General features: G+C 37.7%; 1 protein-coding gene across 9 annotated transcripts; it reads left to right on the plus strand.

Moving 5' to 3' along the window:
* Positions 1 to 28,832: 28,832 nt before the first annotated feature.
* Positions 28,833 to 108,481, plus strand: NCK2 (NCK adaptor protein 2). 9 transcript variants are annotated; one of them, XM_087967203.1, is made up of 5 exons: positions 42,608 to 42,722; positions 48,965 to 49,127; positions 79,430 to 79,671; positions 97,609 to 98,330; positions 107,079 to 108,481. In XM_087967203.1, exons 3-5 carry the CDS (start codon positions 79,446 to 79,448, stop codon positions 107,271 to 107,273), a joined length of 1,143 nt encoding a protein of 380 aa, XP_087823329.1. In that variant the 5' UTR covers positions 42,608 to 42,722; positions 48,965 to 49,127; positions 79,430 to 79,445; the 3' UTR covers positions 107,274 to 108,481. The 9 variants fall into 9 exon arrangements, with proteins under 9 accessions (XP_026522548.1, XP_026522544.1, XP_026522543.1 ...); XM_026666763.2 differs by lacking the exons at positions 42,608 to 42,722; positions 48,965 to 49,127 and adding an exon at positions 28,833 to 28,895; XM_026666759.2 differs by lacking the exons at positions 42,608 to 42,722; positions 48,965 to 49,127 and adding an exon at positions 29,725 to 30,214.
* The last annotated feature ends 35,698 nt before the right edge of the window (positions 108,482 to 144,179 follow it).

Genomic DNA, 144,179 nt, shown 5'->3' on the forward strand with positions numbered 1-144,179 from the left:
AGTATATCCTACCCTGGTTCTCCCCCCCCCCCCACTTTTGTTTCTCCAGGAGTTTCTCTCTGTTAAGTGGCCTTGTTCTCTCATCAGGCCTAGTTTCAGCTTACAGTCCCAAACTCTTCCCTCCTCCTTTCCTGCAAATGGGTTACCATAGCAACTTAGCACATGCTCAGACATTGGAACACCAGAGTATGGATTTGTTTTTCAAAGGTAAATTTTTTAAACATAGACAAAATCAGTTCCAGATACTGGAAATGTAGCAGAGGACAAAGAAGACCTGTGAAGTCAAGGGAGAGTTTGTAGAATTCTTCCTGTTCATCGTTGGAGGCTTGTAAACTGGAGGTGTGCTGAATTCAGATTTGGGGAATCAGCTGACTTTACTTCTAAAACCTCAAGATTCTTTTCACATAAAAAAGGCGTAATTTATTCTGAGGACTGAATATGGTCCTTCCCCACAAAAAATAAAATAAAAATCAGTCCAGATCTTCTTTAGTTCAGGAATATAAATAACATAGAAGGAAGGAAACGAGGGGTGATCAAATGCCTTTAGCACATATTATGGTCAGATCAAGTTAGAGGACACCTTTTCTGACTGCTATTAAACTACTTTGAATCAGAATAAGTGAGGGATCTGGCAGAAGAACGACAGCATCAAAAACAGATGGTGATTGTTCTTTACATGTCAGGCCCCACAGAGTGACCCTCCCAGCTTCTCCCACCATAATAAAAGGGCAATCTACCTTCTCTAATAAAAGGGCAAACTACCTTTCTTCATTACCTGTTTCATACCTGGAATCTCCTTTGCAAAGATCCATCTTAAGGAATTTCCCTCATCCAACCTAGAGAAATTTTCAGAGCAGTAATCCTCTTATGGCATCTGGCTCTGGACTCTGGGACTTTCAAAACTCTGGCAGAGATTCTTCTACTTCGTACCCTCTATCAGGGTCTAAGAATGGAACTTACTCCATTGCCACTACCTTTGAAGAAATAGCTGATTGTATCCTACTTACTGTCTTGCTGACATGAGCCTGGATGTAACTAATATTGTTGCATTTTAAAATTATTATTGAAACAAAAAACCAGTCTCAAGTCTATTGTATTCGTCTTAAAAAATCCTAATTGTGGGGTTTGTTGATTTGTTGATCAAAAATGAAACTAGCAGAGCTCCAGTTGTGTGGTGATAAGAACCATCTTGACTTTTTTGATTCTTTATAAATACTGCTGTGTCAGTATTTAATTTGTGTTGTCCGTGTGGTCCTTTCTGGGTGATAAATATGAATTTTGTCATTGAAACAGTTTTATCTAATAATTGCAGGATCTCAGCTATGAATAGTACCTTTTTCCAAAATAACAGTTATATGAGGTGTTTTCTACTTCAAGTCCAACCCAGAATATGTATAAATTATAAGTAGTCCTGAGCATACACACAGAAACACACACTTATTTATGCAATTTCTTCATATTTAACCATCAACATTTGAAGAGCCACATTTCCCCAGTGTATTGAAACTAAAACCAAAAAAACCAAAAAGCTTCTGCAAAAGTAAAGTTGCACAATTCAGCACTTAATTAAAACAAATATCAAAGAGATAAACCCATTATCATATATGACTTTTCAACACATCAGTTCTATGAAGACATAACAACATAAGTCAGTGATCTAATGCAGAACAGGGATTATTTCTTTGCATTTGTCTATTTGGCTCTTGTCCACTTGTCCAACTGTTCTTTTTTACTTTTTCCACTGAAAGCACTACAATCGCTTTCTGCTCTCTTGTTGATAAAGGAACAGTGCCGAGTTATTAAATCAATTGTAATGGAGCCCATTTGAGCAGCAGGAGACAAATACACTGACTACCAGAATGGTGGCAGCTAAGAGTTTTCATTTACTTACCATAATAGTTAATTTAGCTCTGAAGCCTACTCTAATTACAGATTGCTCCACCCATCAGAAATATGTACACATGTTGTGTTACTGTGTTTCACCGTACTTCTTTCAAATTATATGCATGGTAATTCATTAAGCAATGTATATTCCTAATATTATATGTGTGGGTAACTTGGGATAAACATTGTAATTTGTAATTTACTTATACGGTATATAATTTGTAATTTACTTATACGGTATATAATGAAACTGGAACAAATATTTTATTAAATCAGTAATCTTCCAATTCTCAATCAATCCTATAGAAATTTATCTATGTATTCAATTTTAAATTTCCATTTTAAATTTTTTTATTGTATGATAATCATAAACCTTCTATTTTAATCTGTACTCCAGTATAACCAAAGTCATTTTTTTTGCAGTCATCCTTCTGTGCATCCAATTTCCCTTCTTGCATTTCTTCTTACTTTTCCCCCCAATACATAGCCACAGTTATTCACTGTTAAGTGAAGGCAACCCCCCCCCCACCATAATTTGAGGTTTCTAGAACTGCAGTCTAACTGTACTTGACTAAGAATCTAACCCTTCTATCTCCCAATCAAAACTTGATTGATCTCCTTCAAGTCCAGGTTCCCTGAAATGCTGCATTTGGACTTTCATCTTCGTTGTATGCTACTTCCATTCTTGGAAATAATCATCCCTCTTTTAATCAGCACTCTTATCTACTGATTGCATGGGACGAATAAATCCATGGTCTTTTTTAATTCATTAGTTAAATATATGAGCAGAGCTCTACAGGCATATAAAGGTAAACTGGAAAACTCACCTAGCATGATCAGAGGTCTCAATCGTACATAAAACATCCACTGTTAATGCACAGAGGTTGGGTATCTGGCCAACAGTCAGAATATTCTTTCCTTCAACCCACCACCCATGGAAGACAAGTATCTGGAGAGATATTTATTCTTCTCCAGCAAATATTGAAATAATACTTTCATGGCTTTACACTATCTTTCCCAGTCTGTACCAATCACCTTTATGGGGACTGTAGTCAAAATCTAGAGGCACAACCTGAGCCAAAACCAATTACCAATCCTCTAGTATTATACTATAACTTAAACCAATGAGAACCTGTTGAAATGGATGGATATTTGGAATGTATAAATACAACCAAGACATTGTACTGTCAAAAAATGATGATGAAATGTATCAACATACTTTTCTTTTATAGATATATTTGTATTTTAATCTGTTAATTTTCAATAAAGGTCTTTTTAAAAATAAAAAAAATAATATAATTTAAAAGAAGAGGTTAGGACACAACAATCTGGACAGAATTAAAACAAATGCAAATACCACAATCCTTTGCAGTATTCAATACATTTCCAGTTTATTTTGCAATAGTACCCATTATTAACTATATTGCAATACATTACAAAAATGTCAAAATAGGTCTTATCAATTTATAATTTAACTGGAATCTGAAACCATGAAGTGACATTCTTCTGCTATCTGAATATTTGTCTCTTTCAGTGGTTTTAGTTGTACATTTTGCCAATTGCATGTGAATAAATTAAGAAAGCTTGCTATCCAAGAAAACAGAATTTCCTGGCTCATGAGAAGAATTTGCTATGTTAAGACTGGTATCTATATACTGTAAATTAGATACATATGGAAAAATTAGCCTCTAAAGCTTTCAATGAATCTTCATAGGAATATATCACCAGACAAAGTTATAATAGTTTTAAATTGACAGAAGTTTAAAATCTTGATTGATTAAATGGTTAAAATGTTTTAATCCATTTATTACACAATCCAACAGCAAGCATAAAAATACTGCAATAATGTATTGTTTTATACTTAATAAAATAACCAAATAAACCTGCTATTTAACCACTGTTTTGTGGCTTCCATAGGATTGTTTAATATCCTCTTTTGATTCCAGCTGATATTTTAAAACATTCACTGTTTTAGTAAAGATAGTTTGCTTAGACCCTTGTCTTGAGGTGGCCATTGTTTTCAAATTTTTCTCAATGTGGTGTGAAGTTTAGCATTGCTAGAGAGAATATTGAAAGTTCTTGGCTCTCAGAAACTTCTGACTAAAAAAGCTAAATGGAACAAAATAATCTGGGGAATTGTGAGTCATCAATATTCAGCTTGAATGGGTCAATCCAGGTGGTACCCACACTGGCCTTAGTACGACTATGTAGTTCTATTTTTGCAAATTGGCCTGCAACAACAGTAAGCAGGAGGCTGCTGTTGCTCACTCTTGCTGCAGGCCGATGCATACGTCATTTTATTGCAGAGCAGAGGGACAAAACTTTAAAATAACACAAAAGCAAGGTCCAGCTGTGGAATCTGGCTCCAGTCCCTAATAATAAGGCTTCTGATTTAACTCTGTAATAGTCAGCTTACCTCATCTAATTGCCAACTGAAAACGGGAGTTTCTAGATGTGTCAGCCCACAATAATTCTGAATATGAAAATTGGCATATGGGTAACACAAGGAAAAGCCTGTAGAGATTCTCAGGTCATAGCTGTGCCAAAGGTACCTTTTTTCAGGGAGGCAACTGGACTTATTTTTTTCTTTGAAGACGTTTTGCTTCTCATCCAAGAAGCTTCTTCAGCTCACTATCCCACTATCTTGTCAGAGCTGAAGAAGCTTCTTGGATGGAAAGTGAAGCATCTTCAAAGAAAAAATAAGAAAGTCCAGTTGCCTCCTGGGGGAAAAAAAAGCACCTTTGGGGTAACACAAGGAAGTTTCTCCAAATTATGTCTAATTATGACCATGTTTATGACCATTAAAAAAGAACTTTTTCTAACAAAATAAATACACAAATAAAAATCATGAAGCGTAAAGTTTCACAAGTATAACACCTGTGCTTAGATATTTTCTCAAACTTCAGGGGGAGTTTGAATTGCTGTTTAGACTTAATGTCCTTCTGTGGAAAATATCTGATGATTCAATCAATGATGCAATGCATAGCTGTGACCTACATTTTAATTGGTGTCCTACATACAGTACCTCACCATTTCTTCAGAAATGACCCAGTTAGGCAAGCCATGATATTATGAAATATTTTTATACATATTGTCAGTGATTTGTTGTAGGAGCTATTCCTTTAACATTTTTATTGACCGTTCCTTGAAAATTGTGATGGTTTTTGCCAACTTATGGTTCCTATAAATGCTTTTTTGATTAAGAAATCTTCGAACAAATTTCACTGGGTTGAGCATATTTTGGAAGATAAGTTATTCATAAACAAGAGGGGCATCTGTTGCAAGCTCAAGACATGTAAATAGCAGACCTGGGAGAAAAGCTTGGATGAAATATCAAAGAGCTTGAGATACTGGATTCATGTGGGATTTGACATAGCATCTGTGAAGTAATAGCTACAAGTAAATATGAATCATTAAAAAGTTTATTATAACTACTCTCGGTGTTACTTCATTATCTAAATCAGTGTCTATCAACCTTAACAACTTTAAGCTGTATGGACTTCAACTCTCAGAATTTCCCAGCCAGCATGAATCATTAAAGAAGTTTCTTATAACTACTTTTAGTGTTACTTCATAAATTCCTAGAGTAGATAATGAAAGCTTAAATACTAAAAATGCAACAGTAGAATAATTGCTTCCAATCAGTAATACCACAATAAAAGAAAATTTGGGGGAGGGGGAAATCCAAGGCTCTTTTCACTATAATGTTTATAAGGGTTTCATGATAACACATTTGAAAGGAGGCAATTAATTTAAAGAGAAACGAAGCTGGAAAACTATTACCTCCAAAGTCTTAAATGTTCTGTGATTACTACCCAGAATAGAGAACCTATTTTTATATTAACAAACTAACTTATTAGACCCTGTTATTCAAATTGCCAGGAAAATTTTAGGTCTCTCTCTCTCTCACACACACACGTTACAGATAAGCTTTGTTATTACAGTAAAAGCCTTTTCTCCCACTGAAAAAGTTGATGTTGATAATGAACAGCAAGTTGGTTGAGACAAGAGCTCAAAAATGGCTTGCAGGGGACCTGGTACGTTTACCAGGTTAAAAAATGCAGAATGTAAGTAGACATCCTGTATCTTCTATCTTCTATCTATATATATAAAAGTGAAATACCACTCACGCATCATCACAAAATCTCCAGAACCATAAAGCCTACAAAATTGAAATTTGGCACATATGTTCCTCTTGGCTTCTAGGTGCTCACTATGAAAGGATTTTTCAAAATGACCATCAGAGCATTAGTATTTCCTATATTATTATTAACATGCTCTGATGCTAAGGAAATCTACTCTCCCTCCCCACCTGAAAAGAAATCTGTTCCAAATGCAAAACACAAGCAGAGTAGAGGATTTTCAGTTTCAGTTTCATATCACCAAGCAGCTTTAGTACAGAACAGTTGAGCTAAGCCAGGCCCAGGCTCCTTGCAGTCTCCTTGCTCACACAGCAAATACTGTTTCAGTTTCCAAACAGCTCTCAACTCTCTCACATACTGACAGGACGCTAGCCAGATGAATACCGATGGATGCTGGTAGGGAGAGGCAGAATTTTCCCCCCTTATTTTCCTCCCCAAAAACTAAGCCTGACCACATAGTTTTGTAGTGAAGCATAGGTATTGAGCTAGTTTAATAATGTATGCGTTTCGCATCATTGAAGCCTATGGCAACTTTTGGAAAGGTTGTAGGTTATACTCAGTGCTACTAGCTATCATCAATTGTGCATTCCATTTTTAAGACTGATGCATTTTTAAACTATAACTAAACCTGAGCTAAGAAAGACAGATCCACTGGGGGAAAGATGGCTTCTGATCTTTGAACAACATTAGTGTTCCTAAAAATCAAAGAACAAATTTTCATCATTTTCTCAATTTACTTTCACCAAAGTTTATCACGTGACTATTAGAATTTATACAAGATGGTTGTAAATATCTGGATCCTTCTTTTTAGGAGAAAAAACTGGTTCAGAGGATCAGTGCCGCTTGTTCAGCTTCTCTAGGGCGTGCCTTACAGGCCTTGGCAGTAAATGATAAGGTCAAACAGACTTCATGAAAATCAGTTTTCAAAGTGCTGAGCAAAGAAGCAGAGAGAATGTGAAAAACTGTGGTGGCAAACACACACATACAGTTAAGATAATTGTGATGAATTGGGATAGGTAGCTTTGAAATGAATATTAGTATGAAAAACAAAATACAGTAAAATTGAGGCTGTGGTGGTAAACTGCAGTTAGGAAAAACTGAACGAATCAGCAGGCCTGACCACGTTTCTTATCCATCCAACAGTGTCAGCAGAATTAACCAGCAATTAAAAATCTTGATTGTTTGAAACCTTAACAAAAAAGATGATATAAATAGGTACAGTTGGAAAGGAAAAGTAACACTTACCGCCAGTAGTACGAAATACAGCCAAGCTAAATTCCTGAACTTTCTATAGTAGAAAGCAAAACTAGTAAACCAGCAGTACTAAAACAAGCAGACTTCATTGCAGACTTCATTCACACTTTTAAATTCTGTGTTCAGTTATAGCAAGAAAAGTCAATATGGGCTGCATTTGTTCCACATTTTTTTGGAATCACGTCCACATCAGCTACTATAAAAACAAATGAGACTCTCAAGCAGTCCCAGTGTTGCCACCTAGTCTTTTTTCTTCACCTCATCCCCAGATTTGCATTCTTTCTGTTTCTCTAAGGGTTCCAAAAGATATATTAGGTTCACCTTTTACCAACAACTTTTTATCTTCTCAACAGCACTGTCAAATATTTATACTGAAAACAAAACAACTGACTACATATCTTCTCAGCCCTGCTTCCAAACTGCTTCCCAAAGTGAGCTTCACCAGTGAGTGAGGTCTTACATTTGGTTTTCCTCAGTTCTTGTTAGGCAATATCCAAAAGGAACAAAATTTCTGACCCAAAATTTCTGACCTGACCCAGTACTCACTTTAATTTTGCCTAATATCAATGAGCTATGTGTATCAAATTTATCCTAATCAGAAATAATGCAGGTCTTCTTGAAATGTGCAAAACAATCTTGAGATTTAAAATTAAAATAGCAAATTATTGAGAGCCAGTTTTGTCTAATGGTTAAGGCAGGGATGTCAAACATGCGTCGTCACAGCGGCATCACGTGATGTATCATCACTTTTCCCCCCTTCGCTAAACCGGGCATGGCATGGCCAGCATGTGACACATCCGGGCTGGCCCACAGGCCGCAAGTTTAACTGCCTTAGCTGTGGAAACCAGCTGAGTGACTTTGAGTCAATAACTTTTTCTCAGCTTAATCCACCTGTCTGGGTGTTGTTACAGTATGAGAAAAATAGGAGAAAGAAGGTATATTGGATATATTTGGTGCATTATTTCTAAAAATAGTAAGGGGTAAAAAATAAATAAATAGTAAAATCTATCCATGGTGTTGGATTGTATATCCTATCCTCAGTTCAACTGATACTATATCTGCAGAATTTGGCTATATCTACGTTAAATTTTCTGAGTATTTTCATTTCTTCACCACTGAATGTTATCAGAACTCTCTGTGAATCCTATTATATATAAAAGGAGCCTAAATGAACAAATAGCACCAAAATTCAGTAGTCATTTCATTTATTTTATAAATATTGTCATACAAGAGATGTTCCAGTGTGAAAAAGTAATTATTCCCCTAGTTCAATCAGTTCAATTAAGGTGATAATTAGGGACAGTTGTGTAGTTATTGAGTCAGGATAGTTGGAGCCAAGCAGGCTCTATGTAAATCTCACAAATTCACAAGCTCTTCTCATCATTATTACAATTTCCTATATGGAATCTAAACACATACTATGTCCTGCTAAAAAGACATTTCTGACTTTAAAAAGTCCTTGATACCTATCAGTTTGGATTACAAATCCATTTCTTAAGTTCTGAGACCCAATTAGTTTGCAGGCAGAGGCATAATCTTGAAATGACAATAATTTGGTACAAAGAAGCTTCCCAAGAATGTCTATCTAAATCACAAAGTTAAAACCACTACCCCATTTACAGATCTCTAGGCTTGGCTTGTCCTGATTGTCAATGTTCATGACCCCCACCATCAGAAAAGGACAAAGTAAAGAAATGAGATTCATGGAAGCAAAAGAAGGCTGAAGTTATTGCTAAGAAAAACACTGATGTTCAACTCAAGTTTGCTAGTAACATTTGGATTACTCTTCCTATTTTTGGAGGAATGTTCAATGCAAGATAGTCAAAATCAAAATATTTTGGGCAACCTAGATATCACTATGTTTAGCAGAAAATAAAGAACCCATTCTTCAATAAGAACCTTGTGCCAAAATCTTAAGTGTGAAAGGAGGTAATAGCATTCTCAGGACCTGCAATTTGTCATAGTTAAAGAAAGCATGAATTTTATTCTACATATTAGAGAATTCTACAGAAGAATGTAAGGCCATGAGTCAAGGTCATGATGATTGTAAACATACAAAAAGGGGAATATCTGCAAAAAAACAGAAACAGTGTTTTGTAACAACCAAGTCAAAGTCAAAAACTATACTTCATAGAAATGTGGTAGGATCTAAAAGCAGCAGATCATATTAAGCAGTGGTAGGATTCAAATTTTTAACAACCAGTTCTGTGGGGATGGCTTAGGTGGTGGGCCTGGCTTGGTGATCATGTTATTGTCTGGGTGTGGCCAACAGAATATCACTCACATCGAGGCACGCATCTCCTTGTTTGGCCTCTCATGACTATGGGGATGCTGCAACAGTCGTAAGTGTGAAAAATGGTCATAAGTCACTTTTTTCAGTGCCGTTGTAACTTTGAATGGTCACTCCACATAAGCAAAGTACCAGCAAAGGAGAAAAAAAAACCTCCAAAGAAGTTCCTGAGACAGGAAGAATGTCTTGCCAAGAATGTAATAAGGGTTAATGGAGAGGCAGGTTCTGTAAGCAACACCAGAATGTTTCCTTCCTGCCTTCCTTACAGGATTAGGCCAGTAATTTCTTCTAACAACCGGTTCTCCGAACTGCTTAGAATGTTAACAACCGGTTCTAGCGAATAGGTGCGAACTGGTAGAATCCCACCCCTGATATTAAGCCTCCCACCCCCATTCCAGATGTTACTGAGTTGAAGTAGCTCACTGTAGATGACTGGGCTATGGAAGATTCATACAAAGTAGGTGTGATTGATTCACCATTAATTACAACAAGTTTTTAGAACAGTTATTACTGATAAAGGTTAAATAAGGAGGGGAAAGACAGGCATTTGATATGGTAAACAGAGAAGTACTATGGTACTTAAAATAGAACCTAGACCAGTGGTGGCTAACCTTTTTGGGCTCCTGTGCCAAAAATTGTGCTTGTCAGCATGCACGCACTCACGTGCCAGCACCCAGAATGCAATACATGCCCCCTCTCCCCACGCCCCCTGCGTATGCACATGCAATCCCTTCCGCCTTACTTGCACTGAGCCTCACAGCTGATTTTTGGGCTGGTTTGAGGCCTTTTCGGCCTCCCAGAGGCTTGAAAAAAGCCTCTGCAAGGCTTTTCAGGCCGCATTATAGGCCCATTTTGTCACTTCCGGTATTACAGGGCCTATAATTTATCTTGAAAAGCCTTGCAGAGGATTTTTCCAAGCCTCTGGGAGGCCGAAAAAGGCCTCAAACCAACTGGAAAAAAAATAAGCTGTGAGGCGCACACATGTGCAGTGAGGTAAATTTGCCTGTGGCTGACATGTCAGCACAAGTGGCTCTGCGTGCAATAGGTTCGCCATCATGGATGACTGCTGGCTTTGATTAAAGACTTTTACACAAGTACATGTTTGAGGGTGTGGTATGGGGTGTGGTATGGGGCTCTGACTAACAGGATTCACACAAATAAAGGTGTAAGACAAGAGTGTATCCTGGCCCCATTATTATTTAGTTTATATATCAATGACTTGTCAGGGTTAATGAAGGATCCCACGGTATATATGCCTACAATTCTAAATACATACGGCAACAGCTTGCTCTATACTGATGATATGATTTTATTATCGTTTCCACAAGTAGGATTACATACACTATTAAGAAGATTCAGTGGTTAGATGGCCTAGATATTGGTATCTGGATAGAGATCTGTTTAACATTCATATTTTATTATGTTTTTAATTTATGTCATACCATACACTAAATAAATAAATGGATTGGGTTACAATACACATTAATTGATACTTTTAGACTTTTCAACTTAAAACTGATCCATATCTTCAATATTCCACAAAAGAAATCAAATAGCTCTCATATTTAGTCAACATATTTTATTTATCCACAATGTTCTTCCAATGTCACTTGTTTTGAGCTAATTTAACATTTACCTAAGCTGGTTAATTCATCAAATACATTGACTAAAGTAAGACATTTAATCATCCAAAAATCATTACTGAGTTGGCAACTCTGCACTGTAATTAATGTTAGCTCCTGCAGAAAGTTAGATTTAGCTTTTTATTATTTAACACTAAAAAGAAGTTCGTATGAAGTGCAATTAGCGAGTCTTAAAAACTTCATTTACACAAAAATTAGGTATGAAATTCCATCTATGGTATCTTATAAAGTGAGCTCTGTGCATGGGAAATCTAGGTTTCTTTTGTTAAAAACACTAACATTATGTGCTTTTTAAATTACTGCTGATTTTTTTGACTTTTTTCTGCAAGCATTCAAAAAGCACTATCTTTAAAGGAATTCATTTCTATTTCTTCAGAGTGAAAGTGGCTTTTTGAAAGTTTTTCGAAGACACCTTCTACAACAATAAATATATATTTATTTATATTTATATATATGAAGCTGTAAATGAGAAAGCATAATCATGAATTTAGAATTTTTGGTAATTATAGATGCATAAATTACATTTAAAAGTAAATGAATCAGCAATCTTTGCTGAAACATAATAATTTTTTTAAAAAAGTTATCTGGGGATCTGAGCTATTTCAAAGCTTATATGATAATCTAAATACTTTAAAAAAAACTTGTATTTTAGAAGAGCACAGTAATAACTGTAAATAGCTTTTCTTTTTTCTTTGTATTTTTGCAAAATAAAGCCTCTCTTTTTCTCCATCAATCTATTCTGCAAGCTTTTCTTAGTATTCAAGACTGTATTTTCTGGAGATACTAGCCGGCATGTAAAAGAGTGTGTGTGTGTGTGTGTGTGTGTGTGTGTGTGTTGAAAAAATACCTTATATAGGTTTAAATGCATAAATAAAGTTGAAGTGTAAGTTATGAAAATTTAATTAACATAATTCTGTATCAATATATACCAAATGTACTTTTCACAGATCTCATAAACTTAGATAAATTCTATGAGATACTATGAATTTAGAAAATATACTGTACACTTTTCTACCCTTCCTGGGTTCTCTGTACAATATTCATGCCATATCAAGTATACTGCTAAAATTTCCCATGTTAAATTATTGCTTTATTGTGAAAAAAGGGGTACTATTCAATTTTGGCATTAGATAAGCCCTAATAATCAAATTATGTTGGAAAAGAAGGCTGCAACCATACAAGATTTCAATATATCTTTATTACATGTGTGAACTGAAATATTCTGTGCAACGCAACTGCTTTCTCTGAAATTTACAAGTCTACCTTTTATAGACCTCTTAGAAGAAAAGAGAGGGTGCAGCCCATCTATGGCAAACTAACTCTAGTCAGTCTTACTTCTGGGAAGTGTTACAAAGAATGGGAGACAGGGCATAGATGCCAAACTAGTGAACCCTGAGTGAATTTTATCTTAAAACCAAGAGTTGGATAACAGATGGTCTAGAAGTCCTTTTAGTGCTCACTGTAATCATAAAATATTTCTGAGAATAGATTTAATGAACATTCAGCCATATTCTTATACTTAATATGTTTTTCATACTGATGTATTTGTCACACTAATGTGTGCCTCAACATTCCTAGAGATATGCATTCCTTAGTAAAGCGTCCTCCTTAGGGAAATGTTCAAACCAGCACCTGCATTTCCTGTATCAGATGAGGAGAGCACACCTTTCTCCTTCTGTCCTGCCCACTTTTTACAGAGGTATAATTGAGAGCATTTTAACAAACTGCATCACTGTTTGGTTTGATGGCAGCGGTGCCTCAGTTAGAAAGACCATTCAGAGTGTGGTAAGAACAGCTGAGAAGATTATAGGAAGTTTGCTTCCTGCTATTCAGGATACTGCTTATAAGTGCTATGTGCTTAGAGCTCAAAGCATTGCTAGAGACCCCACACACCTACTTCACGGTCTGTTTCTGTTGCTCCCCTCTGGGAGGAGGTTTCAAGGTATTTATAGCAGGACTACCCAATTCGGTAACAACTTTCTTCCCTATGCCATCCATCTGGTAAACTCGCAGGATTTGTTTTTCTCGCTGTGTACATGTATACATCTGAACTAGACTGTTGTTTTCTCTGTGTCATATATGTGGGTATATGCATAATTTTGTATTTATTTATTTTATTATTATTATTTGTCCTGTTTATATAGTATATATTGGAGGTGGTGATCCTTTGAGAGCTGTATGCAATGAAATTCCATTTTAATGTATGCCAATTAGTGTACATTCAAAGTGACAATAAAGTTATTCACAGTCTAAGTCTAGGATATGGATTAATATTTTTAAATGCATGAAGAAACATAAATACAAACAGGAATGGTTATTTCTGAGGAATTATTACAGAAGACGCTAATGTCCCTGTGTTTTTATTTGCCTGTAAAACACTAATATAGTTTTCAACATACTATTGAATGACATTTTTGTGATTGAAAATCCTAGTTCAGTTTAAGTTATTGTACAATATGTCAATACATTTGGGATATTTATAGAGGTTCTTAAATGTCAGTATAGCTTAAAATGAAAATGGAAAATTGGATACGGAAAAATTCTGCCTTCAGATCTTTGTTTAATGAATGGACATTTCTGTAGCTGGTGGGTGACTTATGAAGTGATGGAGAAATTCAATTTTCGTAGTTTTTACATCTCATTTGCTTTTTGACATCTAATCTATTCTATACTTCAACAGTTGAACGTACAAACAGGGAAAATTACATTTGATACTTGCCTTTATTGTTCACTTGGGAAATAATTCCCTAAAAGAATGTTTAGCTATTTATAAATATAACATAACTTACAAAATATATTTCATTCACTTAATTTTTCTTTTTCTATTTCTTTCTTATAAACTTGTAAATAAGTTAAGTTCATAAATACATATGGATTCAGGCAACAATATACGCTTTTCTTGTGGGTTGGGACAAACTGCAGAACAACACAGAAATACACACACAGATTATCAAGGTAGGTTATTAACAGAGGGGGGGATATACATAGTGCAACATACCCCTTCTTTTAAGCCTCACCCTACATGATTGGATACTTTGGTCTCCCACTGCAAGATTGTTGCCATGTCTATATGTAATAAGACCACAACCATCATGCTGATGGATGAGTTTGCAGACTTTCCAGGTATGACTAAGACCAATTAATGGGACACAGCCTTTTCAAAAATTTGTCCATCTGTCTTTCAGCTTCTATAGTAGCTGTAACACCAAAGTCAGGAAAAGGGATAGTCAACAATAATTCATGAGGCCACTCAGTGGCCAGAAGCATTGATCAGGAGCTCTGTGTCAGAGCCCTGTGTGTGAACTTGAACCACAGATACAAGCTATTCTTGCTATTGAGGTACTAAGTAGCTGCTGCTTGGGTGACTTCAATCTTTATGTCTTATGTGTGGAGTCCAGAAGGACTTGAGGAATGATAGTTTCCATGTCAACCAATAACCATATAGGTCCCAGCTTAGATTAAACCCTTCCAAGATATAGTTCTATTTATGCATAGACAATTGACTTATTTAAGATTTTGGTCTTGATGTGTATTTTTGTTTGGAAATATAATATTCTGCCTTTTTAATATTTCCTAGAATATTTCATTTTTCTAGGAGAGGGATGGGTTTTTACTTCCAACAGAAGCAACATACCTTGACTACTTTAAAGCTCATTGGTAAAACGCATTCGTTATTCCTAGACTTAATTTCTTCCAAGCCGAAGAACAATTGAGAAGGAATTTTGTTTGAAACCCTGGAAAGGCAAATGTGCACATGAAGTAATGGCTTATGAGCCATTTGCTTTGAATAGGAACTATAGGAAACATTTCAAAAGTTGGCTTATGCTGAGCCAGATTCAGTTTGCAGATTCCAAGTTGCCTTGTCACACCCTCTGGTCCCAAATCTCTTCCTTAATAACAAAAATATTATGTTCAAACTCTCCATTGAGAGTTAACACTCACATTTCTATTATGCTGGCACAGAAGAGCATTTCCATTATGTGCACTATTTACTGTATTCTTGCAGAAGGATACAGAAAGTTTCCATTCTGTGGAAAATTGGCACGGCTGCCTTGTTTACAGCAAGGAAAGGTAACAATTATAAAAAAAGAGAGGGGGGAGTAAAACCACCATCAGTGTTATGTGTTTATATATCTATTCATTCAGTTGTGATTGGACTGAGGCAACAATGCCAAGTTAATTCCAACTTGCCACCTTCATATCAATAGGAAAAAGCACACAAAACCAATTCTTTTTCATAAACCACTCTGCTCAAGTGGAAAATGGTGTTAATGCCAAATTCCAGAATCCATTGACTGGATTAGATTGCTGCTGTATAGATGGAATGGCAGTGCTGAAGCACCCTATCGAAGCCAAGTCCTTGCTTATAGAATTGGCAGCATACCATTTTCAAGCATTGTAGGGCTTTCCATGCCAAAAGACAAATGGAGAGATTTGCCAACTTTTTTTTGCTCATTCTTAACTTTGCTAACTGTATTCACAAAGATATCATGGCTAATCATATTCTTCAAAACCTACCATAATGCTTTTTAATTATTTATCCTGAATATATTTGGCTTTGCTCTAATGATCTATTATATTTATTTCTATATATTATTCTAGATTATTCAAGACATGGCAATGCAACCATAGATAGAAAACTGTAATACCCTGCAAGAGCTCCCATAGGAGTTACACTTTAATAGCACTCTGGGTTTGATTGGTTAAGTCAGAGTTTCCCAACGAGGTGTTGTCCAGATATATCGTACCATATCTTTCTTGTGCTGTCCCACCTGAAAACCATCACGGATCCACTGTTAGATTCCATCAGTTTGCATACCAAGCAAATAGATCGACAGATGATGCTGTTAGCATGGCTCTGCATTACATCCTACAACACCTTGAATCTCCAAATACCTATGTAAGGGTCCTCTTTGTAGACTTCAGTTCAGCATTCAATACAATACACTCTTCTAAGTAAATTAAACCAACTAGCGGTACCTGAACACACTTGTAAGTGGATCATAAGCTTCCTAACAGACAGGAAGCAGCAGGTGAAGCTAGGCAGAATCACATCCGATACATGTACAATCAGCACAGGTCCCCCCCAAGGCTGTGTACTATCTCCACTTCTCTTCTCCCTATATGCCAATGACTGCATCTCAAACGATCCATCTGTTAAAATACTGAAGTTTGCTGATGACACAACAGTGATTGGTTTCATTTGAGACAACGATGAATCTGCATACAGACAGGAGTTTATACAACTTGCCTCATGGTGTAACTGGAACAATCCGGAACTGAACACATTCAAAACCATAGAAATGGTGGTAGACTTTAGAAGAAACCCTCCCATACTACCACCTCTTACAATACCAGACAACACAGTATCAACAGTAGAGACCTTCAAATTTCTAGGTTCTACTATATCACATGACCTAAAATGGACACCTAACATCAAAAACGTCATCAAAAAAGCACAGCAAAGAATGGTCTTTCTGCGTCAACTCAGAAAGCTCAAACTGCCCAAGGAGCTGCTGATACAGATCTACAGAGGAATTATTGAGTCTATCATCTGTACCTCTATAACTGTCTGGTTTGGTTCTGCAACCCAACAGGACAGACACAGACTTCAGAGGATATTTAGGACTGCAGAAAAAACAATTACTACCAACCTGCCTTCAATCAAGGACCTGTATACTGCACGAGTCAAAAAGAGGACTGTGAAAATATTTACAGACCCTTCACATCCCGGACATAAACTGTTTCAACTCCTTCCCTCAAAACGACACTATAGAGCACTGCACACCAGAACAACTAGACACAAGAACAGTTTTTCCCCGAATGCCATCACTCTGCTAAACAAATAATTCCCTCAACACTGTTCAACTATTACAAAGTCTGTACTACTATTACTGCTAATCTTCTCATCACTCCTTATCGCCCATCCCCTCCCACTTGTGATTGTAAGACTGTAACTTTGTCCCTTGTATCCTTATGATTTATATTGACTGTTTCCTAGTATGATTTGATTGTTGATTGTAGCCTATGACTATCATTAAGTGTTGTACATTATGATTCTTGATTCTTAACGAATGTATCTTTTCTTTATGTATACTGAGAATATTTACACCAAGACAAATTCCTTGTGTTCAATCACACTTGGCCAATATTCTATTCTATTCTATTCTATTCTATTCTATTCTATTCTATTCTATTCTATTCTATTCTATTCTATTCTCCTTAGGCAACTGTTAAATCAGGAAAGTGCTACATTAGGAAAAATTGTATTAAACTACCATCTCCAAAAGGATTAATTTAGATCTGAGTATGAATGCATGCAAATAATGTTATGATAATTCTATAATTGTTATAAAGGTTCACACCAGAGTAATGTTATTCACAGCCAGTATAAACAGCAAAGGCTTCATAGAAATGGTGGCTAAAGCCTTAAATTTTTCCAACACACTCAAAGCATCTTGAGTACATTGCTGTTTCCTTATCAGCATAGTCCAAAGTAAGGAGAAAAGAAATTAACTCAGGAATAGGAAAATCTGACCCTCCAGTTTTTGGATTTAATCTCATCTCTAACAGGGAAAGAGAAGAGTTATATACAATGTCGGCTAGGATGAAAAGCAATAATATTTCTAGATATAAGCTTAACAACTTCCTCGCCTAGGAGTCATGGAGCTGCTTGGCACTCTTAAAGCCAGCTAGAATCTACATTCTTGAACGATCCAACTCATGAATGAACAATCATATCTGGTCATTTGCGACCCTACTTAGCCAAATGAGATACATTTTTAAGACCTTAAGAATGACAAGCTAGTCACTGAACATCATCCACAATTTCAGCTTACTATGTTTATTTTGAATGTATTAAAAAAACCACTTCTGTCTTCTTTGTTTCTAAATATTGTTGTAAGATGGGCGTGGTATATAGAGATTGTAGGAGATAACCACACTGAGCCCCAAGGACGGGTCAAATGCATCATCAGTCATGAATCTCGTAACACCCAAAAGAGATCTAAGAGATCATTGAATTCCTTCAACTCTTATCTATCACCAATTTGCTTGGGCTGTTAGTAGTTCAGATTCTTGTAGGGAACTTAAGCTTGAAATAACTCATTTGAACGACCTGGATCTTCTGATTTCTCCAGTGCTTGACAGATATGGAGGAATTTACTATAGTTCTGAGTGGCTCTAAGGAAACAATCATATTATTTAATGTGTGTGATATGTATGTAAGAATTTTTCTTGATTTATAGTGAAATCGTAAGAAGCCTATTTATGTTTTTGTATACCAGTGCTTTCTATTGCAAAAGAAGAACACTTGGTTTCACTTACACTTTGGAAAACCTTTACAGTTGGCCCAATACTTTCCATAACTCTCTTGTTAGTGTGATACATTCCTACCTTTAATAGATTAGATTAGCTATTTAAATTGAAATCAATGACATTAGAAGGCAATATCAATTTTAGTTCTTTGCTATTATTTCTTTAGACTATGTTTTCTAGTTAATTCCAATAATTAATTATAGTAACAATTGATTGTACTGAGAAACTGCTCAATTGCAGCCACGTACCAAGATTTTTCATTAAGTATGTTAGCAGAGAAAAATAGCAGAGGTATTTGTTTTAGTAATTATATCTTTATTTTCAGAGTTTGTACAAGAGAGGACATGCTGTCTTGATGGTTCATAGAACCCAAATACAATATTAAAATCCCAAGTACAATAATAAAAAATCAAAAGTAACAAAGTAACAATGCTAAAAATGGCATTTCTAAGCAGAAGAAAAATAAAGACAATTAATAGTTCAGTCAGTTTGTAAAACAAATATATTTCAAGTTCTGAGCATCAAGTTGTTTCTTTGGTTAGAAAATACACGAGTACTTTAATAACTGATTAAAAGTTGGATGACTAATGTAATACTGTCCCAAAGGATATAAAAAGGATAGTTAAATCTTTAAAACAGCTAGATTCTATTTCTAAGAATGGCTTATTCTTAGAAGTCACCTGTTTTTAAAAATGCAATATAGCAAATCCAGGTAGATAGGTGTGTAATGGCATGTGAGAATGACCTTGGGAAATAAAGAACCACAGCTAGACCCAAAAAGAATTCTCAGTCAGTGGTGTGAGTTGTACAGAATGGTCTAAGAAACTAACATGAAGGGAGGATAATGATGCATCAATTTCTGCTAATGATTATTGTTTGCTAACTCCTTCTTCCAACAATCAAAATAATGTCTCTCTATGTAAACATCAAAGACAGCACACGGAAATTAAATTGACTTTATTATTGCTACAGTGAAATGAAGGAGCTGAGTTCTAAATCAAAGATATGACCAATAGCTAACTGGGCAACTGATCACAAACTGCTTGAGTGCAAGTTTCAAGTCAACTTAAAATAGAATAACAAAGCCAATCAATTTCCACAATATTAGTTTGAATGAGTACCCATTATTTTCAGAGAAAACATCAGATTTTCTTTGAAATTCTGAACTTCATAGATTAAAAAACGAAGGAACTATGTCATGTAATCAAAGGATGAAAACAGAAGAAAGCAAAATGGAACTTGTAGCAAATGATTGGAAGGTGTTGTGAAGGGATGAGAAGCTAAAGCCAAGAAATTCAAAGATGGAAATAACAAACATGTAAAAAAATAAGGAAAGTCTTTCAAAATATCTCCAAATTCAGGATTCAAGAAGATTGCAACCTTGAATTGGTATGCTAAAGGATGCCAATGAACAGATAGTACATAAATGATTCAAATAAGATCAAACAAAGATGTAAGGAATATACTGAAATTAAGTATAATAGAGATGTCAACATTCAAGATACCCTAGGGAGTATTCCTTGCTTACATACACCTCTAGTATTAGAAGATTATGTTTTACGTTCCCTAGTTTTTATCGTGTCAGGCTGCAGGAATTGATAGAATAAGTACAAAATATAGAAGCAATAGGAAAGGAATCTATAAGAGTTCTAACTAAGTGAGTCAGCAAATTTTGAGAATGATATATGGCCCAACAGATTGGAAAAATCAGTCATCCTACCATTACCAAAGAAAGGATAACAAAGTATATAAACAATGATCAATACCCATACACTGATATACAATGATTAAGAACATCCAAGCATATGTATGAACTGTACATGGAAAATGTTACCATATGTTCAAGGTGAACAACATACATTGTTGCTGGCACATGCTACAAAACTGAGAAAAGCAAAATTTTTTACAAAAAGGTCAATATATGCATTGATTATAGAAAGACCCTTGATTATGTTGACAATGTCAATCTAACAAACATACTTAAGAAAATTGGAATCCTAGAATATCTCATGATCCAGATGGAATACAGTGAAACAGACTGGCTCAAATTTCTGCAAAGGAATAATACAAGGCTGTATGCTTTCCTCTTATTCATTCAACTTATTTGTTGAATATATTGAGAGAAGCTGTACTAGAGAATGATGAGTGTGGTTTTAAAACTAGAAGAAACATTAATTACTCTTGCTTTATTGACGACATTACTCTCATACCTGAAAATGCAAATAAGCTGCACATTCTAGTAATAAAAGCCAAAGAATAAAATGTAACAATGGGGTTTATTTTAAATATTTAAATTGCCAAGATAACAGTAACAGATAGAGCAACCAGATTTAAAACTGAAAATAAAGATAGTGAAATGATGGATAGTTTCTTATTTTTAGGATCAATTATCATAGGTAAACTAATAGTAAAGACTGGTACTTGATAGAGTAGCAATGAAGACCGTGGAAGATATATTCAATATGTACCTACAAACACCACAAGACAAAGATTTTCTCTGTGATGCTCTGTAGAAGCTTAAGTTGGACTACCATGACTGATGTTGCAGAAGTCTTCCAGAATTACAAGAGTTAGGCAGGAAAGGAACAAATTGGTCATAGAACAATCCATTGATTATATGTCAATATGAATCTATTGAACTAGTTTTCTTGGGAAGTCTATAATATATGTAAGAGTGAAAGGATAACAGCTCCTTACCCAACATGCTAACAAGACCCACTGATCTTGTACTTTCATTATATATTATCAGAAGTGGTTATTTACACCATTAAGGCTTAGGTATAATGAACTCTGTATATGATTACAAACACGTTACCCAAAGAATCAGCAAAACTATTACAATAGAAACATTTTCTATTACAATAATATGAAGTTCAGCTAAAAAGTCATTACACTGCCGCTATAGTTACAGCTAATATATACAGCATGATGACTTTTTAGTTGAACTTTGTACGATTATAATAGAAAAATGTTTTCAAAGAACAATGGTTTCATTTGATAGTTTGTGAGCCATAGAACCTAAACCGCAATAATAGAGTTTCCAGTTGTTTGACAACTGACAACAGATTTTGCTTTTGGAAACAGATGCTCTTTGAAGATGCTCAACATCAACATGTTCAAAATGCACATTTGCAAACCATTTCTTTGATAACAGTAATAATGGTATTATTTTAAAAATTCCCAAATACCATTATTGCTCACCACATTTATCTTTGCAGGGAAGTCACCAGCAGGAAATTTGTTTAGTTTTGGGAAATGAAGAGCAGAAACAATGGAACTCATCGTTACATCTGATGAACTCACTGAAGATTTTGTTTTGATAATTTTTTGTAGTTTTACAATATCAAACGACAGAAGGAGGAAATGTGCTTTCTGGGACTTTGCCTCTTTTTGCCTTATTTGCCTTATTTTGATTACATCTGAGAAAGTGTCTGTCTGTGTGTGTGTGTGTGTGTGTGTGTGTAGAAGGTAGAATAGAGCTGGAAGGGACCTTGGAGGTCTTCTAGTCCAGCCCCCTGCTCAACCTATACAATCTCAGACAAGTGACTGTCCAGTCTTTTCTTAAAAACTTCCAGTGATGGAGCACCCACAATTTCTGAAGGTAAGCTGTTCCACTGTTTGTGTGTGTGTGTGTGTGTGTGTGTGTGTGTGGCAGCAATGCAGACAGATAACCTTGCTTATCACAAACCATTTTTGCTACTCTGAAATATAAACTGGGTATTTCAAGAATAGAAAAAATAAAAGATTTCAATTGAATCCTGGGGAATAAAAATCCATTTGTACCTTTAGCATGAACCTGTGCAGTTTTAAAAACTTGCTGACCCACGTTTTCACAATACACGTGGCATGCGGATTTTTTTTACTACCGGTTCTGTGGGTGTGGCTTGATGGGCGTAGTGTGGCTTGGTGGGCGTGGCAGGGAAAGGATACTGTAAAATCCCCATTTCCACCCCGCTCCAGGGGAAGGATACTGTAAAATTCCCATTAATCTGCTTTCCAGCCCTGTTCTCCTTTCCAGCTCTGTTCTCCTGTTCTCCAACAAAAGAAGATCCAGCCGATCATCTGGGACTCCAATCATCTGGGACTCGGGAGACAGTGAATACATGGAAGCAGGGCCAATCAGAGATGGTATTTGCTGGTTCTCTGAACTACTAAAAATTTCCGCTACCGGTTCTCCAGAATCTGTCAGAACTGGCTGAATACCACCTCTGAAACGAATTCAGAATTACATGCTAACTAAAAACAAAATGTGGTCCTATAACCATACCTGCTCAAGCCCATCCTTGAAAAAAACAGTTGAATGAATCCATTCCTGGGCATGATTAATTCAAGTTCGATTAATTTGAAGGGAGCTACTCTTCTACAGGTTTCAATAATGCTACCCTAGCTACCCACAGAACTTGAATTGGGGGAGGGGGAACTGGAAAAAAGCCATGGTTTTACATTAGTTTTCCCCTAGAAATCTGCGTTTCTCTGTGTTGTAATATATATGAAGCGATTTTTAATTCCACTGTCAGTCAGATGGACTGTGAGACAGGAATCTAGACTGATGAATTGTGGCACTGTTGTTTTAGTTAAAAATAATGACATTGCATATTTCACCGGCTTGTTGATATACAATAAAGCAGAACTGCTGTGTTGCTAAACAAATGAGGTAACCTTCAGTGTTGATTTGTTCAGCATTACTGGAACTTCTAGCCTGTCACCATCAAACAAACTAGAAACCTGCAGTATTTGGCTTGTTAGGAGTCTTTTAAAAACAGGGATGACATTTGGCTTGCTGGCACACCCACGGGCAGGCATTCTCCCATGCTGTAAAAGCAAAATAGCAATGGCCAGTCAAGCATGCACAACTATGCTGCTCATTAACAAGAAGTCAGACAATGTACCAATTTCAGATTACCATGACACATGAATGTAAATTCTTTGCCTATCTGTTAGTGATAAGCAACAGACATTCGTATGGGTCTCCATGGAAAGACAAATTAATATGCAATCAAGGAATTTAAGAATTTTGGGATTGCACACAGGCTCACTTACATTAGCGTTAAACCTATTTTATATAATCTCTCTCTGTGTATATGTACGCATGTAGTGTGTTACTATCCCAATTTTCAGCATATCCCAAAGTCCAACAAAATGGTGTGATAGAAGTTGAAATTTTCTAGAATATGATAAAATATTTTAAAATATTGTGAGGAAAAGAGGTTTCTTTATAGTCATACAAATACTCTAGTGAAAAAAATGCCAAATACTCTACTTCCTTAAAACTCACTTATAACATTTCAGGTCTCAGGTATACAGACAGAGTTTAGGTATTGCAATAAGCCACAGAGTTACATACAAAGATGTCTGCAGAGGTGGGGGCAAAAAATAGAGATGTCAGTTGCACTCACTGACTCATAGCCTCTTACATATAACACATCTAAAAAGGAAGGGGATTTGATTGCACAGACCCTGAAAAACGTGGGTTAGGCCCCAGACATCTCAAAATGTTTCTAATTTAGAATGTGATACAAGGGTAAATACATTATTTGAGTGGCAGACATAATTATATTTGATGTTAATTAAATTAAAACTAAATTATATTTAGTTTTTTGTTTGTTTCGACCACCCATTCCTTTCTGGAGTGTCATGCTGCCATGCCATTCAAAAACCAGGCATTGCCCAAAGCCCGGAAAAAGTTGCCCCCAACTTCCTGCTTATTCCAGCAAAGCAGCCAACTGACAGAACTGTTTGTTTGCATTTGGCTTAGAATGTTATGTCAACATAGCCATTTTGATCTGCTTCATTTAGTATCCAGAACATGATGGTACCTAGCCTATTGTTTATTCAGTCAACCACACTTAAAGAAATGATGATTTTAGCACCATATGTACAGTGCGTTCAAAAAGTATTCAGGTCCCGTTCACTTTTATCAATTTTGTTATACTGCAGCCTGATTCTACGGTTGTTAAAATTCATTTTTCCTCATTAATCTACATTCTCTACCCCTTAATGACGAAGTGAAAACATAATTCTAGAAATGTATGTACATTTATTAAAAAGAAAAACCTGAAATATCACTTTGGCATAAGTATTCAGTCCCTTTGCAACAACACATGAAATTTAGCTATTTCTATTGATTGTTGCTGACATGTTTCTACACCTTGGAATCCACCTGAGGTAAATTAAATTGATTGGACATGATCTGGAAAGGCACATGCCTCTCTATCCCAGTCACACAGCTGACAATGCATATCGTAGCAGAGCAAATGTCATGAAGTCAAAGGAAGTGTCTTCAGAGCTTAGAGACAGGGCTATTGCAAGGCACAGATTTGTGGAAGACTACAGTAAAATTTCTGTTGCACTGAAGGTAACTAAGAGCACAGTGCCCTTCATAATTCTCAAATGGAAGAGGTTTGGCATAACCAGGACTCTTCCAAGAGCTGGTCACCTGATCAAACTGAGCAATTGGGGGATCAGAGCCTTAGGAAAGGTGGTGACCATTGAGTTCACTGATCCCCAAACCCCAAAAACTTCAACCTTAGACTGTCTACTATTGACCTCACCCCTTTCCTAAGAGGTCTGTAGGGGCGTGCATAAGCGCACCAACGTGCCTACCGTCCCTGTCCTATTGTTTCTCTTATTCTTTTATTTTTCTTATATGTACCCATTTCATGTATTCACAACTATGTATACACTTATACTTATTATCTTGTAAACAATTGGCAAATCAAATCAAATAAATAAATAAATAAATAAATAAATAAATAAATAAATAAATAAATAAAATAAAACTAAGCTCCAGAGATCCTGTGTGGAGATGGGACAGAGTTCCAGAACAACTCCAGTTCTTCTCGGAATTCTACTTTAGCCCTCCTCCACAGATCTTGGCTTTATGGCAAAACACATGAAAGCCCACTTGGAGTTTGCAGAAAAGCACCTGAAGGACTGTCAGACTGTGAGGAACAAGATTCTCTGGTCTGGCAAAACCAAGTTTAAATTGTTTGGCCTCAATTCCAAACATTAAGGAAATCAGGCACCATCCATCACCTGCTCAATATCATCCTAACATGGTGGTGGCAGCATTGTGCTGTGTGGATGTTTTTCATCATTACGGAATGGGAGACTGGTCAGAGTTGAAAGAAAGCTGATTGGATCAAAGTATAGGAATAGACTTAAAGAAAACCTGTTCACAGTGCTCAGGACCTCAGACTGGACTGAAGGTTCACTTTCAAACATGACAATGATCCTAAGCAGCCAAGACAACACAGGAGTAGCTTAGGCACAACTCTCTGAATGTCCTAGAGTGGCCCAGCCAGAGCCCTGACTTGAACATCTCTGAAGGGACCTGAAAATGATTGTTTGTACCGAAGGTTGCATCCAAACCGACTTGAGTTTGAAAGGATTTGCAGGGAAGAATGGCAGCAAATCCCCCAATCCAGGTGTTTAAAGCTTATCAAGTCATACCCAAAAAGACTCCAGGCTGTAATTGCTGCCACAGGTGCTTCAACAAAGTACTGAGTGAAAGGTCTGAATACTTATGCCAGTGTGATATTTCACTTTTTTCTTTTAAATAAATTTACAGACATTTCTAAAATTCTGTTTTCACTTTGTCATTATGGGTTGCTGTAGAATCAGGCTGCAGCAAAGGGCTGCAGTGACAAAAGTGAAGGTCTGAAAACTTTCTGAAAACTCTGTATGAGCCCAGTGATTTCTCTCAGAAGCGGACCACTAAGTTCATTGGGTCACAAGGCAGCGCTAGCTGTCCTAGAGAGGGAGCTTTCAAGTCTGCTTGGGCGGTAACTCTTGTATGACACACTATTCACAACACAGAGCTTATTAGATTGATTTGACAATGTTCATCATACTCCTCCAACTAGCAAAAAAATACATTTGCCTTGCAATACATTTAGTCTCACCAACAGTGGAGAATTACATCCCTCTTCTCTAGAATGCTACGCAACCTAAAAGTTCTGGGCATTGCAGTCTCAATTCATTTTGGAACCTTGTAAGTTAATGCTATTCATTTTGGAACCTTGTAAGTTAATGCTATTACAAAAGGTTTGCTGTTTCAAACTAGGGCTTTTCCCCCTCATAAACTAGCTCTCAGATTAGATCCACATTTTGGTCACACTTTTTCCCCTGGGATCACTTGAGCAGTTAATAAGTTAGGAGCCTCTGTGGCGCAGTGGATAGAGTGCAGTACTGCAAGCTACTTCTGGCAGCCATCTGCCTACAATTTGGCAGTTCAAATCCCACCAGGCTCAAGGTTGACTCAGCCTTCCATCCTTCTGAGGTGGGTAAAATGAGGACCCAAATTGTTGGGGGCAAGATGCTAACTCTGTAAACCACTTAGAGAGGGCTGTAAAGCACTATAAAGCGGTATATAAGTCTAAGTGCTATTGCTATATAAATATAATGCACTGATTATAATAAATAATATGTATTGCAGGAGCATCCAAATATTTCCTCGATGTTTATTGGAAACATAAAGATGAGTCTTCTAAAAACATATGCACGGATGTGGCAAACATTTTCCATTCTGAAACGATCCCTCATTCACACTGTTTTTAGTAAATTTCATTGACAACGCAGCAGTCATGTAATAAAAGCAGCTATGTTGTTGTCAGCTACAAGAGGAATCTGATTTAGTGGCAATTGATTAAACAGTTTACATGATTGCCCCACAGAGTGAAAGATATGTCTAAAATTTTTAATTTCTTTTTATTTTACTACCTTACTCTGTAGCAGTAATGTAAATTATATTTGTGGTATATGAGCACCAAAGATTTGGAGTCCTTTAAGTTCTGCTTATTGCAGTGATATACAGTACATTTATTGCTAAGATTGAACTTTGCTGTTTTAGGCAGGCAACCATTTCATTTTCTGAGTGTGGGCAAAACACATCAGTGAATGGAGCTTCAATGACTTAATATCATGCTGATTAATAGGACTGTTTTTAAAAATGTAGATTTATGAAAAATTAAGAGTAACTTGTTTCTTTAATTTCATGCCAGAAACCAAATTCAGGAAATTGCATGGCTGATTTTGTATATAAATTGTTGCCAAATTTGAAACGGCAGTCCAACTATCTGGCTTTCAAGCCAGATAGAAAGCATTTCAGGGCTGCCTGTGGTCCATAGGCTAACCTCCCCACAGGCTATAAATCAAAGTCTGCTTTTGGGGAAACTGTGTCTTAGGTTTATTATCTTATAATTGCATGATTTCAAGAACTACAACAGAGATTTCCACAGAGTTAAACAAAATGTATACTAAGAAGTGCTAAGAAACAGGTATACAAAGAATACTGTGTTACCCTTTGGTATTTATATTTACCTAATTTTCTTTTCAAGTCAGTTGTCTGCTGATTGATATTATAACTTTTAATTGTTATGTTTGTTCTTAGCAAGGTTGTTTCATTTATCTTTTCCACTAAGAGAACAGTGGGTACTCAGTCTCTTGCATAACTTCCACAGATCTTACTGAAAATATAACATACATATAACTGAAACACAAAAGTATTTGTGTTTTAAGAACAGTACATTTCTAACTTAATCTTTTCCAACTATATATCCTTACAAACATTATACAGTAATAAAGAGGGTGAGTACTTTCAATATTATATCCCATTTCTCATAAATTAAGAATATTATCATTGGAACTCAGAGAATCTGGTTAGACAAGTCTGCAACACTGAAAAAAAATCTATCCATATTTATCCATGCTAATCTGTAGAAAGTCCACAGATCAAAGTAGAAGTTATTTCTCAGTGAGGTACTTGGAGCTAGTCAGTTTTTAAGTTATAGTTATTTTATATAATTCTATTATCACATTGCATTTATGATTGATTTTATATCCTTTTAAAAGCTTCTATTAGGAATGCTATCTGTCTGTTTTGTCTGTTTTACTTAACTTGCTGTGTAATGGGCTAAATAGGGAGTATTTGTGGATCTGTGCATTTTTTTTAAAGTAATCCTGCCCACAGGTTATTACCACTGTTGCATCACATTTTTTTCTTTTCCACCCACGGATGGAAATAAATGTTTTCTTTCTCTTTTGAATAACCTCGGGGAGGAAGTAATTCTAGGATGGGAATTACTCCGATCAGCCTATTTAGTGACTGAAAGTCCTTTTCTCTAAGGTGGAAAAATTCATGGGTCTGGGTTGGCTCCTTTCTCTTTTTAGGCGGCAACCTGTTTGACCCTCAGAAAACTTGGAATCGTCTCTAAATCCACCCCGTTTCTCCAGGGAAATAGGAAAAACCGGCCTCCCGCGCCCAACAAGGCAAACACGTTGCTCCCCGCCTCTTTTCCAAATGAACGGAGCATCATTTGAGAGAGCGGAAGCAGGAGCAGGGTTCATAATTATGCCTTGCAGGAGGTGCGGCTTTGGGCTTCCTTAGAGTAAAATATTATATGGATTTGAGGGCATTTTGTAATGCATAATCGCATCGTCAAAACGGAAGAGCTAGGTTGGCAAATCCCAGGTTGGAATCTGATCTGAGCTCCTAAACCTTCCTCGTTAAACACCTTGGAAATTGAACGAGGCCGACAGACCGGCAGGGACGCAGTTAAGAGGAGCCCGCAAAAACCTCGATTGCAGAGCCCTGGGCGTGGGGGGAGAGGAGGAAAGGCACCTCCCGCCCACGAGCCACAACACAGGCGGGTGGTGGCGTCTGACGCGGCGGAGGCGCGAGTCCTGCCTCAGGGAGGGGTGGTCAAGCGTCCAGCGCCGCGCTTGGCCTCGCCATCCCATTCCACGCCGCGTGTCCCGGGGGCGGCAAGCAGAACAGCAGGAAGATCCCTCGCAAACTTGTCCGGTCCTGCAAACGAGAGAGAACGGGGGGAGGGGGGGGAAAGCAAAATCAAGACTCGGCAATTTTCGCGCCTCCAATAATTTTGTATGCGTGGGGTGTGTTTGTGTCCCCCCCCCTCCTCCCCTCAGCATTTCCTGGCCGACCGGATGGAGGAAAGCAGGACTTGGGGAAGGGAAAAAAAAGGTGGTGGGGCAAGAGATCCTCCTCCTCCTCCTCGGGAGAAGGAGCGGGGGATGGGTGGGCGGATTCGTGGGCTTCCCATCTCCGCCTCTCCCCTGCGCGATCCCGGCGGCAGGAAGGGAAGGGGCAGGCGGAGAGGAGGGAGCTGCCTGCCTACTATGCGAAGGGGAGGGGCGGGAGCTCTGCCTGCCGCCGGGTTGCCGAGGCTGAGCCGAGCCGAGCGGCAGCGCGGGGCCTTGGACACGTCGGACCGGGAACGGGCGGGGAAGAGGAGCCCTCAAAGGCGGCGGGGCCAGGCCGGCAGCTCTCCGCGAGCGCGGCCCGCCGCTGGGCAGAGAAAGGCAAGGAAGGCGAGGGGAGAGCCACAAGCCCAGCTTTTGGCCGCCGCCGAGACAAAGAAGCGAAGCCCGCCGCCGAAGGCACCTCGCTCCCTCGCCCCTCTTCTTTCCGCCTCCTCCTCCTCCTGCCCATCCGCGCCCCTCGCTGGGCCGGAGCCCGGAGAGACAGACCGGCAGGCGGGCAGGTAGGAGGAAGGAAGGAGGGCAGCCGCCGAGGGAGGAAGGGAGGGAAGAGCCGCCATAAAACTTGAAGCAGCTGCCGCCTCCCGAGGAGTTGCGGGAAGCGCCTTCCGAGTCCGGCCCAGCGAAACCGTCCGCAGGCCGCCTCCCGTCCCGTCGCCACCGGGCCTAGCTAAGGCACCCGGGTAGGAGGAGACCCCGGGCTCGGCTTCCCCGCCCTTTTCCCTTCGGCTCGGCCGGGGGAAAAGATCTGGGAGGTGGGATGGTCACGCAGGGAGGGATATTGGCAGAAGGGTCGAAGCGCCTAAAAACTAAAGGATTTTTTTGGGGGGGGGGGGGGTAGGGGGATAAAGGAGAGAACTCGTGTTCTTGGCCGGGGTGGGGGTTGTGCAGGGGAAGGGTGTTTCTCTCCCCCCCCTTCCCCACAAGGGAGGGGTTTCGGGTGGGGACCTAAAAGGAAAGAGTGGTGGTGGTGGTGGGGTTGCAGAAAAATCCCTGGGTGGGAGAGAAGAGGCCGGGGGTCTAGGCGCTTTTGAGTGGGTGGGAATTGCGAGAGAGAACCAGGTGGATTGAGAGGAGACCCCCGCGGGGTGGCAAGTAGGTAGGGGCCCACCTCCCTTTCCTCCTAGACCTAGAGGATATGCAGTCCGGGGAAAAGTCCCTCTCTCCCTATCCTCCCGTGGAAAGGATAGAAAGGGGATTGAAATCTAAGAGGGAGACGATGGGCCCCAGAGTAATGCTCTAAGGAGATAGAGGGATGGGATGATGGATAAGCTAGACTGAAAGTCGGGAGTGTTTCTCCAGCCCAGCCCTTTGGAAGTTAAGATGGAGTAGCTGTGGCTCCTGCTGCTCCCTTGGAGTTTTTGTGAACTGCTGTTTTGTGTCAGGGTGGGGAATAGAGAGATATCCTTGCCTGAAGTCGTTTCGTAAAATGCATTGTGTCAAAGGAACTTCCTCTTCACATGCACAGTAATAAATATGACCTACATTTCAGGAATCTCTGGAAAACCATCTAAACTTCTATAGACTACTATTTTCATTAATGTGCAGTTTGCTTGCTGTTTTAATCCCTTGCATATTTCTTGCTGTAAATCAGGTTTGTTGTATAAGAGTTTTAACAGGATTAGGATAATTCTGACCCCTTTTTAATTTAGACTAAGTATGACTATGCATCTTCTAAAAAACCCCCCAAAAGTTGGGATTTTTGTTTTTAGTTATAGCCAGTTTACATCTCTGAACTTTTCCCAGACTTTGATCAGTATATAGAACAGTATAAAATTAATCATATTAATAATGTATTACTAAACTATATACAATGCATCCTTTAATATGAAATGGAAATATGATAGAATCTTCATACTGATTAATATAAATATATAGAATTTATATTATACTATACAATACAATGCTTTAATAAAGCAGCCCAAACCCAAATAAACTTCTACAACAATAGTGTAAAATTAAGTTCTACATTATCCACAATAAAGGAATGATTGACAATGGAACTTCCAAACAAAAGACACTATTTTTATGACTAACTGGAAATCCCTTATAGACTTTTTACATGAAACAGAAAAATGCATTTATTACTTGTGATATTGATGGTTGAAAAAGGTCAAGGTTTTTTTTGTAATCGTAAAGGAAGAAATAACTAACATTGGCTGCTATTTTTGTTTTTTCTTTCTATTTTATTTATTCTGTATTAGTTTGTTACTTTTTATGTTCTCTTTAAAACTTCATAAAATTTGTATAAACAGTGTAAAATTAATAAAGCATTGTATCATTATAGGATACATGTAAACAAGATCAAAATTAAATTTTAGTTATCAGTCATTAGTCAATATAAAATCTAATCCACATTCAATTCATACAGTCATGAAAATTATGCCAATTATGTGCTATAGAACTGTTCTGACAGAAATGAAGAAGTGTAAGTGCTCCAAGTGGCCTGGGAATTATATTAAAGAGGTGGTTATAGTGTGGAACTTAATATAGAGATCTCTATAAAAGATACAGTATAATAAATTACACATAGCAGTCTTGATCTAGAAGAACAGGTATGTTCCTTATATGGGATACTTCTAAATGTTCATACATATCAAACATTGGTTTTGGGAATGTTCTCAAAATCTGCTGGATGATTTTCTGAGATGGATAAATCTGTTATTCTTCTCTTTGAAAAATTTACTTGTTTTTATCCTTAATCTGATGCCTTATTGCCATTTTAACTTATTCAACATAAGGAGAATAAAAAGGTAGAGGAAGAAATATGGAAACATGGCTGTTTCCATCTTCGTTGAAAATTATCATGAAATATATATGGAGACAAATTTGTTAATATTCTTCGAACAATAAATGGCTATTGTTAATTATGCAGTTGGTTGCATCTTTTTCAGCCCATCCTCCAGCTCTAATGTTGGGTCTTGGGACCATTCAGGAACTGTCATATTGCTGTTTATATTATTTTGAGCACCATGTAGTTAGGATAGGAACCTAATTATATATCATGTAAAAGCTACGTTAATGCTGTTATCTGAAATAAATGAATATCAGGCATCCATCCGCTCACTACCTTGAATATAAAAATTACTTAGAATGATCGTGGAATCAAAAGCATGTATATGGAGATTTTAACTCTGCAGAATACTTTTTAGCTGCATGTTGAACAACAATTATTTGATCTATGGAGATCACCCTACTCCAAATTCAGCTTGTTTTTGTGTAGGATGCATTCATTTTCTATCCAGTTCATGATTTTCCAATGTAAATGGCAAAAAGCTGGTATATTCTATAATACTCAGCATATCTATTTGTCTGTAATTACTAGAATCATCTCTGACTCCTTTTTAAAACATAATGGCCATTCCCACAATCACTGAGAGTGCTATCTTGGGGCCCACCAATCTGCATTTGCCTTAATTAACCTTGTATAAATTGTATAACACAGCATGTCAAGTATACTTGTTAGATGTGGAGATTTGATGCATTTGCAACTATCATATATACTTTATTTGGTATGTATTAAAGCTCTTCTGTCCTGGTACATTTTGTAGATAGAAAAAGATATTGTTAAATTCATTTGTGAATATATTTTTAAAGAGATAGTGCTACTACTTTAGACATGAGATATTTGTGTTTCAGTCACTAGATATATTGCTTCAGAAACAGCCGCTATTGCAATTCAGGCTAGAAACTGGGAGATTGTGTGTTCTAATCCTGCTTTAGGCATAAGAAGTTACTAAACCTTCTTCAAACCATCTAGCTGAACATGGCAAGATCAAGGACTGATGGTTACAGACAAATGCACATAACGTGTGTATGGCCAAGTATGTCTTACACACATTTAATACCTTGCACAGGATGCCTGTTTACTTCTGTTTATTTGAAAACAGCTTTAATGCTCTCTAGGGAATCTATCAGTAAAGTTTGTGTTGATTCTTGGTTAAATAACTTGTGCATATTTGTTTTAACACTGGTATGTATCAGTATGTGTTGGTCTATGTACCATATTCAGAAGACAAATGGTGCAACAGATAGGTTTGTCCTGACTTGATGCTTAATAACTGGATAATAATCAGGATCAGGCAATAAGCTTTAGCTATTGTTTTAGTGTTCCTAGTTGATGTTCCCTAAAGTCTTATATGGGTTCATTGTTCTTTGTCATCTTTTAATCAACATTTTCATCACCTGCTTGTTTAGTGATTAATGTTTATTGATAGTTTTACTGTAGAAAGTGAATTCACCACAAATTCTCTGTTCCAGAAGCAAGTATGGTGAATTAGGATATAATGTAGGTTTAGGATTTTTTTTTTTTGTCATTTTCTCTAATCATATGACATGATGCATCCTTAGACTGAAATTAAATAAAAATGTTTAGTATGACAGGAACTCAAGTTCTATATCCTACTAAATAGTTTTATTTCACTAGCTGCATCATGTATAAATGACTAATCAGACTCAGCTATTTTAACTGAATGTTTAAGGATACATTTGGAATTCGGAATGCTTAGGACACAGGTGTCAAACTTGCTGTGTTATGTTGCCATCACATGGCATTTCATGACTTTTTCCCCATCGGCGGAACAGGAGTGGACGTAGCTTCTGCATGACTCATTTGGCCCGTGGGCCACCAATTTGACACTCCTGGCTTAAGATGAGGCACAACTGTAAATTTAGCATGCCGGATTTGTTACTCCATATTGTTTAGGTCAGCTGTATAGGTGCATATGTTAGGATTTAGGCTTCACTAATAACTATAAAATGCTCCTCTGATGTATTTTGTAGTAACTACATTGACTTCTGAAAGATGTTCCATTGTTATTTTATGTGGATGTCAAATAAGTAATTTCATAGTTTTTTCTAACTGGATCCTGAATTCCTATGATTTACTTGTGATGTTTAGTGTTTATTTATTCATTAGTCTTCTATAATTATTATATAGTGTTTCATTATATAATGAACATTTTTTTCTATTTTGAATGAGGTCAATTGTTAATCAATTTATAAGTTCTATAAAAGAAAAAAAATAAGATTTTAAACCTCAAATGTACACTTGTAGAGTCATAGCTGACAGCACACATTAAACTCACCAATTATTTATTAAAATGAAGAGCATCTTTGTTATTTCAGTGCTGCAGTCATGTTTCTTGCATTTTTGTTTCATAATAATTTTGAAAAAAAATATTCCCAGCTTTAGTTTTTCCCCAAGATAAATTGTAGATATCATATTAGTTAAGCTTGCATGTTAGTGAATCAGTTACTTAAAGGTTTCTTTGTATCATAGGGCATTCCCAATAGAGAAGAGTTATTTACAAATTTCTATTAAATACAATTTATCATAATTACATGTATTACATGAATTATGTCACTTGTATCATTTTGCATCACTGCTGTGATATCATTATGCAATTGAGATCACTTACTTGAATCCAGCTATTTGCACAATGTGGTTATTACTCAAATGATACAAATCTATGGAAAATAATGTAATTTATGCAAATGACATCAATTACAATGGAAATTTGGTCTACTGCATACAAAGTCCATTGTAAAAGAAAATCTAGATTTCACTGTTTAAAAAATGCCCTCGTCTACCTGCTGTTTTTTTCCCAGCCAAAAAAAAAAGTGGTTGTACATATACATAATTGCAGGCACAGCTGGGCATATCTTCCAAAGCTTTGTCAGAGATAGGGCTGAATTAACTTGAGAAGAGTCATAATGGATGCTCCCAAATGTTGTGAATGAGTCTTTCAAATATTTTATGCAGCCCTTATATCTAAGTGTAGAACTTCTGTTATATATTATAAAAAGTATAGTTTATTAAGTATAAATGGATGCTTTCAGTGCCAGCGTTATAAGGCATGAAAATCTTTTATGTGGCCTTAATAATTTTACTTCCAGTGTTTTTACAGTTGATAAACTTGAAATATTTTAATGAAAAATAATGTTTATTTCTGATTAATGGGAAGTTAGGCAGGAAATGACCTAGAATTAGGACTGTCGATGTTCCAGCAGGCAGCTGAAGCACATTAATACATTTTGTTCTCTTTGCCACCTACACTTGATTCATTTTGAAGGGTGACAGAAATAAATTATACAGCCAAAGACATCAGATACAGTATAATCAATCCGTATGCCTCCATTCTAAATAATTAAGGAAGTAATGACAGAGTTGAAATGGATTAAAAGATATGCAGGGTTTCTTCCTGCTCAGATTCTTATTTAATTAACAGTTAGAATACAATGGATTGTTTCCAGCAGTATCTTTGCTTTCACTTCTTCACTAATTTCCTCAAACTTACTAAGATGTACTGGAAACCACCTTCTAGGGATTGGGGTATTCTCTAGAATGCTTTCAAATATCACAGAAGGCCAAGTCAGCAATCATACAGAGGCAAGTATTCTCTTAAACTGGAAACTACTTAACAAAGAGGAAGCAAAATAAATGCAAATTTGAAATTTGGAAAGATGTTGTATACGAGGGCTTTTTAAACTTTCATGACCCGCAGTTAGAGAAGGCAGTGAGATTAATTTATATGGCCACTCATCCATGCAAGGAACTCACCGTGTAAAACAGAAATCAAAAATCAACTATATACATCCATTAAAAAGAAAATGGCTCAAAACATTTAAAAATCACCTTATTAACTTGTATAACAACCAGACCCACCCCTGAACTTCCATCAACCTCCTGGCTCCAGTGTCTGGAGTGCTTCCTTTCTTCCACTAGCCTTTCAATCAGGGATGGGATGCAAATATTTTTACAACTGCTTCTGTGGGTGTGGCTAGGTGGGCGTGGTCATATGACTGGGTAGGCGTGGCTTTTCCCCCTCGATCAGCTGTTCTGATGATCAGCTGTTCCGGCAATCAGGCAAAACACGGAGTGCCGGCGGGGCGCAGCTCCTCCCTGCCTCCTGCGCCTCAGGAAAGCCTCCTGGACCGAAGTAGTAAGACAGTGAGGGGAATCCTGGCAGTACTGATTGTTGGAACAGCTAATCATCAGGAGGGGGGAAAAATACTGGTTCGGCTGAACTGGTAGCTCTTTTTTTAATATCGGTTCCAAACGGTAGCATTTTTAACTACTGGTTCACCCGAACCAGTAGAATACCACCACTGCTTTCGATCCCACAGACTGAGTCAAATCAGAACACAATCCCATCACCTGTAAGGGTGCAGTTAAGAACCCTGGAGGAAATAGATTATCTAGATCTGTTTCATTCATGTTTCAAGCCAAGACTTAACGCTGAGAAAGCTTTCGTTGTGCTTGTTGATGACCTTTAGTGAACCAAGATAAATGGTGCATCCATCCTTGTGCTCCTTGATTTCAATACCATTGATCACATACACTTTTGAGTTGGCTCTGCATGCTGGAGATGGGATCATTATTTTTTCAGCAGTTTTCTTCCTTTGTCCAAAGCCAGTTCTACTAAGTGTTGGTTTGGGGTGAGGAAAGGATGGTAGCCATGCCTCAGTATGTCCATATAACACCTTTGCTTTGTTAGATGCACTGAGTCTTAGAACTGCTATTGATCTTAATATAATTGTTGGGAGCTACTCATAGTCTTTGGGAGTGATGCTGCATATAAGTTTTTATTATGCTTTGTTGAATAAATCAGCTAGTGTTTAGACTGGATTTTTTGTTTTTGCATCTATCAAGACCTTCTCAAGGACTTGGGATAGGTAGATGTTTTATGGTATTAGAGGTATAGTGACAAGATGTAAGCTGTTCCAACTAAAGCTGTTTTTTGCAGTTAACTGATGGTGATTTTGTCAATGCCCATAGTGTTTTAAGTGGTGCTTCAGATGTTTGGGGATTGTACCTGCCCGTCTATTACTATTGATACCATGTTTCCCCCAAAATACGACCCTGTCTTATATATTTTTTGCCAACAAAAAAGGCACCAGGTCTTATTTTCAGGGGATGTCATCCACTGACTAACCTCACTTGTGCATATCGCGTCCGGCCTCCTTTTGGCTGTCAGAGGCCTTCAGGAACTACTTCTGCAGCCGGAAAGGCTGAAGGCCTCTTCAGCCAATAACAGAGCTCCGGATCAATCCAGGATTCAGGAAAGCCTTGCCAGCCTTGCCGGCTGCAGAAGAAATGGGCTAGCAAGGCAGGTGTCAGGGTGTGGGAACCTGGCTACAACTGTCCAAAGGTAAGTAGTAGGGCAGCTCTATCCCCCTCCACCCCCACCCTAGCTTTTAATTTTATCCATGCACCCTGGAGTGGGCAGGATCTTAATTAGGACTTATTTTTTGAGGGGTGGTAGGGATTATATTGGACACATGTGTAAAAATCAAGCTAGGACTTTCTTTCAGGATAGGTCGTATTTTCGGGGAAACTATTATTTTTGCTTTCTTTTGCCAAGGTTCTACTGCTGTTTGCAGAACTTTTCTATTCTCCTGTGTCCAGGTATTGCCACATCCACTATCAAGACATTTTTGTCTGTCTTATCAACAATTGTTAAGTCTGATTGTTGTGTGGCAGTTGCTTGTCTGTTCAAATTCAAAGGTCCAGAGCACTTTAGCTTCTTCATTTGCTATGACTTTGTCTGTTTTGTGGTCCCACCAGTTCTTACTTACAAGCAAATAGTATTTCTTGCAGAAATTCCAGTGTTCTGTTGTTGCTACTTTGTCATGCCGATCTTTGTAATCAGTTTGTGCAATCCTCTTGCAGCAGCTAACTAGGTGGTCCACCGTTTATTCAGCTTTTTTGCAGAAACAACATTTACTGTCTGTTGCTCTCTTCTCAATCCTGGCTTTATATGCATTTGTTCTTAAGACTTCTTAGGCAGCCAGAATAAGCTCCTCAGTCTCATTATTCCATTGCTGCATCCAATATGATATTGACTTCCAGGTTAAGTAACTTTAAAATGGATGGTCTCTCACTAAGAGGCAGTTTTTAGCCAATTTTTCCTGTGCTGAGAAGCTTAACAGGATTTTTAAAATAGTTATTATGGATGTGAGAATACTGGTATTTTCCGGAGAATAGTCTAGACCAGAAAGCAAACAAATAAACACAAAATCTTGAAAGAAGTGATGCTTCTGTCTACAGGTAGTCCTTAATTTATGACTGCAATTGGGATCAGAATTTTGGTGTAAGTTTTGATTATTGTAAGTTGAGGCACCTACATGGCTGGACCCAATTTTTACAGTGGTCATTAAGCGTATCATGTAGGTCTAAAACATGTAAATATTAAGCAAAATACACAGCCATCAGTCTGCATTCATTCTCCCAAATCAGCGGGAAATGGGCAAAGACACTGCAAATCACAGTCAAGTGACCATAGGACACGACAAATAATTGTAAATATAAGCTGATGGCCAAGTGCCCAAAATGCAATCATGTAATTGTGTGTGCGTGTTCATGCGCACATGTGTGCAATATTTTGTAATGGCCACAAGAGCTTTACAGGCCATAATGCACCTTTTCCAAGATTGTTGTAACTCTGTATGATAGTTAACTAGTGAAAAGTCAAGGACTCTCTGCTTGGAATAAATTAAATGGATGTGTCCATCTAGTTACCAGAGTGTTTATTTTAAAAGGGGTTTGGACAAATTCATTGGTAGGTAAAGATCTTAGTAGTAGTCCTCTAGTAAGCTGCAAATTTTAAATACCTAATGTCCTGAATGCCCCTGTGTGGCTGCTGGGTGACAAAAATGCTGGATTAGATGGTCTCTTGGCTTGATTTAGCAGGGGTCTTCTCAAGATTTTATGGATAGGTGGCAAAAACATAGGTGACCAGCTCTTTTATTAGTGTAAAGCCTGAATTACTTATTTTGTTCAGATTATGACATTATAACCTACTCTAGACATCAGCGCAAGATAACTTTTTTGACTTTTGTAATGAGGAAATATGCATTATACAGCTATAGTTTAGCGTTATTCCTAAATAGTTTTAATAAGATAGGGAAAATGCTCATTCTTAATAAACACAGGCTTAAATATGTTTAAGGGCTTCATTTGTTGTGTGGATTTTGGAAATGCAATGGAGATGAGAAGACTTTAGGGCCAGTTTGCGATAACTGTTCCAACATTTACACATCTTTCTGTCTAAAGTGCACAGTATCCTTCTAAAGTATTTTGTGTTTCTGAAACTCTATATGTGATGGTCACTCTATAAACCTGTCTTCCATATAGTTCCAAACAGTTTTTCATATTCTTTATTATGTGGTTGAAGTGTTAAAAATAATTTTAGCTGCAAGATTGAGTTGCACAAATAACTGAAATAATATTTCTCCTTCAAGCTAACTATGATTTTTTTTTTTACTGTTTTGGTTTAATACTACTGCAGGAGATGAGTAGATACAGCAGCGTTGAGTTATTAGCTTCTTAGGGTTGGAAATGGAAAGGGGTTATTAGCTTCTTAGGGTTGGAATCTTAAAAGGAAATTTCTTTGCTTTCTAGTTTTAATAATATTGAACTTTATCCCTAAAGGAAGCAATCAAAACATCTTGATATCTAACCTGTATAATTAGCTTTGATGGTGAATTGAAAAAAGAATGCTGAAATATATAATGAGGTAACTATTAATAGGACTAAATCATGCTTAAGATTATAAACACATTCAGATATTTAGCTTTAACAGTCCTGCAATCTTTATATTATTCTAAAATGCAGAATCCAGAAACTACTTGTATAGTCCCCCAATGGAACCATATAGTTCCTTCACCTTTTTTGGAAGTTCTGTTAAGTGTTCCCTATATGGGTTTTTTTGGGTGGTGATGGTGGTGGGGAGCACAAGGCAATTGTGATTAAAACTGAGATTCTCATTTGGATGTGTGTTTTCTCATATTGGCTCAGGATATTTTTACCGGTGGACTTGATTCTTCTGATTTTAACTGATTTTGTTTAATTTTGGAGTAAGATATTTTTCACCTGATGTCCTTCTGATAATGGGAGATGAGGTGCATGGCAATCCTTAATTAGTGTGCCATGGTTCTGGAAAGCCAATTAGATCCAGCTGCCCTACCTAGTTGCTCTCCCTTTTTTCAAGCCAGCAAGACATTTAAACCAAATTTATGGTCCCCAAATTCAAAAGAGTTCTAACTCTGGCAAAATTTAATACCCTTCCAATAACCGCTTGAAGGGAAGAATTTTGATTTCATTCAAACAAAAGGTGAAGGAGTTATTGAAACCTACTTGTGTTTTGTTTTATTGCCCTTATTGCTGCCCAGTTAGAATGAGTAACTATATGGTGGAGCATATCTCCAGTTGCTTCTGCTATCAATTGTATTCAGGCAAAGTATGCATGCTCCAGGAGCCATCAGTTGAATGTTGTCATTTTATGGGACAGCAGAAGCATGCCTTCTCTATTGCAGTCTTTATTTTCTGCAACAGCATCCCCCTGGAGATATATGTCTCCCATTCTCCAGTTCCAGAAGAGGCTTAACATCTGATTCTATTCCAAGGATTGGGATTAAGATATCTGTGGAACCCTTTTTGGTCTTTCTTGTATGGGGAGTTTCGTTTTGAGTTCAGGCAATCATGTTTAATTATGTATTGGACATACCGTAATCCACCTAGAATGGCGTTTGATGGCCTTAACAAATCAAGTTAATCTAAATAAACGTATCTAGTTAGGTGACCAGGCCACCCACTCATTCTAATTACTGTAAATCAAATCAACTGGTGTGATTTTGTTTTCCTAAATATGGCTAAGTTATGGTTTACTACTTTTTGCAAAATCCTTTTTTAATAATATAAATGTTATGATGATTCAGTTTTATTACAGGTTGGTTAATTTGTCTTTTTTCTTTTTGTCAATGACCATAATTGCAAAATGAACAAAATGTGAGTTATGTGCACCAGTTATGCAGTTTCCAATGTGTACCAGTTATGCAGTTTCCTGGACCAGCGGTCCCTACTCACAGTCACTCCTGTCCTAGTCACTTTCTGTCTTGATTATTGCAATGCGCTCTACATGGGGCTACCCTTGAAGAGCATCCGGAAGCTCCAGTTGATGCAAAATGCAGCAGTCTGCATGGTTTTGTGCAGACCCTGGTATGCGTATGTGTCACCTCTCCTGTAGGAGCTCCATTGGTTGCCGATTTGCTTCCGGGTGCAATTCAGGGAGCTGGTTGTCACCTTTAAAGCCCTTCATGGCTTGGGACCGGGTTAATTGAAGGAACGTTTCTTGCTGGTCACATCTATCCAACCCAATAGAGCGGGAAGGCAGAGAATGTTGCGGGTCCAATCCCTGAGGGAGATACACCTGGTGGGACCCAGAAGAAGGGCCTTCTCCGTGGTGGCTTCCTCTCTGGAATATCATTCCCCCAGAGATTAGAATGGCCCCCACTTTAGCACTCTTTTGGAAGGCACTGAAAACCTGGTTTTGCCAGCGGGCCTGGGGAACCCAGAGCAGGATGGGGCCCCTCAAATGGCTAGTGTGATCTGCTGTCATCGGGGTGGGAGTTGGGTGATTTTTATTCCCCCCCCCCCCCAGATTTTGTTCTGTTGTACTTTATTAATTTATTTGATTCTTTTTGTTTTTATTGTTGTTTATTTTTATTTTTTGTTTTAAATATGGTTTTACATTGTGTAGGCTGCTTTGAGTCGCCATGGGCTAATAGGCGGCAATATAAATTAAATAAATAATAAAGTATGCTGAGAAAAGTGACTGAGTTTACTTAAACTGCTGCAGAGGTAACATATGATTGCTATATTGAGGGAATTTCCATTATTGCAGACTGAACCTTTTCAGAATAGTTGAGAAAGTAACCATGTTATGTGAGGATAGGAATTTTCGGAACTTCCCAGAGACAGGAAGAAAGGAGGTGATTTATCTTGCTAGTTCCTGTGGGTTCTCAAAATTGGCATATTTTCTAAGAAAATAGAAGCTGAGGGCTGGTAGTAGAAATAGAAAATGGGTAAATCCTATGGAACAATTGGAAGTTTTTGTCCTGTTGAGTTTTACTAATAAATGTCATGTGCTATATGAGATCATTTTTATAAAGGAAGAACTACCATATTTCCATAAACTCTGAAGAGAAGAGTAGGTATGATGTCTATACTTATTGCTGTTTGTTAGTAAATTTATAACTATTCCAACCTGATTTTTTCCGTAATTTTAGGATAGAAGCCAACATCATCACTATCAGTGCTATTTGAAAATGAACAGAGGTTCTGGTTCTAGTAAACTGAAGTGGATTACAGTTGCTGTGACTTGATTTTCCTGCCTTTTCCATTTTTAGGTAGGCAAACAAGGACTGTAATTTCACCTAAATAAATGCATTGTTTTGATTTTTTTTTAAAAAAAAAAATTTGTGTGTATGTTTATTTTTGCTGCAGTGGTCCAAACCTGGTTATTAGATAGGATAATGTATTATATAGGAACAAAAGTTCTAACTTTACTGGAATGAACAGAAGGCTTGTTATATTATTTAATTTTCATCTGAAATAATGTTGAAAATTGCAAAGGATATTTCTTTTTCTACTTTTGTCAACAGTTGTGCAACTTTGCTTTATTTTTTTCCAAAAAGCACCTGTACTTTAGAAACTACATTTGTTTTATGAACTTAAGTACAGGTTAAATATCACCTTTCAATGTAATATAAATTTCCCCTGGAAGATCTCTCCCTCATTCTTTTCCCTCACTCTCCAATTTTACCTTTTGAAGGAATCCTTCTTAATTACTTGTGAATTTCGGGGAGCAGAGTACAAAAAGCATTTGAAAACTAAAGGCTGGGCAAGTGATGGAAAGGACCACTGAGAGGGCCTTACAGATTAGCAGTTGCTTGGGAGGGCTGCTTTCAGATCTTTTTTGTAAGATTTAATCAGGTTTTCTCGCCACCTCATCCTCAACCCTTTTCTCTTTTCCTTTCTCAAATCTGGTTTATATGCATCTCTCATTCACTCCACTTTACACTAAGATTTTTATGTGTTTTCCTGTATTTATCTTTATGTTTGATGTAGAAAGGAAATAGGGTTAATTATTTTGGTTTGTTTTTTATCATATAGATTTCTAAAACTTATTCTATTGACATTGTTCATTAGTGTGTGAAATGGGTCAAGTTATACAGCGGTTATTTTGTGAAATGGTACATTTTCAGGTAGCTAATAGCAATGGATTTATTATACCTATGCTTTGGTTGAAATGTGATTATGATTTTTCTTGATGAATATGAAGACAAAGCAAAAGAAAATATAAGAAATCAACAGATGGTTACAATCACTGTTTTCTACCACAAGGACACTTAAAGTATAATAAATAACATTTTTTAAAAAAAATTTAAGACTAATTGTGGAATCAGTTCTTATTTGCAAGTATAGTATAACATATATTAAAAGCTAAACAGGTTACATGAGTGTTTCTCAATCTTGGCAACTTTCAGTTATGTAGACTTCAACTCCCAGAATTCCCTAGGCAGTATACCTGGCTGGGGAATTCTAGGGGTTGAAGTCCACACATCGTCAAGCTGTCAAGGTTGAGAAATACTAGCATACATGTGGAAGAAGTTTATTCTATTAAAAAGCAACTTTTATAGGATAAAATCTTATTGCACTTTTGTAAACATGTAATTCTACTCTCTTGGTATGCTTAATATATGTAACTTCCTTCAGCATTAATCAAAATAAACTTTGGCTTTGTTCTTCGGGAACTAAATTGCATATTAATAATTCTTAGATCTAGTCATTCTGCATATACAATAGTGCTGAAAATAGTCCTAGGGAATTACATTTTCTTAGGAATTAACATTTATGTTAATACTGTAAACAAAACCCAATGATTTTTTAGCAAAACACTGATTTGTAGGGTACATATCTCCGTCATTATATAGATTGAAATAGATGTAACAAGCAGCAATTAAACAATCATTCTACTTTGGTTATCCTTACATCATTTACTAGAAAGCTGTTTGAAATAATTCACTGTTTCTGCTCTATAAAAGGGAATATATCAGTTCTGTTTTTAACAGCATATGTCACAATTGTAGTACTACACCTAATGTATTTTATACAGTTACACATTCTGAAACAATTGTTTCAGCCCTAAGATTATATAAAATACTAAAAATTATGGGTCACTTGGCCTGGATAAGTATAAGAACCAACTTAATAATTAAAATTAAGTTTAAAAAATAATTTCTGCATTTACTATACGAAGGTTCTTTACTGATCAACACAAGACACATTTGAATGTGATCCTGTAAAGATTGCATAGTCCTCATTGAACAACCACGCGTTCAGTGAATTTTTGAAGCGTTGATAGTGCTGAATGAGGGGACTTAATGACCATTCCTCATAGTTGAACCATCTCACCATTCCTGGTCACATGAGCACCATTTGCAACCTTTATTGCCAGTTTCCAAAAAGCAAAGCCAAATGGGGAAGCTGTCAGGAGGACTATTGATATGCAACCTAGTTCCACAAAAACAACGTCAAAAGTTCATTTTGATTAAAGCTGAAGAAAAAGTTGTATATACTGTATTAAGTATATCAGGAGAGTAGAATTACATCTGTTTACAGAAGTGCAGTAAGATTTTATCATGTGACTTCTGGAGTTTGCGACTGCACAGGATTCACAAAACAGCAACTGGAATTGCCACAGCTGCCGTTGTAAGTCGGCATTATCACATGGCAGTATGCTTTACAACCTTGTTGCTTAGCAACAGTCCCAATTATTGTTAAGTAAGGACTATTTGTAGTCAATCTCTTTATAGTCCTGTTTCCTTTTGTTTAGATACTGTCAAATGTATGCATTAATTACTAGTTTCTTTTAAAATAATCTTTAGTAGAAAGGATTTCCATTTGATTGTAATTTGATTGTCATTTAACTGATTTGTGTCATGTAGAAAACTATCAAGGAATACTTACCTATCTTGTAAATTAGAAGTTCAAATAAAAATTTCTTTTTTTTTTTTTAGAAAAAACTTTATTAATTTTACCTTTAAAAAAACAACACAACTACAAATTATGTACAACAAAAAGACAAAAAGGCCTTAGCATAAAAATTTCTTAGCTGGTATATCAGGCATAGAGATTTCTCCACTTGGTAAACATTTATTTCTGTATTTTATTTATGAAATCACTTTGAATAGATATGATTTAAATAATATGTAATTGCATGAAATAATCAAAACTATAATAAAACAGCAACAAATAAAATGTATGTTTTAGTATATTAGCTTTTTAACATATTTTTAAACGATGTTACTGTATTTATTTATAGAGATTATCAACTGAAGTTGGCTTTGGATGATTTACATACTATTTTCATGTAACAAATGAATATACTGTTTGTTTATAGGGCCATTTATTGTTCCACAGGTGGCACGCAGAGCCCTCTCTGTGGGCATATGTGCGTTGCCCCAACTCAGCTTAACCACGCATGCATGCGTGCTTCCTGCTGGCCAGCTGGCCTTTGGGTCTCTGCTGCGCATGCATGGGGCACCTGCATGATGGGCGGAGTGCGGGGCGCCACGGGGCCCCACGTGCATGCACAGGGGCCATGTGTTGGGGTGCACCTTGCATTTTGGGTATGTGTGTGTGCTTGGGCACTTGGGGCTCAAAAGGTTCACCATCACTGTTAACAGGGTTTTCATTCTGCCTTTCATACATGCACCCAATAAACCTTATAAATTGCTTCACCAAGACAGAACCCTGTGAGATAGTTTAGACTGAGAGAGAAAGTGATGGGTGGAAAGTCACCCAGGGAGCTTCCATGGATTAAAAAAAACCCTCTAGTCCTATTCTAACACTTTAACCACTACCCTATGGTGACTTAAAACTTCAAACTGAACACTTGCTACCATTTTACAGTTAACTTAATGTAGTTATGCAGAGCAGTTTAAATGCCACATTATTAATCTTGGTGCTCCAAGGCAGCTGAGCGGGATGAGCGCCATAGAGACAAGGTTCTTGACAAGTTGTGGGCTCGAGGAAAAGAAGCGGCCCAAACTTCAGAAAAAATGGCGCCCAGTATAGTTTCCTGCATAAATGAGGAGCAACCGTTATTAAGAGGAGATAGGCAACTGCAAACTGACAAGAGTGCAGTAACAGAAATGGCCACAGGGGGAGCTGAAGAGCAACAGGAGTCTATTGAGGCTTCAGAGATTATAATTTTTTTCTCAGTCTGCCCAGCAACTGACAGTTATAGGTCAGAGACCCAGAATGGCTCCAGAAGCCACATTTTCTCCCATGTCAGCTGGCATTAGACCCAGTCGGGGCAAGAGCCTGAATTCCAACTTAACATGCAGGCTGTTTTAAATGAGGCAGTAAGGCAAGGGGTGTCAGCTGTTTTAAAACAGACTAAGTGTTCAGAGGCTCCCGCCCCTTTATCCAGGCGTAGTAGGAGACACAGGTCTCATCATGAGGATGATCTCTCCCTACATTCAGAATCAGGGTTCTATGCCCCTGGTGAAAGCTCCCACTCTGTGATGACCCAGAGTATATCAGAAACATAACAAAACCCAAAGCATAACAAAAAGTCCTTTAATGCCTTCAACTTAGCTTCACTGTTTAATTGTTCACAATGGAGGAGTAAACTATTTTCAAAATAACATTTCAAAGGCAAGAAACACAGTTCACATTCAAAGAGCTGATAACGAAGCAAAAAACAAAAACAAAACGCACTGAATAAAGTTCCACGACAGAACAGGATAGATAATTGCCAACTTCAGGGAGATAACCAGGTACAGTCCGTTGGAAGAACGCCAACCAAGATAAACCTTTAGGAATAAAGCACTAATTTGTCTCCAGCGTCTGTTAGCACGCAGGTCCAACCTTTTATGCAGATCTCACACCTGCAACCCATGAAGAGGATCATGGCCCTCTCCTGAATAGACCACGTTTTACCCTGATCCTCTCCTCCCTGTGTGCCCTAGGATGGATAGGGGATGGGCCTGGGTCCTCCTCTGACTGCTCAATCGGCCTCTGCCCTTCCCCAGCCTCCTCCACCACCTCTGGAGCTACACTTCCACTCCCTATTGGCTGTTCCTCCTCTTCCTCAGAGTCAGTCTCCACCAGGGGCATGACACACTCCATCCAATCTGACAGTGGGCAAAGATGGAAAGAGATTACTCTGATGATGAAGGCCTCAATGAGGCTGAACAAGTCTCTATGCCAGCCTGTTCCAACCAGCCATCTTCAGGTAGCTTCTCTTCAAGGCTAAAAAAGCACAGGACGGGGCTTGGTTCCTGAACCACAGGAGCCTACTGACCCTTCTGAAGACCCCAATGACCCACTATTTTCTGGGGGGGAAAAACAAGTAACAGCAGATGTCATCCCTGCACCAAGGATGTTCACCACGGTCATCCAATGGCAGTGGTCATCCCTTGGGTCCAAGCCCTTCCTCCCTGGACAAGAAGCTGTTCAACGTGGGAGGTGACCTCTCCAAGGCCCTGGAAGTGCCCACTGTTGACACCCCAGTTGCGGCCCTGAAAGCCAACACCGACATCCCTGGGGAGCCTGAGGACTCAATGAAAGCAGAGGACAAGAGGGCTGAACAGACGTTGCAGAGAACACACCTGTCAGCAACATGGGCAGTGAGGGCCTCTACAGCCGCATCCCTTTTCAAAGGGCCTCTCTTATCTGGCTCCAGGAGCTGCAAGAGAGAATTCCACTGGATGATGTGAGATCACACCAACATGTGAACAAGCTATTAGCAGCAGTGGAATTTTCAGCTGATGCCACCCTCAGTGTGGCCAGATTTGCATCTAGAGCAATAGGGAGGCCTGTGACCTCTTGCTGCCTGCTCTGGCTAAGACAATGGCAAGCTGATATGAAACATAAGTGGAGGTTGGCCACTGCTCCCTTTAAAGGGGATAAATTATTTGGCTCTGGACAAAGTACTAGTGGGGTCCAAGAACAAAGGGAAGGTCTTGCCGTCCAGGTCCAGAAGAGGGGTGATTTAAGATCAACTCCCTATCTCAGACGTTCCTATTATAGGACTCCTGAAGCAGGAGGGGGGTTTTCTAGGCCCCAGAGGCCTTTCGTCCGCAGGCAGGATCAACCCCAGGACAGGACAGGTAGAAATCACCCATTGAACAAGAGGCCCTTTCGAGGGGCTGGGGGTCATCCCTTCCGATGCCCCAGATAAATTAGATGTCAACCCTCCCAATCCTGCGCAGGGGCTAAGAAATAAAAGGAGAGATCAAACCTGAATTTAAATTCCTAGATCCTGAGTCGGCCAAGGAGCTTTGATAGAAACTGCCTGTCTCGCACGAGGCTGAGCTAAAACTGGGGAACGCTACGGAGGAATCACGTGGAGGAGGAGGAGCGTTCCTCAATTAAAGCTCAGCCTGTGAGTGCAGAAACTGGAGCACCTCCCACTCTGGATGCTCGAAGCAGCTCTATGGAGAATGCTGTTTCCACCACAATGGAGAAGGGTCATTGGTTCCCATCTGATACGACCTTTCTCTTTGGGTGGAGATAGCATTCAGTCCCACCCTTTTCTGATCCATTCTGAATGTAATGGTGTATGTTATTGTTATAGGAGAACACGTCTGTTTGTCAATATTCCTTAGCCAATTTCTGGGAGGTTCCTAGCAACTGAGGGAATGTCCTCAAAGATTTGACAGACTCAGTCCAATCAGCAAGCAGAGACTGATCACCCAATCCTGAATGCTATCTCCACCCAAAGAGAAAGGTCGTATCAGGTGAGAACCAACTACCCTTTTAATCTCCTTACCATGGATCTTTCACAATTTCCCTCAGCAATAAAATGAATATTGCTGGTGATAGACTGCCCCTTACATTAATCATTTATGCATTGATCCTGATTAAATTTACTGCTACCACTTCCCATTGCTTTCAGTTTGAAATGAGGTTACCTACTGGTAGCTGTTATGAAACGCTAGTTTATCACTTAAAATATCAGTTCCATATTGTCACATTTTTCCCCTAATAACTATCATATTCTTTTATTTACTTATTTATTAAACAAATTTGTATAGTCACCCAAGTCACACACGGATGACTCCAGGCAGCTGACAATATTGAAAATCCACAACATAAAAGCCATACAATTGCACCCCACCCATACTTCTCATAATACCCTTATTAATAAGACACATGGTTTGAGAGTTTGCTATGGATACCGAATTACATTTTCTCTTGCTTCTTTGCATGTCTCCTACTCTGCAGAGATTGAATAAATGTTTGAGTTTTAAATGGATAATCATGCTGGAAAACAGATGTTAGGTTGAAGGGAAAGTATAGGATTTGTGATATTTTCTAAAGTTACAGATTGCTATCTACATTTATTGCTGTGTTATAAATAAAGAGATCGAGTGAATGAAATAAGCCCGTGGTCACACTTTTCTTTTGTCAGCAGTCCATGCCTTGAAGTTTTGAATTTTTCCTTCTAAACAAATGCAATTATTTTGGTTGTGAGCACACATTTTCTTAGCTTCATTCATAAAAATTGGTGGTGGGGTGTGACCTTTATGGGAAAGGAGTTAAAGCAAAAGGAACATCTTGGTATTTAATGTGAAAGAAAATAGTAATGGGATATTATATTTTTCATATTCATAAATAATATCAAGAATAATAGAAATATTAATCTGACATTTGGTAGAATATATTCTCAATACTTTTTTATTGAGAAGTGATTTTATATATGTATTATACTGGCTATTCTAATTCCCCTGCTCCATGGATTTTTGAGTGGATGCAAATGAATGAGGAATGCTAGGAATTACACTGGATGTTCTAAAAACTCTTAAATACATTGCATTAATCTTGAATGGATCTGATTTTGGTTTCGCATATTAGGATCATTAAAATCAGTAGGGCTTTAGTTAGAATAATTTAAGTAATTGATTTCAGTCAGTGGACTGTCACTAAATATGGGTCCTGTCCCATATTCTGCATTCTATCTTGTAAATAAATAATAATAAGTTTTGTTTCAATCCTTGATGTATATTTAGGTTTTTTAAAATCCTTTTAAAATAAAAAAGAATTACAAAATGAAAAGGTACATATTTTATCTCAAATAGCCAAGATTTGGAACTGCCAGAATATGCAAGTAGAGAAAATTGTTTTACATTGGCTATTGTGTTCATATTATTGCAGAATTGTTTGATTGCCACTTACAGTCCTTTTGGATTGAAGTGACATAAAAATCTAATAATAAGTAAGATTGGCTTGTTTTTGTTGAATGCTATATAAAGGTATGTTCTATTCCTTTTGCAAGAGATAAGATGAGAATTTGTGTTCTGTTGTCATTTAGATCTGCTTATGAAATTAATCCTTACTTTAGTATGATTTCCACATCTAATTCTGCAGGACTCTGTTTCAGATTTTAAAACAAAAATGACATGATTAGATTTGTGCTCAAATTCTATTCAGAGATATTTTGATTGATAGATGAGACAGATGCTGCAATGATTTTTAGTTGAGATATTTAGGGATTTATAATGTTGTGCCATCCCTTTGGCACATCCCTTTGTATGTTTCATAAAATAAAAATTGAAAAATATAATTTTACCTACACTTTGAATAGGATTAGAATTTGAAAATGAAGTGAGAAAGGGAAAGATGGCTTTTTAATAATATTACATGGCATATTACTTACAAATTTTCACTTGTATTTGCTTAATTTATTTTTAGGATGAAATAAGTGGTAGGCTATTGTTGATTCCCTTTGCATAATGGCCCATTATGGTGATCATTCTCTTAAAGCACTGGAGAATAGATCATGTATTCCTATACTGTTCCTACTGTGAAACATTTGTCTCGCCCACATTAAATTTATTTTGATGAGCATGCCAGCACTTTTGTTTTTTATCAGATCAGTACCTAGCTATTTTTCACAATGTAGGCAGGTTTTCTGCAGTTGTTATTTTGAGCCAAAGGGTGAAATGATTTTTAAGAAATCTCTCAATTTACAGATATACGTATACATAATCCTGGATAGCTTTACATTTGTGCTTTTGCTTGCATACTATAATTTCTCTATGGTCATAATACTAAACTTATCAAGGTCGTATCAAGTTTCTAAGATTGTTTTAGAGAATCTCCAGTACCTTAAGAGAATGATCGCCATTTTGTGTGTATGATTCTTATATTCCCTTTTGTTTGGATTATGCTAAAAGACTTGTCATTTGAATACCCAATTGGTGTCATTTTGCTGTGAAATGTTCTTTCATACAGTGAAGGTTTGTGTAATGGGTATGAAAGGTGATAATCAGCAGATTGCATCTCCCATGCCTTCTTTTCTTCTTGAATATGCTTTGAAAGATTTTGAGACCTTTACGAACTTTTATCACACCAAAGGTTTCTTTTCAAATATAACTATGTTTTGGGAATATGGTAATATTTTAGCATATTGAGTACATATTTTCCAAATACCATCAGAATATTAACATGTACTCCTGTTTCTGTATCCTTCTACAATAAATGTATACAATCCTAAAGTAGCCTAGTGCATTAATTGATGCTAAGAATCTATTATAGCTTAATTGTAATGATTATACCGATACCTATGTTGATAGTAAAAAGACACAGCTAGAAGGGAAAAGATGAGACACATTGGTGCTCCTTATAATTGTTAACAGATTTTCCTTGTGGATGTACCTATTGGGAAAAATACATATCTTGTATTCCTTTAATAAAGAAATAAATAGTTTATTTATTGTCTAAGACTCTTATATTAAAAATTTCAAATACCACAAAGAAAAATATAGTCAAAAAGTCATATTTCTCCTGTTGGCTTTGGAAGCCATTTTAGTACCAGAAGCTTCCACGCTGCCACATTCCTGTGCCTGGAAAAGTAGGAGGGGGGAATTGTAGAGTATTGGTAATTAGACATAATAGCATTCTTCTCTTCGGTCAAGGTCATGTTATTCCTGCACCTGCAGGAGGAGTGGTTGAAGGGATGTCTTTAGCTGGGGTGGATGGTGATTGGGCCATGTGATGGGCTGATGGGTGCAGGGGTTGGTTTTGGACTTTTGAATTACTAAGGGAAAACCCAGAACTCTCAGATTCGGGTTTTCCCAGATGTGCCAGTATACTACTCTAATAAAAGAAAACTTTGAGAAGATGCCTGTCTCAGAGTTTTTAATTGAAGTTGAGTTTTTCTGGAACGCTGACATTAACCCGAATCTCTAAATAGTTACCAGCACCCCGAAAGGGGGCTGTCCAGGGTGCTGAGTCCCAGAACCAACCTAAAGTTCGGGCGGTACAAAGACTCAGCGAAGATGGAGGAGAAGGAGGAGATCACAGAAGGAACTGTGGGAACAGATACCGGAGAACTTACTGAGACCCAGTATTCTTCTTCTGAAGATGTGGTGTGAGCCCTTGAAGCTGCAGAGGAGAGATGAAGGCTAGGCACTCAGCCCAAGGAAACGAATTCCTGGAAAAGTTGCCAGACTGATCCAATGGGACTGGAGGAAAAGTCGCCTGAACATCTTTTCTACTCCAGTCCAATGAAGTCAGCCCACGAATCAGAATGGAGAGATGTGGGGACTTCGGCATCCAACAATTCCCGAGACTGGAGCCTGTTGCCTCCGTCTCGAAGCCAATCATTGACAGGACTCCCAGAGTGTTTTGAGCTACTTGAAGTGGGAAGTTATGTCCTGCAGACCCAACCTCCCCAAATGAGATGGAGCTTTAACGCAATCCACATTCCCTTTTCCTGATCTAGTACCTGGCAGTGGAACCAACAGGGCGTCGGTATCTTTACACTCAGCTAGAGATGACTGGAGAATCAGCTCAGCATAACGGGCAAGTAGCAGGAGGAGATAGCAGATGCAGCCAGCATTTGGAATGCTGCAACCTCCAATTGCCCCTCTCCTCGTCAACCAGCCTTTATGCTACCCCCTGCGGAATGTATTCCCCCCAGGCTGGGGCTTCTATCCTGGTCATGGGTGGGTCCAATGCCAGTGGATGCCAGCACCATTGACACCACCTTCGAGACCACTATGGGACCAATTTGCCGCAATAATCCCGGCGCAGCAATGGGATCAGATCCAGCAGAAGGCTGCAGTCGCCCTCCCCTTTTCCAACTTGACAACCAGGTTAGCAGCCAGCCCCTATCTGCTGTGGCAGCAGCATCACAGCAGATTCCAGCTCAGCTGCCACCCGCCACCCATCACAGTGCCCCGGCAGGTCCTTCTCCTACTGCCCACCCCAGTGCCCCAGCAGGTCCCTGCCCTGCCACCCACCATAGTGCAGCAGCAGGTCCCTGCCCCACCGCCAGTCACCATGGCAATTCCACCAGCAAGACCAGCACCACCAAGGTTTAGAGCGACATTTGATGGGAAGCCTGCAAAACTTGCTTATTTCCTCAGCTGAGTCTGGGCACATAATATGGAGAACAATATGAAATAGATTGTGACTTAGTTTCAGAGATTTCAGATGGGATGAATGAGGGAGACGCTTCTGACTGGACAGCTTAGCTACACAATGAGGGGGCTGTTGAACTAAATGATGCAGATGGATTTGGTGAGCTGTTCTGGGCTAGATTTGAAGACCCCGACAGAGTAGGTGAAAATGAAGACAAAATAAAAGTGATGAAACAGACAAAAGACTTTGTATGGGACTTTAGATGGGTCACAGGAAATCTTGGATATTGGCCTGACAGAATACTTCTGCACTATTTTAAGGAAGCCATTGATGAAGAAGTCAGAAAAGCCTATGTGGTCCAAGGGGTACCAGAGTGACTACAAAACTGGTGTACCATGTTCATAGCTCTAGATAGAGAAATTCACCCACATTGCAAACCTTCATCTGAGAGGCCTCCAAGGAGAACATTGCCCTGATGTCCTCTGACTAAACCTGCTAAGGCCGTTCCTACCCAACCTGCAGGGGTTATCAAGTGCTTCTGTTGTGGTCAAGCTGGTCATTGAGCTTCCGAGTGTCTGGCACCTGCACTGGTTTCGCAACCGCGTCCAGCTGCAGTGACCAGAGGCAGAAGGGCTCTACTGAAGCCTCCAGAGACCAGTCAGTTTTCCAGATAAGTCGTAGAGGTTCCCCTCCCCACGGGAGAGAGCAGGGAACCTCTGGCAAAGAAACCCTTCCCGGAGAGGCTAATGATGAAGACCCAATGGTGAGTGCAGCCATCCCCGCTTTTACAGTTAAATTGAAGTTGGTGGTGCCTGAGGGAATTTGGAGAATTACAAGCAGAAATAGATACAGGATGTTCCAGATGTTTAATTGGGCTTCCAATTGTTGAGCAATTAGGGATAAAAACTAAAGGCCTAAAATGCCCAATCAAGTTTGAACCGGTAGATGGAACATTAATTGGAGGAGTCCCATCCACCCAGATTACAGAACTGATTAGATTAGAAATGGGAAGGCATCGTGAATTTATAAGATTTATAGTAGTTCCAAAAATGTCAGAATCTGTCATATTGGGATTTGCTTGGCTTGACAAATGGGCCCCTACCATTAAAGGGAAGATGGATACTAGAAAATTATAATTGGCATTGGCCTGCTGCCCCCTGTCCTTCCTGATAAAAGACCGCCAACTAATGGGGCCTACAGCCAGAAACAGCAGCTACCACTTCACACATTCCTCCAGGCAAACTCCAGATTCCTAAAGAATATAGAAACTTAGCCGAGGTGTTTAGTGAGGAGGAATGCAACATCATCCCCACTTTTCAAGCCACTGATTGCCATCGAATTAGAACCTAGGGCAAAGCTGCCCAAACTAAAAATGTCCATGACACCTACCGAAATGACTGAGTGGAGGAAATATATTGATGCCAACTTAGCCAGAAGGTTCATAGAACCAGCAAAATCTAGGTTGGCAGCCCCGGTATTATTTAAAGAAAAGAAAGATGGGTGTCTCCGATTATGCGTGGATTTCTGGGGGGTGAATGGGGTGTGCATACAAAACACGTAATGAAGGACTTTATAAAATCACCTGTTCAAAGGCAAAATATTTACCAAGCTAGATCAGAGAGAAGCCTACTACTGAGTCTGCATAAAAGAGGGAAACGAGTGGAAAACTGCATTTAACTGCCCTGAGTTTCCCATTCCAAGTCATGCCTTTCGGACTCCAATGCCCCCTCACTGTATTTATGCAGCTGATCAATGAGGTGCTACGTGAACATTTGTATAAGGGGGTCCTTGTTTACCTGAATGACATTCTTATATTTAGCGAGACCCTGGAAGAGCATGTCAAACTAGTCAGACAAATATTGAAAAAAACTTTTAGATGCCAAACTATACGCAAAGCTGTCAAAATGTGAATTCCATAAGGAGTCTTTGGACTACCTGGGGTGTCAAATCAGGATTGAGATGGACTCTGGAAAGGTGAAGGCGTTGCTAGATTGCAACCCCCAAAGACATGTAAGCAACCATTTTTTATAGATAATTCATCCCTTTGTTTGCTGAAGTTGCTTTAACAGAGTTACTAAAAACCAGTCCTTCTCTGACCAAACCAAAACCTAATCAACCTTTCACTTGGACAATGGACTGTTAAAAATCCTTTGAAACTTTAAAGCATCTTTTCCAGCGGAACTTATCCTCCAACATCTGGATCCAAATAAATCTTTTGTAGTCCAAGTCAATGCTAATGACATGGCTGTAGTGGCTTTGCTACTTCAAAAGAACTCTCAAAACAAACTGATGCCTTATGCTGATGTGTCCAGAAAGTTGACTGACACAGAACGTAGATGGACAGTTTGGGAGAAGAAGGCTTTTGCTGTGCAATGGGCTCTACTGTCTTGGAGGCATTTCCTGGACTGATCACAAAAACCTTGAGGCTTTGAAGACTCCTTGAAAGCTTTCCCCTAAACAAGTTCGCTGGGCTCAATACTCTAAACACTTTAACTTCAACTTAAAGTACTGTACATTCCAGGGGGAAAAAACCTATTGGCTGATGCCTTGTCCAGAAAACCCCAATTTGACAGCCGATGAGAGGAAATAGTGAATAATGCCATGATCTCCGAAGCCCAGCTGGCAGTCCAAGTACTAGGGCGCAAGCCAAGCACTGTTCTGACCTCCCCGAAAACAAGTTGACAACAGATTTAAAAGCTGCATTGTCAAAATAATGCGTGGTTTAAAGAAAACCATGGATTTGACTTTGCAGGAGGGGTTGGCTTGGAAAGGAAGCAAATTATATGTGCCTGCCAGCATGAGACTACAGTGTTAAAACAGAGTCACGACTTTCGGCTAGGGGGTCATTTTGGATTTCTGAAAACGCTCCATTTGGCGAGAAGACAGTTTTGTTGGCCAAAGATGAAAACCAATGTAGAGAACTATGTAAGAAGCTGCTCAATTTGTGCTACCATGAAAAACAGACCAGGGAAGCCACCTGGGTTTCTCCAACCTGTAGCCGAACCAACAAAACCTTGGAAGGAAATCGCAATGGACTTTATCGTTGAACTTCCAAACAGTGATGGAAATACAGTGGTTTCCAAATCATCAACTTATTCTCTAAGCAAGCCCATTTCACTGCTTGCAATGGACTGCCTTCAGTGAAAAAGCTGGCCAAACTTTGTGAAACATATTTACAGACTTCATGGAGTTCCACGGCGAATAATTTCAGATCGGGAAGTTCAGTTCACTGCTAAGTTCTGGAGGGAGTTCCTAAAGTCCATTGGATCATCCCAGGGACTTAGCTCTGCTTTCCATCCGGCTACCAACGGATCTTCAGAACATACGAATGCCATGGTGGAACAATACATTAGATGTGATGTAAATTATCAACAGGAAAACTGGGCAGACTTGTTACCATTCGCAAAAGTGGCATATAATAACGCTGTACATGGTAGTACTGGGTTGACACCTTTTCAAATAACTACTGGCATGGAGTTTGTTCCTATGCCTGAGTTACCTAGAGCACCCCCGGGCGGGAACAACTTCCGCCGGGGCCCGGGGCCCGGGGTAGATGGGGGGGGGGGGGGGGGGGTTGGGGGGGGGGGGGTTTTTTGGGGGGTTGGGGAGGTTTTTCCTTTTTTTTTTTTTAAAGGGGGTGGGGGTGGGGGGGGGGGGGTGTTTTTCAGGGGAAAGGGGGGGGGGGGGGGGGGGGGGGCGGGGGGCGGGGGGGGGGGGGTGGGGGGGGGGGGGGGAACAAAAGGTTGGGGGGGACCCAGACCCTCCATGTCCCTAATAGAATGGGTGGACACATTAAAGAAAGGGTGGGACAATACAAAGAAAGCCTTAGCGGAAGCGGCTGAGGAATATAAAAAACAAGCAGACAACCACTGTTCTCTCCAACCACCTTTTCGAGTGGGAGATGAAGTATATTTATCAACTAAGTAAGATTGAAATTACCTAGTAAGAAACTTGGACCAAAAATCATTGGCCCTTTTCCTATAGTGAAAGTAATTAACCCTGTTACTGTTCAGCTTAACCTCCCTTGAATACTAGGGAAAATACATCCAGTATCCCACAGCAATCTGTTAAAGCCAGCAAAGAGGTTCTGCTTTAAGACCTATACATGCCGCTCTTCCCAAGCCTGTGGTAGTACAGGGTGAAACAAATTATGAAGTAAAAAAGATTATTGATTCTCGATCGTAGAGGGGTCGCTTAAAATATTTGGTTCACAGGAAGGGGTACCCTTTGTCAGAAGCAACTTGGATGAAAGGTTGGGATGTCAAAGCTGATAGACTAGTTAAACAATTTCATGATAACTTTCTATACAAACCAAAAGGTCCTCCTGGAGGGGGGGAGAGGGGGTTAAAGTGATTTGTTTGGACAGTGCATTAACCCCTTACTATGTTTTGTCTATTTTATTTTCCAGGACTTGATTTTTTCTTGGGGGGGGGGGATGCCTGTCAGCTTTGGAAGCAATATTAGTACCAGAAGCTTCCATGCTGCCACATTCCTGTGGAGGGGGGAATTGTAGAGTGTTGGTAGTTAGACATAACAGCATTCTTCGCTTCGGTCAAGGTCATGTTATTCCTGCACCTGGAGGAGGAGTGGTTGAAGGGATGTCTCTAGCTGGAGTGGATGGTGATTGGGCCATGTGATGGGCTGATGGGTGCAGGGGTTGGTTTTGGACTTTTGAATTTCTAAAGGAAAACCTTTAGTACACTCTCAGATTCGGGTTTTCCCAGATGTGCCAGTATACTACTATAATAAAAGGAAACTTTGAGAAGAGTTTTTAATTGGAGTTGAGTTTTTCTGGAACGCTGACATCTGCACTCAAGAAGAACTTTTAGTATTGTTAAGAAAGTGCTTAGATCTCCAATTATTTGAACGATCAGAACAGAATAACAGAGTTGGAAGGGACTTTGTAGATCATCTAAGTCCACCCCCCCCAAGTTGGAGACCCTACACCATTTCCGACAGATCGCAGTCCAGTCTCCTCTCAAAAACTCTCACAACCTCTGAAGGCAAGCTGTTCCACTGGCTGATTGTTCTCACTGTCAGAAAATTTATCCTTATTTCTTGGTTGAATGATAGGTTTCTGTCCATTATTTGTTGTCTGGCCTTCAGGTGCTTTGGAAAATTTTGACTCCCTCCTCTCTATGACAGCCTCAAATATTGGAAGTCTGCTATCATGTCTCCCCTGGTCCTTCTCTTCACTAGACTAAGCGTGCCTAATTCCTGTAACCAGTCTTCATAGGTTTTCGCCTCCAGTCCCCTAATCATCTTTGTTGCTCTTCTCTACACTCTTTCTAGAGTCTCAATATCTTTTTTATAGTGTGGTGATCAAAACTTGAGGCAGTATTCCAGGTGTGGTCTTACTAAGGCTTTATAGAGTGGTGTTAGTACCTCACGTGATCTTGATTTGAATCCCTCTGTTAATGCAACTTAAGATTGCAATGGCTTTTTTGGCTGCTGCTGCATCAGTGGAAGACTTATTGAGCAGGTTAAACCCTTTAAATATGAAGCATAAAATTATATAAAGCATAAAAAAGCTTATAGTAAAATTTCTTGGCCTTGTTATTATGTTACAGATACTTTTGTCTTCTACCTGCTAGATTTGGGGGGGGGGGGGGGGGGGGGGGGGGGGGGGGGGGGGGCTTCTTTAGCAGTCGGGGTGGAGGGCGAGAGCGACTGAGAGGCCCAGAAGACAGGCTTGGTTGCTTCCCCCTCCTTTTCTTTGTGTCGATCCCGGCATCCGCAGGCGGGGGGGGGGGGGGGAAAAGGGAAATTTTTGTTTTTCAGTGGGAGGGGGGGGGGGGGGGGGGGTGTGTTTTTGGGAAAAAAGTGTTATACGCCTGATTTTTTGGGGGGGGGGGGTAATATTGTCTTCCGTAGATTTTTCTACATTTCAGCCTTGGCTTGTATCTTACAACCAGGCAAATTTAAGCAGAGGATTTGATGCAAGACATTCAAACTGAAAGACCCAGCTTTTAACTTTTATAAAGAGGTGCAGAGAGTAATCATGAAATCTCCCCACCCCCATCACTGACTTGTTAAAAAACTAATTGATTTAATTATAAAGCAGAGAGGTGCCTAAACTGAGTTTGAAGCCCATTTTGAATGTCAAATGAAGTCAATATCCTGGTATAAGAATGGTGGAATATAATTTTAATTATTTATGTGAGATGGATGAAATATTTTGAGTGGTTATATTAAATTTTGAGACATTTACTTTTATCACACTGTTAAGTATTCTATTGATTAACGGACTTCAGCAGACAGCCTTAGATGAAAATACTGATTGTAAATTATTAAATTCATTAGATTTTGATAAACTCTTCACAATATTTGATAAACCAGTTTGGTCTAGGGCTGTGATGGCAAACCTATGGCACGCGACGTGGAAAAGGTTAGCCATCACTGGGCTAGGGATTAAGGCATCAGGCTCGAACACAAGACTGTGAGTTCAAGTTCCGCCTTAGCCATGAAAGCCATGTGTCTTCAGACCAGTCAGTCTCTCTCAGCCAAGTCTGCCTCATAAGGTTGTTGTTATGGGGAAAATAGGAGGAGGAAGGTATGTTGGATTTGTTTGCCAGCTTGAGATATTTGTAAAAATAAAAAAGGTGAGGTACAAATTAAATTAATGAATAAATAAAATACTAATTCATGATAGAGCACTTAATAAAAATACATATTGCTTTAAAAGTAAGATTTCTGGAAACACATCAAATTTTCTATTATTGCAATTGATTTTTTTCAGTAGTAGAATAGATAAAAAAAACTTTTTGATTTGCTTACTTTTCATATTAGCTTATTCAATAAAATTTAGCATTGTTTGTTCTTTAGGGACGTTTTACATTTATATATTTTATTAAACTTTATATTTTAGCTTTTTATTTTAAAGAGGAGAACATTGAGTATAATCCTAAACAAAATTAATTGGAAAACGGTTTTATTGACTTCAATGAGACTAATTTTAGGGACAGAGAAAAACGTGCAATATTTTGTTTAAAGTGCATTTTAAAAAATGGTATCAGGAATGCAGATTCCCAGAGTTAAATATTTGCATTTTGTATGTAAATGGATATTACTTTTGTGTGTGTGATGTCTTAGGGCTTCTTGAGGCTTAATATTAAATGGGTAATAATATAAAGCATAAAAAAGCTTATATAGTTCAGTTAAAATATCTTGGCCTGTTATTATGTTATTGATTTGCATATATGTGTGTGGAAGGGAAGTTATTTTTTGTTGTAATTGTTGCATCACAGGTGATTTATGTGCCTTCATCAGAAGTTTTTATGGTTGAGATTTTAAGTGGAACCTCCTGTTTTCTTATCAGTTCCATTTTGATTACTGTGTCTACAGCTTGCATATTTTGTTTGCCCCCTTTCTTACTCTGTCATGTTTAAAAATATAAGTAGTTATAGAATGTAGGTTTTTCTGGCCATTATTTGTTATCTAGGTAATATTATTTCAAGATTTCCCTAATTCTTCAAAAAGTAAACACTGTATAAACATTTATTGTGTAATCTGCAAGGTTTCTGTTACTAGCTTTCTGTGGAAAGAATGATCTCCAAGGTCCCCTTTAACAAATGTTCTATAGATAGCAGTAGTTTATTCTTCATATTCGGGCAACAGACCAAAAGAGGAGGTCCCCTAACACTGACACGATTGTATACTGCTGATAGCTCAGTAAGGCACACAGGAAATGGTCTTCAGGAATCAGCATGGAAACTGAAAAAGATATTGAGCACCTGTATCGGTTTTCTCGAAAACGATTCCAACCATTTCCCAAATAATACGTCCTATTTCTTTATCAGGTGATACCCCATTATATACCTTCTGTTCCTCTGGCATGCAATGATAAGAAATTATTTGTTCTCCAACTCTAGCCTGCTGAAGGCCATGTTTCCTGCCATAAACAAAAAAAGCATCTTTCTAATAACAGTGCAGTGATATCTAAAAGTAAGATAATAAGGATAATTACAGTTTCTAATCAGTGCTTCACATCTGCTAATGGATCTGATCAGATTAATGGCATCTTTTTCCAAAGACTGTAGAAGCATATACATTGGTGGCTGTACCAACATTATTGCTCTTACTGCAAACTCTGAAGATGCCTGACTATATCAGCATCTCCATCACCTATATCAAAACAATAGAGAACCTACTTAAATGTGACAAATAGGGATAGAAGATAGATACAGGCTGCCTAGTCTATATAAAAAAGTTGCTCTTGCTTCCCATAAAAAAAATGACCAAAGCAAAATCCATGTATATAAACGCAAGAATCACAATTCTGTTAATTGACATAGCCTTCTGGCCATGCAATTAATTCATATAAACAATATTATAAATTGAAGTTATTCTAACATGAGCAAAGGAAAAAGGTTTTTTTTTTCAAGTGCTAAGAGATTGTAGGATTGAAATAACTACTACAAAAATGGTTTCCAGGTTCATCCTCTAAGAACAGTTTATACTTGTATATAATGATAAAGGCTTTGGCTATGTTTTTGGCATATTTATTCAGCATCCCTTTAATGGATTTTAAGACCAGATTCAGGAACATGAAATAGAAATTCAAAGTGAGATAAGCAATATTTCTAGAATCCTATTGACTAAAATGTAGAAAATTTTAACTTTTTGAGAGATAGAATTCATTGTATGTATTTGTTTCTCCTTGTGGACAATGAAATACTGAAGTTCTTAGCTTGCAGATTTCTGCCTACCCTGAAAATATGGTTTCTTTTGATTAAATAATCTCTAATGTCCTAAATAATTAGAACTACTGTGTTTGCATGTAAGAAAACAATCTCCTAGTCTATGATGACTGGGAAAGTGAAGATAAATAGGTTGATAAAGTGGTAGTGAGTGTGCATTCATGTTTAAAAGAACATTAACAAAATGTTATATAAAATTCTTAGTATATTATATGTTAGAGTTTGCAAAGGGATACTGTGTTTCTCACAAAATAAGGCCGGGCCTTATTTTTTTTTGACCCCTGAAAAAACGGGTAGGCCGTCTTTTCGGGGGTGACTTAAATTCCTCCCCCACCTAGAGCGGCCCATACGCATGTACCTCGCCGCGAGGCCACTTCTATCGGCCAACGAAAGCTCCCCGAAGGCAGAGTCCCCAGCCACTTCGGGGTGAGTGCCCATGTCCCCTCGCCTTTAGGCAGTCTTTTTAGGCGATGGAAGCTCCCCAAATGCAGTCACCAGCTACTTCAATCGGCCAGTAGAAGCAGCCTTGCAGCGAGGGGAGTGTGTGTGTGTGCCACGCCTCGTCCCGAAGCGGCTGGGGACTCTGCCTTCAAGGGAGCTTTTGTCTGCCGATAGAAGCGGCCTCGCAGCAAGGGGAGTGTGTGTGCGTGTGTGTGTGTGCGCTCGCCCCAAGGCCGCTTCTACCGGCCGATCGAAGTGGCTGGTGACTGCATTCGGGGAGCTTCCATCGCCCGAAAAAGACTGCCTAAAGACGAGGGGACACGGGCAGCCACGCCTTGCCCTGAAGCGGCTGGGGACTCTGCCTTCAAGAGAGCTTTTGTCTGCCGATAGAAGGCCTCGTGGCGAGGGGAGTGTGTGTGTGTGTGCGCTCGCCCTGAGGCCACTTCTACCGGCCGATTGAAGTGGCTGGTGACTGCACTTGGGAAGTTTCCATCGCCCAAAAGAGACTGCCCTAAAGGCGAGGGGACACGAGTAGCCACGCCACGCCCTGAAGCGGCTTGGGATTCTGCCTTCAAGGGAGCTTTTGTCTGCCAATAGAAGCAGCCTCGCGGTGAGGGGAGTGTGTGTGTGCGCTCGCCCCGAGGCTGCTTCTACCGGCCGATTGAAGTAGCTGGTGACTGCATTTGGGGAGCTTCCATCCCCCGAAAGAGACTGCCCTAAAGGCGAGGGGACACGGGTAGCCACGCCACGCCCTGAAGCGGCTGGGGACTCTGCCTTCAGGGAGCTTCTATCGGCTATCGGGGTATTCTAGCCTACGCTACCTGCAGGGCACTCCTAAAGGCAAGTTTTCTCCCCATCCCCCCCCGCCCTTCCCCTGCCCATTTCTCTTCACCTCGTAGTTCTAACAAATGATGTGAGAAATGGCGGGTTTGAATAGGCCTAAATTTTGGGGGCGGGGCTTAATTTCACCTCATGCCTAGAAATCATGCTGGGCCTTCCTACTGGTGGAGGCCGTATTGTTGGAGAAACACGGTAGTTTTTAATTGGACATAGGTTTATTGAATAGGATTATTATGCTTTGTTTTTTTTTAAAGTTATTCATTATAGTCATACCAATCTTGAGCAACTACTGTATACTATATAGCAAATTCTTCTTTGGATAATTCTTTTTAGGGGCAATAATATGCTTTGAGTTATAACATGCATTTTTACCACATCAATTGATTTTTGAACATTTCAATTTCTATCACTTTAGTGTCAGGAATAATTTATTCTATGAATATCATACTTCGTTACAATAAATTCACTGCAGTTTAGTTGTCTTAGAGCTTTTTAAATGTCATATAAAATGATTTATTCATGTAAAATACCATGACAATAGACCAAGTTGAATGGTTCTTCTTGTTTTGATTTTTTTCTAAGATAAATTCATATATTCTGAATCAAGTGTTTTTAAAAGATGCAGATTAAAAAGGGTCAGAAAAAAATTGCCATATTTTTCAAGCTCAGGAAGAAATCTGTAATCTTTTTGAAATAGCATGTGACTGAAAAAAAGTCCACATGCTACAGCATCTGTGAACCATACTTTTAACCCTAAGATTGGCTAAGAGGAATTTTGACTTGGAACCAAATTATAATCACAAGCTTTATTGGGTTTTTTTATTTCCTTATTAGTAAGATTCATTAAAGCATGTCCATATCTTGCAGTAAATATTGGTTTGCTGTATATGTTGTTTCTAATCCTAACTTTTTTTAAAGTTGATTTTAGAAGGAATTTCCTGGCACCACTTTCAGGGAAGCCTTTCTCTGTTGGAACAAAGAACCACTTTCCAATCTGATGAAATTGCCTCTTAAGAGCATAACTGTGTTACACTGAAAATTGAGTTTAATTTATAAAACAGTTATATGCTTAGGAAGGTTGTACACAAGATTTTCTTCTGTATAAAGTATGTTGCAATCATTTTTGGATGTCATAGATGAGATTGGAATTAGATCATTTCAGAAATTGAAATGACAACTCTGTAAAGAGGCTGTAACTCTGCTTTTATTTTCTCGTCTTCATTCCTTTGGTATATTTTAAACATTAATACCAAAATCCATTCTCCCCCCCCCCCTCTCACACACACACGGAATCCTAAGAGTGGATGGATCTAAATAATTAATGTGTTTAATGATTAATTTTGAAATGGTCATGCTAAATTCTGTCACAACCCATAAAACACGTACCAAAAGCAAATGCTACTTTTCTGCTACTATTTTCAGAATGTGACATTTCAACAGAAGTTTTCTCACATTAGAAGAGATTTAGCTGGCTTGTTTCTTCCACGTGTTTTGATAGGGTCTAATTTTTCAAATGTAGATGTAAGAGCCTCCATTCAATTTGTTGGTCTCCAATGCTGGAGGCATGATATAAATAAGAGTGCTTGTAATTATCTCAGTGATTTCTGTCTCATTATAAAGAGGTTAACTGATAGACAAGCTCTCTTACAAGAACACAAGAGATGCCCTTTGTCTTCCTTTACCAAACCATGAGGCTTGAGAAGTCAAGAGAATATATCAAGTCATGGATACTTGCATCTCAAGCAAGCTCAGGTCTCAGTCTTATCAGAGCGCTCTGTTTCTCTGCTGTCCTCACAAATGGGGCACACTTTTGACTGATAAAACAACACTGCCATTGTCCAAACCTGACACAATCAGACTTTTAGCAAGCAGCCTTACATTTTTTATTTCAAGCTGTCAAAAATAGTAATCTCTGTGGAATTAAAATACCCTGAAACCCAGTACTAGTCAATCCACAATTTATGCAGTTGTGTGTCTGATATCTATTTTGATATCAGCTATTCTTTAAGATAGAAAAGTGTAAATGGGTTTCTTCAAGGAGATTGTCAGAGGGGATTTCCCTTTACCAAGTGTTCTTTTATGGATGCTTCTTTAGCATGTCCTAGTTTCAGAGGTATTAACATGTTGACCCACTGAGTAGAACAACATTTATACAGCAAGACCTTCCTGTACAGAGCCTATAAAGCATCTGCTTTAGGAAAGTTCTAGTCACATCTGTGTTTATGAGAACTTGATTTTTTAGTCAAATCAGTGCCTACAGTTAATCCTAGAGCATTTGGTTGACAGGCAGGAAATCAATAACTTAGCAAAATGTGGCACTTCTGCAGCTTATTCTGTGGATATTAGTCTCAGTAGTATTCACTTATTAATTTGAGCCATGGCCTATATAAAGTCACTGTATACAGAAGTAATTTCTAAAATTGGAATATAGATTTCAAATCCAAGCCATTTAAAAGTACTTAGGGAAGTTTTAATTGAGTACAAGAATAAGGCCTCATATATCTTCCAAAAGGGAGGAATATAAAGATCTTGGAGAGTTATATTATTTTCCTCTACTTGGTCTGTACTGGATCTCATAATTTCAAGGTGGATCTAAACCTCACTGTAAACATAGCAGCTTTAGAATATGTCAAGGATCATTGTGTCAGTTTGTTTACTACATACAGCAGCAATAGCAACTATGCTAAAATTATTGCATTTCTTACTAGCTTTTGATGTAAGTTAATAGCAGACATGTGGGTTCTAAATACCACTTCAAGATGATTATAATAGACTGTTTTCAAACTCATAATTTTATTTTTTCCCAAATCCAGAAACATTCCATGGTGTTAAAGGATATAGATTTTTTTGCAGTACAGGAACTATATTATCAGTACTATCTACAATATTTCAGGTTAATTCACTGTTCCTTATTGTGTTGACAAAGAAAGATTTGAAAAGAATAAATTGGTTTACTGCCCGAAGTTCCAGATTATAATAAATTATAAGGCATCCCTGAATTTGTGGGAAACTCTGTATGACAATTAATCCCGGTTACGTCCATTAGCCCTCAGTACATTTGGAATATCCCCGTATGCTAATATTAGGAGTTTAGAATATGAGAGTCTGACAGAAACAATTTCTTTTTCTTTTTTGTTTCTATTTGTTCTTGCTTTTCAGAGCAAGTAGGAGAACAATTTGTATCATAAAGTCATAACCTAATAAAACAAAAATGTAGGTAAAATATGAAATAAATACAGATGCTCTTAATTGGATCACTATCTGAAAGATTTTAGTTTCTAATATCTATCTAAAAGTCACAAGGGAGTAGGCCAGTCTGATTTCCTTGAGATTTTATTCCATACCAATGTGCTGCCATTGAAAAGCAGGAATGGTGCTCCAGAGGGCAGGTGTCATGGCAGAAAAGGCTCTTCCTAGGCCCTCCTGAATCTTAATTCGGTACTGGATAGGATTCAGAGCCTGCCTGTCCTGCTGGATCTAACAGGATGGATATATATACTTGCGAGCTTGCAAGTAACCCATATCAAGCCATGAAAGGCTATATAGGTAACTACATTTTTAAACTGAACCTGGAAACACACTGGCAACTGATGCATCTTGTGGCACAGAAGTGTTAAGATGGACTAAATCAAAAGTACCCACAGTTTTCCTCATCACTACCTTTGTACCAGCTGAATCTTCTGATTGGTCTTTAAGGGCAGCCATATAGAATGCATGTACCGTGTTTCTCATATAATAAGGCCGGGTCTTATTTTTTTCCGTATTGTTGGAGAAACAGGGTAGTAATCCAATTTGGAGATGACCAAGACATGAATGAATCACAGCCTTTCTGCTCTGGTTGTTTAGAAACAGGTGCAATTGATAGCTATGAGAAATCGATACAAAGGGCCTCCTACCTGTGGCTGCCATCCGCTCTTTGAAATTGTGCATAGGAACCATCTGAGGTTCCACTCTCATTCAGAACAAAAGATTGAATGTCCCTATAGCACCGTGATGACGAACCTAAGGCATGCATGCCAGAAGTGGCAGGCAGAGCCACTTCTGTGGGCACGCGAGAGGTCGCCCAGAAGAACCCCACTGCGCATGCTTGTGCGTCGCCCACCCTACAGCTGATTGTGGGCTATCTGGTGCATGGGTGTGTGCGTGAGGTACGCAGGCATGCGCAGAGATGTATGGCGCACATAGGGGGTCACACGCATGTGCAGGGGGCGTGGGGGGCCTGCGCAAATTGCCTTCTGGGTGCTGGCATGCGAGCGCAATTTTCGGCATGAGTCGAAAAAAGTTAGCCACCTCTGCTGTAGCAACTTGCTCTTGAAGCTTGTTTCCCATCAAAACCACCACAGCCTCCAGATACTAAACCAGGGTGCAGTTTGGTGACAGATGAGGGATCATGATATTGATTCTCACCTAAAGAAAATTTGTAACTATAAACTGAACAATTGGACCACAAGCCACTCACACAATAAGGGGGGACAGAACATTAGGTAAGAATGCTTTACTTCCCTTGTCAACATGGTATTGTCCCAAGCACATCCATGCTCAGATTCTCTTCTGTTTTTCTCCATCAGCTGCTTTTGTGGTGCTTTTTTCTAAACATCTCTCTGAACATGACAATAAATTGGACTGGGTGCTTAGGCCAGTCATGTCCAATGTTCGGCTTGTCTCCTGTTGCCTGCGTGCCGCTGATAGCTCTTAATACTAGTAGCTCAGCTTTCAAATATGGCCTTTTTTTAGCTGACATTTCTAGACTGGTTGAGTACCATGCCATCCCTTTTTATATTCAACAACAGGTTTAGAAGGGCTTTTTTTACTCTTAAAGATCAGGTTAGGTTAGGTTATTTTTATACAGAAGCAAAGTTTTTGCAGATTTTTGTGCTGCTTGCAAAAGGCTTTCCTTACTGCAGCATAATGCAACAATTCATTTTCCATTTTAAAGCATAAAACTTGTTGACATTAAAATATAAATGTAGATTTTATAATTAGAAGTCTCTTCTATACTTTCCCTCAAATTTTAGTTCATGTCACAAATGTATATCAAGGGCCAGCAAGCTAAGACTTCACCACAGTGCTGCAATGAAAGCTGTCGTTTAGGGTACTTGTGTGTGACATTGTGATGTCCATGCAAAGTTCACTTCTTTTGTGTCATGATGCATATGCCTTCCTGTGGACACCTATCAGTAATTGTTGTAATAAAGTTTTTCCAGTTATAAAAAAAAAATTAGGCAGTAGGTGATTAGCAGTATTTTGATTAAAAGGGTGGTTTAGTTAAAGCTCAGAAGAAATTTGTTGTACCACATTCATATAAAATAAACCTGAGGTCTCAGGTTTTTAAAACTACCAAGACATAAAGTTAATTTAATGTATGCTTACCACAAGATATATCAATGTTTAAATTAACGGACTTGAAATGAGAAAAATCATCACTTAATTCGTTTGCGCTATATATAATGTCTTTGAGCCATTCTTGACAGCAAGCAACTGCTTGGGCAACCCCTTGTAGTTTTCTTGGCAAGGGACTTGGAAGTGATTTGCCATTGCCTTCTTTCTAGGGCTAAGAGAGGGACTGGCCCAAATCAGTTGATGCCTAAGTAGGAATTGAATAACTCTTAATTGTTGCCAAGAAAAGTGCAGAGGCTTCTTCAGGCAGTCACCAGGAATCAAGCATGACTTATAGGCACCAAAAAACCCAAACCCTAATCTCACAATCATAACAAGATCAGTAGGTTTGTGTGCGTTCAAATATAACTCTGAAAAACATAAACATTGGGCAAGTTTTTCAAAAAGAAAACAATCATCTCAGTCATTTGGAACTGCCTTCGTTTCTCCTCCAGTACACTATTTTTGGAATGCCTGAAAACATGAAATAAGCTGAATGAAAACAGTGGTGTGTGATTATCAGTAGCTACAAATACTAACTAAAGAAATGACCTCATTTCTCTAATGGATGAATTTTCAGGTCTGCTGGCTTGAGCTGAAAATCACGATACTTATGAATAAGTAATTTCTTCTGTTTGGCAGTGTTTCCAATTAAATTATTCCATTTTCAACATTTCTCAAGCATTCTAAAACAGTGGAGTGACAGGACACATGCTCTTGCCCTACTGCTCCCCTCTCCACATAGCACTTCAGTTTCTTGTTCAAGGGAAAGGTTTGTATTTGGCTGAATGTAATTACAGGCATTATTTGAGTACTGTAATGGCAACCTTCCTGATCTGGAACAAAATTTCAATCGCATTTCCCCTACTCTGGTAGGAATACATGTCCAGTTAACATCTTCATATTGTTTTTAGAATGCATACAAACTGGGGACCCAGTTTAGTATAGTGATTAAAGTGGTGGCCTAGAAACCAGGAGATCTGAATTCTAGTCCCTCTTTAGGATTGAAAGCCAACCGGGTGTGGGCCAGTCACTTTCTCCCAGCTGAACTCAAGATGGCTGTTGGGAAAAGAGGAAGAGGAAGGAGCATTACGTATGTTTCCCGGCTTGAATTACTTCTAAAGTAATAAAAGTAGGATAAAAATCAAATAAATAAAAAGTTTTAGTTAGTAATCATGGACCTGGTTGACAAAATGGAAAACTACTTTCTGTTCTTTAGAGGTATTGGTACCCTTACACCTAAGCCTGGTGTTTGTGATGAAAATCCATGAGGTAATCAAATCTGTTGCTGTTAACACAAAACGTTTGGTAGAATTGTTTATGGAAAGTCTAGTTGCCTCTTGAAAAAGCACCTTTGGGATGTTTTGAAAGAATTGTATAGTTTGAGTTTTATATTGAAACCAAGTTTCCATGTCTTCTTATGTCTGTGATTTATATGGAATTTTAGGTCCCGGGGAACTGACATCAAATACAGGAATAAAGCCTGTGTATCACTTGCTACATCCTAGGAAGCAGATATATTATTTGTAGCTGAGAGTTGAACTGCTGAGTCTCTGGTGCTCTCTGAGCTTGATTGGTTTTTTGGCAGATGTTTCATGATCAAACTAGGTAATACCCATCATCATCTGTGTTTATCTAGTTTGGTAATGAAAAGTCTGCAAGAAAGCAACCAAGCTCAAAGAACACCAGATACGTAAGCAGTTTCAGCAAATAAACTTTATTTTAAAAATAACATGAAAATAGCATTGTCTGCAGAAGGAAATTAAATGTTTATAATGAGTTAAAATAATAAAAAAAAATCTGTGTCTTCATAGCATTTTAAATTCAAGAGCAAGTAAGTCTGAGTAAGCTTATTTTTTTTCTGAGTAAGCTTATTTTTTTCTAATTCTAATTTTTATTTGCCTTTTTCCTGAGTGCTAATGAATGTAATCTGTGATCTTTGGAAGATATGTAATAGATCCATGTAATATTTCTAATTTTATTGAAAGAATTGCTTCAGAATGCAGAAATACAAATGCAGAAAATATTGTTATCTTATTAAAACAGATTCATCTGTTTCTGATACAGTGAAGATGAAATGAAAGTCACTACAGGAACTTTGCAGTCCTGGGAAAAGACAAGGTTACTTTAATGAGACAGGTTATTTTTCCCCTTGAAAGTTGCAGAAAGCAGAGAGACATTTTCTATTGCTGTTCTTAAATTTGACCAAATAAATCTTGACCAAAGGAAGGCTGCCAGTTTGTTGCAATGTTATAGCACATTACTTGATTGGTGCCAAGTGTATGCCAGTGTGGTGAATGGAGCACAAGAATGCTGTATTATCAAGGGAGCAGGAAAAAGTTGTTTCAGGTTGCATAGGAGAATTTTGCTTGTTTTTTTTTTTTTTTTAATAAAGAAAGGACTTTGTTTTAAAGTACTTTTGAGTTCCTGGTGTATCTCGCATCCTTTCTCCAATCTCCAGTATACCTGTATTCAAGACTGCTTAAATAACTTGCATTACTCACTCTTGGCTTGCATTCATGAGGAGAAACCACATACTGGATCCATGAAAACAAAAGGATTGCTGGCTTTTGCCAATTTTAAGTTTGTGCTAAACATTTTAATGGTTGGTTGTCCTTTCAGATAAAATCATGTGAAAAAAATTGTCAATTTGCCTTTGTTATAGATGTCTTTTTCTGATTATCACAGTTTAAGATAGGAACTGCAAATAATAATCTAATTACATAATTAAGAATATATGATAGGATTATGTGCATAAAATAATTGTTGCATTGTGTAACTAATCGGGCATGCAACCAGCTTTCCTTTTTCAAAGGAACTATATTGTTATTGTTGCCTCAAAAGTAAGCTAACTTGAGGTTTCCTGTAACTAGGCCTGTGTAGGAAAGGACTTGTATGTTCTTTGGAGTCGCTGTGGGTTGTACTTTTTATCAGATATATCGTACAGTTAGGCAGAAGAGCAGGTGTTGCATTGAAAAAAAAAACTTTGAAAAGAGTGCCTAGCATCTCCATTTTCAGAAAAAGCAATGTAAACAAGGTAGGCTATTTAGCATGGTTTATCTGGCTTCATTATTGTAAAATAGCTTATCTATTTGAGGGAAATATTATTATGATGAATCAAGATAATAAAGGTCTAAGTTTTATTTGTTATCATTGGAAATGCATTCCTTTTTATGCCTTTTCAGTAACAGTTTGTATTTGAGAGTGGGAGAGGATTTGGAGACAATAAAGGAATGCATACCAAGCTATTAGCATCCCTTATCATATTTCTGTTCCAGGGATTGTATGTTTTTGTGTGAAATAGGAAAGTACAGGAAAATACTCCGAATCTTGATATATTTCTGTGATTTATTTTCTTAGAATCAGATTTCAGTTTTAAAGAAACTTTAGTAATAAATAAATAACTGCAAATACAGCTGGTAACAATAGGTCTCATAACCTGGCTTATCAAAATGAGGACAACTCTCACTTGAAGACGATTTTTACAATTCAGGTTGGTTTTGCTTTACAATGTCATAGTACAAGTCTCTATTTCAGAGATTAAACAACTATACAAATGTTTTTCTGAAAATAAACATGGCACTGGAAACATTTGAGTGTCTGTTTGTCAGCAATTTTGTGAGCAACAACATATTCAGATCATTATCAGTATGGAACATCTTTGTGTTTCTGCATTAGTCTCATTGATGCACCAATAGGTGTAGTAAGATAAGTTTGAACCAGAATGGCATGGCTTCTAATTCATACAATATCTTGCACAACTAACTTTGCTTTTCCCCCAGCTAGTAACCTGTTTTGGCTGCCTACCATAGTCAGTACTAATGTCTTTCAACTGAGAGTTTTCTTATGTCACAATACATTTTAAAGAGTCAACTTTTAATATGTGTATTGTAGGTTACTTACTTTTTAAACCAATGGTGCTTTGTTTAAGAAGGGCTGCCCACATGATAGCTTTGGATGGACTTAATAATGATGACATGGCAGCTCTTCATGCTGCAGTTATATTTTCCAATCATGCAAAAGGCCAACTTTTTGTCTTCACGGTAATTGAAATTAATTTAAACTAAATGATAAAATAATCCATAGGTATAATCCCTGTGGCGAGAACACATTATTCATTTTATAACTGTAGTGTATCAACTTTGTTCTGAAAGTTGCTCTTGCGTATCTCAAATGGGGAAAAAATATCTAAAAATTGAAACAATTTGTTTACATAGAATATCACTATTTGTTTGCTATTGCACAAATGATTCTGTCTCTGAATGGACTGTTTTATTGTTTGCATATTTAAAAGTGCACTACCAAAAATAAATATGGACTTTTTATCAGGCAAAACCAATCAATGTTGTGTGTGTGATTGGTGCAGGTCCTTTGTACCGGAACGGGACTTTTCATTTCTGAAATTCATAAAGCAGTAAAGTTTATAAACTCTTATCCACCCTCATTTGAGTCAGAAGTTCCCTCAACATCTTCTCACAAGATGAATACCCAGTTATGTCCCTTCAAAAATGGACATAAATCTACATGGGTTTTGGATATGGATTTTGCTGAGATAATTGCTAAAGGTGAAGATGCTCTGATCCAGCCATCAGCTGGTGATCAGAGACAGAGAAATAGTTGGTTTTGAAGGAAAATAATAATGGAATTTATTAATGTGGATTAGCATGACTAATTTGTTTTGAAATTACAGCATTTGAAAGTTATTGAATTCTTATTGTACATGTAAAATGAAGACCTATTACAAAGTAGACCATAAAATATAGCAAAAACACGACTTTATACAGTAGCAAAATAATACATTAGTTTTAGATAAGGGCTTGTTATAGTGAATAAAATCGTATCAAGTATGACTATCAGGTAGAAAGCTTATCTATCTATCCAACAACAAGCAGAATACCTCTGATAGAAGAGTTTAAATCAATTAGAAACAATGCTCACTTTGTTATTTCTCATCTTACTTATGCTAAGCTTATATATGTATATATATATTAAAAATTTGGAACTATGCAGCACCAGTACATTAGGAATCGATTCAACACAGCAGACCAAATTTAAGGTCATTCCGAAAAAGGTTAGTTCACAGAAAGTTAGTTCACAGTAATGAATAGCAAAAAGATGTTCACTTGAGATCGAAATTTTCCTTTTTCCAAATCACTTTGGAGCATTCACAGCCCTATTTTATATGTATCTTGCTTCAGGGGGCTGGTGTTAATAATGATAAAAGATTACATCACTTTGACATCACTTTTTCTTTTTCTTTTCTCTTAACATTCTTTTATATGGGCAATCTTCCTGTGTGTCATGATTTTCAGTCATTGTCATTAAAATCCCAAAAGAAATTAGTATATGTGGTACTGTTATGTACACTATGATGTACAACTGTATGGAACTATAAAATATTTTGAAGTGCTTTCTCAATATTTCAAGAGTGAACTCATTCTGAGAAATAAGGCTTTTTTTATTGTGAATATTACATTATGCTAAAAAGCTGTATTATAAAAACTTCTGTTTTTAAAAATTGGAGTATTGGCAAACTGTTTTTCAAAACTCTGTTTAGAAATGGCACTAGTGGGTGAAAGCTAATTAGATTATTAAAATTTATAGCAAACTACTTTATGATGGATATACTTTAAGACTGAATAGGAAAATTCAGTGTAATAAAGAATTTGTAGTTCCACATGTTCAGCGGCAATTATGTCTTCCTTTTCAGAAGATATTGACTGTAAGGATTCTGATGGATGCCCTAATTAATTCATGAGTCTTGAGCCAAGTTTCAAGGTTTAAAGGTTTCTTGATCAAGTGTGCTATTTTTTAATTTTGTGTATCGTTTTAAAAGAAAAGTAATATGGTAAAAACTATGTAATAACGTGACAAATAAGTTGATTTGAGCAGCAGTAAAAGTGGCAGACAAGATAGAATACTGAATACAAAGAATTTTATTACATATGTCCATGTCTAGTATTACAGAAATTCACTAAAATTTACGTGCTGCTATAGTGGTTGTTTTTAGAATTCTTACCTGTTTCCCTGAAAATAAGACCTATCTCAAAAATAAACCCTAGCATTTATGTTTGCTCCTAATATAAGCCCTACCCTCAAAATAAGCCCTATTTAAGAGCCTGCTCAGCTGGCTACCTGCTCATCTGGGTGCTCGCAGTACTGCAGCCACAAGGCAAAGTGAAGTGGTGGAGCTGCGCCCTGCACTGCTTTACCTCAGGGTCCCGATGCTTGCCTTATAGTGGCAGTACAGACAGCCATGTGCAGGAGCCCATGTGGCTCCTGCCGCACTTCTTCTGCTTGCTTGCAGCTGCAATGGAGCAGGAAGCTGAGTGGTATGCTGGTGCCACAACCACAAGGTAAGGTGTCAGCGCATGGTTAGCCTGTCTGTGGAGGCCCTGAGGTAAGCCGGTGTGGGGCAGTTCGACCACTTTGCTTCATGGTGGTGGCATTGGCACATTGTGCAGCCTCCTGCTCTGCTGCAAGCAAGCAGAAGCAATAAACCATACATGGGGAAAAATAAGACACCCCTCCGAAAATAAGACTGGGTCTTATTTTCGGAAAAACACAGGTATTTAATTTGTTTTCATTTTGTAGCCTACTGTGTCATATAATGTTCACATAGCTTACTTTTGCTGTGCTCCTTCTCTTCCACCTCCTCCCCGTAATATTAAAACTATTTGCAACCAATTCTGAACTGATTAATAAAAATTGTTAGAAATAATTTAACTTAAATAATCATATATATATTTTGCAGAAAGAAAAATGGTTTTGTCAGACAGTGCTCCATTCAAAATCCAAGAAAGAAATACTTAGACTCTTTTAATTAGAGAAAAGATATCTTTTACTGGAAATGAAGTGGTAGCAATCATAGAATTCTGAATCTGAGGAATTAGGCGCGTAAATCACATATACAAAGTGATGGAGTTGATCCCACCCCCCAAAAGTTCAAATGGTTCTTCCAATTAAAAGTTGTGAATATCATAATGTGGACATCTTCAGGTGGTGATGAAGTTTCTGTCCGTTGACCTTGACATACTTTGATAAAGGTTTGCAGCTGCACAGAGAAAAGAAAGCTAAGCAAGAAATAGAAACCTAAGCAAGAATGTGCTCTCCCCCTCCAGTTTATACAATGCCAGTTTGTACCACCTCCAGCTCGCTTCCCATACTATCCCCCTCCCCCCATTACTTATGGCAGCCGAAAGATGCAAAGCAATAGAAGAAGATCTTGAAGGCTGACATTCGGCCCTCCTAGAAAAAGACGTTAGTCCTATAAGAGAAAGGAACATAAAAGATACTAATTAATAACCATGTACAAACAATAAACATAGGCCTAGGGTTTATCAGGATACTTGGTACGAAATGCTTTGATCAGCCTAGGGGATCTAACATCTTTCTCGTTGACCCATTCAGCTTGGGAAGAAGGGAAATGTTTCCAAGCAACCAAATATTGCAGTCGACCCTTCCATTTACGAGAGTCCAGAATTTCTTTAACTTCAAAATGTTGTTCACCCTCAATCAGCAGTGGTACAGGAGGATCAGTTTGGGTTGGCCTCAGATTGGAAGTATGTTCAGGTTTTAACAAACTAACATGGAAGACCGGGTGAATACGTCGAAGAGTTTTTGGTAATTTCAATTGGACTGCCACAGGGTTTACAATCCTTTCAATCAAGAAAGGACCAACATACTTAGGGCCAAGTTTCTTCGACTTTTGAGTAGTTTGTAGATATCTGGTGGACAAGAAAACCTTGTTGCCTACTTGATATGGTTTTTGGGGAGTTCTCTTTTTGCCTGCAAACTTCTTATGAGCTTGATGCGCATCATCTAATGCTTTACGAGTGACTGGCCAATTAAGCTGGAGTTGTGTTATCCATTCATCTAATGATTGAATGTTAGGCCTTTCACGAGGAAGTTCAGGTATGGGTACAAAATCTTGTCCTGATGCCACCTTGAATGGGGTAAAACCAATACTGCTATGTACAGAATTATTATAAGCCACTTCAGCAAATGGCACTTGAATGGAGCACTGCCTGACATTATTCAGAATCTGAGGAATTAGACGCGTAAATCACATATACAAAGTGATGGAGTTGATCCCACCCCCCAAAAGTTCAAATGGTTCTTCCAATTAAAAGTTGTGAATATCATCATGTGGACATCTTCAGGTGGTGATGAAGTTTCTGTCTGTTGACCTTGACATACTTTGATAAAGGTTTGCAGCTGCACAGAGAAAAGAAAGCTAAGCAAGAAATAGAAACCTAAGCAAGAATGTGCTCTCCCCCTCCAGTTTATACAATGCCAGTTTGTACCACCTCCAGCTCACTTCCCATACTATCCCCCTCCCCCCGTTACTTATGGCAGCCGAAAGATGCAAAGCAATAGAAGAAGATCTTGAAGGCTGACAGGTTTAGAGATTATGCTACAGAACAAATAAAATTTCATTCAGGGTTCATTTGTTGGAGGGAAAAATTAAAATGTTGACAAACAACACATTTATCAATGATTGTTGCTAAAAATCAGATCTAGTTTTCTCACTTTAGTGTTGTAAAATTTTTATCTGACACTATATCCAGAAAGTTGAGTTTTTGATATTTTACTAGATTCCACATATGCACAAAAGAATAGGTACAATTAACATGCAATTAATTGCAAAATGTGATACTAATACTAAACTGTATGAACTGATGATACAGCTCCAATATCAAGGAGTTGGTTAAAAAGTGTCCTCTCTGTTTTATCATGAAAAAATATTCCAGTTCAGTATTCGAGAGACTGCATACATAACTAATATCGGCTTTCTTCAGCTTCTAATAGAAAGGGAAAATAGCTCAGGAAGCAGTTAAATGGTCAAAAACATTTAAAGCTTCAAAAGCGTCATTAGCCCCTGCATCATAAAACAAATAACAAATGCTCAAGTAACTACAGGCAAAAAGTAAATCACAACTTTTTTAATTTTGAAAGTTTTAAAAATGGCTTCCTTGCAGTGAAGTAATTATGAGATATGCAGTTTGCAAAAATAAAAAACCCACCACCAGATTTAGATGCTATTTTTATGCTGGGATTATCCCATAGTGTAAGTATTTATAGATACATGTATCAAAATCAGTGCTGCAATCATGCACTTTCTGCTAGATTGGGGAAAGCTGTCTGTAATGAAAGTAGTTGTTAAAAATCTCAATACCCACTTTATCAAGAAAAATGATTTATAATTAGATCATAGAGTGGAATCTTTGCCCACCATAAGAACATTTGTCATATTAATTCATTAAAGCTGACTGGCAAGGCTACATATTTTTTTAAAAAAACATTTCACTTGGAAGTTCTAGTAAAATTGGATTAGAAATCCAGCAATATACTTTTTAAACTAAATGGAAAACTATTGGGAGAAGGTGATTTCCTCAATTTCTTAGGCTTCTACTTGCAGAATTTTTTTGGAGTAAAAGAAGTAGAGCAACATTAATAAATTGGTCTAATATTGAATATGGCATATTCACTTTAAAAGGGAATGAATTGCTTGTTTTTGACAAAGAATTACTACCATATAGTTCACAGGAATCTTCCCAGCCTGGTACTTTGCCCCTGAACTAGATAAGGTTCATTGGCATTGAAAAGTAAGACCTTGCCTCTTGTGTCTACTAGTGATTCCAGACTAATCCCCACTTGACCCATTCTCCTGATTGGGACAGTTTTTTCTCCCAACAGGATTTCACAGTATTGCTGTGCTTAATTTGCCATATCAGCATCTAGGTTATGAATTAGCTAATTTTCAGAAATATGAACTGGGCAAGTTTTATGTGACATTAATAATGCTTGTTTTCTGTGGTCAAGTCAGTGCAGTGGGAGGGATGAAGAAGATTAAATAAAAGAAGCAGAGATAATGAAGTTGCTTAGGAAAATCTATAGCACAAAGATGTTGTGTTTCTGTAAAATGGGAAAATGTTCATGTAAAAATGCATGCCATTTATTGGAATTACAAAGACCATGACCTGTGAGGACTGAACTCTGTTCCCTTAGAATTATTAGCAGCATATTGTGCTAAGCTGAGCATAGTCTATGAGCCAGTTTGTCATGAAGTTGGGGGAAAAAAGTCAGATCGCTCTGCTGTGATTTTAAGGCTCTCGGTTTCTTCTTTTCACTAATAATCGAGGTGGCAGAGAATACATTTCAGTGAATTTGTATTTTATGCGTGGTAAATGACTCGATCACTGAATGGTATATATATTCTTAAAAATATTTTCTAACATTTTTCAGGCCTTAAAGTTTGAATGAACAGTGGTGGAGGAACTCGTGTTTCAATGCATCTATTTGTTTTATGACAGAGAGACTCCATGAAAGATGACAGAAGAAGTTATTGTTATAGCGAAGTGGGATTATACTGCCCAACAGGACCAAGAACTTGACATAAAAAAGAATGAACGCCTCTGGCTGCTGGATGATTCCAAGACATGGTGGAGGGTAAGAAATGCAGCCAACAAAACAGGATATGTGCCATCAAATTATGTGGAGAGAAAGAACAGCTTGAAGAAAGGCTCCTTGGTTAAAAATCTAAAAGACACATTGGGTAAGTCCTTATCCAAAACCTGAGTTAATTTTACAAATGTTTTATTCAAATGTTTAGCTGGAGTGTCATTTTCAGGATTTGGTTTTTTAAACGGATATAGGTATAATTTCTGTTAATTCAGATATAGATAGGAGAGGATTTTAATTTGCGAATAGGGTGGGTTTTTTTTTTTTTTTTTGTAAAGTGAAAACAAAAACTTTTTTTATTCTTTCCTAATGGGGAGTGTTTATTGCCTCATTGAAAGAAAATCAGAAATTGGGGCTTTTGCTTTTAAATGTATTCCAAAGTTCTCTGTTATGAAGATATCAGTGTTCTGTATGCTTTTATTTTATTTATTTATCCTGACATTGTAAGCTGCCTTCTCCATGGATTCATTACATTTGAAACTCAAGGTAGTCATCTAACCTTTATTATTCTGAATAGGTGTCTCAGGTTCAGTGGCACCTTCTGGCCCAAAAGCTTGTGGAAATGCAGTCTCAACATATTTGCTGGGCGAGGGAGGGATTATCCTAACCTTGGAGTTGGGGGGAGGCTATTCTTGAACTAGGCAGCTTCTATGGAGTAGGGTTATTTCTCAGTTCTTCCCATTTAGCATCTTGAGTGAAAGGATCCTCGTCCAGGATAAAGTGAACAATTAGAATATATTCTGGATAAAGATGGTTCAAAAAGTTTTTTCATAAAGGAACAAACCATAAAAGATTTCAGCACTATTTTGAATTGGATCTGCGAGCCAAAAGGAAACCAGTGCTGCTCTTGCAGTATGGTATTCTGCTGTATTGATTCTGACTGATCAGCAAATAGGCAGTTCCATTTTGAACCAGATATATGAGTGACTTGCCACACTCATGGCCTAGAAAAAGGTGCAGCTAGTCCCCAGTCATGCATCTCTTAGAAAAGAAATAGGGATGGGAATTGTGATCAAGTAGTGTTTTATGTAGCATACTTTACAGTGCCTATATATTGTTAGTTGGAAAAAAAAACCTGGAATAATCTTATAAGTTAAATTCTGTAAGTAACATTGTACTGTTAATAAAACATTATTTCCTCCATCCTCTCCTCAACTCATGCTGTTTTCTGACATCATTTTTCTTTGTTTTTATGTCTCCTACTTCACATAATTGGCTCTTATTGATAGAATGAAATAACAGAGACAGAGGAATGACAAGAGTAATTGTTTTAAGAATAATTAAGTCATACCACAGAATAGAAACTCAACAAGCATTAGTTTCTGACTTTCCAGAGCCTCATTTTATTAAAGGCCTACGTAGTATAAACAGCCTAATTTATTATCTCTCATCTAGCTTTAATGCTTCAAATTTGGCCCTGGAGCAGGCTAGTTGGCCCTCATAGGGCAATATCTTCTTGGAGAATCAACCCTAAAACCCTGTACTATACTTAATTCACTCTTTCTTTCTTTCTCTTTCTCTTTCTCTTTCTCTCTCTCTCTCTCTCACTCTCACTCTCATTCTATCTTTTCTTTATTAAATTTTATGGCCACCTGTCTTACCACAGGCTAACTCTTATACCTAAGCAATCATACGGCCAATCATCCCACTACTGTGATTCTAGGTGACAAACAGAAAATTAAAAATTCCACCCTAGTTGTTTAAAATAGACAGCCAAGACTATCATCAGAGCACCTACTTAACATCTAAAACATTCAGAATTCACAATTGGTGAAAACAACTGAAAGAAACAATTAATCGAGTTTGCTTAATATCCTGGGCCAAATGCTGTGTGGAGCAACTGTGTCATTAAGCCTTGAGAAAGATCACCATGTTTGAAGCTATCTGGATCTCTTTGGGGAAATGTTCTTTCAGCTGGTCAGCACAGGAGCAGAGAAGACACAACAACATAAGTTGACATGTTTAATAGAGAGGACCTGGAGCATGCTCACTCAGTCAGTTCTCATGACATGAACAGAAATAATTGGGACATTTTTAGTCTTATAGCTACTATTAGTCTTATGTAGAGTTAAATCAGAAAGGATTGTGGCCATCTGAAGCTTGATGTTAAAACTATCTCTATAGTGATTTGTCTCCTTCTGTTCCAATAAGATCTGTTGGTTCAGTGGCCTTCTGTTATTCTGTAGTAACAGTTTGCAATCATTCTGTGAAGATAAAGATAGATATCCATTTTTGTAAGGAAAACTGAGGATTTATAGTAACTGATATAGTTCTGATATAGTTCTGTCTTTATCACTTACAAGAGTGAGTCAGTTTAGTTTTGTCTACAGTAATGGCCTAGCCATGGAATAGGAGCATTGACTGTTTCAAAATGCTAAGCAATAAGTTATTAGAATTTGGTGAAAACATAAGTGTAGATGAACAGACAAGTGTGGATTTGCATTAAACCAAAGATTTGCTCATAATTTGTTTAAACTATCCTGCAGATTCATGGTTTTAGGGTACATAGATAACTCAGTATTTTAGGACTGCCAGTAAAATCTCAGACATGATTGATATGACTGTCTTGATTTTATGTGCTTCAAAAGTTAAATCTATGAACATTAAGTCCCCTTTGTTCCTGATTATTTTGTTACTAATTATCAGTAATATTATGCCTTTGCCAATAATATTATGCATTTGCCAATAATAATATGCCAATAATAATATGTGGATTATCATGTTATAAGACTGCAGTTTCCATGCTTTTCTTTTCCTGGTAACTGTAAACCATTCAAAACTTATTCACATCATGCTGAACACAGATTGTAATTTATCATTAAAAAACTGATTTAAATACATAACTACAAATGAATTAAAAGCCATAGTTTCATACTGATATGATGGTTGCCATTGAATTGTGTTCATAACTTTTAAATTAAAATTTTAATTTTTTTATATAATTTGGGACCAGAATTTTCCTTGATCCTTGAAATATCAAATTAGAATCTGCTCTAAAACAGATAGTTTAAAAGTTTTTGGAGCCTCTGAATTGTAAAAATAAAAAAATCTATAGACAAAGTCAATGTATTCATGAAGTGGCAAGTTTTACTTGCTGCACTTGAGTTAGAATACAGAAATTCTTATTAGGTTCGGTTTTCAGTTAAAATTTCAATTAAAATTGCCATGCCAATTTTAAAATCACGAGGGCAAAAATGACAGTTTCTCTAAATTTCAAATAAAAGAAATCCCTTTTTTTCTACAGAAGTGCTTTGGCAAAACCTATTGGTGAAGATTTTGCCAAAGGATAGGCATAAATTTACAAACAAAAGTTATTAACAGATTTTGTTATTAAATATTTCTGTAAAATCTTCGCTTTAAAAAAAAAGAACAGCTTTTTTGTATATTTGAATAATATAATTTGATAATTATTTTACTGATGTTACCAATGTCAGTAGCATAAACGTTGTTGCTCTTGTCTTGCAGTTTTCCATTTGTTTGAAGTGAAAGACTATGAGTATTGAGCGTGGCTTGCTTTTTCCTTTTCCACTTAACTTCCTGTTTATTTTAAAAGCTTGATAGAAACTGTCAGCTATTTCCTTTTCTGAGGCAATACAGCTTGTTAGCTGTATCAATGCTTTACATGTTACCCTTCCCCATTTCACCACCAAAAGGAAATGAAACGTTTAGACACTGGCTTTGTCTGCCTGCCTTAATTTTGTTATTTCTCTGAAACCTGCTTTAACATTCTTAATTATATAGCACCTTTTCCTGAAGGCTTTGGTTTACATATATTTGTATCTGGAATTAATATGATTATTGCAATTCAAAACAATTAACACAGTTTTTTCCCATAAGAGAATTAAATGTATATGAATTTTCATCCTTTGGCCATGCAGCGTATGTCTTGGGAAGTTGAAGTCTTAGTATGTCTGGACCTTCTTTAAGTTGAAGAAATGGACTGTAGTCTCACTTGAGAGATTGTGCTGTAGTCATAATATTTTTTACATCAATTTCACTTTTATTCTTAGATTCGTATTCAAATATCTGGAATTGGAAATGGAAATTGTGGAGAATTCTTTTAACTCAGCTGACTTGCCAGGTGTGAACCATCAGTGGGTACTGATGTTAAACTCAATGGCTGAGTAACGTAACATTACAGCTTTGAGCTATAATTTGATCTAATGGGGTCAGTCTTGCAGTCAACCAAATATAATCAGACTTACTCAGCAGATTCCTGGCTTTTCTATTCCTTCATTCCTTCCACCCTTACAAATTGACAGGGCACAAACAATATCTGCAGTAAGGCTAAGATTCTAGATTCAGACATCATGATCACATAGCTTAAATAAAGTAAGATTTGTAAATCACCACCAAATTGCAGCTTCAGTTACAGTGTCATTTGTTGCCAAAATTAATCATGGTTTCTTTCTTAGCATAGATGCAAATATCATGCAGATCAAAAACACCTCTATTACTCATTCATTTGTGTATTTAAATGTATTGTATATTGGCCTTCCTACTTTAGTGGGCTCTGGGCAGCATACAGAAATAGAGAAAATGGAAATTTTAGAACCACAAAATTACAGAAATTAAGTATTCAGTCCTGCATCAAATGAGGAGGAGAAGGAAGAGGAGGTACAAGAAGAATATTAGAAATTAATTTGTTGGGCTGAGTTGTTAACCGTGCAGCTTATGATCAAAAATTAGGGAAACCTATTTTATCAATGTTTTTATTTTACAACTATTCATATAATATTAGTTGTTAGTACTACATTAAAAAGTAATAAATATGCCAGTTTGGTGTAGTGATTAGGCTCAATAGGGCTAAAAACCAGGAAATCATGAGTTCTAGTCCTGCCTTTGTCCAAAAACCAGCTTGGTGATTTTGGGTCTATCATTCTTTCTCTCATCCCAAGAAAGAAGTAGGCAAAGACAAACCACTTCTGTAATCTTGCTAAGAAGACTGCAGGGATTTGTCCTGGAAGTCTCCCAGAATCGAAAATAACCTGAAATTTCATGCATGTACAAATTTTCCTTCCTTCCTTCCTTCCTTCCTTCCTTCCTTCCTTCCTTCCTTCCTTCCTTCCCTCCCTCCCTCCCTCCCTCCCTCCCAATTGCACATTTTTCCTCTGAGAGCTGCTAAGGCAGGGGTATCAAACTGGCAGCCCGTGGGCCAGATGTGTCACATGCAGGCCACGCCCCATCCCACCTCAGTGAATGGGAAAAACATCACAAAACATCATGTGACAGCAACGTGATGCTGCAAGTTTGACACCCATGTGCTAAATAAGATCCACATAAGAATATATACTCCTATAGCAGTTTTTGGAGCATCTCCTCAGTTAGGATCACTATTCTGGATTATGTCCTCATAATATTGACATGGTTGATTCCAAGCTGCCTGCTAACACCCATATTCTGTGTTAATCAGAAACAGTGCAGTCGGAGCGTTTAGGTACTTGTTGAGATCTCCATTTGGCCACGCTTTAGTTCTGATGTAACAGGCCACTTGTCCTTAGGTTTACAAATGTTGGAGATTTTTTTGGTTATGCAAATCTCCCCTTTAAAAAAATGGTCAGCTCCTTTCAGGATTTGAATTGTAGCAATTTCTTAAGGTTTGCTGCTTTTAACAGGTTTTGAACTGTAATCTCCATCAGTCACAGTCAGAATGGCAAGTTTAAGGAATTGTAGCAAATGTGGTCTAGAGAGGAAAACAAATTGTGTGCTATTTATAATGGGTTATTTATGTTTGGGGCAGTCTTGGATCCCACATTGGGGAAAAGCAACACATATTTTTAAAAAATAAATATACACTTTTTCCAGTTTTAGGATTGCTTGAGTAAGTATGCATTTTAAAAATGATTCCTAACACATGTACATAGTATATAAGTAAAATTTTCAGTGTTCAATTAAAATGAGTAATGACAACCTATGGCTAATATAAAAATAGTGTATTTTAAAAGCATTTGGAAATTAAATATTCATATAGATTTTATTTTTATGAAATACCTATTTTTGGAAGGAATGTGCTAGCTCCTTTCTTAGGTCTAAGAGTGACTGATCCAGTCACCCAAGGCGGTTGGGTGTCAAGCAAATCATTATAGATGTCATATGGTATTATTGTAGGAAGTCCAGAGACTTTTAGCTTGGTGGTATAGAAATGTATAAATAATTAAAATGTCATTGAAAACATTATTTCCTCATAAAATGATGCCATTTATATAAATAGCAATATTGCTCAGGTTTCTACTTTTACTTTTTTCAGCTTGATAGATTCTTTCTCTTCCTCTGGACTTTATGTATTAAAACTCTTTTTTTTTTTTTAAACAAATTTTATTAATTTCAAAAACAAACAAATCATCATCAACCATTACATACTTGAACCTTTTTCCATTATAAGTTTTACAAGTCAGATAAAACCTTATTTTATACAATATAATTCTATTTTAAGCCATTTCCATATGAGTATAAAAATACCTCTTATCCAATTTCTCTTTACTTCTCTTTACTCTTATTCAATTTCACTATTATTATTTCATCTATTTCTTTCTGACTTGGTTACCATTATTCTCATTCTGTATTTCTACAAGGTTTTATTATTTCTTCCAACAACATAAACACACAACAAACAAACATATAAAAAATCTTTTAGGAAAGTAACTTGGCTCCAGGTACCTCTCTTTACATGGGCTTCAATTATATTCATCTTACAATTATATTCATCTTACACAATTATGCTCATCTTACATATCATTACCTATTTTATTTACCATTCTATATCTTCTATAAAAACTTCTCCACACATTTCACTCTTCTTAATTCTATCTTATTTAATCCATCTTAATTTAAATCATTATATTTGTATCTTTTGCTCATTCTTTATTATCCCTCTATCTCATTCCTTATAATAAAAAAAAAAGAATTTCTCCTGAAATCACTACTCAGAGTATGATGCCTTTCTATCCTCCCCCTAAATTAATTAGATTAACATTTAAAATAACACCTAATACCCAATCTGATTCTGCTTGGTACATTCTATCTACTAATTTTTTTTTTTTAATAATAATAAAAACAGAGTAATAAATCCAAAATGATTGAATACATAGTTAAATAATAAATCTAAATTTTAAATCTTATAGCTTTCCCATTGCCTTTTCAAAAAACAAATGCTACTATAATAGTTTTATAATAACATCAATACCATAGTCATATTAAACTCTTTAATTAAAACTCAATATTCTAAACATTCCCTTTAATATTTTATTAAATTTTAAAATCAATCATTATTAAACATTTCAACATTTTAATTTCTTATTAACTCTTAAGCCATTCTAATTTTCTATTTCTAATACAAATGTTACAATACCATCTTATGTACCTTGCAAAATCTTTTTTATAGAAATTGTACTTTACCCTTTGACCCTAAAAAAAATTCCTCTTTTCCCATCTAATTTCAAAACTTTGTGGCTTTTCTCCGCCTTTCCCCTTTCTTTCTTTCCCCACCAAATCTTCCTACCCCCCTTCTTCTAGCCTCTGCCTTGCTAGCATCCCTTCTCTGTTGTGTTCCCTTTTTCTTTTGTTTACTATCATTATATTTATTTTGCATCTTATTTTTCTCTTTCTTGAATGTTTTTTTAAATCTTAAGTCCTTCATTTTCCTCGCTTTCTTCCTTCCTTCTTTCTTAGTTAAATTTTGAAATTCATTAAAGATGGCTTCTTCGTCTTCTTCTTGTTGTTCTTCTGCCTCGATCTGTTGTATTGTCTGTTGATAGTTAACCAGCGCCATTTCTAAAAAAAGGAAGGCTTTTTCCATACCATCTTTACCGTCTGTTTTTGTTTGCTCATATTCTTCCCTCAGATCCTCAAAAGGAAAAGCCATTATAAATCTTTTCTTTTCTTTTTTCCCTCTTTCTTCTTACACCAACCAAGATATTTCAAGAAAAAGATAGAACAATCCCAAAGTCCTCAATCAATCCAAGCCAAGACAAAGTTCTCCCTTTCTCTTCCAGGGGTAGTATCAGACAAAAGAAAAAAGAAAATCCAAATCTGTATTTTAAAGCCTTATTGAAATTATATTTCTGTCTTCAAATCCTTAAGGCATCTCCTCCAACAACATCAGACCAAATGAATATCTTTTTTGTCCTCTCCCTTCCGACTTATCACATAAAGCTAGTTTTACCTGAAAAAAAACAGGTTTCTCGATATCCACTTATTAATTCCGTCGGGAGGAAGAATAAACTTTCCTTTCAGCACCTCAAAATTGCCGCTTATTTTCTCTTGTGGAAAGAATCATCCAAAAAGCCATAATTTCCAGGAATTATATTAAATGTATCTTAGAGTCCTGGATCAACCAAGAAAACTTTCACTCTCAAAGGCTTTCTCCTCTTCCTCCTGCGCATTCTTACCCAGCTGCCGGCTTCTTTGTGGCGGCCATTGCGGACCGCCGCTGCACCGTCTTGGGAAAAGGGGGTTCTACCGGCCGGGGAGGGGGTCTGCAACACCCCCAAGCCCCTCTCCGGATCCCCCCTATCTTCAGCTACCCCTGCAGGGTAGCCTAGCTCCGAACCCGTCCGGATCGGAGCACCAAAAACGGCTAGCGCGGCAGGGATCGCAGAGAGTCGCAAATCCCTGCCTCTCGCGAAGCCGACAAACCGGAAGTCCATGTATTAAAACTCTTAAGGAACGTATAGCAATAATCAAGTCATCCTTTTCATCTTTTGGAACACTGATATTCTGATTTTCCCCATGAAATCTTTTTTTATTCCCTCTCACTCCACTCCACCCTGCCAACTGAGACTAGTGATATGAACTGGTTTTCTCTTCAACAGCATCATTTCATTTCCTGTTTAATTTTAGTTCTGAAATTAATATACAAACTCTGGATGTGTGTATATGTGTATATCTGGGAAGTGTTTTTATTTTATTCTTAGATTTCAACAAATCTGCTCATCATTACAATATTGTGCTATCCTCAAGCATATCAAATTAAAAAATATCCATCTTTCTTTTCTTCCCTAAAATATAAAAAGCTTTAACTAGAAATTGACTGGTATTATTATACCTTTGGATAGTCAATTTCAATTATTTGACCTTTCAGCAATATATTACATTACGAATGGTTGTAAGTACCTTGGCATCTTTAATTAAACCTTTTCTCCACTGGATGAGGCTAAGCAAAGTATACCAGTGCTTTGTTTGAGGCCATCTTCTAAAAACTAGTGAAAGCTGTCAGGACAAAAACTGTTGCCATATATTTAAATCTATATATCACTGAAACTTTTGTGTTTGTTTGACTGTAATCATTAATTAGCAAACAGTGCATCATAGGGCGGCAGTTTTTGAATGAACATACCACAAATGAGCTAATTTACAGCATGCATTAAAAATCCAGGACCCGTGACTCATGCAGGATTGAAATCTGGCAAAGTTGTGGCCATTTCAGTGCTGCTATGATCATTTGCAGTTGCTTCCGATTCCACTGATTTTTTTGCCTTTTTGGGGGTCCTTCTGTTTATCTGTTCAGGTAAGGAAATAATCTTTGAAATGATAGTCCAATGGGTCATGGATTTAAAATTAAACATAATTCGTATATTTACTTTCAAAGTATGTTGTTTAATAATTTCTCCCTTTATCACATTGAAATAATGCTATATGATGTCAACATAGGGAGTTGCCTGAAGGCTTCATTTAAACCTTTTGTGAACCAGACACCATCCTGGATTTCAGATTGTATATTTTTGCTTTAGTGCGGTGCTGGTGGGAAGCACTCAGTTTTCAAGCATCCTTCTCCACTGAAAGATTTCTACCAAATAATAGGAACATTAACTTTTTCCTTTAAGGTACAAAATTGCTGTTCTGCTTAGCAACTACGTTCCTTTGTAATCTCTTCTATAATAACAGAGAATAAGCTTAATTCAGTATATGTGTATAGAAGCATCGTCTTAATCTTCAAATAAAGGGAGCCAAACCAGACTTCATACGTTGTAATGTAAACAGCAGAGCTTTCTGACTATAATTTCCAATGCTGTTGAAAACTTCCATGCTGTTCCTATTTAGATATCTACAATTTTATGTAGAGTTTAATAATTTTGTTTTCAGCTGTCTCACCTGTACACATAGTAAAATGAACAACCTAATATTAAAAATTGTAGCATTAAAACTATCAGCATAATGCAGATTCAGTTGAACAGAGTGGGGAAAAATACACAATATACATTTTTAAAAGCTGAGGGAAGTAAATGTGTCAATGAACCAGCCACTTTGAAAGAGGCAATCACCCTGCTCAAGCAGATGTCACTAAAAATTGTTGTTTTAAAAAGCTGTAGCCCTTTTTAAGGAAATATTGTTGAAATATGATCAGCATGCATACAGCTACAGGAAATCTGAGTGAAACAGAGTATCATCACATTCAGATAAGAGTATGGTTAGAAACCACATTGATTGGATATGTTAGACAATCTTTGGCAAGATTAGGATGGAAGGTTGCTTCTAGTCTTACTTCATGTCTTGCCAGTCTTCAATACCATGGTATCCATCTTGGCCAGCTGGGAACAATGCACCATGTTTTGATGGTTCCCTTTTTTAGTGTCTGGTTTTATTCAGTTGTGGGAGGAGGGAGTGGTTAAGCCTTAGACTTATCTGATACAGAGATCTGTTGTCCCCTGTCAGTGTGTGAGATCATGAATATAACTCCTGACTGAATAGGAGGTGTGGTGCCCCAATACCCAAAGGTTAAGGAAGAAGAATAAACTCATACTGAATGTTAGTGAGAGAAAGTGGCTGTGGATTTGAAGACCACCTAAATCCAAAATCAGATTTTATTTTTAAATATGAACAAGGAAAGTCGTGTTGCCTGAAACGGAGCTGATTCAGAATTTGAACCTTCTTAGATTCATGGCTGTATTTGAACAGCAAATAGAGGCAATGGATAGAAAGAGTTGTGCACAGTTAGCACCAGCTGTGGCAATATACACTTATGCTTTTGTCATCTCATGACTGAACTGCTATAATTTATAAACTGCTATATCTGGGGCTGGTCTTGATGATCACCCAGTTGGTGCAATGCATTACGGGGAATACCTAGATTTGCCCATATAAACCACCACTGTGGGAGCTTAATTGGCTGCCAGGCACAGTTAAAAATGTAAATTGTCACATGGTGTCAGCCACACTAGGTGGATCAGACTAGAAAAGCAACTACACAATTGTACTTTATTTAGACTGACTGTAATAATTATAATTTGATCGTGTTTTTCATCTCTTCCTTATAATCCAGGGAATCGGGGTCTCATTTGCCTCTGCTGCTTCCAAATATTATCTTCCTTCCCAAGACTTAAAAAATCTTTAGTATTCTTTATCTATTAGCATTTTTGCTAAGGTCATCTACATTACACTCTCTACACATGGATATATTTGAGACCACCTGCTCTGGTATGATGAGTTTACACATTCGCTAGAAATTAGGACTTGCTAAGGGGTCCCTTCTTCCAAGTAGTTGCAATTACCCCCATTGTTGAACTTTTCTCAGTGTTGCCCAGCTTGCCCGTGATATCTGGCCTGCTTCTTCCTCACCAAGCATTCAAAAAGCTTGGTGGCATGATTTTGTTTCAATATTTTTCTGTTTGCTGCAAGTTACTCAACCATTTGCAGAAGAGCGGCGTTCAAGCTTAAGCATGTTAGTACATAAATAGATTGCCTTGATAATAAAGAAGATGCCAGGCAAGGGTTTTTGGGTGGAGTATCTACAGTTAGCCTTATCACTGAAAATGCCTCTCCTGATATCTTCTACTTCATTTTACTTCTTTGGGTCACCTGTAGGTTACAGAGTTGTTTCAAAGGATATCAAGCTTTGAGGAAGTGTACATGGGAAAATGCAACAATCAAATATCCTGAATTGTTTTTTAAAGGCTTTAAAGCTGCTGGCAGGGGAATTCTACGAGTTGAAGCCCACATACATTAAAGTTACCAAGACAGAGAAAAATTGCTTTAAAAGGGTGGGGGTGGGGGTGAAAATCCTCTGTTACATTGAAGATCAGATTTCTAATTTTTGCTACTTTGTGATCCAATTTTGTCACTTTTTTTTTTTTTTGCCAAAGTAGGAGTGAAGATTTGCCTTAATTGGTTTCTTTTAATAATTGCAGTTAGCAGAGTTTGTCCTTTCTAATAACCACATTTGTTAAATTGGTGTTTTTTAAAAAAAAAAAAAAAAAACATGTGTCAACCATTTGTATGGGAAATTATGATCTTGTTTTGACTGAATAATAAGCATACCAGTCAGTATGTGACACAGTATGTTTTTACTTATACCTATTATCTTGTAAGCAATTGACAAAAATAAATAAATAAAAATAAAATAAATATTTAAGATTTACTTCTATTTTTAATTGCTTTAGATTATTGATGCCACAGAAGTGTTTTCTAAGTATTTGGAAATCTCAACTTCCATGCAGATGGAAAATGACTTAATCATCACAGTAGAATTAATGAACTAACATGCCCTGAACCTTAGACTTGTGTTTTTGCAATTTCTCAATAATAAAATATTTAAAGTTAACATCTCTAGTTTCTATATGGAGTGGTGTGATGGCCTAGAGGTGAAGTTCTCACTTCACAATCAGGAGGCTGTGAGTTCGATCCTAGATAGAGGCAAAAATTTCTCTCTCTGGGCACAATAAGAATATATCTGCCAAAAAAAATCTTTGCATTGACAACAGGAAGGGCATCAGGCCCTTAAACACTCTCCTACCTCTTCAGTTGCCCAGACTTCACCCCGCAAGGGATTATGGGGATGTTAAAAGATGATGATGATCTCTAGTTTCTGTATTCACTAAAGTGATGCACAACTATTGTTTAGTGACAGAGAGAGGAACTTTTCATGATAGCCCAGTCAGTTTGTCCTGGAGCTTTCTATTTTGGAAAGAGTAGAAGTACTGTTTTCCTGTAATTGTATCACTGAGTATAATAGCTATGCTAGGAAAATATTCCACTGAAATCATTCAGTTAAGTACAGAAAACAGGAATACGTCGTATTGGAAAACAGGAATATGTCGTATTGGAAATCATTAAGAAAAAACAATTGAATTATTCCTTACTGATTGATGAGTGTTCCTGAATTTTGATCAGTACAATCATATTTTTCTTCCATTTTGTCTCACTTGGTGAAATTTAGGAAAATGATATGTCAGAACAAGTAGTCCTCAATTAACAACAGTAATTGGAAATGGAATGCCCATCACTAAGCAACCCTGTCATAGAGTGCAACATCATGCCAATTAAGTCACAGAAACCCTAATTGCAGTGGTTAAGCAAATCACTGCAGGTTATTAAGTGAGGACATCATGTGGTCCCCATTTGTGATTTCTTGCCAGCTTTCCCATTGACTTTTCTTTTAGTAAGCCAGCAATACAGATTGCAAATGGCAATCACGTGATTATAGGGATGCTGTGACTCTTGTAAACCCAAGAACCAGTTGTAAGAACTGCTCATTCAGCACCATCTAAATTTGAGCCGTCACTGTATGAGTGGTTATTAAACAAAGAGCTACCTGTTATGCACTGTAAATGAACATTTGGCACTTTTATGTGTCATTAAGAAATAACATAATTGAATCAAATAGATATGTGAGGGAACACTGTTTAAAGAAGGATTTGTTTTTTAAAAATACATCAGTACTGTAGTGTCATAAATGTATATGTGTATATGTTGTGACTCCGAGACTTGAACCTGATCAATCAGCAGATGTGGGTTCGAGCGAGGAGATCTGGCACTGAGATTCGAGCCTGCATTATTAAGTGACTTCGAGAGGAGTCAAGTAGAGGGAGAGGAGTTGGATTTGAGAGATGAACCTGATTTATTGGAGGATTCAGAGGCCACTCTCTCCCCTGAACCTACTTCCCTAATTAAACCTCAGGTGTTAACTGTTAATCAGGAAAGTGTGTCGGAGGTTTCAAGCGGAGATGAAACTGCCGGATGCTGGCTGGATGCCAGAACTAGGAGAAGATTGAGACGTCAGTCTCAATTAGAAAAAGAGACGTCCAGCAAAGGATTAATTAATGAGACTGACACGCCCTCTCTTAGAGGATATAAGAGAGCGCATGACTTTGTAATCTTTGCTGGAAACAAAGTGAGTTTTGCCTTGGAAAGAATTGCGTCTGATTACTGCATTGTGATTTACGAACTATACAGAATTGCCGGACAGATTCTAGGAGGATTGCCAAAGGACTGTGATAACAGAGCAATTGAATCTTCTGTCTCTGGTTTTGTAAAGTATTTGAACTATATAACTTGAAGTTTCATCTGTGGATACAGGTGGGACAGAACATGTATATATTTTTCTTGAACATTTTCTAAGTTGCCTTGCATAAACAAATTACTTCTTTTATGCTAGACCAATGATGGCTAACTTTTTGGGCTCCTGTGCCAAAAACTGAGTGTGCGTTTGCACACTCGCACTTGCGTGTCAGCACCCAGAAGGCAATGCGTGCCCCCCACATCCCCTATGCCCCCCACATCCCCTATGCATGCGCATGCAATCCCACCTTACCTACACTGCGCCTCAAAGCTGATTTTTGGCAGGTTTGAGGCCTTTTTCAGCCTCCCAAAGGCTTGAGGAAGGCTTCTGCGGGCTTCTACAGGTTTTGAAGGCCGAAATCTAGCCCCGTTTTGTCACTTCCTGTTTTTCCAAAAATACCAGAAGTGATGAAACGGGGCTAGATTTTGGCCTACAAAGCTTGCAGAAGCCCTCCTCAAGCCTTTGGGAGGCTGAAAAAGGCCTCAAACCCGCCGAAAATCAGCTGTGAGGTACGCACATGCGCAGTGAGGTAAGTTTGCCTGCAGCTCGCGTGCCGGCACAAATGGCTCTGCATGCCACCCGTGGCACGCATGCCATAGGTTCACTATCATAGTGCTAGACAGATTATCCTATGTATTCTCTTAAAATTGAAGGTAAAAATATAAAGTTGAGTTTAAAACAACTGGTCATTATAGTTAAAACAGCACGTGTTGATTTCAGAGAGGTGACACATTTATTTATCTTTGTTCTTATTTATTTATTTAGCCATCTATCTCACCCCAAGGCATATATGTATGTGTGTGTGTGTGTGTGTGTGTATGGAGTATTCAGCTTTGTTCGGGTATTTTCCCACGTCATTGTAGTTGTGCTTTTAAAGTTGTAGCAACGTTTCGGCAGAATCTCATATGGAATCCATTGGCTGTTAGTACGTTAGTGAGATTGTGTAGTTCGGTTTTTAGGTGTTGTTCGTCGGCTAAGCATTTTGTTCTGGAGATGATTCCAAAGAAAGAAGATTACCCACCTAATCCAAAAACAAACCCCAACCAAAATCCAAGACAGAGAACAAGAGAATGGCAAAGCCCTTCTCCCATATATAAAAGGCACTACAGACAAAATCAGCAAGATCCTCCAAAAACACAACATTAAGACAGCATTCTGCACAAACAGAAAAATATCCACCATCCTAAGAAACCCTAAAGACAGAATCGAAATCCCATGCACCGCCTGCCCCAACACATACATCAGACAAACCAACAGAAGAATTAGTGCACGCATTGAAGAACACAAGAACTCAATCAAAAAAGAAGAACCAACCTCTTCCCTGGTCCAGCACCTCAAAGCCACAGGACATGAGATTGACTTTAAAAATACCAGAACTATTGCCAAAACTTCAACAACAGAATAATCAGAGAAGCCATAGAGATAGAGAAACGCCCACACAGCATGAATAAACGAGATGATACCTCCCGCCTACCAGCCATTTGGAAACCCGCCCTCATTAACAAATGAGTACCTAACATGAAGAATGACACCAGACCCACACCCACGAAGGCCACACAAGATGCTACCACCACACTTCCACGTAGAAAGCAGATTCACACCCACACAGATGATGAGACATGACCACGGACCAGAAGCCGTACTGCAGCTGCATCACTATCCGCTTCAAACCCCTCCGACCCATACATGAAGCGAACTGACGCCCAACATGAAGATGTGGCACGACCACGAACGCGAAGCCAAACAACAGGATCACAGCTCACCAGCTCAAATCCCCTGACAACTAAGACTAACCTGAACACAGCCAAGCCCCCACCTGAACAGAACACACCCCCTGCCAATCAGAACACAGCCAGGCCCCCAACCAATCAGATCACAGCCAGGCCCCCAACCAATGAGAACACATCCCCAGCCAATCAGCACACAGCCAAGCCCCCACCCAGTCAAGCCGCACTCCCACTGGCAGTTAAAAGAAAAAACAGCTGCAAGCTCACATTACTCCAAGAAGCACAAAGCCGAAGACACAAGCCTGAAGATGACGAATGAGATTTCGTCGAAACGTCGCCAAAATACTTCCAATTTTACACGGGAGAAAACCCGAATAACCAAAGATCCACATACAAATAAGCGAAAACCTCAGAATATATATATATATATATAAACTCAAGATTGCAGACATACCTAATACTTCTGATAATTGCTAATACTCATTGCTCAAAGTTATAGTGGGTTGAACTTCCTTAAACCAAACTATTCAGAGATTGAAATACTTCTGAAATGATTAAAATGGTTGGTTTTGACCTTGAAATGAGCGGTGTTTTACAATTGAGAAGTAAGGAATTCTTTGGCATTCTAAATAATTGCATTAAATCTTTATCATAGTGATATTTAAATGGGACATAATTAACATAAATGATAGAAATTGTATTCCTGTTCCTGCACCAGATCACATCATGATAATAGTAATTATTTTTTAAAAGTTGCCCATTCTGTATTTCTCACAGCTTGTTTACACATTGCCAGGTTGAATGAGTTCAATATTTTTGTCAAAATGGATTCTGTGGAAAGGATCTTGGGATCTGTACAAGTACAGACAGTCCTTGACTTACAACAGTTCATTTAGTGACAGTCCTTGACTTACAACAGTTCATTTAGTGCAAAGTTACAACGGCATTGAAAAAAATGACTTAGGATCATTTTTCACACTTAGGGCCGCTGCTGCATCCCCGTGGTCACATGATTTACATTTGGATGCTTGACAATTGACTCATATTTATGACAGTTGCATTGTCCCAGGACCATGTGATACAGTGGTGGGATTCAAATTATTTTTACTACTGGTTCTGTGGGCATGGCTTGGTGGGCGTGGCAGGGGAAGGATACTATAAAATCTCCAGTCAGAGGTGGTATTTGCTGGTTCCTTAAACTACTCAAAATTTCCGCTACCGGTTCTGCAAAACTGGTCAGAACCTGCTGAATACCACCTCTGATGTGATACCCTTTTGCAACCTTCTGACAAACAAAGTCAATGGGGAGGGCAGATTCACTTAACAACGGTGTTCCTAATTTAACAACTGCAGTAATTCACTTAACAAATGTGGCAAGAAAAGTTGGGAAATGGGACAAAACTCACTTAACAAATTTATCACTGAGTAACATAAATTCTGGGCTCAAGAACTGAGTGCATAATTTTACCATCAAAACTGCACCAAAACATGCAAAAATAATTGTAGGGTGTGTTCACTATTCCGAAGAAGGCTTTTTGTTGTTGTTGTTGCATCATGATTGACTAAATGGCACAAAGACTTGTGGTGGATTTTGCAAACAATTGAGCTTACATTTGGTTAATTAGTTGTTCCTGTTTTTACATTTGCTACAACTACATGTAAAGACTGGGTGATATCATTTTAAAAGAAATTTTATTCCCACAATGCAGTCTGAAGCATGTCTGGCTAGTTATAAAAATAGTATTTCCTTTGTTATTTGCCCGCAGTATTTTGTGTCTATTAAATCTCTAGTGGTTTTAGAAAGAAATGCCCTGAAAGGTCACATCAAAGCTTCACTTAGCACCTACTTTTCTAGGATAAAAAGACTTTCTTAAAAGGTAAAGATGTTGAGCTATTTTTCTCTGGCATACTTTGTTCTTCAGTGTGTCTTAGTTATTTTCCTTTACTCTCAGATTGAGGTGTTTTCCCATTCTGAATCAGATTAGTGTATTCTTAATATGTGTTTAAAATGCTTTTGTTTTATTTTTGACAGGTTTGGGTAAAACAAAACGAAAGACAAGTGCTAGAGATGCCTCTCCAACTCCTAGTACGGATGCAGAATACCCATCGAATGGTAGCAGTGCTGATAGGATTTATGATCTGAACATCCCTGCCTATGTGAAGTTTGCCTATGTGGCAGAGAGGGAGGATGAACTATCTCTTGTTAAAGGATCTCGAGTGATTGTTATGGAAAAATGCAGTGATGGCTGGTGGAGAGGGAGCTACAACGGACACATTGGCTGGTTTCCTTCAAACTATGTAGTTGAAGAAGTTGACGAAGCAACTGCTGATTCGCCAAGTTTTCTAAGTTTGAGAAAAGGAGCATCCATGAGTAATGGCCAAGCCATGAAAATACTTCACATTGTCCAGACATTGTATCCATTCAGTTCTGTCACTGAAGAAGAGCTCAATTTTGAAAAAGGTGAAACTATGGAAGTGATAGAGAAACCAGAAAATGACCCAGAATGGTGGAAATGTAAAAATTCTCGTGGGCAAATTGGTCTTGTTCCCAAAAACTATGTAATAATCTTAAGCGATGGTCCTACCATTAATACTTCCCACCCTCCTCAGATAAGCTACACAGGGCCTTCTTCTACAGGACGGTTTGCAGGAAAAGAATGGTATTATGGGAACGTTACTCGACATCAGGCAGAATGTGCTTTGAATGAAAGGGGATCAGAAGGCGACTTCCTTGTCAGAGACAGTGAATCTTCAGTAAGTAGCTGTCATTTCAAAATTAATTTATTTGTTTATTTAATCTAATTGCCCATCTCACCACAGGGGGTAACACTGAATGGCTTACAATCATATGCATTCAAAATGATGTGATGCGTTGTTTTTAATTTTTTTCTGATATATAGTTTTTAATTGGTTTTTCTCTTTGCAAATTTAAAATATATCAATGCATAAGCAAATGTTAGTAGGAAAAGTTAGTTTAATAGATTGAAGTTTCAAGGTGCATGATTGAAATTGATAATTGTAATTGAATTCTCTACTTTATTATGGTTATCCTGCACGTAATTAATTTTCAAAAGATCTGCGTTCAGATTCTGTAGAAGCTCAACTCAGCAAAATTTTACCCACCTTTTTTTTTTTTGCATCCACTTACATACTTGCTCTTTCTGCTTCTGACTGTTATATGGAATTGTCAACAATTTCCAAAGAACAGCCATGTTTGCCCCTTTTACCAAAATATTTGAAATCTATATATGTTTGAGAAGAATATTCCTGAAATCTAATTGCATAGCATTACAGCTAAAGAATCCTATGCTATTTTAAAGATTGACTAAATTTATTACAGCAGCAGATGTAATTGGCTACAGTTGAATAATTTTCAGATCTTTTTAGATGGGCTTTCTCTCTTGCCACTTCCTGTGGGTTTCACACTACAGCTTTCTACAGATTCCACCTCAAGATGGACTTCAGTAATACTGAAAAATGTACAATTTAGATCAGGGTCGTCAAACTCAAGTTGTCATGGCAGCATCACATGACTTATTGGGACATTTTCCCCTTCGCTAAACCAGGCATGGGCATGGCTAGCATGTGACACAGCCGGGCCCATAGGCGGGGAGTTTGACAGCTCTGGTTTAGACCATAATTAAATCTCTACATCTTTTTTTCCTACTATTTCTAAATGTTTCATACATTGTACTAGTTTTGTTTTGTTACAAAAACTGATTTCTAGATTATATATTCTATGTGTTAAGCAGAGTTGATTTACAAAGTATATCCAAAATGTTTATGTTTTGTTGGTTTTGATTTAAAATTTATGATTGTTTGGTAGGAATACTTCATCAAAAATCAGTTTGCAAGCCTGTGAATCTAGTACAGCCTTAACTAGGAATAAATAAGTTGTAGTAAACATGGTGGAACAGTTTTGAATAAACATAAATATTTAAGGTATTATCAGCGGGTGATATATATTGAGATAGTTGTCAATCTATACAATAGAAGCATTTTTTTAACTGAGCAATGAACATTGTTATTCATTTAGTTGTGCCATATAGTCAGTAAAATGATCAACAGCCTAGTTTGAATGTCAGTTGTCACTGAGGATTTATTTATGTGAAGATGTAGTAGATGTCTACAGCTGTTCCTGATGAAGTTTTATTGCCTTTCCTTTTGAGGATTGTGCATTATAAGTAGTCCTCATTTAGCAACCACAATTGGGACTGGGAACTTGATTGCTCAGCAAAGCGGTAACTAAGTTAAATTGCAATTGTGCTTATAATCTTACTTCAGCTTTCTTTCCCTTTGCCTAACAGACTGGTGAAGGTCTTAAATATAAGGACTGATTGCCAAGTTAATTTTTTATCACCATCGTAATTGAATGATTGCTGAAGTAATCACTAATGGGTGATTGCTAAAAGACAACTACCTGTATTTTAAAAGACAATTCAAAACAATAGTTAGGGCTACACTAATGGATGGTGAAGAAAAAGAATGGTGCTTTACTGGATTGGGATGAGGAAAAAAAGTTCATTCTTACTTATGAAATAGACAACAGCACTATTCTCTTTTTTTGTATTATAAGGATGGTAGGTGAACTCTGGCTTAAAGCCATCTGATAAGGCCCAGGAAGCAGAAAGAATATATGTGTACATCTGATAACAAACAAATGTTGGAGAATAGTTTTGCATTGTTATAAAGGTAGTCCTTTACTTATAACAGTTCATTTAGTGACTGTTTGAAGAGGTTACAGCGGCACTGAAAAAAGTGACTCATTTCCATTTTTCATATTTATGATCATGGCAGCATCTCCATGGTCACATGATTTGACAACTGACTCACATTTATGATGGTTGAAGTGTCCTAGGGTCATGTGATCACCTTTTGCAAACTTCTGACAAGCAAGTCAATGGGGAAACCAGGTTCACTTAACAACGGTGTTACTAATTTAACTACTGCAGTGATTCAGTTAACCAACAGGGCAAGAAAAGTTGTTAAATGGGACAAAACTCACTTAAGAAATTTCTCACTTAGCAACATAAATTTTAGGGTCAATTGTGGTTGTATGTTGAGGATTCCCCGTTCCTTGAAAAATTATGAGTAACTTAAAATAAAAGAGTTCTCTGCTAATTCTTTGGCATATTCTTTGAATATGGAATGAGAAGTGCTCATTGAAATGGATAGGGAATTTCAGTCCCGTCAGTTGGAACCTCTGTAGAACTGATAATTAGGTAATTATGAGACCATTTTATTTTATCTGAAGTTTCAGTACAGAAGGGCAACGGTGATTTCAATATTTGCGTTACCAGAACTTTTTAGTTTCAGAAATAGCACACAGATTATTATACACTCATCCTGACTTTTCATTGACCTTTGCTGACTCATAGTGTTCTTCGTACTTTTTAGCTGAAGAGCAACACAAAAGTTTTCCCTTGTGATCTTTTTGAATAAGTTTAGGACAGTTCAAAATTCTTAATGCCTTTGGGCAAGTAGCGTTATGCACTTTTAAAAAGATGCCCTGCTGTGCTAGAAGAGCATTTTGTGAACTACCCTAAATAAAAATCAAATCCAATATTTATGTTCAATTTATGAATTATAAAATTCAAGACATAGTACGCTCCATGGGCTAGAACAGGCAAAGCTGGCTGAGGAATTCTGGGAGTTGAAGTCCACAAGTCTTAAAGTTGCCAAGGTTGGACACCCCTGGGCTAGAACAAATAGAAAGTATAACTATTACAGTATCTTCATCAAAGAAAAGGGAAAAAGCCAAGAGACTGTTCTTTCTGTTTTACATATATTCAAATGATAATTTTTTGACAGGGATAAAGCATTGATTGGTGAATTTAATTGCACCTTTACTGAGTGGATTAAGTCAGGAAGCCTTCCTGAATCTGGTGTCCTTAAATTCATTGAGCTTAAAAAGTGCCAGAATTTTCAGCCAGCATACTGCTAATTTGGTGATATGTATTATGAGAATGACAGCTATATGCAAAGCAAATTACATAATAATTGACTGAAGATTTATTTCTACATTGCTGTAGCATATAGATGTAGAAGGAGGAGGAAAGAATGGGTTCTACAGGATCCTTATGAACTTTGATTCTGGCATGATTTTTCCTTTATATCAGAATATTATAGACACAAGTGGGTTTGATAGTTGGAATTGATTATTGCAGTTTATCTCAAATATTTTAAGTTCTCCCAAAATACCTTACAGTGCATGAGTTCTAAAATTATATTGGTAGTATTATTCCCCCCCCCCTTTTCTTACTTTTAATAAGATTTTTATTCTTTTCAATACGTTCCAAAAATGTGTTTTAGTTTTCATTTAGTAATATTGTGCCTGGGATAAATTTCATTATCTGTAATGTTCCAAAATATGTGTATAAATATCCAGAATTAACCCATAGATAGAGCTGTGCTTGTTTTTTTAAAAAGTATGAATTGAAACATAATTAAATATTGAAACGAGGGGAGAGAAAACAGCATACTGTGTCACTAAGTAGTTATTATTATAGTTCTCTATGATGATTAAAGGGTAGGTTAGGTTTGTTAGGCCTTGCAAAGAAAGCACCAGGTTTCTTGATTAAGAGGATGCTGTAATATAGGTAGTCTTTGACTTATGACCACAATTAAGCCCACAATTTATGTTGTTAAGTGAGACATTTGTTATGAGTTTTGCCCCGTTATATTGCCACAGTTTTTAAATGAAATCACTGCAGTTGATAAGTAAGTAACCTGGTTGTTAAGTGAATCTGGCTTCCCCATTGATTTTGCTGGGGGGGGGGGGGGGGGGGGGGGGGGGGGGGGGGGGGGGGGGGGGGGGGGGGGGGGGGGGGGGGGGGGGGGGGGGGGGGGGGGGGGGGGGGGGGGGGGGGGGGGGGGGGGGGGGGGGGGGGGGGGGGGGGGGGGGGGGGGGGTGTCAAAAGGTTGCAAAAGATGATCGCAGGACCCTGGGACACAGCAATGGTCATAAGTATGAACCAGTTGTCAAGCATCTGAACTTTGGTCACCTGATCCTGGGGATGTTACAAAGGTCGTAAGTGTGAAAAACGGTCATAAGTCACTTTTTTCAGTGTCATTGTAATTCTGAACAGTCACTAAATGAACTGTTGTAAATCAAGAACTACCTGTAATGACACTGTATTAAACAGGAGGTTTGAGGCTGGCAGACCTGAGTCAATCCCTCTAATAGTTTTATTAGGTTACCACCTGTGGGTATTAATTTTGATTAGCTATCTGTATATGATGAAACAACGGAGCAAAGAAGGGAGAAGATTTGCTTAGGAATGAAAGGCAAGGGATAGAACGAAAGGAAGAGTAGAGAAAACATTTCCTAATTTAGTGCTACCTCACTTGTACCACAACAACAGTAATATTGATAAAAAGCAAGCTATTTCCCCAAATTATATACTTAGAGGTGTAAAATACTACGTTCATTATGTTCACGTTTATTAACATAATTTTTATCTTCACTCTGCTTGATTACTAACGGTGAAGAGGTTTAATTGTTTTCATGTCACCTGATTCTCAAATTGTCAATTTTCCAGCAAAGATCCGAAAATATGGAAACTTGGAAAAATGCATTTTGAATTGTGACTATTTAGTACAGAACTAAAGATTGAAGCCTGTAAATTTATTTGTACATTTTTTTTAATTGTTGATTTTTGTTAATTGTTAATTTTTTAATTGTTGCTGGTTTTGTATTTATCATGGTAACTGACACTGATCAGCTACGCATTAGAGTTTGACCCATAGCAAGTTACTAGTTCAGATGTCCCCTTAAAGTAGCTGTCATGATTGCATGCAGCTCCACTAGTCTTAAGCCTGGGAAAGATTGTTTGCAAACCATCCAGCTGTAGCAACCATGTCCAGTGGGAAAAGTCACAGAAATATCTGCCAAGAACTGAAAACCCAAAAGGCAAACAGATGCAAACTATAAAAATAAACACTCTTGAAATGAGTTCAACGGAAGACAGCAGGGAATAGTTTGAAACTGACTTTAACCTCCACACACCATGCCAAGATGAAATCTTAAGATTTTATTAATTAAATATTCACAACAGGAAGAAGTCAAGAATACATTCAGTGACATATGTGTGTCGTCCCCCCCCAATTTCCTGTTATTACTTAAAATATTTGCCCATTGTGAGGAGAAAGGTGGGAGCCTAGACCTTTGCTTTCCTTTCTGCAGAAGGAAGATGGTCAGAGCCTCTTGTTCAGTAGCACTTCTCTGAGGAGAACTAAAGATTTTTCCCCTCAAACCTCTTCTGCCCTTTTTAAGTATAATGCCACAAAAAACAAGGTCTTTGTTATTTGGCGGAAGGAAAAATGATAGGCATATGCATTTGAAATGTAAGTATGAGAGTTTGGTTTGGAAAGCAATTATTAATATTCATTTTTCAGTAGAAATGTCTTTGACAGAAACATTTTTAATGTCTGCTTTGCAACTAATGAGTCTGAAAGAGCTGCACAGGCCTTGTTCAGCACGATTTTTCCTTCTCCGGATAAGCTGTCACTTGTATAGAACTCAATCTTAACCATTATACTTTGTTTTCCATGGCTGTCATAATGCTCACTTTGTCCATCGAGAAGGAATTCTATTTCACATGTTAAAGTAATTGAAATTATTGCTTTGAATTGGCGGTATTAGAGCAGTGCACAAAGGAAATAATGTATTTAATCTTCCCTCAATACCAGCAAGTTTAGTTTATCTCCCACATTCTTTACTTACCAATGAGTCCTTTATTTCAGCAAAAGTTAATATTACAGATCTATCAGAACAATGTTTCAATAGCCAATGAAACAGGTTTTCATACCTAGATTCAGTTTCTGTTCCCCAATTTGGAGTTTCCCAATAGTGATATAGTGATAAAATTTAAATGTACAGGCATTTCATTTTTCACGCAATGAAATAAATAATCCTTGAACATTACTGAACATTTGTCTCAGGCATTCTGTTCTGAATTGGACGTTTTTTCTTTTTGTATCTTTTAAAGCAGTGGTCCCCAAACTCTGTGAACTGGTGGTGGTGGCAGGAGAGAGAGGGGGGATAGTTTTGCATGCATGCCTGCCACTTGCATGGCACAGTTCCCAATGGGCTGTGACCCAGTATCGGGCTGTGGATCAGAGATACAAGTGCCTTGTATTTTTAGCAAATAGAGTTTACTATTACAAATTCTTGCTCCCATAATTTTTCTTGGCAATAGTTCCTGCATAATATGGAGAATGAGCAATAAGTTTGCTATTGGTAGAAAATTTGGGCAAATAAATTAATTTTAGAAATAAATGTATCTTCTACAATTAGATACCCCAAAGTATTGGCATAATCAGTTTGCCTGGATAGCAAAATGGAAAATTCAGTCTGTAAAATGAGCTTTATTCAACATAATTTCTAATAAATTTTAGGTCATTGTTTTGTTCTGTTTTTTCAGCTGAGAGATATGGCTTTCTACCTCTGAATAAGCATGCAGAAAAGGAATAAATTCAGAGTGAAAGCAAACAAGGATTTAGGAAAAAGAAATACTGCCTCTGGATTAGATCATAACAAGATTGGTCATCGTATCATTAAAGCTCTTTAAAATATCAAAATAGAAAAACATACTTCAGTCCTGAAAACCCCTATATCGGTATAAGCATGTGTTTACAAAAATACCAATTACAGCTTCTGTACACACTTCACAGATAGCCATGAGAGAACTTGAATTTACCTAATCCTTTAGCAAAGGAGCTATTGGTAACCTATAAAGGTAGTCTTCAACTTACAACTGGTTGCTTAATGACTGTTTGAAGTCATGACAGACCTCCCTGGCAGTACTTATGAGGCAGTTGTAAAATTCTGGCCAGTGGGGCCCCAATGATCACATGACTGCATTTCTGGCACTTAGCAACTGGCCCACATTTACTGCCGTTTGCATCCTGTGTTTTATGATATTTTACCCAAAAAACAGCATTTACTTCTGGTTTTCAGGAAAACTAGCCTGCCTAACAGCTGTGGAGGTTGCTTTTAAAAAGGTAGCCAAATCAGGTCAGTCACGTGGGTGACTTGTTTTATGATTGTCACAACTTATTCCATTATGCTCCTTATGGAAGTAAGTCTTTCACCCTTTAATTCTAGAGAAGTGGAAAATAGAGAACATGTTTTTCTTCGTTGCTCCTTTTATGGAGACATCAAAATGAAATTCACACTACCTCTGATTGATAGAGATCCTGGTCACCCAGATTCAGTGTATGGCTAGATACTTCTCATAGATGAACTATGTCTTAACTAGTATGTCCATTAGACTTTGATGGGCCAATTGTAACTATCATTCACTTAAACCAGGGGTCCCCAAATTTGGCAACTTTAAGACTTGTGGACTTCAGCTCCTAGAATTCTCCAGCCAGCTGCTGGCTGAAGAATTCTGGCAGTTAAAATCCACAAGTCTTAAAGTTGCCAAGTTTGGGGACCCCTGGATTAAACTTTAGATATTGTAACTTTGTTGATATTAATAGTTTTAGATACTGTTGCTATCATTTTAAATGTGCTATAATTTTAATATTTACATTGTAATTTATTATGGGCTGCATCTTGGATCTCACTTATGGATGTTAGATTGTTTTACAAATGTATTTTAATTCTGCCTTAAACTATTTTGTTTATTATCTGCATTGGTCTATTACAATAACTTGGATGAATTAAATTGTGGTTGTAAGTTGAGCCATTTCTGTATCTAATTTACAAATCAATCGTTTGTACCAGTTTTGTTATTTGCTCCTGCATTGAACTAGGTAAAATAGCCAAAGGGAAATTAATGTTTCACTACACGAAATTGGAAATGAAAAAATATTTTTGAAGCAAATCATTTTAAAGTGAAACAAGCAAACTATTGTCAGTAGAAAATCATTGCAGTCAGAGGCTAAATGAAACAAGAGGAAGGAAAGTCTGTGTGTTCAAGAATCTTTGCCGAGTGATTTTTTTCCTCTTTACAAATAGTGAAAATAAGTTCATTGTTTGAAAACTTAATTCTTGTATAATAAGATAAAAGTAGCAGAGTTTTAAATATATTTTTAAACCAGTAATGTGGCACTGCACATATTTATCTTGGGCCATGTTAAACATTGAATTGTTAAAACTTGTGTTAGGCACCCTTTAAAAAAATAAGGAAGGCCCTCTTGTGGTCATGGAATTAAATGTAAAGCTAGAATAGTGACCTTATTTCTGCATTTAAATATTTATGTTTATTATTCTATTGCATAGAAGTTTCTCTCTAGATAGTTGGAGACCTTTTGTTTAAATCGGTAATATTCTGGGTAAATAGATTTTTTTATATTAGTCTATGTTACTAACATACTGGATTACTAACATACTGGATTAGCCACTCTGCCATTGATGGTAGTAATACACATTTTAAAATACTTAATTGTTCGTGTGTGTGTGTGTGGATGGAGTACAGATATTTTATCTTGTAACAGACTTTAAATCCCATGTTGTGCGCTGTCTAAACATTTGTCTTTCCTTTCTCTCTGCAGCCCAGTGACTTTTCAGTATCTTTAAAGGCTCCAGGGAAGAACAAACATTTCAAGGTGCAGCTGGTGGACAATGTCTATTGCATTGGTCAACGTCGATTTAATACTATGGATGAGTTGGTGGAACACTACAAAAAGGCTCCTATCTTCACCAGTGAGCACGGGGAAAAGTTATATCTTGTCAAAGCACTTCAGTGACGTTGAAGATGGACTAGGCCTGTTGGGGTCTTTTGTAACTTAAAAGCCTTAGGTCCTCAATCACTTTTATAGAGCAGGGCACTCTGCACCAGACACAACTGTCAGTGGATGGTCTCTTTCTGAGTATTTGCTCTGTTGGTTATATTCTCTTTTCCTCCTTGCTTTTCTCTACCCCCATTTTTGCCTATTAGTCTTTTTAAAAATTAAGTTGTTTTGAATCCCCTCAGGTTGAAAATTTCACTTATGTGGGCCATTGTAAGCACTCATTTTATTTCCTAGGTTCTTAACTCTTCTATGTATGTTTACAGAGTTAATCCAGATAAAGGGGGGGTGTTCTCAAGTGAGAAACAGTGTTATCAGACGGCTCCTATGGCAAAAATCATCATTGACAGACTGGGACAGTTGAATGCACTGAACCTGCAGCTAACTAAGTGAAATAATAGTAGACATAACGGTTGTGGCTGTGAGTTCTGTAGCTATTTTGCTTACCAAGTAATATATTTCTGAAATTCCTAGTTTCTAGAAGCATTCTTCCCACACTCTACTACAACTATTACATTGCTTCTTTTGGCTCTTTGTGAAGAGTACACTAACTAAAGCATTTTGTAATAGTTCTTCTCAAACTACTACGGTATGATTGTAGTAAGGAAAACTAGCGTATTTTGACATGTAATTTCAACTGAGATGTTTCATTGAAAGTTGATTATTTAGAGAATCATTGAATTGTAATGGTTGAATGTTTTGGTATCTACAACCAGATGTGCCATCCACATAATGCTTTCTCTTCTTGCCCTTCTGCTTGTTTGAATTAAACAGTTATGTATTTAATTCTTAAAGTAATATGTATCTGTAGCCGATTGACACTAATACAGAAGTTTAATAAACATAGCTAATTATGGGTGGGTGGGGCTTCCAGCACATACATACATAACATACATACATACTTACTTATATATATATATTTGCATAACAGAAAGAAATCAGGGTTTACAGAAGGTGGTGTGGTTGATAGTAAGACACACAGAATGTTATATGAAGAAAATGAGTTTCCTTTGTGTTTCTTTTAACCTTCTTATGGTTTTAAATATAGTATTGATGGCACATTCCTGAAAATATTAAAAAAGGACCTTGTTGATCCTGAAAACTTGCATACCTCCCCCACCCCACTTTTTTGATATTGTAATAAAAAGGTATCATGTGAAGATGGAGTATTGAATTTATCCTTGGTAAGGGCATTGACAGTGATATCATTGTCAAATCAGTGCAAAGATAGCATTTCCCCTTTACATAAATCTGGACAAATCAAACATTTTGTAGTTTTGCTTTGTTGAAATAGCATGGATATCAAAGTTAACAGTTAACTTTGAATGAACAATTTTTTTATTAAAAGATGTTACAAAGATTTTAAAACCTACAGAAACACAGTAGAAGAATAGAAAAAGAAAGATTATAATAGGGTAAAAGGAAAAATGAATGGCAAAAAACCCCAAGAAAAATATCTGATTTCTCATTTTGCAACAGTTACAAACGATCTCCACTGTCTCACATTGCATATGAAAGCTCCCTTCTTCTTATAAAAAAACCTTTTTTAATCAATCCTGAAACCAGCAATTTGTTTTTGTCCATTTTCAGCAAAGTGTCTACAAAGGGTTTCCACTGTTTATAAAAATAGTTGTAGTACCTTCCTTAATGAAACAAATCAATGTAGCCATCTCTGCAAACACAGCCAACTTCCTACTCGATTCCTCCATTATTGGTGTTTCTGTGGTCTTTCATCTTTGTGCATATAATAGCCTCCTGCAGTTACCATGTATATACCAATTGTCCATGATCTTTTTCACTTGATTGTCCATAAGTTCTAACAAGAAAAGTTCTGGTTCCCAAAACTCTCTGCGTCACTAAATGTATTTGTGTCCAAAATATTTTTACTCCTTCACAACTCATGGTAAAATGTCCGTTCATGTTTTTCACATTTCCAAAAACAATTAGAAGTAACTTTAACAATCTAGACATTTCTGTGGTGTCATATACCAACATTACATCATTTTTTTTAAAAAAAGTGTTCTTTTAAATTGTAAGATTTTTTAACCACATGGTCTCCCATTTTATCCATTTGATTATTATAAACAAAATACTTGGCTCATTTTATCATACATTTTTTAACTCAGTTCAAATCTCAATAAAAGTTTATACATTTTAGCAATTAAGTGTTCACTATTTGTGCATAACTAATTTTCAAATGCCATTTCATCTCAGTCTATCCCTGGTCCTTTTAAATATATATTAAACCTTTCTCTTTATTGGGCATATGGAACTATTGAAAATTAAACCCCTCTATGGTTAATTGTTCTCTTGATTTCTTCTTAAACTCCCCCATCGTCCTGTAATAGCAAGTCTTCATATATTTACCATTTGTTTTTACCCACTGTTTAAAACACTTCACAAGTATTTTCGTGTATAGCTGGATTTGTATTTATTCCACACTTTTAGTATGGCACTCGTATATAATTTTCATAATTTACATTACCATATTGTAAGTAATCATGCCACCCAAATCTCAGACCATCTAAATCTAAAAATCTCTTTATTTCTTAATAACTGCCAATCCTTTATCCAAGCCATAAAGCAGGTAAGAAAATACAATTTAAAATCAGATAATCTCACTCCTTTTTTCCTTTGCATCTTGGAGAATCTTATATTTAACTCTTGGGGTTTGTTTTGCCCTGCCGTATAAATCTGGATATGTCTTTTTCCCCTGTTTAAATGGTAGATCAGTTCTCAAAACAATATTGTCTGAAGTAAAAAAAAAAAAAAAAAAAAACATCCTAGATCAGTGGTCCCCAACCTTTACAGCTTGATGGCCTGGCTGGTGGGGGGTGGGGGGGAGAGAAAAAACGGGTCACACAAGTGGTGGGCCTGCCTGCACCTCGTGGAAGTTGAGCTCTGTGCATGTGTGTGTGAGAGAGACAGCCCACTGCTCGCACAAAGTCAAGCTGTTCATGCACACATGAGCCAACCAACCATTAATGTGGCCTAGTTACAAATAGGCCACAGCCCAGTAGTGGGCGCAGCCTGGGGATTGGGGACTCATTTTTATCATAGAAATTCTTCACAACAGTGACAATTGTAATTTTCCCCATCTTAATAAATCCTTAATTTCATTCTATTTTTTAACAGTTCTGTCTAATGTGTATGCATATTAACCATTATGGTTAGTATAGTATATATAGTATGACTAGTAGTATTATTTATAATTTTTATTATTTTTTTTGTTTCTTCATTTTATTGATATTATTGTTATTATTCTCTCTATTGCTTTGAAAGTACAATGAGTGCTTCTAGGGGACTGGGGACAAATTCCTTGTGTATCTTATCACACAATTAAATCAAATTCTGTTTTCCTTTAGGTGTTATTTGTGACCCTGTGCTACTATGTGGTATCTTTTCATTATCCAAAATGGAATATATTAAGGTTGTACTGGGGACAAATTCCTTGTGTATCTTATCACACAATTAAAGAATTCAATTCAATTCAACATTTCAAATAACATATAATTTATGTTAGTTATAATAATACACAAATATGTTAATTTTTATCAGTCTGAAAATCAGTTTTTACAAATAATTCTTTTTAACTTTCCATCTTCATATTCTTTGTCAGTATTTTTTTCCTTATTAATTTTAAATCCAGCCAACACAATTTCTTCTTTGTTTTCCCATTAATACCTCTTAAATGGTTCTCCAAAAGTAAAACCAAATCATTGGCAAATGCCCTTAGTTTGTGAACTTCTTTTTCACTTTCATTCTAGCAATTCTTTTATCTTGTCCTACATCTCTATTCAAAACTTAGAGCCAGAAAGAATGACAGCGGAGAAAATGGGCCTCCCTGCCTCATTCCTTTCTGCATTTCTCTATTTTATTCGGCCTTGATCAAGTCTCCATTCATTATTTTTTTGCCTTTTGTGAAGTACAGTATACATTCATTTAACCCATGCAATAAAATTTTATCCAAAATCAGTCTTTCAAAATTATAAACAAAAAAGTTTAAATTCTCAAAAACTTTATTTATGTCAAGAAATATTAAGGCAGCTTGTTTTTCACTGTATTGCTCCAAGTACTCTTAAGAATATTCTAATGTTTCCTACCAACATTGGTCTTCATGGATAAATTCTTGTAAAACATTTTCAGCATTTAGACTAAGATTGCCATTATAGTCATTATTCAGGAATCATACTGACTTGTAACAAAGTCAAATTCTGTTCTCCTTTAGATGTTATTTGTGACCCTGTCCTACTATGTGGTATCTTTTAATTATCCAAAATGGAATATATTAAGGTGGTGTTTGTTTTTTTGCAAAGCTAATGAAAGCTCATTTCAAACTATAACATAATAATCCATCTGGACCAGGGGCTGTACCTTTATTCTTCTTTATAGAATCACAAATTTCATTTATTGTTAATGGTCCACTCCACTCGTTCATCTGTGGGTATCGATTAACTTGGCAGGTTTTGTTTCTTAAATATTTATCTGCCCCGATGATATTTCTCTCTTACATAGTATTATATATCAGTGTTTCCTTTGACAATATACCGATATGCCGGCGTATAAGGCGACCCGGCGTATAAGGCGACCCCCAACATTTCCACTCAAAATATAGTTTGTTATATACTCGCCCCTCTTCCGCACGCCTTCCACTTTTGCACTTTTTTTTTTTTGAGGCACTTTTGTCTACCGTGGAAACGAATCCCGTGAAGCTGAAAGGAGCAGCCAGCCTTCTCCCAGCTCCCAAGGAAGCAGGGCTCGCACCGCCCGGGCTCCGCTGAGGTATCCGGCTGGGGCTGTCAGGAGTTGTTACCGCTGGCGCGGCTCGCCGGCTCCAGTCCAGCGTTGCCTCGGGAAGGGAAAGGCAAAAAGGAAGAGCCGTGGCGCGCTTTGCAATGGCAGCAGCGGCTCCTGGTTTTGCCTTTCCCTTCCCGAGGCAACGCGGACTGGAGCCGCGCCGAGCCACGCCAGCGGTAACAACTCCTGACAGCCCCAGCCGGATACCTCAGCGGAGCTCGGGCGGTGCGAGCCTCGTTCCTTGGGAGCTGGGAGAAGGCTGGCTGCTCCTTTCGGCTTCACGGGATTCGCTTCCACGGTGCGCAAAGTGCCTCAGCCGCGGGCAGCCGCAGTGCTTCCCAATTACTATTTGCCGGCGTATAAGACGACCCGGCATATAAGACGACCCCCAATTGGAGGCATCTTTTTCAGGGCAAAAAGTCGTCTTATACGCCGGCAAATACGGTAATTCAATGTTCTCATTTTGTTGTGTTAATATTTTGTTTTCCTCCCCTTTCTCATTTCCTGGGTTATTTGTTGATTCAAAGGTTTAATGAAATTGAATTTTATTTCTATCTCTGACAACATTAACATAGAAAGCTGATACTGTAGGAATTTAATTTTCTGTAACATATTTTTCCCCTTGGAGATCTCATTGGTTCATCCTCTTTTATGTTTAGATCCCTTAGAACCTCTTACATATTTCCTTGATCTTTTTATTTAATTTGTTTTTGTTCGGTATAAATTATCCTATATAGTATGGCATGCCATACTACTATTATTGAGATTATTCTAAAAATATATTTAATATCCTTTTACATTTTTCTGTATTAGATCACATTGTAGTAACATTTCATTTAGTCTCCTATTCTAGCCTTCTTACATATTAAAATAATAGAATTGTGGTCAGAGTAATTCTTTGGAAGTATTTCAATTTTGTTAACACAAGTGGCCAAATCTTTAGCAACCCAGAACATGTCTATTCTGTAAAAAGATCTATGTCTTTCTGAAAAATTAGGATATTCTTTACAGTATCATTTTATGTCTCCATATAGCAATCAATTTAAGACTATCCGTTTTCTGAAAAATATTTTTGGTAGTTTGCCTTGTATCATTTCAATCTCTTTTGCTGATGTTCTGTTTTGTGGGCAGACTTCCATTCTAACCTCCTATTAAGCACAATTTTTCATATGACAGCTCCGTTAACTTTGCCTCAAGCCTGTTGGAAAAAAATGCAATTTTAATTGCATTTGGAGCATAAACAGGCTTTCCCCTCTAGTGTTTTGACTAGTTGGTTGTTGGTTTCTAGTATTTGAAATTTAATTCCATGCTGTAGCTAGAATTGTGGCAGCAATAATAATAGCTAGATTGGATACTGAACGGATTATCACTGGTAAATTAAATCATGTTTAAATTGACTTGTAGTGGATACTGCAGAAGAATAGGGAAGACACTTTGTCAAGACTATTAAAAATCTTTGTGAGGTGGCTTCAAAAGATAGATAAGTAATCACGGATATTAATATACTGCATAAAGAAATTCTCTTTGTTCAGAGTTAGCATGACACTTAATGCCATGGCTTGGGAGTGCTGTAACCTTCAAGAACTCTCCGCCCCCCATGTTTTTCTGGAGACATTTGACTGGCCATTTAGTAGATAAGAACCCTGAATTGGATGAACTTTCAAATGATTTAGCAAAATCAATTTTACAGTTTTACACATTTTGCTGTGGTACACTTCTCTGGAGTCACACAATCATCTAAATGTCCTTTAGATTGGTTTTAAACACATTAAAGCAAAACAATCTTAAATCATTTGCACTGATACTGGTCAAACTATAGATAAACGGTGCTCACTTTTGCAACCTTTGTGTTAAATAACTTTAAATCCAAGTCTGCGTACTCTCCGTAGTTTATGTGTCACAGCTGTTAATGTGTCCAATTGCAAATAGTTCAAAACTAAGATATTTTAAAGCCAACTAAGGAAGTTGTTCCATTATTCTGATATCCTGTCTTAACAGAAGCTGGCGGCAGACACTCCAAGAATCTGTCGGCAAAAGTTAAACTTTTGTTCAAAGGCAAGTTTCCTTTCAATCTCCACCAGTTAATGTATAACTTAAGTCTGGCATGTATAAACAATTTATTTACAATGAGTTCAGTTCATCTAATTTAACTGGATTGTTTCATCACTGAAGGTAGTACTTATTTTTTTGTCTTGCTTAGTTCTTGGCTTTCATATGGTCACCAATCTTCAGCAGAAAGAGCCCTGTGTTTTGAATGTGTTGCTATTATGTTTTTATTGTATTTTGGGAGAGAGTCAGAAACATCTAAAATTCTTTTCAGAATGCCATTTAAAATTGATTTTTGAATAGAAACTCAAACTCGTGTATGAATAGTGTGATCCACTAAGTTTTGCTTGTTTTACTATTAATGCTGAGCTTCATTTTAGTGTAGTTTGTGTGGTTCTTAATTTATGGTGCTCGTGATACTTTTAAGGAATCCCATATTTATTTCAGTACAACCAAATATTTTTGCTATTGCTAACATGCAAAAGCCATATCAAGGCTTTATTGTTTGAATTAACATAGAAGTAGTCCTCGATTTACAACAATTCATTTAGCAGTGGTTCAAAGTTACAATAATTTGAGAAAAAGAGATTTACAGTGTGTCCTACCTCTTACAACAATCACACTATCCTCTTGGCCGCATGAGTGCAATTTGGGTACTTCATTTACTACCAGTTACAGCAGTCATGTGGTTGCAATTTATCAACTGGATGGATTCGCTTAACAATTATGTGATTCACCTAACAACTGCAGTAAAAATGGTCAGTCATATGATGACTCTGTGACTGCACTGACTTGCAATAAAAACTCTGGTCCCAATTATCATGAGTCAAGGACTACCTCTAGTTCCTTCTAAAACGTTGAACTGGTTGTCTAGATTACTACTCTTTTCTTCTTGTAGGACTACATTCTTCTGTTATATGTGCTTTTAATGATGGCAGAAAGTCAATTAAGCGAGCTTCCTACACAGAAAATGGAGGTGGTGACTTCCAGAACTATCCCATTTTAGCTTCAGAAGTTTAAGTCAAGACTTTGATTGTTGCCCAGCATTTTTGTTTTCATGTTCTGCAGCACATAATTACTAGGTGGTGATGGATAAACCAAGCAGTTGCTACCATAGTAGTTTGGGTTCCTTAAGATGGCTGTAATCTTCTACTGGCTAGTGGTGATTCTGAGAGAAAGTCTTTAGGATTTTCTTCCTTCTTTCAGACTCATCGGCTAGGCAGGCTCATCTCTTCTGTGTCTTATTTCAGAATTTGATCAAATCTGTATAGATGCATTTTGCCATTCTTTTAAGGATTTTTTTTAAAAAAAATCCTTTTGCTCATTTATTCAACATTTTCCACCAATGGCAATGATCTAAGTACCGTTGTGCTTTTGAATTACCAGTCCTTAACTATTCGGTGAAAGGGCTTCTATTACATCTTATCCTGCTTCTGCAGTTCAAGGCAGCAAATGCAGCTATTTCTCTTCCAGTTGTTCCTCACCGCCTTGTGAGGTAGGTTGAGAAAGAGAATAGTGCAAACCATTCAGTGGGCATTCATGGCTGAGGAAGGAATTGAACCCAAGTCTTGCCATCCAAGTCTAACTTTTTTACCCGTAAACCACATTGGCTCATGCTGCAATCCATGTGGGTTTGTACTAAAAACAAGTTCTTGAGTTACTGGTGGGAAGAAGAGTAGAGTGGCCCCCATGTCTTTTTCTTGGCTATTGAAGGATGTGGAGAAATGTTGATTTACCTAAAACAAAAACAAAAACCCGAAGGAATTCAAGTTTAGACATGTAATAACATTCATTTAAAAAGTACACATATTCCAGTATATTATGAATTAGGTCATCTGTATAGATTCATAGTTGACATGTAGTCCTCAACTTAAAACAGTTTATTTTGTGTCTGTTCAAAGTTGACGGCACTGAAAAAAAGTGACATGACAATTTTTCACACTTGTGACCATTGCAACATCTCCATGGTCATGTGATTTACATTCGGATGCTTGACAGCTGGATCATATTTATGACAGTTGCAGTGTCCTAGGGTCATGTGACCCCCTTCTGACAAGCAAAGTCAATGGGGAAGCCAGATTCACTTAATAACCATGTTACTAATTTAGCCTTATGATACCTGATGATTCTGGACTCTTGACGAATGTATCTTTTCTTTTATGTACACTGAGAGCATTTGTACCAAGACAAATTCCTTGTGTGTCCAACCACACTTGGCCAATAAAGAATTCTATTCTATTAACAACTGCAGTGATTCACTTAACAAATGTGGCAAGATAAGTTGTAAAATGGGGCAAAAAAATCACTTAACAAATGTTTCACTTCCCAATATAAATTCTGGGTTCAGTTATGGTCGTAAGTCAAGGACCACCTGTACTACTTTATGAAACAAGTCCAGCATTCTTAAAAGTTGAATGTTTTTATATATTGTCATATCCAAAACCATGTCTTATTGCCAATTCTGAGACAATATATTAAATTTTGTACATAGCAAATGAATTGAAGATAATACTAGATTTTTGTTTTGTAAATATTAGATGCCCATCTTTTGTAATTTAGTTATTGTTGGCCTTGGTTTATCTTTAAATTATGTTTGTTCTTCATTTGATCTGATTATCGTCTTATTCCAGTTGTGTGAATAAGAAGCTTTGATTATATTTACATTGATTTCTATTGTAAAAACTCTCAAAATGATGGAAGCAGTCAACTAAACAGATTAACTAAGTTGTCAGTGCCTGAGAAGAAAATCACAATTCAATTGTTTCCTTGGCATATTTGGTATGTGCCAGTTCAGTATTCAGTCATATATTTGGGGCTTAAATGGCACTGTTATGGAGTGACTCGGGCTTAAATCTGGATTTATCTCAATGGAAATTATTGGCTACATTCAAAACTGTATAAACATCACACATTTCCTGCCTAAACAGGAAGTTGGACTAAAAGACCTCTTAGGTGTGGAGGCACATATTTATAATGTCGCATCTTAAGATCATGTGATCATTTACGACCTTCTCAGCGGGATTCCATCCAGCAAAGTCAATGTGGGAAGCCAAATTTATTTAACAAATAAATTACAAAAAAGATTGAAAAATTGAATCTTTTTAGAACCATTTTCTGTATGCATTTATTTCCTATGTCAGTGAAACAGATGAGAGTGAGTTAAGACAGATTAAGACAGTCATACAATCTAATAAAAGCAACCCTTAATAATTAAGGAAATCTAGTCTTGAAGCCTAATTTTAAAAAAAAATCTTACCCAATTGTTTTTTCCTAAGAGTGAGAACAATTATATTGTCAAAATCTGATGTTTTTAATGTAGCACTATATGATTTTTACCAGTGGGAAATAGCTGCAAAAAGAAAAGGGAAAAACAGCACGGCCTCATCTTGAGAAAAATAGAGCTGAACTCAGTGTGAATAGGAAATTCAGTATGTATTTCCAGGGCTGGGGGAGGCTGATAGTCTTTTCACATTTTGAACTTAATATTTAATAGATGAAGAATATAGTAATTTGCAAATTCTGTTATCAGTGTTCTAGCAAAATGCATACTATATATACAAGAATTCTTTCTACTGGGAATAATATATTTTATTTCATCCTTTATAGCAGCAGTCGCCAATCGGTGGGCCATGGAAAAATTTTGGTGGGTCGCAGAAGAAATGGCCCCCAAAAGCAATTAATCTGGGCTGCGCAGTTCTCTCGCCTCCCGGCTCTTCGGGGGACCCTGGAGTCAAGGCCCTGAGATGCACGCGCCAACCAGCTCCCACACACAGTTGACGGCAACCACAGTCCCCACCCCCATCACCCACTGTTAGCTCTCCCCATTAGTTCTCTAGCTTTGAATTGCTCCCACCTCTCTTTCCTTCCCCCCCACCCCGCGCCCACGTGGAGCCATGCGCAGCTCTCAGCTCTTCCAGCCCTTGCTGCCTCTCCCAACATCGAAGCCTCGGAGAGATGCAGGCAAAGCCGCTGCAACGGTAGCATCCTGAGTTGCCTTAGCATGCTTGATTAGTTAAGAATCTCCCTACCCAGAGAAGGAGGTGTTGGAGGAGGAGGAGGAGGAGGCAGTAGTGGAAAAGCAAGCAACTCAGGGTGCTACCGCTGTGGCGGCTTTGCCTGCGTTTCCGAAACTTCAATGTTGGGATTGGCAGCAAGGGCTGGAAAAGCGGAAAGCTGAACTTGGCTCCATCTCCCTTTCCTTTCCTGACTGCATATAGGCATGGGCGGGGGGGAGGAAAGAGAGAGCCAGGAGCAATTCAAAGCTAGAGAACTAATGGGGAGAGCTGACAATGGGCGCTGGGGGAGAGGACTGTTGTTGTCGCCGCTGTGCGTGGGAGCGTGCATCTCAGGGACCTGAACCGGGAGCCGCAGGAACTACAAGTGGGAGTGTTTGGTGGTTTTTAAGATCTCCTGGAACGCGGTAGATTGGTGTTTTGTAGGTCTTAGTGAAAGAGTGAGTTTTGTTTTACCTTTCCTCCCCTGGTGATGCGAGAGATGCTTTCTCTCTCTCTCTCCCCTACCCCACCCCCAAATAATCACTGGCTATGGCTGGGTTTGGCAGCGAAGTGCTAAAGCAAGCGAAGTGCCCCCAGGGACACCTTTCCTTGCCTGTCTCCAAGTGAGGCTGGAAGAGCCATCTCCCCCCCACAGCTTTTCCTTGGCTGCAGATCTGAGCTCTCTAAATCCTCCACTTGGCACCTGAAAGGCTGTTCTGTCTCTGGAAGGTGAGTCTTGGTCTGTGTTTATTGGTCTTGGAGTTTGCTGTGTTCTGCTTCATTGGTGTTTCTAATATCTTCTGTCTATTTTGTATCTTTTTTTGTCTTGATTGGCTGGCAACATTGTGTTCCTGTATTGGAGGCTTTTAGTGTAGCTTGGCACCGAGTAGATGGACGGCTATCATTTATTAGGAAGCTGGGTTTCATCTGGGTGCCTGGTTGGGGTGTGTTTGAGCTGGAGGTATCAGGGGGAGTCTGTTTGTGCCCAGGTGTTTGCCTGGCTTGTGGTGTGGAGATTTTTTTGTTTGAGAGTGCAGGCTTCCAGATAATTGACAGTCTGGTGGAGTCATCTCTTCTATTCATGCTTGCAGGTCTTTTTTCAATCTCTATGGCTTCTCTGATAATTCTGTAGCTGGGGTTTTCTATAGTGGGTTTTGGTGCCATTGAAGGCGATGCTATGACCTGTGGCTTTCATGTGTTGGACTAGTGAGGAAGTGTGTTCCAGCTTTTTTACTGCATTTTTGTGTTCATCTAGGCGGGTATTTATTCTTCCATTGGTCTGTCCAATGTATGTGGCAGGGCATGATGCACAGGGGACTTCATATATGCCTTGGTTTTCCAGGTAAATTTTATCTTTGGGGTTTCTTAGGATGGCTGACAAACACTATACAGAAGTCTAGACGAACACTATACAGAAGCCCGATGATGGCAGATAAGATTCTGCCGAAACATTGCTACAACTTTAAAAGCACAACTATAATGACGTGGGAAAATACCCGAACAAAGCTGAATACCATACATACATACATACATACATACATACATACATACATACATACATATATTTTCTCGTAGATTTTCACGGATACAGGTATGCAGGTCTTGGTGTGTTCGGGTCTTTTCCCGTGTAAGATTGAGAGTATCTTGGCAACGTTTCGATGAGATCCCACTCACCATCTTCAGGCTAGTGCCTTTGACTTTGTGCTTGTGCAAGCAAAAATTTATATTAAATATATTAGCTTTTAAACAAATTCATATTAGTAGTCCTCAGGATTTAAAAGTATGGATTTGGTGGGCCCTGGGATCCAAAAGTTTGGCAACCCGTGCTTTATAGTGTCCCAAAAAATCTTCGATCATTTATATTTGTGACCATTCTAACAAAATTTTGCTGCTACTGAAATTGTAATGCAGAATTTATTCTAATGTCTATAGAACCATAGTTAAAGGGAGAATATCCTTAAAAAACTACTGCAGGATAAGCTTTGATGGATATCCTTGGATGTATTAAGGATAGTTCTGAACACTGCATTTTAATGAGAACTTACTTGGCTACCCTGTCAAAAAGTCCTCAGAGTGCATTGCAATCTTATCCAAAAACTATTTATTGATCTTTTTTCTTTCCTTCTTTAGTTAAATGAAAGTGAAATGGCTTACCATGAATAACATGCCTTTGCATTCTGCTCTCGTTGTTATTCACCATTTTTGAGAAAGTACCCAGGTTCTTGACTTCTACTTAGGTGATGTAAAGTTATCCTACGAAAGAATGGGCATTGTGCTGAGTTAGAAATAGTTTAACGCCAGCAAATAGCTCACATTTAATTCACAGAGTTTATTGTAAATACAGTGGATAAATACATTCAGAAACTGGGTAATTGCCACATGCATTTTGGGGGTGCAAATAATCTGAAGAAGAAGGTGCAACAAGTCTATCAGAAACCAACCGGCTTATTAAAGATTATTGATTTAGTTCATTTCAACTTACCCAGCGCCTGAAGCAGATGTCTTGATTATCCAAAAAATATATTTATTTACTGTTTTATTTTGACTTTATGTTTGTAGAAATAGAAAAATCAGAAAAAAAATAAATTACAATAACAATAAAAATGTCTAAACATTTGGGATATTTGCAAGGCCTATACAAATATTTTCAACCCAAAGACCCAGTTATGCATTCGCTGAAATAAACATATTTGGAATTTTTTTGATACTTGGTTATGGAAAACCACTAAATGAAAATTTAAAATGCTAAATTGGTGAAAATGAAAATCGTGTGTTTTAAAATGACTTATTTATTTCTTTGTTGGGTCACTGCTTTTATATTATTTTTGTTATTAATGACACTACAACATTTTAAATCTTTCCAGCATGTCCTCACTGGACTGGTACTTCTTTTTGTTCCCCATTTAGTATTTTGTGGCTACCACTCTGTAATTCTAATTAAATTATTCATTTAATTTTTCTCAAAATGTTCAGAGTTTTAGTACAGATGCTCTGCTCACGTATAAAACATTCCTCCCCCACTTTGGACATGCATAACATTAAAAGCAACATGAATCCAAAAAATATTCCAAAACCATTAAAGCAAGAAAATACTTTTTACAAAACTTCCTTTCTTTCCTTCATTTATTCATACTCTTTCATTCTGAGTCATGCTCTTTTGTCCCATGGTCATAAATAGAGGGGAGCCATGATTGTTGACTTTCACTGCCCATTCTGGCTTTTATAACCTAGCAAGATAAGATGAAGATTACGTTATTAAATTATTCTCCCCACATTTCATGCAGCATTTACTGCTAATGATAGGGACACAGCAGTTTGGACTCATTTTGGCTTCCATACTACAGGCACAATGAAACTCCAAATTTTAGATCAAGCAGACCCATACTACATTTTGTAAGATATAATCCCTAAAGTAGAAAAATAACTCAGCACCCACCAACCAGCATACTGTAAGGACTATTTTAACAAGTGAAAAATAACCAAAATTATCCTAAGGATTACAAATATTGACATCTTTGAGGCATGTAGAAAGAGAATTGCTGCAGGTAGTAGAATTTTTGATATTTAACATTCTGCTCATCACAATTTTGGAGATCGGAACTAGGAAGAGTAATCTTGAAAAGGAGATGAGACTAGGGGAATAGAAATAAACTTCAGTAAGTTTTACGTATTAAACACAACCAATAGTGTGTCCTAGAAATAGATGGGAAAAATAACCATTAACAGGTACAGAGTTCTTCAATGCTTAACCTACTAAAATTTGAATGCATTTGCTGCCTTAGTAAAAGGCAATCACAACATCTGCAGTATCAGCCTCACCAAGCCATGAAATCAGGTGAGTTAAGCATTTATGGAAAAAAAAAGTGACAATATCTGCTAATTGAGAGGCATCAACTAATATTTGAGCCTGTGTGAATTATTCTAAGCAGGTTGTAGGAAACTTCCTAATTGTAAATGTTCAATAAACCATACCTTTATTTGTTTTAGCATGATGTGTAAACCATATTAAGAAAGTGGTCCTGGGATAATAATTTTGTAACAGCTTTGCTGCAGCAGTTAAAGACTGCTCTAAAAATAAATACAAACTGAGGAAAATTCGTTAAAGTGAGCATGATTACAGCACTGGCTGATCCAGGCAGAGAAAGGAAATTACATACGTGATTTGAAGCAGAAAGGTTTCAAATGAATTAAGGCGGATGTGCTTCCAAAATATTCTTGAAATTGAGGTCCTCATAAAGGGCTTTCCTAATCCACGAAGCCTTTACTGGCCAAGACCATCCAGCTTTCAGTTTGGTTTGGAGGTTCTGCCCCTTGTTTGAGCTTGTCTACCATCTTGGTATGAGAGCTTCATTACTTAAATGATGTCACTGCCCGTTGTAAGATTTGCACCAGAACATTACAGGCAGTCCTTGGCGTACAACCATAATTGATCCCAAAATTTCTGCTGTTAAGCAAGGCAATTATTAAGTGAGTTTTGCCCACATTTTACAACCTTATTGCCACCGTTGTTTAGCGAATCAGTGCAGCTAAGTGAATCATGCAACAAATCTGGCTTCTCCCATTGACTGCATGTTGGAAGCCAGTTAGAAAGGTTATGGAGAGTGATCACATGACAGTTGTTGTAATGACGAGGCAGTCGAAGTTAAAGTCTAACATATGTTTACTTCCTCTCTCTAATCCTCCTTTAGATTAGTGACTTTGTTTACCTGAGTTGTATTTGCTTGGAAACATTCTTTATCTGAGGTTTGCCATCCGAGATTGGAACATTCCTGCAATTACAACTCTACAGAAAGTGCAACCATCATAAATACCAAGTTGCCAAGCACCTGAATTTTGATCTCATGGTTGTGGGAATGCTGCAACTGTCGTAAGTGTGAAAAATGGTCATAAGTCACTTTATTCACTGCTGCCGTAACTTTGCATAGTCACTAAATGAATGGTTGTATGTCAGGGTCTACCTGTATTATTTGGAGCACTTACATGCCTGAGGAGCACAGATTTCAGAGGAGGGAGGGAGGAGGAGCAAGCCCCATAAAAAGACACAGCAGCTATTTGAGGGAAGGACACCCAGTGCTGCTCCCGGGGGTTGGGAAAGAACATGGAGATGATTTGGAAAGAACTCCTGGCAACAAGCAAGGGAGCTGGAGAGGAAGAGCTGGTTCCCAGTAGTTTTCCCTTGGCATTGAGTAATAAAGTGTGTCAGACTCTTAGAATAGAGAGAGTATGCTAGAAAAGACGTATCACCTCAACCATATTTGGAGAAGAAAGTAAATAAGATTTTCTTTCCATTTTACAAATGTCTGTAGATACGTATTTCCAGGTATGCAAACTTTCATGTATATGCATATGTGTGTGTGTGTATACAGTGTGTGTGTTTATATATATATACATATACATATATTCTTAAGTTTTCGCGGGTACTTACATGTATGGTATTCAGCTTTGTTCGGGTATTTTCCCAAGTCATTATAGTTGTGCTTTTAAAGTTGTAGCAACATTTCGGCAGAATCTCATCTGCCATCATCAGGCTTCTGTATAGTGTTTGTCTGTTGGTTAACCACATATCTGGAAAAAATAACCAAGAAGAAAATCATAACCAGCAACATGAGCCAAGAGATCCAACAGAAGATCATCCCAAGAGAAAAATCTTCCAGATGCCTCAAACTATACGGCCTCCCCAAAATACACAAAGAAGGCATACCTCTCAGACCCATAGTCAGCTCCAGAGGAGCACCACTACAAAACCTAGCCAAATACCTAGCAAAGCAGCTACAGCCCCATGCTGAAGCAGCAGCTTCACATGTACAAAACTCATACCACTTCTTGGAAATGATCAAAGATCTATACGTGGAACAAGAAGATCTGCTTGTAAGTTTTGACATGGTTTCACTATTCACTCAAGTCCCGATAAAAGAAACTCGATATCATCAAAAATAAATACCAACTGCCCAAACATCTCATGGAACTAGCAGAACACTGCTTAACCAACATGTATTTCATATACAAAGGACAAAGATACAAGCAAATTGAAGGAGCCCCTATGGGATCACCACGGTCACCCGTCATTGCAAACCTGTTCATGGAAGAATTTGAATCCAGAACCCGAGCCAATGCCATCCACAAACCCAAACTATGGTTAAGATGCATCAAACACCATACAGAACAGATACAGATGCAGATACAGACGAACACTATACAGAAGCCTGATGATGGCAGATGAGATTCTGCCGAAATGTTGCTACAACTTTAAAAGCACAACTATAATGACGTGGGAAAATACCCGAACAAAGCTGAATACCATACACACACACACATATATATTCGTAGATTTTCACGGGTACAAGTATGTAGGTCTAGGTGTGTTCGGGTCTTTTCCCGTGTAAGATTAAGATTAAAATATATATGTATACATACACATACACATACATAATCTCCCAATTGCGTTGCTTGTAATACAGCTTTCTCCAGCTTAATGTACTCCAGATGCAAAAGCTGATTGAGGATGATGGAAGTTGCAATCCAACACATCTGGAAAGTATCATAGAGTGGAAATCTGAAAAACGAGGATTGGGGAAAATGTCCAAATCCAGTGTTCTTGTTACAAAATTTAAAGATGACAGCTTTGACAACAATGTGTATAAATGCTATTTACCATCACTGACTATATACCAGAGATGGGGAATTAATCTGAGGTTTGGAGCTCCCAGTTTGCTTTGTCCACATTTCTTGTCTGATACAAACTCAAGCAGTTAAACAAAAATTGGATTTTACAGCAATGGATGCAAACCAGCTTTAAGAACATGTCAAAAATGTCAAGGGTGTGGCTAGGTCCATGTAATCAAGAGCCTGCCTATCTTGGCTTTTTTGAGAGTTAGCATTTCTTCCTCAAGCAATCTCCTCTAAAGATGTCCCTATGTGGCAAGAAAACTTGAATACACCCTTCGTTTATAGACCTGTCTACCATTTTAAAGTCAGTTCATGACTTTTACTCTAAAGCAGATTTGAACAGGGAGTGCAGATTGAACCACTGCTGTGAAAAATCAGCGAACATGCTAGAATGGGATGTGTCCTTGTTTGAACAAAGCACCTCTGCTATTGCTTTAGAGCAGGGGTGTCAAACTCGATTTCATTGAGGGCCACATCAGGGTTGTGTTTGACCTCAGGGGGCCAGGGTGGGCGTGGCCAGTTTGACATCACTCATGTCAGGGGCATGTGTGGTGGCCCAAGTGCTTTGCCAATAGAAACGGGCTCTTGAACTCCATTTTCGGCTGCAATGACCTTCTGCAACAGCTCTGTTTTTGCTGGCAGAGGCACCATAGGCCCGTCCTTCGCTGATTCCAGGGTGGTTCCATGGGCCAGATCTAAGCACCCCATTGGCTGGATCTGGCCCCTGGGCCTTGAGTTTGACACCCCTGCTTTAAAGCATCAACTTTGCAAGGAATTCTCTGCAAGGTTCCTTAAATACCTCCATGGTCATGATTTAAGGTGAGGTGGGACATCTCAAATATTGTTAAGTCACCAAGGTTAATATATGGGAAGATGGGCAGCTGATAAATTTTACAAATAAATAAAAAATAAGTGAGTTTAGCTTTCCCAGCTTTGAATCAAGCACACAGCTATGAAAATATTTTGGGGTCACCCTGACTCCGTCCATATAACATGGGTTCCCATGGGATAGCCAGTATGCGTTAAGAGTGCCTTGATTCTAATAAGAACAGTGAATTGTTGGACACTATTTTCCAAATAAAGACCTAAAAATATTCCTGTTAAATGTACAGTTGTCAATGATGAAAAAGTGCATTTTTGTAGAATACGGATTCTCCTCCCCCTTTTTTGCATGCAGCGTTCAGAATGCATGACTTAATTTCCTTTGTTAAGTGGACTTTAGGGATTCCAGCTTTATATCAAAGCTAAAATATGCTGAGCAAACAGCAGTGAAAGTCTTCTGTAGCTTGTATTTACAACTATCTTACATGCAAATAAGCTTCCTTTTTTAATGAGCTTATTGTTAATGATACAACTTTGTCTTCTTTTATTAATCGGATTAGACTCAGAGTGCATTGCTAAAGCTCAAATAAATTCTTCTAAACTACAGATTATTTTTAGTAGTATTCTGGGGACAAGGCAGCTACTTTTAAATTGCAGATTCACAGTAATTAACTTTGATAATGGTTGTTCTTTACTTGGATGGCATTCAATCTCTGATCCCAGGACAGTTAGCAGCTAGGTCTATATGAGCAAACCAACACACGCCTCCATAGTCAACGTGCTTTTTTTCCAATGCTTGTAATTCAATATGTAATTCAACATTCACGGGAAGGCAAATTATAAATTAAATTTACTAAAATAGGACCTAAATACCCTTCAATAGTAATTTTTTAAAAATCCAGATTTCTGAGCTTTATGAATAGGAACATTTTTATATGCGAGATGACAAAAATTGGAGGAGAAACAGTGACACAACCTGGGGGAAGAGTTGAGAAGTTTAAGGTCAGGCATCGAAGACCAGGTTCACACAGTGAAGATCCAATTCAAATGTACTGTATTGCTAAACAGCCTATGCACAGGAATCTTTTCAACTAATGGTTAGCACTGGTTTGGAGTTAGGATCAACAGAATTCAAGGGAAGTTGGGCTTAGTCTGCTTGTGGATATGTAGAGATTCTAGGTCGATCCCTCATTTACTTCCAACCCCTGGTTTTGCCACTCCTACAATGAGGTAAGTATTGCACACACATAACATTTGTATAATAATGGAAAGAAAAAACAATTAGATATAAAATTAACATTTTGAAAATCAGCATTTTGATCATAACCATAGGCAAAGAGAGTTGAAATATTCTTTCAAGTCCTGGAAAGCAAGATAGTATTGAAAAGGTATTCAGGCAGGTGTCTCAATGGGTAAAAGAAAGAGGGAAGACCCAGCGCAATTAGATTTGCAAGATTCTGTTGTTATAACAAATCTCCCAAACAAGTTATCTAATAACACTAATAATTACAGGTAGCCCTTGACCTACCACCACAAATGGGACCAGAATTTCCATTGCTAAGCAAGGCAGTTGTTAAGTGAGTCACGCCCAATTTTATGATCTTTTTGCCATCGTTAAGCAAATCACTGCAGTTAAGTGAAACATAATATAATTTCTATGGTCAATATTAGCGCTTGCATGGGGACTTCCGGTTTGTCAGCTTCACGAACGGCAGGATTCGCGGCTGCGCGATCCCTGCTGCGCTAGCCGCTTGGGGCCCGATCCGGACGGTAGTGCGGAGCTGGGCCACGCCCTGCAGGGGCAGCTGAAGGTAGGGGGATCCGGGAGGGTTGGGGTGTTGCAGACCCCCCCGCCGGCAGAACCCCTTTTCCCAAGACGCAGCGGCGGTCCGTAATGGCCGCCACAAAGAAGCTGGCAGCCGGGTAAGAATGCGCAGGAGGAAGTGGAGAAAGTTATTGAAAGGAGAAAGTTTTTCTTGGTTCCTAGGACTCTAAGACATATTTAACAAAATTCCTGAAAAGTATGACTTTCTGAATGATACCTTCTAGAAGAGGAAAAAGCGGCAGTTTGATGATGCTGAAAGGAAAGCTTACCCTCTTTTCCACGGAATAAATAAGTGAATATTAAGAAACCTATTTTTTTTAGGTGAAAACTGGCTTTAAGCGATGAGTGGGAAGAGAGAGGACTAAAGAAAATATATTTGTACGCTAAGACTTTGTTGGAGGAGATGCCTTAAGGATTTGAAGACTAAAATATATTGCAATAAGATTTTAAGAAACAGATTTGGACTTTCTTTTTCTCTGATTGATACTACCCCAGGAGGAGAAAGTGAGAACTCTGCCTTGGTTTGGACTGATTGATAACTTTGGGATTGTTTCATTTTTTCTTTGGAATATTCTGGTTGTTGTAAGAAGAAAGAAGGGGAAAAGAAAGAAAAGATTTATAATGGCTCTTTCTATTGAGGAACTGAGAAAAGATTATGAACAAGCAAAAAAAATGGTAAAGCTGGTTTGAAAGAAGCCTTCCTTTTTTTTAGAAATGGCGCTTATTAACTATCAACAAACATTACAACAGATGAAAACAGCAGAAGAAGAAGAAGGAGAGGAAGCCATTTTTAATAAATTTCAGAACTCGATCAAGAAAGAAGGAAGAGAAATAAAGGACTTAAGATTTAAAAACACTTAAGAAAGGGAAAAATAAGGTGCAAAATCAATATAATGATAGTAAACAAAAGGGAAAAGGAATACGACAGAGAAGGGAAGCCAGTAAGGCAGAGGCTAGAAGAAGGGGGTAGAAAGGTTTGTTGGGAGAAGAAAGAAAGGGAAAGAGTGGAGAAAGCTACAAAGTTTTGAAATTAAATGGGAAAAAAGGAATCTTTTTAGGGATAAAGGATAAAGTATAATTTTTCAAAGAGATTTTGCAAGGTACATAAGATGATATTGTAGTATTGTATTAGAAATAGAAAACTTAAATGGTTTAAGAGTTGATAAGAGATTAAAATGTTGAAATGTTTAATAATGATTGGTTTTAAAATTTAATAATATGAGGGAGGTTTAGAATATTGAGTTTTAATTAAAGAGTTTAATAAGATTATGGTATTGATGTTATTATAAAATTTCTATTATAGTATTTGTTTTTAATATTTAGATCTATTGTTTAACTATGTATTTAATTATTCTGGATGTAATGTACCAAGCAAAATCGGATTGGGTATTGGGCGTTATTTTAAAGGTTAATTTGATTAATTTAGTGGGGAGATAGAAAGGCATCATACTCTGATTAGTGATTTCAGGAGAAACTTCTTTTTTTTATAAGGAACGAGACAAAGGGACAATAAAGAATGGACAAAAGATACAAATATAATGACTCAAATTAAGATGATTAATTAAGATAGAATTAAGAAGAGTGAAATATGTGGAGAAGTTAATATAGAAGACTTAGAATGGTAAATAAAATAAGTAATGATATGTAAGATGAGCATGAATATAATTGAAGTCCATGAAGAGAGAGATACCTGGGTCCAAGTTACTTTCCAAAAAGATTTTTTGTTTTGTGTGTTGTGTGTATATGTTTTTTTTGGGGGGGGAGAATTAATAAAACCTTGCAGAAATATAGAATGAGAATAATGGTAACTAAGTCAGAAAGAAATAGATGAAATAATAATAATAAAATTGAATAAGAGTAAAGAGAAATAAAGAGAAATTGGATAAGAGGTTTTTGTATGTTTATATGGAAATGGTTTAAAACAGAATTATAGTTTATCTGACTTGTTAAATTTATAATGGAAAAAGGTTTAAACATGTAATGGATAATGATGATTTGTGTGTTTTGAAAATTAATAAAACTTGTTTTTTTTAAAAAAAAAATATTAGCGTTGCATGACTATAGTCATAAATAACTTCTGAAGAGCCTCTGCATACCATATCAATGATGGCTAACCTTTTTGTCGTTGAATGCTGAAAGTGCACATGTGCATGCACACACATACCTGCACCCATAATGCAGTGCGTGTGTGACCAACCCGCCCCCTGCGCATGCGTGCGTGACACCTCTATGCACCAGGTGCCTCTACATGCATGTGTGACCTCCATGTGCACCATGCACCTCTGCGCATACACGCGCATCTCCCATGCACGCCCCACCCCTGCACATGTATGGCAGAAACCCAACAATCAGCTGGCTGGTGGAAGGCGCGCACGTATGTGCAGTGGACCTCATCTGGGACAACAGCTTGCATGCTGGCAGAGATGGCTCTGTGTGCTACTTCCGGCACACATCCCATAGGTTCGCCATCACGGCCCTAGGTATATTATAGTACAATGGAATTTAATTCTATGCTCATCTGCAACTAAGCAAGCCCATTTAAGTCGACATAAGTTTGGGGGGAAGTTGATTTTAATCTACAAAGGCTTTTACTTGTATGTAAAATTGCCTAAGGTGTTACAGTACTTTGTAGAAACGGGGGGGGGGGGGGGGGGGGGGGGGGGGGGGGGGGGGTGGGGGGGGGGGGGTGGGGGGGTTGGGGGGCGGGGGGGGGGGGGGGGGGGGGGGGGGGGGGGGGGGGGGGGGCGGGGGGGGGGGCCCTTCTGGGCCGGGGGGGGGGGGGGGGGGGGGGGGGGGGGGGGGGGGGGGGGGGGGGGGGGGGGGGGGGGGGGGCTTGCCCGGGGGGGGGGGGGGGGGGTTTTTTTTTTTTTTTTTTTTTTTTTTATAATATGGGGGGGGGGGGGGGGGGGGGGGGGGGGGGGGGGGGGGGGGGGGGGGGGGGGGGGGGGGGGGGGGGGGGGGGGGGGGGGGGGGGGGGGGGGGGGGGGGGGGGGGGGGGGGGGGGGGGGGGGGGGGGGGGGGGGGGGGGGGGGGGGGGGGGGGGGGGGGGGGGGGGGGGGGGGGGGGGGGGGGGGGGGGGGGGGGGGGGGGGGGGGGGGGGGGGGGGGGGGGGGGGGGGGGGGGGGGGGTTTTTTTTCTTTTTTTTTTTTTTGAATATTTAAAATAATACTGGTCTCAGCTGGATTGTGAACCATTTTAGCAGAAATAAATACAAAGTGCAACCCAGGTCAAAACAATGCATTCTTCACTGAGCATAAACAGTTTCAACTAAGTCCACATGCAGCATCTTATTTTTTGAATTATGATTGGTATCTCATGTGTGTGTGTGTGTGTGTGTGAGAGAGAGAGAGAGAGAGAGAGAGATGGGAGCTTGTGGGCACTCCATTTTTTACATTCCCAAGACACTTTTTTGACTAGTGTGTGTTGAAACTAGTAATATCATTATTTCAACTAATTATTCCACTCATGATTTCAATTAGCAGTGAACGTGCTAAATGTGTTGTGACCTACTCTTTAGAGGGCCTGGGCCTAAAGCAGCTGCAGGATTTGGGCTCATATCACAGGCAATCATTGGAATATTTAAAAAATTGTGGTCCGTCAGAATAAAAAGCTATACAGAAAACACCTTTTCAACTATGAGGATTCAGTTCTTGCAAACCATTGCAGTTAATTCATGCTTGGTTAACTTAAGACCTTATGGGCAAAATAGAATATGGGGAGCTAGGTCATTATTCAATCTATTAATGCAGGGGTGTCAAACTCATTATGGGCTGCATCAGGGCTGTGGTTGACCTCAGGGGGCTGGGCAGGTGTGGCCAACTGGGTGAGTGTAGATAGCTTGACACCACTCACTGGGCGTGGCCAACTGGGTGGGCGTGGCCAACTTGACACCACTCCCCAAACTGCTAGCATGTATCCTCTTCGCTTTGGGTAGACTGGGCTGAAGCCACGCGGACAGGCCCCCTACATTTTCCAGGACAGTCCCGTAGGCCGGGTCTGATCACATCGCAGGCCGAATCTGGCCAGCAGGCCTTGTGTTTGACATCCCTGTATTAATGCTTCATTTTTTTTCTCATAGGAATTGTAAACTACTTGCCACGCACCAATCAGCAGCCATCTTAGTGTCACACAACATATCTAACACTTGAAGTTTTTCTTATAAGTTAATTGTAGACATAGAGCATTAGAACATGTCCATCTTCACTTCTAACAAGACATTTGGTGGCCCATCATAAATGCAAGGAGACCAGGCCACATGGTTCTCCAGCGCCTAGAATCCTTGCTTCTAGAGTCAGACGCTGAACTGCTTTCCATCTTGAATTTCTGAAGAGATAATGTTGTGCATCAAATTTGGATTAATTTCAAGCCTTTGATCACTTGATGTAAATCATTATTCAGGCTTGGAAGTCAAACCTTTCCCTGAGTATTATGTCATTTCAATATCAGTATGGTTAGATACAGACACACTGCAGATCAGCCATGCTGGCTATATTCCTCATAAAACAATTTATGTTATGCAAGTATAGACGCCCTTCTGGTTTCTCCTTTCCTTTTTAATAGAAGCAAATTATCTTTATTCTTCTACAAAGTTTATGAAACAACTATTTTAAGAAAAGGTTCTGAACATTCATTTCCACTGCACTGATCACAAGGAAAATCTGTCTAAATAACATTAAGGCTTAGAAATCACTGTACAAAGGGGTATTGTTTAATATCTTTATTTAGATGTACTGAAGTACATTGCCCGTGGGAAGAGCAAGAGGGATCAGGAAAGAAGGTTCAAATGTGCTTACAAAGATCAACCTAATTTTTCTGAATTTTGGCCAGCTTTGATATGAGCTATTGAAACCAATCTGACTACAAGAAGTTTGTTTTTTGTGTAGCATTCCATATAGGCAATAAAATTAAGTAAATGATTGGCTGTATGAAATGCTATATAAATACAAGAGTAAAACCAAGATTAAAATAGATCAGTGTTTTGAAACTTGGCAACGTGCTGTCAGGGGAATTCTGGGAGTTGAAGTTCACACCATTTAACACTGCTGATATTTGCTGAAAACAAATATATCTGTAGGTGTACATTTTTATAACTTGAACTTTTAATGGAATTTTTTAGTGGAACATTCAGACTACCTTTCTGGGATCATTAAAGGTATTGTTTATCTGAAACATGAACTCTCAGGAGCTTAAGTAAAAGCTACTGTTTTGACACAGCCATTTCAACAAGGAAGGTCAGCAACTACATGGTAAATATATATGAAATGTGAAGGTACAACCTAGAAGGCATATGACTCTGCTCTGAATCCACTCTGTTATCCTCACTATTAGATTATACCAGTGTGGTCTCTGGTCTTCATTTCTTAGCCTTCTGGTGCTTTCTCATCTACATGGATCAGTCCATCTATAACCTTTAACAACCACATTTATAATACAACAGCTCCTTGCCTATCACACCTTCATCTTGCCCTCCTCCAAGCTACAATAACTTGAGACACTGCAAAGAAGTGTTGGGGGACTACATTCATACATGCGTCCATGTTTGATCAATCCTTGCTTATTCTGCAGGGTTTTGCTATTGCAGATCATAAATAATTTTGTGGAACTTCTCTGAAGTATAGCCAAATACATCCCTAGTCCTTTGATGTTCTTTGATGTTGCTACAGAGTTTAGTTTATCTGGGATAAGGAAGAAGGAAAGGCTTATTCAGGGATATACAAGTGGAACATACTGGAGGCAAACTAGCAAATGGCAAAACAGCAATTTTTCAAATAGTAACAATGTGGACCTCCCAACTTCCCATGACTGTATCCAATCCAGATAGTATAGGAAGATGGTTTGAAGATACTTCAGTTTTCACATTCAAACTGCTTCTCTTTTCACAAATGTTAAATTGCCTCAAAGAAGGGGGGAGAGGGGGAATCCTAACCATGATCTCCCACTGAAGTAATTTCAGATAATTGCCCCCAACTACTAGCAAATTATTGATTTAACAATAGTGACAAAAATGAGTTACCCTGTCATCCTTTGCCCTTATCAATTTTTTAAAAAATGACATTCTTCATTAATTATTACTAAACTATCCATGATATCAATGCAAGCTTTTAACTGGGAGAACTTTTTTCTTAGACGAACCACAACCCATGGCTAAAAGGAGATTGTAAACTGTGGTTTTATTTTATTGAGAGAGAAAAAAGAGGCCTGATTTTTTTTGGGGGTGGTGGTGGTGGTGTAGGGACGAAACATTGAACCAAGAGAAAGCAAAAGCATAGAAAAGCAATATTTTTGGCCAATAAGAGAAGTCTCAAGAATGGAAAGCAGTAACAGGGGATTCCGTTTAAATCAGGGCTGTCCAACCTTGGCTCCTTGAAGCCTGGCGGACTTCAACTCCCAGAATTCCCCAGCCAGCAAAGCTGGTTTAAATGTTTCAGGTGTCAGTGAAAGTGGTTGTCAGAAAATCACCAGGCTATAAATAAAAACATGCTCAACAAAGTACACATGTCATGATGCACATGCACACACACAAACATACATACTCACACACTTTAATAACAAGTAAGAGGTTTGTTTGACAATTCTTGAGGGATTGCAAATTTATTTGAAAAAGGAATGCTGAATATAATGTGTATGCAGACAAAAGAGAGAAAAGCTCAAATGTCAAATTTTCTGAAAAGCATCTGCTTTGTGGAAGTTTTTTTTCCCTTCTTCCCACAGACCATTGAGAGAAGGCATATGATACTACGGTAGAGAAACTAATGTACTTCTGTTTTTTCACTTTTTTCTGACCAAGCCTGTTACCTAAAACAAAAGGCTTGTCTGCAGGGTCATTTATATAATGCCATGCTTTTATGATAGGAGAGCTTGCAATCACAACAGGATTGGTAGGATCCCCAAAGTACTTTTCAGTTTAACCAGAACTTGGGAATTTCTTCTTTTTTAAACATGGTACATCAAACCCCCAAACAGCAAGTGTTTTCTTGACATTCCCTTTTTTCTGCTGAAAGACATGCATCTGAAACTCATTTCCCAATAATTATTTAAAAAGGGGTGTGATTGTGACTTTTTCAACACTTCACTGCAGACATCCTTTCTGTAAGACAAATGGAAGTTATGATGTCTTCTAGGTCAAATTTCCCCATCCTGATGTTTCCCAAGTGCTTTTTTTGTGATAATGGGAATTAAATGCATACATAGGGATATAGTGGAGGATTTCTTTGGAATGTTTTTCTCCATAGCCCCAAACCAGATCCAATCGATTTTTGTATTCAACCTTTGCTTTGCCAGCTTCTCCCACCATATCAAATTTGGACCTGTTTTGTTCAGTTCCAACAGACTTACAATTGGTGAGCCAAAAAGATAGCATGGAATTGGGAGAGTTCAATCATTGGGAAAATGCCTACTTCCGTTGCTCTTTGTTTGTAGAGTCTTTGGTCACCTTTTCAGTCCTTGAATCCAAGTCATTTAAATTTTGTAGAGTAATATCAATAATAGTTTGAATTGGTCTGATAATTCCAAAGACGTCAGTAAAATACTTTCAACATGGTATTATATATCTCATTTAGCCACTTTTTAAAGGATTCCACACTTCTTTTCTATTGCCACTTGAAAGTCATTTTTGAGGGCCAGTATAGTGTAGTGGTTAAGGTGGAATAGGAATATAAGGACACGGATGTAGTCCAATATCAGTCATTAAAGACCATTGAATGACTTTTACTAATGACTCTCTCTTAACCCAACCATCCTAATAGGGTTATTGTTATGAATGAAAATAGATCTTATACTGTGCATAAATGTAACTCCATATCCACCCACCCCTAATACCAGGTTATAATCCAACACTTCTGGTTGGTGTCTGGTTGGGATGACGACTTTACATTCAAGACTTCATTCTCCTCCAACATCACTGCAAGCACAATTATTATTAGGAATCAAACTTTATTGTACCTTTTCTTTTATGTATACAGAGAGCATTTGCACCAAGTCAAATTCCTTGTGTGTCCAATCACACTTGGCCAATAAAAGCATTCTAATTCTGGAACTTCCGGTTTGTCGGCTTCGGAAGCGGCAGGGATTCACGATACTGCGCGATCCCTGCGGCACTAGCCGTCTTGGTGCCTCCGATCCCGACGGGTCTGGAGGCTAAGGCTGCCCCGCAGAGGCAGCCGAAGACAGGGGGGATCCGGAGAGGGGTTTGGGGGTGTTGCAAACCCCCTCCCCAGCCGGCAAAACCCCCTTTTCTCAAGGCGGTGAAGCGGCGGTCTGTAATGGCCGCCACAAAGAATCCGGCAGCTGGGTAAGACTGTGCAGGAGGAAGAGGGAGAAAGTTTTGAAGAGAAAGTTTTTTCTTGGCTGACCCAGGACTTTAAGATACACCTAACATCCTGAAAACTATGATTTTTTGAATGATACTTTGTTTCCAGAGGAGAATTTCAAGCGGCAAATTCGAGGTGCTGAAAGGGAAAGTTTACTCTCCTTCCCTATGGAATCAACAAATGGATATTGAGAAACCTGTCTTTTTGTAGAAGGTAAAAATTTGGCTCCTTGTTATAAGTGGGAAGGGAGAGGACAAAAAAAATATTAAGATCTTGTTGGAGGAGATGCCTTGAAGATCTTGAGACTAGAAATTAACTGCAACAAGGCTTTAAAATATAGATTGGACTTTTCTTTTCTTTTTATTGATATTACCCCATGAAGAGAAAGTGAGAACTTTGTGCTTTGTTTGGACTGATTGATGACTCTGGGACTTTGGGGAACTTTTCTAACTTTTGAAACATCTTGGTTGTTTTAAGAAGAAGTAAAAAAGAAAAGATTTACAATGGCTTTACCTGTTGATGAACTTAGAAAGGAATATGGAAAAATAAAGAAAGAAGACAAGGACGCTGTGAAAGAAGCCTTTCATTTTTTAGAAATGGCGCTTGCTATTTATCAGCAAACACAACAACAGATGGAGAAAGCGGAAGAAGAAGAAGAAGATGCCATCTTTAATGAATCCAAAAGTTTAATTAAGAAAGAAAGGAGAAAGAGAGGAAGGAAAATGAAGGATTTAAGACTTAAAAAAACACCCAAGAAAGAGAAAAATAAGATGCAAAATCAACACAATGTTAGAAAACAAAAGAAAAAAGGAATACAACAGAGAGGGGAAGCTAACAAGGCAGAGGTTAGGAGAGGGGGGGATAAAAACGTCAGGTGGGATAAGAAAGGAAGGGAAAAGGGGGGAAAAAGCCACAAAGGTATGAAACAAGATGGGAAAAAAGGATTTTTTTTTAGGGAGAAAGGGTAATGTATAATTTCTTTAAAAAAGAAGATTCTGCAAGGTACATAAGATGGTATAGTAGTATTTGTATTAGAAATAGAAAAATAGAATGTTATAAGAATTAATAAAAGATTAAAATATTGAAATGTTTAGTAAGGATAGACTTTAAAATTTAACAAAATATTAAAGGGAATGTTTAAAATATTGAGTTTAATTAAAGAGTTTAATTGATTATTGTGTTGATGTTATTATAAACTTATTACTGTAGCATTTGTCTTTGAAATAGATAATTGGAATGTTACAAGATTTAATATTTAGATTTATTATCTTATTATGTATTTAATCACTTTGAATTTATTATTTTTTCTTCTTTTTAAAAGTTAGTAGGTAGAATGTACTAAGCAGAATCAGATTGGGTACTAGGCGTTATTTTAAATGTTAACTTAGGGGGACGATAGAAAGGCATCATACTCTGATTAGTGATTTCAGGAGAAATCCTTTTTTTCTTACTATAGGGAATGAGATAAATGGATAATTTGGAAAGAATGGACAAAAGATACAAGCATAATGACTTAAATTAAAATGAATTAAATAAAATAGAATTAAGAAGAGTGAAAAGCGGGGAGAAGCTATATAGAACATATAGAATGGTAAATAAGATAGGTAATGGTATATAAGATGAGCACAAACTTAATTGAAGTCCATATAGAGAGAGGTAATCTGGGGCCAAGTTACTTTCTAAAAAGAAGTTTTATGTTTGTGTGTTTGTGTGTTTATGTCTGTGTGAGAATTAATAAAACCTTGGAGGAATGTTGGAGGAGAATAACGGTAACCAAGTCAGAGAGAAATGAAGATGATAACTATAAATTGGATAAATATAGGGAAAAATAATAATAATAATGAAATTGAATAAGAGTAAAGAGAAATAATGAGAAATTTGTTAAGAGATATTTATATGGAAATGGTGTAAAATAGAATTATGTTGTATAAAATAATGTTCTATTTGACTTGTAAAATTTATAATGGAAAGAGGTTCTATGTATTCAATGGTTAATGATGGTTTGTTTGTCCTTAAAATTAATAAAATTTGTTTTAAAAAAAAAAAGCATTCTAATTCTAATTTATTGGCTGTATGCAGGGATTTTAAGCCCTATTCAGGCAGTACCTTTACAGATAAATCTCAGCTCACAGGAGGTAGAGGTTGACCAACAAGCAGGCCACTTCTCTCTATGACTCCGAGATCAGAGTACAGGCCCACATATAACACATGTAAGGATCTCCTATTGCAGGCACTTGAAATCCAACTGGTTCTCTTGACCAACACAATTTGAATAGGTTTTCTCCACCTTGATATTATGTGTAGATTTCACATCCTTTGCAGGCTTTTCCCCAAGGGCCACAAATCTTCATTCTAAGGCTATGCTTAACCCAAACAGTTCAGAGTAATCTCATTGTTCTGGAGGCAGGAACATTATGTACATTGCTTTGAGCTGAACAAATAAAAGCAAAGGACAAATAAAACCAAATAAAGGAAGGGTTATTTATAGCTTTCGGGTTTAACTAAAATCTGGAATAATCAATCTACAATACTCAATAATGTTTCTCTCCCTTTTCAGAACTAATTATAGTAATTGACATGCTGGACAGATGTCTAGAGACAACAGTGAAATAACAGAATAAACGACTTAACAAACAATCTGCAAAGTTGGTAGTAGTTTTTTTTTTAACTTCTAGAAGCATTTTTTTTTGTTGGAAGTCTGATACCTCCATCATTGGCATTTATAAAACTCTTCTTTTTTTCTGCATGTGTAAAGTTTCTTCGATTTTATGTCTCCCAGTTCTGCTTTGATTAGTTATTGGATGACTTAATAACTCCTTTGCTGCTGAAGTTCTTTTTTTAATGCTTTGGTTGTTAGTAAAATTCCATTTTAAACTTTATATTTAGTTTTATGGTGGTTTTGTTATGATTGTTTTATGAACCACTTAGGACAAAAGAATACAAATATTTTACTAAGTGAATGGACCTGGGAGATACACAGTACTGAACAGTTTGTCATTTAGTGTTGCATCTAATCTGAATTGCCATTTATCAGATAACAATTACAAACAAGGAGGAACATCTTCAGTGAAATAACTCAGTATTGGATTTAGTGTGATGCTAACTCAGTATTGGATTTAGCGTGAACCACAAATGTTCTATTCCCTCAACAAGGCCCCATATATAAATGAATGAAGAATGGGGAATACATACCTTGTTCAAATATTCAGCTCCATAAAAACCTTACTCCCCAATCTTGAGCATGTCCCTGCACAAAACCTGTGAGATATGTTGCTTTCAGATAAATTACATTAACTCTGTAAAAGGGGGCAACACATATTTGTTTTGTTATTCATTTTTTAAAATATTTTGTCTGCCACATTCAAGAGTTTCAATTATAACAATAAAATGATCAAGGGGCATCTGCAGTTATAAAACAGCATATACTGAGCTAATTCCACAAAACAACAACAAAAAGCAATATCACAAATGTAAAAAAAAAGTGCAGTTCCCATCATGATTTTTTGACATTCACACACTTATCCTGTTGAACAAAACACAAGTTATCAATTCTTGGGCTCTTTTCACCACATTCTAATATTAAATAAATGTATATCTCATTCTTCCTGAGTAGCAGAAAGTCAAAATAAGTTTATAATAATAAAGGAAGCCATGTTAAATTTTGAAAGCATTTTCTTATTTAATTCTTTTAGCTTAATTTATTCATTCTGGTAAGTGCAAAAAATCTGTATGCTTCTCCCATTAGCCTTTGGTTGATGAAATATTTCCACAAAGCCAAGATAGTTTTGTTTTTTGAATTTAGTTTTTCCTACTGCTTATACTCTTAAATTTTAAAACTAATACCTCAGAAATTGTCTCCAAGAGAACAACCTTTCATTCAATTATAATGAAGGCAATTACAAGCACAAGGAATCTATGCAAAGAGATAATTTCTTATATAAATACACAAGTGAGATAAATTACATTCTGTGGACTGAAATTCAAATATTTAGAAGTTCTTGAAAGATTTCAGAAAACTTCAGAAAGCTTGTATCTTTTCAAATGGACAGAATTCAACCAGTTTAGAATGCACCTTCCAACTCAAGAGAGATAGAACCCTTGCTACACAAAAAGCCAACTGTACAATTGCACAAAGAAGTAGAGTTTAAACACAAAAAAAGGCCTAGCTAAGATATTACTTCCATATTATCCTACTTAGAACCTGCCAGACATTTTGGCCAACTTGGCTGAGTAAATGGTGTCTAAGTTGGGAGTATTTAGATTTACAGATGTGGAGACAAGGTAACTCATGTGCTAATGATCAAATCCTCATTCTTGAATTAAAAAACATTGATTTAGAATTCTTGATTTAAAAAACAACATTGAGGTAGATAGCAAAATTGAAATGGTACTTGCCAATGTGAAAAGGTAAAGTAAATTATTATTGAGTTATCACTTAACACCCAAAGCTGTTACTTTACACCAGTGTTTTTTCAAACGTAGTCAAACTCTCAGAATTTCCCAGCCAGCGTGGGTTGTAATCCTCACATCTTAAAAGGGCCAAGTTTGAAAAAAAACTGAAATAGATGGATAGGTGTAGGTTTTTATAACTAGCTTTTTTTTAAAATAACTTGATTATTCAAACTACTTCATTATAAGGGGTCATTTTAGGCATTGTTTGTTTCAAATATAGAGCTTAAGTACTATTAGCTACTGTTCTGGCACAGCCATTTCAATGATGAGGCTCAGGTGCCCCGTCATTGAAATATATATATGGAATGTGAAGGCAATGCCAAAAGTTGTTATTTTACACCAGTGTTATTTTACCATACTAGCTAGGGAATTCTGGGAGTTGAAGTCCACACACCTTAAAATTGCCAAATTTGAAAAGGACTGCATTATACAATGCTATTTTATATTTCAATTAGATTGAGAGATATATAACATACATAACTCTATGATACATATAACATGGTGGATATTTACTTTCAATAAAACCTGCTGAGACAGAGGATATATTGTGCACCTAAATAAATTTATGTAAGATGAATGTAATGGTTTTCTCCCTGTATAGTTAAGCTTGAAAGATTAAAAAATTCAGGATATATAATTTAATAACTACAATCAGAATATAAAAAAAAACATGATAAAACTACACACTCATTATCTTAAAAAAAACCATTATGGTAAGGATGTTGAATTGGCAAGGCTAGATGAATTACAAATGTTTTTAGTGCTTGAAAATGGCTGCTGGCATTATGACAAGAGCTTAAAATATGGAACAGATGAAGATAAATGTGAGATCTGAGGACTAACATACTGTATATTCGGGCTGATATATATACTGTATATGGTAGTAATAAGTTATTCAGATGTGTCAAAGTTAATTCATCTCCAATATTGGACCTCTCAGGTGTTCTAGGTATACATACACCCCCATAAAAAATAAACTTTTTAATAACAACTCTTGGCTAATTATCAGGGTGGTGCAGTGCTTTAAATAAATGCTCTATGGCATGGGTGTCCAACCTTGGCAATTTTAAGACATGGGTGTCCAACCTTGGCAATTTTAAGAGGCTGGCTGGGGAATTCTGGAAGCTGAAGTCCACAAGTCTTAAGTTTGCCAAGGTTGGATATTCCTGTTCTATGAGAATGGTTCTTAGAGTAAAAGATCTTTTCAAAATTGTTGCACCCAGCCTTCTATTACAAAACCCCAGCCATCCTGTGGACTTTTTTTTTTGACCCTACCTGTTTCCTCCACCCTTCCCTGTTCTTTATCTGGAGTTTCAGGTTAGCCATCTACAGGAGGGGTAATAAGCAATTATTGCAGCCAAGCAAAACCCCTTTCCTGTTTGGAAGCCTTAACAACAACAACAACAACAAAAACTGCAATGGGAGGAATGAGGATTTCTGTTTTCAAATCCCAATGACTCTTGTGGCCAAGCCCCCATGATCTACTAAGTCACATCTTCATGGAGGTACCAGATTGGAGCCTGGGGTGAGAGGGACTCCTTATCACAGTGTCACATTCTGAATGGCTGGGCTTTTGGACCAAAACTACATGAGCCAACTGGCCTGGTTTAGCTGCTAATCACTTGACTCATCCTTCATCTATTCAATCCTGTTTTTCTCTTCCCAATGATGCCCATCATTTCTTTCAAGTTTTGAGACAAATAAGAGTTTGGAGCTGGAAACTCTACCCAGTAGCTGATGTGATTTTCTGTTAACAAGGAGATTGGGATGAGGAGATGGGTTGGAGGCCAAAATGCTGATTTACCCTCAAAATATATAATCTGTCTACATATTAGTCAATCAATCAATTGGACCAATCAGGTCATTTTTCTTATCACCACATGGGGAACACTGCTTATTTGTTCCCAGTTCACTTGGTCAATACAAAAAATTACTTCCTCTAAAGCTCATTATCTCCTTCTGTTCCATCTCACTCTGTAGAAGTTCATCTGTCAGGTCAGCTATTCTTCAATGTATGTGTGAGAAAGAGAGTGTGTGGTGATCCAAACGCTAATTCCCTTGTTTTCAGATTGGCCCTGTACATGAAGACATATAACTTTTTATCTTCATGATGAAACTAATACGTGATGTTGTCTATAGGATAAGGCAGAGGCACATGTAGAAATACATCTGATATTGTAATGGTATGTTGGAATGACCTTGGGAGACAGGAGGAAATGCTGAAGCCTAGACAACAGTCTAAATAAGAGGCAGCTTGTTAGACAGCAGGAATAGCAGCATGGCAAATGTCACAGAACGAATTCTCCCTGCCTTTTTGAACTGTAAAAGTAAGGAGAGGAGAGATGGACTTCCTAATTTGTAAGAATATTTTATGTAACCTTACAATTAAGATACAGCTAGCACTAGTGAGATATCAGAGGTCTTTGCAAGGTATGGTAAAAAAAAAGTGAATTTAGTGGCTGCAGTGGTGCAGACTGAAGCTCTGCCCAATTTTTAATGTGTGTTGTGTCTTGATTTGTGTCCATATATTGTGGACACCCCTGACTGAAGTGATGCTGCTCCAGGGAAATCTTTTTAAAGCAGTGTCACATGGTGAATGAGCTATTAGGAACGCTGAATCTTTGATAGCTGTCATTTAATAAAATTTAGGCTATATTTTCATATATATTGATTCTCAGCAGTGATGTGAGCTATAAAGAATTTTGTCATACTGTAATTCTGTTACCTCTGTAATGCATATATTTTAACAGAATATTTAGACATTTCAGTACATAAAGTTTTAGCTCCAAATGTTAACATTCAGTGAAAGTAATAAATATTGCATATGGTCTATTCCTCATCTACATTTATTTAAAATACAAGCAAAACAACGTTGCTAGATTTTTTTTCACCACTTTGCTCATGCACTTTGTCATTTAGAATCAGCCAAGAAACATTTGCATTTATTTAAATTGGGATTAAAAATCTAATGGGTTGCCATGTGAGATAGAGTGCCGTGTGAGATGAATGTAGGCTTGGAGCTATTCTTAGTTTCTCATGCTTAAGTGTCTTTGGATTGGAAGTGCTATAAATTCTCTATTTGGAAATAGACATAGCTTAGCTTTGCAACCACCATTTTCTATCATTTAGATCAGTGTTTTTCAACCTTGGCAACTTTTAAGATGGGCGAACTTCAACTCCCAGAATTCCTCAGCCAGCATGCTGAGGAAGTTGAAGTCCACCCATCTCAAAGTTGCCAAGGTTGAAAAACACTGACTTTGAGTGAAGCTTTATTTTCAGATTGGTGTAAAATGATAGATGAACTCCAGCTTGACTTTTAAAACCAAACAGTTCTGATCTGCTCAGATTGCTTGTGCAACTAGCCCTGGAAAAAGATTGTTCATAAGTTACTCCATTCTCGGTATCTGAACAGGCAACTTCTTGAACAAACTTTAGAAATGGTTTACCAGACATTTGAGCTGCATGAATATGTATGCCACATGCCCTTTTGGCACAGATGTGGTATCAAAAGTTTCCACCTACCACATCACCTATGAAATCCTCTGAAAAGTTATCAGGCTCCAGCTTGACGGCTGTAACACACAATTTTCTTTCCACCCACATAAAGTAGACATTCTTCATTTCCGTGGGCCTCTGGAAGTGAAGGGCCAAATAACTGTCTCTTAGTTGTAAATCGCTATGCAGGAGCTGTAAGGAACTTTTGTATTAAACTGAATGCAAAAAAAGGCAAGGAGCATAGCCAATACAGGCAGAGAATCCAAGGAAGCAGGATGAGGATTCCTTTGTAGGTTAACTAGGTGTTTTTTTTTTAAAGAGTGCAATAAATATGACTTTTGTGCATAGTGGATAAAACATGATGTAAATAAAGGAATTAAAGCATGAAAAATAACATTTCCTTTGGGCTGTAAGGAAAATATTGGGGTAAATAGCTGCATGTGATGTCAAATGAAAT

This window comes from Notechis scutatus, chromosome 5 (genome assembly GCF_049901735.1).
Source record: "Notechis scutatus isolate UNSWTSFEM ecotype Mainland chromosome 5, rNotScu1.2, whole genome shotgun sequence".
Classification (NCBI taxonomy): domain Eukaryota; kingdom Metazoa; phylum Chordata; class Lepidosauria; order Squamata; family Elapidae; genus Notechis; species Notechis scutatus.

Coding starts and splice junctions, on each gene's coding strand:
- NCK2 (XM_026666763.2), top strand. CDS start 79,446: ATGACAGAAGAAGTTATTGTTATAGCGAAGTGGGATTATACTGCCCAA. Junction 79,672..97,608: donor AAATCTAAAAGACACATTGG/GTAAGTCCTTAT, acceptor TATTTTTGACAG/GTTTGGGTAAAACAAAACGA. Junction 98,331..107,078: donor TCAGAGACAGTGAATCTTCA/GTAAGTAGCTGT, acceptor TTCTCTCTGCAG/CCCAGTGACTTTTCAGTATC.